The following is a 144,179-nucleotide window of genomic DNA, read 5'->3' as shown; positions in this document are numbered from 1 at the left end:
GAGCCAGTTCCCCTTCTGAAGTATGTCCCTCAGTAGGTGAATTCCTTCCATCTTGAAGTGTCTGTACACCAAGAATGAATTCAGTGCTCTGAGGTTGATCACTGGTCTGACCTTGCATCTGCCCTTCACTAGGAACAAGTTGCTTAAGAATACCCTTTGGTTCCCTTCGGCCGGGCTGATGGCTTTTTATATTCTCAGCTATTCTACCTCTCTGTCTAGAAGTGCTTTGTCTTCTCTGTTGAATCTTATCGGGTTGGGTGGGAATTCTTGTAATGGTTCTTGCCAGAATTCTAAGAGAAAACCCAGAACTGTCCGCAGTACGCATGCGTCTGAGGATATTTCTAACCATCTTCACGTGTGCAGTACTACTCTCCCTCCCACCGGATGTATCCCTGTTTTTAACGCCCCCGCCAGCGCTACCTTTTCTCTCCCCTATGCCGTTTTGCTGCTGTTGCCTGCCGTTGCCTCTCCAGCCTCTGCCTCAGATGGGAAGAAGGGGTTGTCCCGTCAGTCTTCCTGCTCTCGCCAGTGTGTTCTATGACCGGAGGACCGGTAATACGGGTACTGGATGGCCGAGCGGCCCTTGCCGCTGCCAGCGTTATCGAAAAACGTCCTCCCAAAAATCTTCTTCATGGACACAGGCCATTGAGGCGTATGTGCTGGCAAACTTCGGCATGTCTTTGATGAATGTCTCCCCGAATAGTTTGCCCTTGGCTGGTGCCGCCGTTTCTGATGGTGCCAGTTCCCCCAACGTTGGGTCTATTTTCATTAAAATAGGTCTTCTTCTCTAGGTTCGCATGGAGCTGTTCGCATTTCCCAGCAGACATATTGCCCTTTGGGCCCAGCCAGAGAGTATCTCCGGGTTGATAGCGTCCTTCTGCTTAGCTTCCTCTGCCAGCTGCTATATTCTCGTGATCGGGCCGACCACATCCAGTAGTTTGTCCTGGCACGACCCCCAAGAGCGATCTATGCCTTTCTTGACGTCCCCGTCATACCTTCCCATGAAGGTCTGCATATGATCGTCAATTTCAGGTGTCTCTGCTACCCTGTCTGGCACTCTGGGTCTGGGGCATTCCGATCTCATCTTGCTCCTGGCTTCCTTACTCAGGGGGGCTCTGTGTCGCCTTTTTAAGTAAGCCGTAATGTTTTCCGGGGGGTCCCATTCTGATGACCTTGCGTGCACTAAAGCATCTGGGTCGAACTCGTCGCCCTGAGGCTCCTCATTCGCAGGGTTGCCTCTCTTGCCCCTGGGCTCTTGGCCATCACTCGATGAGGAGGCTTGCGATTCTAGCGAGCTCTGCTCGTCCGACTCTTCACTGCTCATGCAGTCGTCCTCAGAGGTGTTCTCTGAGCTATTCTGGTCGTATCTGGCTCAGGACCGTGCCTTTCTTGTGCCACCTTTGTTCTTCTGTGGTGAACCAGGGGGGTCTGGGCGCTACGAACCTTGCAGGTTTTCTTTTTACTTCCCCCTTATCCTCTGTGCACTTTCCTCAGTTCTGCCATGGCCTGCAAGAAACTCACAAGGTCTTCCATGATGTCCCTCTCTTCTCGCATGGGTCCCCTGCTGGTACTCAGAACTTTTTGCACTGCCTGGCTCATTCTCATGCCACATCTTCCTCTGAGTATCTGCTCATGTTAGTGCCTGTGCCGTGTTCTGTATCTTTATGCAGTTGGCCTGGGATGCCCCCATCAATTTTTCTTTTTATATGTAGCTAGGCAGGTCTAATTTCAACTTTGACAGAATTGCCTAGGACTGTGCCTGTCAGTATACAGAGCCTCACCTCCTCTCTGGGGTAATTGTTTGTTCTCAGGCAGTTTCAATTCCCCTTTGCAGTTTTTCCTGGACTGTGCCCGTCTGCTCCCCCCTGCACCCTTGTTTCAGCTGATCCTGAGGTGTGCTTCTGAATCCACTAGGTGGCGTGCGGTAACTTTGCTCTATTGTAACAGGAGGCGTGTAGTACCGTAACACGAGTCCTCCGCTCGATTATACATATGTATATTTAGAGCCGCGTTCCGTTATGTATAAATCTTCTGATCCCTCCTAAACCTTGACTGTGCCCACGGAAGTTTCACAATGGTGCCGGAACCTCTGAGGTTCTGTCGCGCCGGCGCAAACTTTCGTGTGGCGCTGCCTCCTACCGAGGCTCTGAATGCTGGAGCATTCGCCCCATCGCATCTCTACCCGCAGATATGCACTATCCCAATGACTGAGCTGCGCGCCCGCAGCTGCGCTGCGCCACTATCTATGCCTCAATCAAAATTATCACATTCAGTCAAAGAATTCGTGAAGATTCACTTATCTCAGCTGCACGAGCAGCAAAGAAGGAAGTCGGGATAGCTTATTGTCAACTTTTAGAAAGGTGATTGGACTAGAGGAATCACGTGGAACAGAGCCTCGACATAGAATCAGCATACCAGGTAGAAACTGCCAAATCCTCCAGTGCAGTGTTGCAGCTGTCCAGTCTGGTATATACGTCCTGCAATTTACAGACATCTCTTTGTTAGGGTGAATATTGTGACCCATTAAAACAGAAGAGTCCATTATTCACTGTTGCAAATCGATTGGATTGGGTTCTATGGCGGGCTACTATTTTGAGCAAAGGGGGTGGGGCGCCGCATGGCCCCACACCCTCCTTCCAACAGCCCTGCCCCAAGAAGTGACTGAACCCCAATGCGTTTTTCCATTTGCAGCACTGCTGCTAACCTTGTTTTTAGCATCTACGAGAGAACTTCAGCTTCTCTTATCATGGGGGCTGTGAAGGCACTTCTCTGGTCCTACTTTCCTGTCTGGGTGCGCACTGAGACTCTATTGGGCCTGAACCGTGAGAGAGCATGAAATATGTGATAGTGTAAAGTGTATGTAATAATATGTAATAGTCTAAAGGTCATAGACCTACCAGACAGCTTGAATACACCAGCTCCCACAGGCAGGCCCAAAGCAGGAACCAGCAATGACGGTCGCCATTGCCTTCTTGATTTTAACAGAACGCACCAACGTTTTTCATCTAAAGGAAAATCATACACGTTTCACTAAAATCCTCCCATTCCACTGGATCGAAAAGCTGACATCCCCACCCCCGCATACCCCCTAGGCGCGAGGATTCCCCTGCACCAGCGAGGAGTTCTGCAGTAATAGACGTCTAGGTTGTCATAGCAACCCAGGACGGTATGAGATATGTGATCTGGAATGCGAAGATTAACGGTTGGGGACAGAGAGGAGAAGGAGCTCCTGCTGGGGGTGCGGGGGGGGCTCAGCCTTTGCATGGCTTAATGTAGCATTGTCGCCCCAGCCCACAAGCAAAACCAGCAGTTATGTGCCAGAAAGCTGACTTATGGGCAAGAGCCGGAGGGGAGGGTGCATAAGGAGAGTTAAGGGAACATAAGTGGTCTTACTGCCAGCAGAGCAGGGCTAAAATGTTATCGTAACCGCAAGTGGGGCCAGGTTCTAGGCCATGTCCCAAATTTCAGGGCAGGGAGTGACAGCCTCATCCCATGATGGCTTCTGAGCAACAGACGCTTTGCAGCGAAACTGAAGTCCTTTCTCGCTGTCATCTAGGGTAGAATAGGATCCGGCAGCTAGGCAAGGATGTGGCAGCAGGACGGAACCCAAAACAGAGAGGAAGGCGGCAAAGCGCGCTGGCAACTGTTGGGATGGGCAGGTTGAATCCTGGCAGGTGTTTGGAGCCATGGCTATACCCACGGATACTGCCCATAAAACCTGAGCCCCAATTGGCTCTACAGATTCCAAATGTCCACTCTTGGTGCTAATTAATAGTAATTAATTCCAACTGGAGCAGCCTGTTACACTAGCTACACACTCTGCCAGCGCCTATGGTGACTTGAATCTTGATTGCATGCCCACATTCCAAGTTCACACTATGGGTGCTAATCAGAAGGCTGGGAAAGCGTGCAGAATCCGTCAGTAACCACCAGCATTCTCTTGGCCACCTGGATGGCTCTCCTGGGGTTTAGCCATTATTTTGCCCCTCATTCCCCAGGCCCCTTGCCTCCTTGCCTCCTTCACCCCTCATCCATCTCCCTTCTCTCCTGGCCCCCAAGGAATCCCACATCAACCCCACACCCTTTTGACTTAGCTGCCCACACTGGTTTCGGCCATGAACCTTCCCAATGGCTGCCATGAAAGTAGAAAGTAGAAATGGAACTTACTTTCTTTACTATTTCTATAGCGACTATCTTTACAGTTTTTATGGGAAATTGGGCACACCCAATATGCATGAAGCCTTTTCCCCTTAAAATTCAGAAGCACGATTAGCAACCCAGAAGGACCCCAGGGTGCTAATACCGATAGCCCTCACATTTGGGAGTGGACAGGACTGTTGCGTAGTCAATACGCATTCGGCAACCGCGAGCCTCGTTATGGGCCGCGCATGTTTAATAAAATGTCATGCCACAGTAAGAAATGGATAGACTTGTGTCATTAAAATGCCAGTCTAGTTACATAATAACAATGATCATGCTTGCTTTATCATGGATGCCCAGTAAAATATTCCATGCCTACCCCCTACACCCCCAGTACCTTGCACAGGAAGCTGATTTTGGCCAGTGGGAAGGGGGATTGTGTAACAATGGCATTTTTAAAAGCTGTTGATGCGCAACCCCCCGCCCCACCCACCAAAACGGGCTCCCCAGCACAAACACACATGCACACACATTCCCACAACATTCACATGCAGCATGCACTTACTCATTCACGCATCCGCTCATCATCATACATTCACTCATTACACACAACACAAGCATACACATAATTCAATTAACTTCCCTTCTGCCCTGGTCCTGACATTTTCACCCAGCACTATAGCTCCTGCATAGCAATAACAGGAACCAAGAAGTAAAGAGCACTTCCTGGTTCCTGCACATGCGTGCAAGAGCCAGAGCACTGATGATGAAGCGCCCCATTCCAGGTGTATGTGCGGGGAGACACTGGAGTGCCCCCTCAAACATACAAACATGTAGTTCCCCAGCCAGCATCCCCAAGGGGCCACGCAAGGCTGGAAAGAAAAACACCCCCGGCTTTGCATGTCCCATTGGACATGTGCGGCTGGTGAACAGAACTGTCAAATGAAAACCGTGTTTCCCTTTGTCAGTGAAAGCCAGCCCAGGAGTGCTCCCTCAGCTGTAAAAAAGCAGCTGAGGGAGCGCTCATTGTTTACACTGGACTGGCTCCTTGGCTCCTCCTTAATCGGCGAGGGTGCCAGAGGTTCAGCACCCTCTCGCCCATTATGGATGAGCCGCCACTGGTACATTCTCAATGAATCTATGCACAGGGTCAGTGTGGCTGGGTATGAAATACTGTTGACTTTGAAGTCATGTACATGAACTGTATCACTGGTAATGCAGTGGTTTTGAGAACATTAATGGATCCCTAGTCATGCCCTACCTTAGAAAACTACCAGGATAGCTCAGCAAGTCGAATAACTGTTGCTGAGATCTTATATATTTTAAAGTGGCTTTAAATCTTATGACTTTAGCAATTCCTTATAAACAACAAGTGCTATATTATATTTATTTATTTATTTTAATTCTTGTTATGTGCTACATACCCGTGGTCCTCAGAGCACAGAGGAGAGAGAGGAGAAGAGAAGCAAACCAAGAGAGGAACGGTTAGGCCAGTATAAAAAGGAGGGTCTTCACTGATTTCTTAAAGTTAGTCAGAGAGGAGGATGCTCTAATATTCATCGGCAGTGAGTTCCATTCCCTGGATGCGTGAATTTCAAAGCATCTGCCACCAAATTTCTCCAAGCGGCTCCGTGGTTGGTTCAATGAGAGAGTATCATTGGATCGTAATGACCAAATGGATTGTTTGGTGGATATTCTGTCGAGAAGATATTAGGCAGCTGCTCTGTGTTGGCACTTTTAGGTCAGGGATAGGATCTTGTGCCTAATTCTTTGTTTCACAGGGAGCAAGTGAAGAGCTTTCCTGAATGAGGAGATGTGTTCACATTTGGTAAGGCCATGAATGGCTCTGATTCCGCCATTTTGGGAAGTCTACAAACGCTGCATATTGGTCTCAGAGGTACCAGCAAGCAAGCTGTTGCAATAGTCAAGAAGGGATTTGACTAGTGCTGTTGCCAGCAGTGATCTATTTTCGATGTAGAGATATGGATGAGTATGATGGATACGTTTAATCACATGGCCACAAGAGGAGTGGACTTGTGAGATGTGTTGCTGCATAGAGAGCTCGTGGTCTAGGACAACACCCAATGTTTTTATGGATTTACTGACAGGAATTTCAATTTCATAGATGAAGAAATGAGCATAGATGTCATCAAGTTTATTTATGCGGTGGCCGGAGCCGGAGGCGATAATGAGCAGCTCTGTTTTTTCACTTTTCAGTGCCAGGGAGTTCTGCGCCACCCGTGATTGAATCCCCCAGTAGACTTCATTCAGGATTTTAGAGTTGTGAGTGCATCCCTATGAGTTTGAAAAGTACCTGAGTGTCATCTGCATAAATCACATAATTGACACTGAGTCTGTCCAGAAGGTCAAGAAAGGGCCTAGTGTAGGTACTGAAAAGGATTGGGGACAAACAGGAGCCCTAGGGAACTCCGCAAGCGGACAGAATTGGTAGTGCCTGGGCATTCTCTACTGCCACTCTAGATGTTCTTGGACCCAAAAAAGATTTGATCCAGTGACATGCCCCTGGTGAGCAGTTGGCGACAATTTTAAGCCTCTCTTGCAGCAGATCGGGATCAATAAGATCAAAAACCACAGAGAGGTCCAACAGCATCAGAAGGGCTGGAGGGCCTTGCTCTAGGATCCCTGCAATATTGCATTTAAGATCCAAAAGGGCCATCTCAGTTCCATGATGACCTCGAAAAACCTGATTGGTGGACATTCAGTATTTTGTTTTCCTCTATGAATTTGTTGTAGGTACGCTACTCGATCTATGATCTTCAACAAGTAGGGACATTAGAGAATGGCCTGTAGTTCTTGGCATTGGCTAGATCGAGTGTGGTTTTCTTTAAGAGGGGGTAATCCAGATGTCCTTCAATAATGCTGGTACATACCTGTCCCTAAAGGATATGTTGCCCATTCTGGTGATCCATGGAACTAGGATATCCAAGGAGCCCTTTAGAATGTCAGTAGGGCAGACATCTCCAAGGCAGGAGGTTGATTTGAGTTTTGCCAGTATATACAAGATGTCTGGGTCTGAGCAGCTTTGAAATGCAAATCTAGGGATGGTAGTGTCTTTGTTAAATTTGGAGCATTGTTTTTGCAGGGGCTTGGATAGTTTTGGATGCTAGATTGGCCTGCTGTTTAGCAATGGCCATTTTGTGGCCAGATGATTTGGAAGAGAATTCGTTCTGAATGAATTGACACCATGCTGAGTCTTTTTTTGTGGGTGGGAAAGGGGAAGTATGATTCTCAAATTCTTTAAGAATTTTGAACAATTCATTGGCGTTCGACTTTGCACCATTAATCCGGGCATTGTAGTTTTGCGATTTGGCCCTAACAATGCTTTTCTTGAGGGCATGAGCTGCTTCCTTCTCTTTACTTAGAGAGTGAGGACAGGGATTCGTTCTCCACTCTCACTCACATGCTCTTTTTGTCTTTCTGGTTTCAATGACACTGTCATTGAACCATGATTTCTTCATGACTTCAGATTTGATTTTCTTGTTGTTTTCGGGTGCAAGTATATCTGATATGACTTTGATGGCTGAGGAAAGTTGTGTCACTAGGTCAGTAAGTTTAAGTTTAAGTTTAAGTAAGTCATAAGTTTCTCAAATTGTTCAGTATTGTTTAATTTTCTGGCTAGTAGAGTGGAGAAGGTAAGAGGTGAGACATTTTTCCCAAATTAGTATCAGGTTTTTGCGGGGCTTCTGGTAATACTATGGATATATTAATCAGAAAATGGTATGACCATGGACAGGGTGAAATGTCAATCGCCTTATGTTCAAGTATGTGTATCATTATCCAATCTAAGGTATGAGCGCCTTGGTGGGTGGGATTATTTATGATTTTGGTAAAGCCAATAGTTCTTATGGCGGATAATGGTGAATTCACTTTATTGTCAGAGGAATCTTCTGTCCATAAATTAAAGTCACCTAATACAATCACCAAGGAATTGGGTTTTGTGATGTCATTCAGTACGGTAATAAGCTGTTCTTCACAAGGGGTACGTTCTGGGGAGGTTTGCAGAGTGTAAGTATGGACAGTGAGATGTTCGGGTTGATCTTCGTTTTCACAAAAAGATTTTCACAACCCTCCATATTGAGTAGTTTAACTGTGTAGTATTTGTTGAGCAGCGAGCAACGGTTGTGAGCATGCGTGAGCCTCAGTTGGGGTTGTGCATGCGTAGATAATAAAGGGAGGTCCCCGGAACGGCATTCGCCACGGGACTCCGTGTGAGCAACATGCGTGCAGTCTCTTCTTTTGTGCCTGTGTGTGTGCGTGCGTATGGGGGCCCCTGGGCGCCTCCCAAATCTAACACTGGCGACGAGGAGGTGCCGCGGCCAGGGGAATACAACTCTGCTCCAGTGATAATTAATGTCAGAGAAAGTGTTTTTCTCCTGCACTACGCGGCCACAGACCATGCGCAGTTGCCGGTAGCCATTTTGAATCAACGGATTACAACAGTAGCGGCCCACACAGGTGCTCGTGCGCTGTTTGTAATCAACATTGGTGTAATTTTTTGAATCTCCATGGCCATTACAGAACTAATGGCCATGGTCTATGTGTTTTGATGAGGACAGAAGCACTACAAGTGTGCTGTAGAGCAGCCTGCACCATTATCAGGCCCAACCCATCCAACTGGACCACCAGGCACCAGCAGCTTCACCTAGCAAACAGAGGTCAGTGAAGCATACCCTGTGTGAACAATAACCACAAGGTACAGGACCGACCCTCACCTACACCCTCACTCGGATCATCACAATGAGGGAACAGGAGGAAGAAGGTGCTGCACCCATACCAGTACCACGCAGGCTAAGCAGCACCCTGGCACCTATGCCGGAATTTGATACCTCTGGCCCGCCATCCAAATTGGGTCCCAAATGGCTGCTATGAGTCAAAAGACTTGAGATGTTTTTCAGGGCCATGGGTGAAACGGACGATGATGCGAAAGTGGCCACAATGGTTTACTTAGCTGGTGCAGAGGTCCACAAGGTCTTCGAGTCACTAAATCCTCAGGTGAACACTTATGGTGCTGTCAAACAGGCCCTCCAGGACCATTTCCTACCCATGGCAAATGTAGACTTTGACCGATTCGTTATGGGTGTAGAAAGGCAATTGGGCGATGAATCACTTGATCAGTTTTGTGCAAGACTGAGAGTCCTGGCAAGTACCTGCAGATGGGGGAATGAAGAAGAGATGGTGCGTAGTCAGTTAATTCAAGGTTGTAGCTTCAGGAAGCTGCGGAGACAAGTACTTCGTGAACCCGGCCTGACACGTGCCCAAATCTTGGACACAGGGCGTGCGTACAAACTGGCGGAAAACAGAGGTGCCAGGATGGACACGGCCGCACATCCTGGTAAGAGTAAGGATGCATTTGCCATTGGTGCCCAGCCCTAGGGAAGACACGCTGGAAAGAGAAGAGAGCGGGCAGTTCCTCCTCGTCTGTGGGCACACAGTCCAGTCAGTACTGTGGGTACGACCTACCACACTCTGGGGAATGCCCCGCGAAAACGAGAGTCTGCGGAAGGTGCAACACGCCTGGACACTATGCAAGGGTGTTTAGGGCAGCGAATCCAGTGGCTGCGTCAAGGGGACCGGCAAGAGCAAGTGGGGGTAACCCCAGACGGTGCAGGAGTGTGTCGACGGTTGAACAGGGTGTGCAGGAGTTAGGACATTGCCAAGGAAGAGGAGGATGAAGAGGAGGTCTTTTTCATCTCTAATATTGCTTCAAAGGCGAAACAGAGGAGGCAACCAACCTGCATGGTAAACATTGGGGATGTACCTACACCTGTTCTAATCTACACAGGGGCGTCAGTCTGCGTCCTAGCAGCGGAACACTACGAGGCCCTCTCAGGGCCACCCAAATTAGAAGAGTCCAGGGCCAGAATATACACTTTTGGTGGGGACACACCGCTGCCGATCCAGGGAGTCTTTGTGGCACGAGTCCCACACGGACTGAATAAGATCAAGGTCAGATTTGTTGTGACCCATGTAATCCGCATTCGCTTTTGAGTTGTGCCGCCTCTGAGGACCTAGACATTGTGCATTTCACTATGGCGGTATATCAGACTGACATTGGCCGCCTGCTGAATAGATACAACACCGTCTTCCAGGGTGTGGGCAAACTAAAAGGTGACCCTATTAGACTGCACATCGATGGGTCTGTGAGACCAACGGCCCTCAAGCACAGAAGGATGCCATTCCATCTTCGGGCACAAGTGGAAAAAGAACTTCAATCGCTAGTCGACATGGACATCATTGAAAGGGTGGAAGGTCCGACGCCGTGGGTCTCCCCCATAGTGGCAGCCCCCAAGCCCAAAAAACCAGGGGCTGTCCTCATCTGCGTGGACATGAGACTGCCAAATGCCGCCTTAAAGAGGGAAAGACACCTAACGCCCACACTGGATGACATCATGGGTGAGCTGCAAGGAGCGAAAGTGTTTTCTAAGCTCGATCTGAGGTCTGGGTATCACCAGCTGAGCTCCACCCAGACTCACGGTACATAACAACTTTCACCACTCACGAAGGACTATACCAATTCAAAAGACTCCGTTTTGGTGTCTCGTCAGCGGCAGAAGTTTTCCAAAATGCCATCTGTGGTGCCCTGGCGGGACTAAAAGGTGTCCTCAATATGTCTGATGACATCCTGGTGTTCGCGCAGTCAGAGTCCAAACACCTACGGAGGCTGGAAGGTGCGATGGAAAGACTGAAGAGTCTAGGACTCACATTACATAGGAAGAAGTGCGAGTTTCTTAAGAATCCCATAGGGTTCTTTGGATTTGTTTTCCACGCTGGAGGCATCTCTACCGACCCGGAGAAGGTACGGGACATTCGTGAGGTGGCCCTCCCGGAGTCACCAGCAGAGATAAGAAGCTTCCTCGGTATGGTGAATTACTGTGGGAGATTTATTCGCGACCTGGCGTCATTATCAGAACCCTTACGGGCATTGACGAAGAACGACGTGGCTTGGGTGTGGACGTCCAAGGAACAGAGGGCATTCAACGATATCAAGAATGCACTGTCGGGCCAAGAGACAATGGCATACTTTAGCCCGGACAAGGAGTCAGAGATTGTTGTGGACACCAGCCCGGTGGGACTGGGTGCAGTTCTGATGTAAACGGAATCCCATGGTCTGATGCGCCCCCATAGCATACGCCACTAAGGCACTCACAGAAACCAAGAAAAGATACTCGCAGATTGAGCGGGATGCCCTCGCAATTCTGTAGGGATGCCAGCATTTCAAGTTATACATCCTAGGAAAGCCTGTAGTTGTCATTACCGATCACAAACCGCTCATTCCAATCATGGCCAGAGCATCCTCCAAACCACCTCCACGCATCGAACAGTGGATGCTATCGCTAATCGAGTATGGTGTCAAATTGCAATATCATCCAGGCACCCATAACCCAGTGGACTATCTATCAAGGCATCCTGGGGCCGGGCGTGACCTTGACAAGGGCGAGGTGGTAGACTGTATCGACATGGTACACAACGTAGTGGAGGCAGCTCTGCCGGTGGCACTCTTGCGCCAGGAAATAACCCAGGCATCAGAGGAAGACGAAATATTACAGGTCATCAAGGGACCGATGAGCAATGGCGAGTGGAGAGACGTCCTCAATAACAATGCTAGGCGGGAGCCCAGCGAGACCTTCAAGCACTGTGGAAAACACGTAATTAGCTGTCAGTGACCGAGGATGGTCTCCTGTTGCGGGGCCGCCAAATTGTCATCCCGCGGATCTTGGTGACTAAGGTGCTACAACTGGCCCACAAAGGGCACCAGGGGGCCGCTAAAATGAAAGCGCACCCGAGACTGATCGTCTGGTTCCCCGACCTGGAACGAAGAGTAGACAACTTCGTGCATGCTTGCATTCCGTGCCAAACAGCCAGCCCCGTTGAGAGGGGCCCACCGATTAGAGCCATGGAAAAAAGTGAGCAGCCGTGGGGGACGGTGCATGCTGACTTCGGCTCCACGGGAAGAGGTATGTACTTTTTGGCAGTGGTGGACCAGTGGTCGAGATACCCAGAGGTGGAACTGGTAGAATCTACAGCATGTGATCATACGATCTTGGCGCTGGAGAAGATGTTCGCCACCCATGGCTTCCTGATTGAATTGTGCTTTGATAATGGCCCACCCTTCCAAGGGCAGCGGTTTGCCAAGTATTTGGAGGAAAGGGCATCAAACACAGGAAAGTTACGCTGTTATGGCCAAGGGCAAACAGGGAGGCCGAGAGGTTTATGAGAACTCTCAACAAAATCTTCAGAATCTCGATGAATGGGGGAGGGGAACTGCGATAGAACCTTTTCGAGTTCCTCCGAGAATATTGAACTACCCCCCACCAATCCACAGTGAATGATTGACAACCGCCGCATCAGCCTGGAGTGACGGACTAAGAATGAAAATGAAAGTGTACGAAGGAACCTCCAAGAGAAGATAATTGAAGTAGGGGACACGGTGCTAGTGCGGAATTGGTGTCCGGAAGGGAAGTTGTCCCTCACGTACGAGACCCTACCGCTAGGAGTGACCCATGTAAAAGGGTCTATGGTCACGGCGGCCAATGAGAGAGGGACCGTCACGAGAAATGTATCCTACTTCAAGAGAATAGAGGCCAAACTGCCGGAAGGAACACAGAGGGCTCCGGTTGAGGTGCCCTCAGGAGGAACCCACCCGATAGCAGCACCGGAAGAGGAAGGGTTCCCGGATGCTCCAGGGATACCTGGAACATCCCAAGAAGATGCCAGAAGGTACCCGAGCAGGGAAGGGCGTCAACGCCCATCAAGGTTCCGAGATTTTGTCATGGACCCGGTCTTGTACGAGATCAGAACTGTCTGGGCAAGCCAAGTTTGTGTTGTTGTTATAGTATGGTTATTTGTTTCATTTGATTGAGAAAAAAAGAGGGATGTTGCGCAGCGCGCAACGGTTGTGAGCATGCGCGAGCCTCAGTTGGGCTCGCGCATGCGTAGATAATAGAGGGAGGTCCCCAGAACGGCATTCGCTGCCGGGACTCCGTGCGAGCAACACGTGTGCAGTCTCTTCTTGTGTGCCTGTGTGTTTGCGTGTGGGGGCCCCCGGTGTTAGGCCTGCTATGTGTCTCACTCATGCACATACCATATTAAAGACACAGAGCCTGATATCCTACGAACTTGCTTTATTCAGACTCTCACACTTACTGCCTTCCTTCCCCCTGTCCCCCTCCCCTTCTGCTTTCCTCCCGCTCCTTCTGCCTTGGTCCTCTTAAAGGGGCCATGTCCTTTTCCATGTACAACACCTCCCCCGTGCTTAACATGAAAGTCCAATTACATCTGTTCGATGAGTCTCATTGGCTTCTTTATTGTCCGAGGGGGTCTCCCTGGTGATTCGCGGCTCTCGCCGGTTGATTCCACTGGGGGCTCCGTTTCGTCTTCCTCACTAATGTTCTCATTAGGCGTTTCTTGTGTTTCGGGTTCCTCTAGATACAATTTCTTGAAGAATGAGGAGTTGCGGGTGATGTCTCCTAGGTCTCCGGTCGCTGTGACCATGGGTCCCTTAATGGCCGTGATGATTCGCGGTTCGGGACTGTACCGGGTGTCTGTCTTCTTGCGCTGCATTTGCCGCACTAGGACAGTTTGTCCGATCTCTAGGTGTTGTTCTTTCACTCTCCTTCTCTTGTCGGCCCATTGCTTTGCTTTCCTCTTCTTTTCGGCGTCTCGTTCTCTGATTGCTAGGTCTTCTTCAGGTGTATAATCCTCCCATCGGGGAATGCGCGTTCTGGGTTGGTATCTCACCATGAGTTCGGCTGGTGGCTTTCCTGTCGCGTCATGTTGGGTATTCCGATAGCTCCGGAGCATGCTGCAGATGGCCTTCGGATGGGGCGTCTGCTCCACCACTGCCTTTTGTCTTGTCAGTTTGATGGTAGCCATAAATCGTTCCACCATCCCGTTGGCCTGGGGCCACAGTGGTGTGATCTTTTGGTGGTGGAATCCTAGGTGGCTTGCAAAGTTTGCAAATTCCCTTCCTTGGAATGGAGATCCGTTGTCGGTTTTGACAACGTTGGGGATGCCCCATTCGCTGAACAGTTCGTCCACTATGGGTGCGGTTTCCTCGAATGATGTTGACATCGTTTGTTTGACAAAGGGGAATCTCGAATACTCATCTATTATCACTAATAGATAACCCCCTTCTTCTAGGGGTCCATAGAAGTCCATTGCGACTTTTTGCCAAGGTCTTGTCGGGAGCATTGTTAGCTGCAGAGGGTTTGGGTTCGGTCCTTGCGCTGCTAGTTGGCAGGGTCTGCAGTGTTTGAGCATGTCCTCGACTATCACGTCCATATCCGGGAACCAGACGTAGTTCCTGAGGAATCGTTTGGTGTTGTCTATGCCTCTGTGGCCTTCATGAGCTAGCGTTGCCAGGGTCTTTCTCAGGTCTCTTGGTGCTACTAATATCTTCCCCCGTAGTAGGAGTCCTTGGTCTGTGGCTATGAGTTCGTCGTGTATCTTGGTCAGCCGGTCAAGTTCTTTCTGGTCTACCTCCTCCATTTCCGTTTCTCTTGTGTGACGCTCTCTCCATTTGTTGGAGCGGGTGAGAGAGACAGCGGCTCTGATTGTCGGGTCCGCTTTGCTTCTTTCCTCAAATGTTGTTATGGAGATGGTGGGTGGCGTGGCATTTGCTGACAGGTATGAGATATATTCAGTGGCTTCATGTTCTAGTGTGTCATTTTTGTCCCTTAGGGGGTGCCTGGATAGGTAGTCCGCTGGATTGGCATCACCCCCTGGTTTGTGGATAATGGAGTAATCGTACTCTTGCAGTCTTATTCCCCACCCCGTTCAATGCGGTGCGGCATTTTCGTCCTGGGGTTTCCAAAGATTGATAGCAGGGCTTGGTGGTCCGTGACCAGGGTAAATTTCCGACCGATGATGAAATCGTGGTATTTTTCGCATGCCCATACAGCGGCTAGGCTTTCTCTCTCCGCTTGAGAGTAAGCTTTTTCAGTGTGTGACAGGGCACGGCTAGCGTATGCAACTATTGCGTGATGAGTACTGTCCGAGGGGTCGGTCTGGGCTAGGATGGCTCCTAGTCCTACCGGGCTTGCATCGACTGTAATAATGGTATGCCAGTCTGGACGAAAGTATGCTAGTTGCCGGTTTTTGGAGAGGCCTTCCTTTATTGCCATGAACGCTTCCTGGCAAGGTGCGTCCCAAGTGAATGGTGTATTTTTGTTTAGGAGGTTGCGGAGCGGGTCAGTTATTGAGGCATAGTTTGGGAGGTAACGCGCACAGTATCCTGCCATTCCTAACAGGGAGCGTATTTCTGCAGTGGTCGTAGGTGCTTGGAGTTCGGTTATTGCCTTGATTTTGTCCGGGTCGGCTGTTATGCCCCTGTTTGAGAATGTGTGTCCGAAGAATTTTAAGCTTGTCTTGTTGATGTTGCACTTGGGCTCGTTGAGGGTCAGTCCCGCATCTTGTAGGATGGAGCAGATGGTCCTTAGGGCTCTGTCGTGCTGGTCCTGATCTCTCCCGAATATCAAGATGTCGTCACTATAGTTTAATGCATTCATCTCCGGTGCTATGAGCCGTCTGATGTGGTGCAGGCCTGGATATAGGACCTTTTCTTTAAGCAGATGAAGAGTCTGTATTGCCTTTGGAGCAGATGGCAGGCCAGTTTGTCAAAGGATGTGCTCGAAGCCAGCCACTTCCGCTCAGCCACTCTGCACTTGCATTTCAGAGAGGCCAGGACAGAGTCAAACCAGGAGTTGCACCTGGAGGCAGGTTTCATGCAGATCCTCACTACAGGGGCAATGATGTCCAGAGTGGTGGAGATGGAGAGTTGAAGGTTAGTCAGGGCTATGTCTGAGTAAGAGTCAGTGGCAGGAGTTGGAGGGCGAATGAAGGTGGCGGAAAAAGCGGCAACTGGCACTCTCTTCATAGGTCAAATGATGGAGAATGAGACTGTCAGTGCAGGAGGGGCCTTAGCTGGGGAACCAAGAGGGTCAAAGTGAAAGGTTGGGAGAGCATGATCAGACCAGGAGAGAGGAGTAATGAGAGGATGGGAGATGGGGATGCCTGAAGAGATGAGAGCATCCAAGGTGTGTCCGGCTGAGTGCGTTGGACCGGCGGGAAGAATGGAGTGGGAAAGAGATTCACAGATGTTGCGGAAGAGGCCAGAGGCTGCAGGGAAGTCAAGGTGAATATTAGAGTCTTCTAGGAGGAGAAGCTTGGAGCAGGAGAGGAGAGAAGAGCTCACCTCTTCTCAGAGAAGAGTTCTGCCCATTCTCAGAGGAAGTGTGAGATCTGGCCAGGGGGCCTCTAGATAGTGACCAGAATCAGAGAGAGGCTTGGAGAGAAACCAAGCCTGCAGACAAGGCATTCGTCGGAGGAGTAGGCCTGGGTGGGTATGATAGTAGTAGGGACCCGCTCCGGGAATATAAGTCCACTCCGGCACTGTGCCGGTTAGGTCTGGGCTTAGAGAGGAACTTGTATCCCTCAGGAAGGAAAGTGTCAAAACTTGTGACAGAGCTGGATGTGATCCACATCTCGGTGAGAGCAAGGACATCTAGATCAATGTCTTCAAGGAGGTGTCAGATATCAGAGGAGTGCTTGACAGCAGAGCGAGATTTGAGGGTAGCTAAATGGAGCCGGTTGCCACTTTTGAAGGTCTTGTGAGGAGGGGTACATGAGTGTGGTACACCCGTCTGAGGAGGAAGAGGGGATAGTGGGATGACAGAAGGAGGAGTGGCAGGAGAGGGGAGGAAGTTGAAGAGAGACAGTAGACGCCTATCAAGGAGGAGGAGTTTGGGCTGAAAGCCCTGGACCATGACAGTACCATTTATGTAGACATTAATGATGACCCTAGAGGACAAGAAGGATGCCAAGAGTACCTTCCAGCGGGTGCCACAATTAATGGGAGTGGAAGAGAAAGGGAAGAGTGCAAAGACCGTATGGAGAATCCAGAGGTCCGGAGAAGGAACGACAAAGAGGATGTCGGTGAAAGTCTGCGTTGCCATAGGTGTCAGCAATTGGCAGGCCTGAGTTGGAGACCAGTTTTCCTTCCAGACTTAGAAAGAGGGATAGGAGAGGTGATATAATAGCAGTTAGAGAAGACAGGGGAGACTGAGAGCACTATTGAGGGAGCGTGCAGAGAGAAGGAAGGGGGGAGAGAGGGGAGGAAACTGCAGAGCACATCCCCAACTACAGCCAGCAGTGGAAAAATAAGTCAAGTGTCCAGGAGGGGATAGGGCGTAGGTTACAACAAACGGCAAAGCGCACGACAACTGGAAGCGGGAAGACAGAGGGGAAAAGCCTAGACACAACCAGCAAATGCAACAGCACCCAGATTTGACTTTCCGAAAAAGAGGTAGAAGGTCAAACTTTTAACCACACCAGCAATTTCAAAAGCACACAGATTTGATTTCCCAAAAAAGAGGTACAAAGCCTAACTCTTGGACACAGCAGCAATTTCAAAAACACACACATGCCTTTGACACGGTAAACCACAACATCCTGATTGCACATCTCCATGACACCTTGGGAATCACAGGTCAGGCTCTGGCGTGGTTAACCTCCTTTCTTTCCGACCGCCCATCCCAGGTGGAACCTGGGTCCTTTCTCTCTACTATCACTCTTTCAACCTGTGGCTTTCCCCAGGGTTCTAACCTACCCCCCCTTGTTCTTCAATGTCTACATGGCTGCCCTTGCACGTGTGATTTCCTCTTTCACCTCTAACTTCCAGTGTTATGTGGATGACACACAACTCTTCTTCAGGCTACCTTCAGCCACCTCCTCTACCTCGCTCATATCTGACTGTCTGCAATTCAGTCATGGTGTGCTGCAAACGACCTCTGCCTCAATGCCAGTAAGACTGAGATAGTTAGCATTGGGACTCCTGCTCCCGCTTTCCCACTCTCACTCTGGCTGGCCTCCCTTGGCCCTGTGCCCGCACCCACCTGCAAGGCACAAAACCTTGGGGTCATCTTTGACTCCACTCTCTCCTTCTCCACTCAGATTTCAGACATTTCTAAAAAGTCCAACTACCAGCAGTACCTCCTCAGAGGTACTCTTCCTTTTCTCACCTTCCCCCAAGCGGTTCACTGTCACCAGACCCCTGGTTATTTCAAGGCCGGACTACTGCAACAGCCTCTTTCTCAATCTCCCTGCCTCTGCTTTGCACGCTCTGCAACTCATCCAGAACAGAACCGCACGACTTATCCTTGGCCTGAAGCCCAGGGACCGCATCTCTCAGGCACTGAAATCCCTCCACTGGCTGGCTCCCAGGGACTGCAAGAATCAAGTTCTAGACCCTCTGCATTTTCCACAGGGCTTTCTGGGACCTAGGACCTACTTATCTGCAACAATGCCTACCTAAATAATGTCCTTCCTGAGCCCTCCGCTCATCTACCTTCTGCGAGTGAGCCGGTTCTCCAAACAGAGACTTGGAGGGAGATCTTTATCCTCAGCAGCCATCCTGGAATAGCCTCCATGCCACCCTCTGTCTTGAGCCTGATCTCCTTAAGTTCCGGAAACTCCTTGAGACATTCCTTTTCTCCTCTTCCTTCTCTCTCTCCCTACCCGCTAACCTCTCTCTCTGCTCTATTCCTCTCTCCCTCCTTTTCCACACAGTTTGATGACTGGCCGCCTGGTGTACTTCAGAGTCTCACAGGTCCCTGGCACCCTCGCCAGTCCTCTCGCTCTTGCCTCCCAGCCTGCACTTGCCTCATCGCTACTGCACTTGTTCAATGACCTTCAGCACTTTACCCCAGTTTCTGACTGACTGGGCGCATTTGGACACCCCCCCTGCACTTGTTCTCCCCCCATGCACTTGTTCTCCCCCCACCCCTCTCCTGTACTGTCTGTGCACTTGCACGATCTGAAAGTACCATGCCTTGAAGATCGTCTATCTATCTTCCCTGTCTTCCCTCCTTGCATGGTGGCGCCTCAATGTACTTGGAAAAACTGTAGAATCGTTGTCAGACCTATTTGCTGTTATCTACACTGTTAATTGTATTATATGCACTTACTCTGCCTGTGCAGACTTGTATCGTTCAGAAATTCAAGGGCTCTGAATGACTTGTTTTTCACGTTGTTCTCTCCCTCTTTGAGCGCTTTGAAACACTTACCGTGTATATAGGCGCTTTACAAATAAACATTACCATACCATACCATGTAACTCAGGAGGGGGGGGCAGGCAACTGAAGGCAGCGATTGTGAGGAATTCAACCATCCACACAGGAACAGTGCGCTAGCCTGGGCTTTTTAAATTTTTTTATAATAAAAAGGAATAGCGCGAGACCAACCTCCAAGGACTGTGTGAGGCCATTCCACAAACAGTCCATCTGCTTCCCGCACAAAACGCATAGTCACGTGTACTGCGGGAAGACACAGCCTACAGGCGCAGTCTTCCCCTGTCATATTCAGCTGGAACGTGACAGCCCCGGGTACATCCTTCCTCCAGCAAGGGCAGCCTAGTTTAAATATCAAAGGCCCCACGGATCTGTTTTGCTTTGTCTTCCGGATGGTTGCAGTGCATACTAATGAGAGATAATTGAATCAAGCCTGAAGGGGTAGAATAGACAACAGGAAAGGTGGGGCTAACACCCCTTTGGTATGCAATGTGTCAACTTGAAGCTAGTTCCCAGCCCTCTGTATGAAAGGCAGTCAAATGCATGTCTGGGTCCACTATTTACTGTAGGCAAACTCCTGCAGACCTGACCCCTTTCAGAGGGGAGAAGTATGTGGTTTGGGGGAGACATGAATTCTGCTCCAAGCACAAAGGGAGCCCTGAGCTTTAATCAAGAGTAACCAGAGAAACACTTTGATCTACGACAGACAGGGAGATTGGTGGGACTTAGGTATATGTTGTCACCCCCTTATTGTCACCCTCACCTGGTCTCCACGGGGGCGTGCTCGTGTCCGCAGGATGATGACTGCACTGGTGTTGCTCTGCTTAAATGAGGGTGCTATTTTGCGTCTTCCCTTTGTTCTTCCCTCAGGAGATGTTCGCCTTGGTTTTTTAATGGGTGAGCTCTCCGTCCTGCACACTCTGGCAGGGGCGCGGTTACACTGTCATTCCAGGATCAAGTTACTTCGCTGATCCGATGGAGGTTGCTTGCTGAAGTGGAAGGACCGGAGTAAGCAGGTAAGTCTCTATTCCAATAACTCCTTGGAAAAGCTGCTTTAAGTCTTTCTGCTCAAGGTATCTAATGTTCGTTCTTGTCTTTCAGGTGCGGCATTAAGCAGCTTTCGGATGATGGGATGACTCTTCTGACAATGATGAGCAGGACTCCTGCCAGTAAGTATAGCGCTGTGCGGGACGCGCTAATTGTTCGCTTTATTTAGCTTTCCTTTGCTGTGTGCGACTAACCTGCTTTGTCTTTTCTGTTCGGCAGGTGCGGCGCAATTCCAGGAAGAAGATGGAAGAACCGTTTGACGGTTCTTCCGTGGCCGCACGATGCAGAATGATGGAGAACTGCTCGATGGAGTTCCTGGAGGTGGCCGATTCAGGTGAGTAGTTACCCGAGAGGGTACCTTCTGTTCGGTTCTTCTACAGATGCGGCGGTCCGTGGGTAAGAAGAAGGCAAAGTCAGGATGTTCTGCAGGTAAGGCCTTCAATGCGTGAATAACCTCTGTTCTTCTCTTTTCACAGGTGCTGATGGATAGAAGACTCTGGACGGGCGTGGCAGAAGGGAAGCAAGAGCTGAACATGGTGAGCGTTACGCTGCAGGAGTGCAGAATAACACGAAGCGTGTTCATTTTGCAGGGTGCAGTTTAAATAGCCTTGCAAGTAGTTACAAGAAAATAGTCCCCTTAACTGTATCCTGCCTCTCAGGTAAAATAGTCCCAAGCCACACCCTGTACTGAATGGCTTAGCATCTTAGCATCTCAGAGCCAAGTATATGGACCTAATGTTTAACACCTACCATGAGCCTGGCGCCAGCGGCGCCAGGACTGAGTCCAGGTAAGCCTAGCTGGGGCCTGAGGAGCCCCCAAGGAAGCCTGAGGCAGGGATGGGCTCGCCGGTTTCAGGGTTTTGGGAGCATGCACCATGACAGCACTCCCCCCCCAACCGCCCCCCCTAAAGGCAGACTCACCCATTGGTCCTGGTTTGTTTGGGTGATTGCTGTGAACCTTTTTAATAACTGAGGAGCATGCACATTCTCGCTAGGTTCCCATGATCTTTCATGTTGTCCGTACCCTTTCCAGTCTATCAAGTAAAATAGTTTTGATTTGGTGATTTTTGAGTCAAGAATTTCTTTAACCTCGAACTCAGTACCCCGTTTACTGTGACCGGTTTTGGTGGTTATACAACTCGTGTTCCAGGTTGCACTGGTTTCAAAGGTGAGACATGAAACACAGGATGAATCTTCATATGCGGGGGTAAGTCCAATTTGATAGCCATCGGATTGATAATGGCCTTAAGGGTATATGGACCTAAATATCTGGGGTTGAAGGTACGAGGCTCTCTCACTGGAATGTGCTTTGACGCCAACCAGACTTCATCCCCAACCTGATCTCTTGGAGCTTCAGTTCTATGCACGTCGGCTGATTTCTTGTACCTTTCCTTAGCTTGCTTTAGATGATCCGTTGCTTGTTTGAAGGCTTGGGAGATGGTAGAGTGCAAACTTTTCACAGCTGGCATTTCCAGTAGTTGCGGCGGGTCAAGATTGGAAGTTCGCGGATGTAACCCGTAGATTGTATAGAAGGGACTTTGACCTGTACTGGAATGTAGGGAGTTGTTATAGGCATACTCGGTGATCCATAAAACATCCTTCCAGCTGCCTTCAGTTTGATATAACATGCACCTGAGATATTGCTCCAAGGTCTGGTTTGTCCTCTCTGTCTGGCCATCAGTTTGGGGATGGTGACTGGTGGAAAGTCTTTCGTCGATTTGAGCTAACTCGCAACATTTTTTCCAGAAGCGTGCGATAAACTGGCTGCCACGGTCTGAGATCAGGATGGAAGGAAATCCATGAATTCGGCCATTCTGTTCAAAAAATTCTTTAGCCAGAATTGAAGCTGAAGGCAATCCTTTTAATGGGATGAAATGGGCCATTTTCAAAAACAAATCCACCACTTCTAAAATTGTGTTGAACCCGTTACAAGGAGGAAGGTCCATTATAAAATCAAGAGATAGGGTATGCCAAGGTGAGGTGGGATGTCTAATGGCTGAAGCAGGCCTGGTGATTTTTTTTTTCTGGGCCTTGTTTTGAGCGCAAACTCCACAGGATAGTACAAACTGCTTGATGTCTTTACGCCACGTCGGCCACCAAAAATGCCGTTTGACCTTGGCCTCAGTTTTTGCAATTCCAGGATGACCTTCTACTAATGAGTCATGGTAATGTGAGACAACCTTTTCCTGAAGTTCTCTGCTGGGTAGGTAGAGACGTCCTTGAAAATAGGGTAATTGGTTTTTGACTGAATGGTGAGGACTTTTGGTCGGCCAATTCCTTAAGGCGTTGGAGTCCATGAGATGAGAGATTCTTTCTTGAATGTCTTCTAACTTTAGAGACGAAGTAATTCCAAGAATCTTTTCACCAGGAATGATGGGCACTGGGTCGGGATTGGCGTATTCCTCGTCTACTCCTATACGGGACAGTGAATCTGCCTTGCCATTTCGACAGCCAGGTCGATAAGTAATTACAAAGTCAAACTCAGCAAAAAATAATGCCCATCGGAGTTGGCGAGATGATTGAGCTTTTGCTTTTCGCAATTTACAGTACCTTCAGGTACTGTAAATTGCGATGGTCAGTAATTACTGTGATGGTGTACCTAGCTCCTAAGAGGGAATGCCGCCAGGCTTTGAAGGCCGCCTTGATGGCTAACAGGTCCTTGTCCGTAATAGCATAATTCAATTCGGGAGCCGTAAACTTCCATGACCAAAAGGCTACTGGGTGCAGTTGACCAGTTTCGGGGTCCCTTTGTGAAAGGACTGCGCCCATTGCCAGACTGGAAGCATCCGTTTCGACCACGTACGGAAGATCTGGACGAGGGTGTTTCAGGATGGGGGCTGAGATGAATCTTTGTTTTAGCTCCTGGAAGGCTTTCTCAGCCTCTTCGGACCATTGAAAACACTTGTTTTTGTGCAGCAGAGTGGTGATGGGGCGCACTAGTTGTGAAAATTCTGGAATGAAACGACGATAGAAGTTTGCAAATCCGAGCATACTCTGAACTCCTTTAATTGAGGTTGCCGACAGCCAGTTGAGAATGGTATCAACCTTTCGTGAATCCATGCACACACCATGAGGGGTTAGGACAAATCCAAGGAACTCGACCTCAGTAAAATGGAAAAAACATTTTTCCAGCTTTGCAAATAGTTTGTGTTGTCAAAGTTTGTCCAAAACTGCCCTGACATGTTTCACGTGTTCTTGCTCTGAAAGGGAGTATACCAGAATGTCGTCGATGTATACTACGACACACACATTAATCATTTCTCGTAAAACATTGTTCATGAAATACTGGAACGCCGCTGGGGTGTTGCAAAGGCCAAAAGGCATCACCTGGTATTCGAATAGCCTGTATTTGGTGCGGAAAGCAGTCTACCATTCGTCCCCTTTCCTGATCCATACCAGATGGTATGTTCTGCGGAGGTCTAACTTGGTGTAAATTTGGGCATCTTTGACTTGATCCAGTAGGTCAGGAATCAGAGGCAACGGGTAACGGCTTTTAACAGTGACCTGATTCAATGCGCGGTAGTCGATGCAAGTCCTAAGGTCACCTTCCTTTTTAGGCACGAAAAATAAGGGTGATGCCACCGGGGACTTGGATGAGCGAATGAAACCGTTAGCCAGGTACTGATCTAAATATTTTCTCAAATGCAGGTTCTCAGGCTCTGTGAGAGCATAGATTTGACCGCACGGAATCTGTGCTCTTGGTACAAGGTCGATCTGGCAGTCATATGACCTATGAGGGGGCAGTGTGTTGGCTTGATCCTTTTGGAATACATCCTGATAGTCTTGATATACCAGAGGTAGGGAGTTGGTTGGTTTCATGATCGTTGTCGCTCCAGTGACCAAAGGTCCTTTAATTGGATAACAAGTTTGAGCACAATCGACTGAGAAGGTCAACCTCTTGGCACGCCAGTCTATGCAAGGATTGTGTGATTATAACCATGGCATTCTCAGAATTATTTGAAATTGTGGAGCCTTGATTATATCAAACACTATGGTTTCCAGATGACCGTCTTGGCACAAAAGAGTCATCTCTATCGTAGAGTGTGTTACTGGACCCGAAGCGATTTCAGTTCCGTCGACTGTGGAAACTAAGTCTGTTGTTGCCTTTTCGCAAAGGGAAAGGATCATCCTCAAAGCCAATTCTTGATCCATATAATTTCCAATGGCTCCACTGTCGATGTATGCTCAGACTGCATGCATTCAAGACGGTTGTTCGTGGTTTATAAGGACCATAGGCAAAACTAGGTGCAAGGTCTGGGAATCCTTCTTTTCGCTCGCCAAGCGGACCTCTACGCCTGCTGGGCAGAGAAGTTTTCCGACTCAGACTCTGTTCCGACCTTACCAGCGACTCCTACTGCCTTTTTCGGTTGCTTCACTGGGCACTCTCGAAGGAAAAGGCTGGCTGACCCACAATACAAACACAGTTGTTGTTGTCTTCTCCTATTCCTTTCAGCCTTGAATAGTGGCCCACGCACTCCTCTGATTTTCATGGGTTCTGACACGTCGGTGGCCTTGGAGGCTTTTTCCTTGGGGCATACAAATACCCTAGAATCGATACTAGCACGATCTGCCTTACTGCCTTACGGTTCTGCAGTCTGCTGGACCACCAAGTCTATGTATTCAGCACAGTCTCTGGGTGGGTTAACCACTTGAGCTAAAACGTCCTTTAACTTCCCTCTCAGACCGCGGTAAAACAGCGTTGTTCTTTTGTCATCCGGCCAATCAGTTTCCACAACTAGTCTGTTGAAGGTCGCAATGTATGTTAGCAGATCTTGGTTGCCTTGACGCAAAGACAAAAGCTCATTGTCCAATGCCTGACCTTGGCAGCGCCGGGCAAACAGCTTCTCCATATCCAATTGGTATCTTTGGGGGATTATCCAGACTGACCAGTGTTACCGACCAGTCAGCAGCACTGCTACTAAGATATGAAAGTACAAAAGCCACTTTGGACTGGTCTTTTGGAAAAGCTCCTGGCCTGCATAGGAAATGTACACGGCACTGATTCATAAACATCGCATACCTTTTTGGGTCCCCAGCGAATCGTTCTGGGGTGCTAAGGGTACAGCTCCTGGGAGGACCACCTGAACTGGATTCCTTGATGCATTGGGTACCGTTGACCCCACCCTAGGTAGCAGCGTTTGCCCCACCTGTGACTGGAGCAACTGTCTGGCGAGATCGTCGGTGTGGTCCTTGGCTACAATCAGTTCCCTTCGTAAGGCATTGGTTTCCTGTCTAGCCGAATGTACCTCGGCCCTGATTCCCCCAAAAGCTGAGCTAGCTGATCCGTTTCCGAGGTTTCCATGGCGCCCAGGTAGACAATTTGTGTAAGGCTTTGCGTTCTGTCACGCTCACCTGGTCTCCACGGGGGCGTGCTCGTCTCCGCAGGATGATGACTGCACTGGTGTTGCTCTGCTTAAATGAGGGTGCTAGCTTGCGTCCTCCCTTTGTTCTTGCCTCAGGAGATGTTGCCTTGGTTTTTTAATGGGTGAGCTCGCTGTCCTGAACACACTGGCACGGGCGCGGTTACACTGTCGTTCCAGGATCAAGTTACTTCACTGATCCGATGAAGGTTGCTGAAGTGGAAGGACCAGAGTAAGCAGGTAAGTCTCTATTCCAATAACTCCGTGGAAAAGCTGATTTAAGTCTTTCTGCTCAAGGTATCTAATGTTCGCTCTTGTCTTTCAGGTGCGGCATTAAGTGGCTTTCGGATGATGGGATGACTCTTCTAACAATGTTGAGCAGGATTCCTGCCGGTAAGTATAGCACTGTGCGGGACACGCTAATTGTTCGCTTTATTTAGCTTTCCTTTGCTGTGTGCGACTAACCTGCTTTGTCTTTTCTGTTTGGCAGGTGCGGCGCAATTCCAGGAAGAAGATGGAAGAACCGTTTGATGGTGTCGAGTGGCGGCGCAATGCAGAATGATGGAGAACTGCTCGATGGAGTTCCTGGAGGTGGCCGACTCAGGTGAGTAGTTACCCGACAGGGTAACTTCTGTTCGGTTCTTCTACAGATGCAGCAGTCCGTGGGTAAGAAGAAGGCAGGGTCAGGATGTTCTGCAGGTAAGGCCTTCAATGCGTGAATAACCCCTGTTCTTCTCTTTTCACAGGTGCCAATGGATAGAAGACTCTGGACAAGCGTGGCAGAAGGGAAGCAAGAGCTGAACTGACACGGTGAGCGTTACACTGCAGGAGTGCAGAATAACGCAAAGCGTGTTCAGTTTGCAGGGTGCGGTTTAAATAGCCTTGCAAGTAGTTCCAAGAAAATAGTCCCCTTAACTGTATCCTGCCTCTCAGGTAAAATAGTCCCAAGCCACACCCTGTACTGAATGGCTTAGCATCTCAGAGCCAAGTATATGGACCTAATGTTTAACACCTACCAGGAGCCTGGCGCCAGCGGTGCCAGGACTGAGTCCAGGTAAGCCTAGCTGGGGCCTGAGAAGCCCCCAAGGAAACCTGAGGCAGGGATGGGCTCGCCGGTTTCAGGGTTTTGGGAGCATGCACCATGACAGTTATCTGTCCTGTTACAGAGCACTCTGGTCCTGATCTCATGCATAACAGAAGATTGTTGGTGGCGACCCAGGATTGGTTCATTAAGGTAGGCTTAGCCTGCACCAATCACTGGGGCCTGTTTGGCTTTAAATGAGGGCTGAATCCCTCACTTAGCGGATCATCTGAAGACTTTGAAAGGAGTAAGATGAACAGCTCATTTGGACCCCAGCTGAAGGTAGTCTTTGGCCAGTGAAGGAAGGCCAGGAGTCCCAAGAGGGAAGCAATATCCCTCCCCTAAACATCTCAGAGGGAACAGAGGGAGATACCAGACTCAGAAGGCCTGTCTAGCAGCTTCAGAACTGGTAACCAGCCAGCAAACAGCGTGCCCTGCTAGGTTCTGCCAGCAAGCTTCCTAGGTGGGAAGTGCCGGAGAGTATCTGAACTAAGGACAAGGCTGTTTCCTGCAAATACTCTCCTGAGCTTTGGACCGTCTGCCTTGAAAGGACACAAGCCCTGCGAAGAAGCTATGAGGAGTGCCACACAAGCATCATCCAGCGTCCATCTTTTCAGGACATTTTTGAGACAGTTGAGTCTTTGAACCGCATCCGGCTGCACCGCTGACTGTTGTCACACCGCAGTCACCAGAGCCTTCCGAGACACCTCGACCAGCAATCCAGATCTGCCAACCCGCACAGAGACAACGATTGTTTGTTGACCTGCCTGCTACCTGGTACCCACAGCTGTCTCCCGCCACTAACTCTGTCTCAAGGGCTGCGAAGCACCCTGGAACTGCCTCAAAGCTGTCGGGCACCAAGAATGTCTTCAGCACCAGGTACATTGTGGTTCTGCCCCCATGGTCCTTATCCGCAGGCCCCTAGAGACAGTTATGCCCCTTTGCCCCCTTGGTGCTAAAACCAAATAATCTTGAACAGTAGGACTAATTACTTTACCAACTACCCTCCTGGCATTATCCCTTTCCTTCTTGAAACTGTCTGTCCTCTGTGTTCCTCGTCAGGGTGGGTTGTATTTTGCAGTGTGCTAGAACTGTCTGTTGTAGTAATAATAAAGTAGATATTTGTATGCAACCTTGACTGGACAGTCCCTTTTATCATTGTGTAATAATTGTATTTTCACTGTGTTGCAACTAACCAACAACCCATGACCTTGCAGAGATAAGCCTGCCGTTCCGTCCACGTTATCAAAAGTTGGATAAGGAGGTCTTATAAATCACTTATATTCCAATCTGTTCGGATCCCTTCTGGTGTACTAGAGGTGTGGGGTTGATTGATGGTTTGGAAACCGATAGTCATCCCTGGACCACTGGTGCCTCGGAAGTTGATTTGTCACAGCGATGAAAGTAATGGATAACAGGGATAGTTCATGAGATGCCACATCCAATGGACGGAGCGTTTTGGGGGAGATCCAGGCAGTAAGAATTGGGCCCAGTAAAAACACACTCAGGTGAGATGGAGAGGGTGTGGAAGAAGAGAGGGGAGTGAGAAGGAGAGTCTTACCAGCTCTGTGCGGCGGCGTGCAGTGCTGATTGAAGACTTGTAGACATTTTCATCGGGATCAGCGAATGTGGCAGGGGCCGAGCTAAGCCCAGACAGGGACTAACCAAGGCCCTTATAGGTGGCCCTTTGAGGGGGCCGGCTCCCTGGACAGGATTCGATTTGACCGTGCCGTCAGCAAATCAAGCTGTCTTCAGGCAGGGAGCATAAAGGTGTTCCTAAGCAGGGCGATGAAACTCGGCGGCCCTGATGCAAAGGCCAGGCCGAGCCATTCATGAAGGCAGCTCCACATGGCCAAGGGGCTCTGGGGGCCGGATGTTGGAAGCCCAGCTGCAGAGGGTGAATGGGCCCAGACAGGAGCTAACCAAGGCCCTTATAGGTGGCCTTTTGCGGAGGGCGGCGATCACCTGCCAGCTCCCGGGCCAGGGTTTGATTTGATTGTGCCGCCAGCCAATCAGGCTGTCTTCCTGGAGCACAATGGTGTTCCTAAGCAGGGCGATGAAACTAGGCAGCTGTGATGGAAAGGCCGGGCCGAGTCGTTGATGAAGGCAGCTCCACGTGGACAAGGGGCTCTCTGGGTAGGATGTTGGAAGCCCAACTGCAGAAGAGGCCCTGCTCCCCCAGTCCAACTTAAAGGACCTTAGGGACTTCTAAACGACCCCTTTTAAAAAAAGATATCCTATCATTTTGACATTTTGCTTCTGAAATCTTTGCCTGAGCACCCCTGCCTGCAAACCCAAAGTGCCTCTTTTTTTTAAAGTCTGCTTCTCTGTGTTTTAGCTTACTGGAATGGGCCAGTAGCATTATTTTTAGTTGTGTGCCTTTTTGTAAGTTTAATTAAAGAACCAATTTTCATAGAACCTTGGTTGTACATGATTTTGTTTTGGCAACACAGTACTATTGCCGTTTTGTTTACTTCTGTACCAGCTCACACCCTTCCTGAAGAGTATAGTCTGGCCTTGGCCTGTGCTACCCTAAATGGCAAAGGGGTATACTTGTCAGGCCGTGCCTTTATCACCTGTATGAGGCCAAGGGCGACTCCTACAGTGCGGCTCCCTGTGTGTCTGCAGGTGTCCGCAGGGGACGCCAGGCGCCAGTTCCACCTGTTCTCCGTTCCCCGGCCCACCCCTCCTACTCCTGGTTACATCCGCATGGGGCCTTGCCTCACTGTATTCACAGTTGTGGTTTACTAGGGTGTTTTTTTTTTTCTCCCCTCGCAGGATTCTCAAACTTAGGTGGCCCGGTACCTAATACGCATTACTGTTTTGCTCTGATCTGTGGTATACCAGGGTGCTTTTTCTCCCCTCGCAGGATTCTCAATCTTAGGTGGGCCGGTACCTAATACGCATTACTGTTTTTGCTCTGATTTGTGGTATACTAGGGTGCTTTTTCTCCCCTCGCAGGATTCTCTATCTTAGGTGGCCCGGTACCTAATACGCATTACTGTTTTGCTTGCTCTAATTGTGGTAACTTGTGCTTGCCGCTCACTTCCTGTCTGCGTGCTCTCGTTTCGTCTGTCTCCCCCCCCTCCCTCCCTCCTACTCCATGGTGCTCTCCGTCTCGCCTATCTTCTCTAACTGCTTCTCCATTGACTATCCTGCTCTCCTCACTAAATCTGGTAGGAAAAAGTTTAAAAAGGACATCCTGGTCTCCAACCCAGGCCTCCCTATCGCTGACACCTACACTAATGCCTGCTCTAAGGAAACTCTCACTGACATCCTCTTTTTCGTGCCTTCGCCTGACCTATGGACCCTTCACATGGTCTCTGTGCTCTCTCCTTTCTCCTCCTGTCCCATTAATGGTGGCACCCGTTGGGATGTCCTCTTGGCCCCCTTCCGCTCCTCCAAGGCCATCCTTAATGTCTACGCTAATGGGACCGTCTTGGTCCAAGGCCCTCAGGCCAACCTTCACCTCTTCGATAGACGCTTCCCACACCTCATCAACTTCCTCTCCTCTCCTGCTGTCCCCCCTCCTCTATCCTTGGCTACCTTGCCTCTACCCTCCCTCCCTGCCCCCTCTCGTGCTCCTTCTTCACCTCCTTCTTCAATACCTCCACAGGGCGTACCTCTGATCTGTACCCCTCCCCGGAAGTTCTTCAAGGATGGCAGCCTTCTTCACATTGCCACACTAAACACTCGCTCTGCCATCAAGCACTCCTCCAATATCTGTCACCTTCTTGAGGAACTGGACCTCGACGTCCTTTGTCTCACTGAGACATGGTTCACAGCCAGCTCTGCCACCAGCTTTGACACACTCCTACCTGATGGTTACAAGATCCTCTCCGTGCCCAGGCCCAACCGTGCAGGGGGTGGTGTTGCCCTTATCTTCTCTGAGTGGATTCCTGCCACTGTCACTCCTACGCAGACCTACTCCTCTTTTGAATGGCTTGTCTGCCGACTCTCTCTCTCTCCTAGCCATTCCCTTACCGTGGCTACTATCTATCGGCCACCTGGTCAAATTTCCTCCTTCCTCTCTGAGTGGGCTGACCTCTCCTCCGCACTCCTGTCCTCAACCACTCAACTCCTCTTTCTTGGCGACTTTAACATCCACCTTGATGCCTCCAGTCCCCCCACTGGTCTCTTTCGTGACCTCTGCGACTCTCTCTCACTCTCTATTCTCCCATCTGGTCCTACTCACTCTGCTGGGCACACTCTTGATGCTCTGATCTCTTCTGACCTTCCCCTCTCCGTCCCTCTCTCCACTCCTCTCTCCTGGAGTGATCACTTTCTCCTATCCTCCCACCTCACCCTGCCTACCCCACAGGCAAAGCCACCCTCTTCACTGCCACCCACCTTCTCGGTCATCCGACCCATGAAGCGTGTGTCAGTTGAGGCTTTTGCTGCTACCTTCTCGCCCCCCCCTGCCCCTTCGGCTGACTCCCACCCTGACACAGCCCTCTCCATGCTCCACTCTGCTATATCTGTTACTCTTGATATCCTTGCCCCCGTCATGAGAATCCGCCTGAAGCCCAAAGCCAAATGTAACTCCTGGTATGACTTGGATCTCGCCACCCTAAAACGCAAGTGCAGGGTTGCAGAGAGGAAATGGCGTGCTTCATGTTCATCCTCTGACAAACTGGCCTGCCGCCTGCTCCAAAGGCAGTACCGGCTCTCCGTTCTCACCAAGAAGAGAGCCCTTATCCAAGCCCGCATCTCTGCGGCATCAAACAACTCCGCCGAACTCTTTAAAATCTGCAAGGAGCTGGCCAACCCTGTTGCAGTCTCTACCTCTCCTGTCCCCTCCCAGGCCCTCTGCACTGCACTGGCCTCTCACTTCATCTCTAAAACTCAGGACATCCTGTCCTCGCTCTCCTCCTTTCACCTCCCTCCCTCCCTACCCGACCCTTCCTCTGGCCCTTCTGCGGTCACCCCTCCTCCCTCTTTCTCTGCCTTTCCACCTTTCTCTGCTGATGAGGTTTCCAGACAAGTCCGATCTATGAACGTCTCGTCTAAACAGGTTCACCCCTGTTCCTCCAAAACTATCAAGGACCACATCGACTCCCTGGCTCCTGCCCTGGCTGACATTTGCAACCACTCCTTCGCCTCTGGAGTCTTCCCTTCCCCCCTCAAGCACTCCCTTGTGCACCCTCTTCTCAAGAAACCCTCTTCCGACCCCTCCTGCCCGGCTAACTATCGCCCTATCTCCATCACTCCCTTCCTGGGCAAGCTCCTGGAGAAACTGGCCATCTCCCAGCTTAACCTCCATGCTGAATCTGTTGGTAGTCTTCATGACCATCAATCTGGCTTCAGAGCTGCCAGAAGCACGGAAACTGCTCTCCTGAACATCCGTGAAGACCTGCTCTTGAACCTCGATTCCAACACTCCGTGTGCTCTCATTCTGCTCGATCTCTCCTCTGCCTTTGACACTGTCAACCATGCCATCCTGCTCAACCGTCTCCGGGAAAACCTGGGTATCACTGGTCAGGCTCTGGCGTGGTTGACCTCTTTCCTTTCAAATCGACCCTCCCAGGTCCAACTGGGGCCCTTCCTCTCCGACATCTTTTTCTCCACCTGTGGTGTCCCCCAGGGATCTAATCTCTCTCCCTGGCTGTTCAACCAGTATCTGGCACTCCTTGCCCACCGCATCGCCGCTCTCTGCCCTAATTTCCAGTGCTATGCGGACGATACCCAACTCATCTTCAGGCTACCCTCAGCCTCCCCCTCTCCTTCCCTCATCTCTGACTGTCTGTCTGCTATCCAAGAATGGTGTGCCGCCAATGACCTCTGCCTTAATGCCAGTAAGACTGAGATCCTACTCATCGGTACTCCCACTCCCTCCTTCCCTGTAGCTCTCTGGCCTGCCTCCCTTGGCCCCCTCCCTGCTCCTACCTGCAAGGCAAAAAACCTTGGGGTCATCTTCGACTCCACACTCTCCTTCTCTCCTCATATTTCTGACGTCGCCAAGAGGTCACAGTACCAGCTGCACCTCCTCAGAGGTATTCTTCCCTTCCTCTCCTTCCCCCAGAAGCTCACTGTCTCCCGAGCCCTGGTTCTCTCGAAGCTGGACTACTGTAACAGCCTCTATCTTAATCTGCCTGCCTCCACTCTCCGCCCTCTGCAACTCATCCAGAACAGAACTGCGAGACTTGTCCTTGGCCTCAAGCCCAGGGACCGTATCTCTCCAGGACTGAAATCTCTACACTGGCTCCCAGTGGCTGCGAGGATAAAGTTCAAAATCCTCTGCATTGTCCACAAGGCCTTCTGGGGCCTGGGTCCTAAATACCTTCAACTCTCTCTTCCCAAATATCTTCCTTCCCGAGCCCTTCGCTCATCCGCCTCCAATTCCCTCAGGGTTAGCCGCTTCTCGAAGCAACGAGCTGGGGGTAGATCTCTCTCCGCGGCAGGGGCCTCCCTCTGGAACAGCCTTCCTGCCTCCCTGAAACTTGAGGAGAACCATCTCCGGTTCCGGAAGCACCTCAAAACCTTCCTCTTTGCTTCTGCTTTCTCTCTCCCTCTCCCCTGCTGAACAGCTAATTTAATTCCTCACTGAAACTGCACTGATCCTGCAACTGGACCACTCTAAACGGCCTCGGCCCTGGGCCCTGCCACTCTCCACTTGCACTGATGCCCTGGAACCCCTTTGCACTGCGGGACTGTCTCTGTATCCCTACAGCCCCCCCCTCCCCCAGCACTTGTTCTGCACTTACCTCACACTTGCCACCAGCTGGCCCTATTTATTTATTTATTACGTTACGCCACTTACCTTGTACTGCACTCCCCCCCCCTTCCCCTTGCACTTTTCCCCCTCCCCCACCCCTGCACTTGCGCGATCTGAATGACACCTGGCCTAGTAAGATCGTTGTCTGTCTCCCCTTGTCCCCCCCTCCCTGCCTCGTCGCGCCTTGAAACACATGTGTATAGGCGCGTTACAAATACCATATCATATCATATCATATCATTGAGATCACTGCTGGTTTAATAGTAGTGTGGGGCTAAGTAGGCACTGGCTGCACTTCCGCCTCCCTCTCCCTGCCACTTCCCCCTCTCCCTTCTCCCTGCACTTTGCGTTTCGCACTTGCACGATCTGAATGGCAGAAGGCCTAGTAAGATCGTTTGTTTTGTCCTCCCTTGTCTTCCCTGCCTTGTCGCTGCTAGAAACACTTGTGTACAGGCGCATTATAAATTACTTATCATATCCCTATACTCTTGTGGAGCAGTAGTAATTTTGTCACAACCGCCATTACCGAATAGTACAAACTCTCTTGGTGACCACCTTAAGAAATGCAGTATGTATGTATGATGTCCGTATAGCACATGAACTAGCTAGGAAGAAGCAGAGTGTGGTGCAAAAGTAAAAGCAAGGTGCAAAAGAAAAAGCAAGGTGGACAAGAGGAACAACATGTTGGGCAGTCTCCTTGGAAGGACTGAGGCATTTGCAGGTTTAGGCACTTTAAGATCCCTGCCAATCCAAGAAGATCTCACTGAACATCAGTGTCTATGGTTCTTCCCTGTGGTGTCTGCAGAGGCAGAGGAGTAGTTTTGCTGAGAAAGTTGGGGGGATGTGATAGCGGAAGAAAAGTTATGAGGTAGGAGAAAAAGGAGGTGGAAATGGGCAGGTGAACAAAAGGGGTAGGGCAGAAGAGGGGGCATTTCCCACAGGAAAGTTTGTAATAAAGTGTTTAAAGTAGTGTGTTTTCAGGTCAAGGTCTATCTGGTGCCATGGTTGTATTAGACCACCAATGATCTTTGGCATAGGGTAGTTCAGTGGGTTGAGCACCTGTGATTAACATGCAGGCAGAGTAATGGGCTTCAGCCCCAGAGAGTGCAAGGATCTGTCGGGGGTGGACAGTGTGAGGAGCGGCCACTGGTGCACTAATAGATGGGGCCAGAGGTTTTAATGGTGGACAGTGTGTGGTGTCTGCACTGGTGGACAATATGAGGATCTGCTGGTGGGCCAGTGCAGCACAAGGAGCTGACACTGGAATTAGCAATTCCTCATAGAGGACACAGAAACAAACATTTCCATTGCAAACAGTTAAAATGTTCGAAGCACATAGACAAAAAAAGAATGCGTTTTCATCACACTCAAGTTTTAAAAACACTAACACTATACAGATAATATGGAAATAGCCCCTGTCAGCAACAAATTCTTCTGATGTTAATTTGATTGGTCACGAATATCATAAATGGTGCAACATGTGTAGTCTTTTAAACTGTGACTGGGGCTTTTCTGGGGGGGAAAAGAGTTTGACTATAGAATGAAGCCTTTCTATGGACTAACAACTCTGGCAGATAAGGTGCAGTAAGAGAAAATGATTTGCCCAAGATCACACATTTATGTATGTGGAGAAGTTGGTATTTGATCCTAGACTGTAACGTGGTTCCTTGATTGACTACATCTCTTTTAGCTCTGGTTTGTTAAAAAAATAAAATAAAGACAAACATATAGCTCGATTATGTAAAAGGCGTATTGTTGTCACTTCATATTCCCCCATTTAGATTGGAATTTTACAAGTAACGTAATGCTATCGAAGACTAATTATTCCCCTCTTGTTTGTGCAACTTAATTTTTTTCCTTCCCTGGACACGACTGTTTGGTTTTATCTTAAGCTGTACCATTAGCTTCAAGTTTTCTCATGCTGGAGGTCTTTGGGGGGTCTTTGGGAGGCTTATACTGGAAACAGCTAAACCTCTGGCTTGCCTGGTTACATTTACGGACCTCGTTATGCGTTTGGAGGTAGTGGTAAAACATCCAGATGTGTTTACCACTCTGACAAAATTCCAAGTTTCACAATGGAAACTCTTGAAATACTACGTGCTTTTGTGTGGAGAAAATGTCCTCCAGCTAAAAGCAGTGCCAGATGCGCTATTATCACATGCAGTAAGATGGCACTCCCCAAGATGGTCCAGCGGCACACCAAAACAGGGTCTTAGACCATCATTACACTTTTGCCGGTCTGGTAAAAAGTGCTGGTAACAACAGTTACTGGCACCTTTTCCGGACCAGCAAACTACAAGTCTGCCAGTAGGGGCAGTGAACTACCAGCAAGCCTGACCTGCCGGTAGTTCAGGCCCCTACCAGCAGGTTTGTCACAGAAGTACCGGCAACGTTACTATGGGACTCCACAGGAATGGGAACTTACCGTTCCTCCGCTACCCAAAATATCCCGGTATTACCAGGATATGGGGTGGTGTACATTTGTAAGGTGAGTCTGCTGGTAACCCGCTGGTGCTACAGGTGGGTTACCAGCAGACTTATAATGAGGGCCTTTATGACTCTGAATCATGCAGTCCCTTCCTGGTACCCCCCGCTTACCGCATGCAGTAAAGGTAAATGAGTTGCTGGCAACCTTCCATTTAGATATTGCATATTTGGTGGCTGTCCTATTCTTAAAGAATATTTCTGTGCAACCATGAGGCTGTATTTGTCGCACGCTTCTTGCTAATTTCTCTTTTCCACCATGTTTTAGAGGATAGGATCGTGTCCGTGGTGGTTAAGGTGATCGATGGAGTGATTGATGGTTTAGACGAAGGCTCTGTAACCTATGTTTTGGATTAGGACTCCCAAGAGCCTAACGATTGACTAAGCTGGCTAGGGATGATGGTAGCTGTGGTGCAAACATAGAAAGTCAAAGTTTGCAGGCACCCGGTTTAGGTGTAGTCAGAGTGCACCTGGGGTGCATTGTTAATGCGGTTGAAGCCGCCATGTGATCACCGATGCAATAACTGGTTGCAAGTTCACCTCTCACGCGCTTGGTAAAGAGGTTTGTTGAAATGGTTATCAAAAGTAAAGCGTGTGAAAACAGCATATGATTAAATGCTTTGTCCAAATTTGCCTATTTTAAACAATATTTTGGGCAGTGGGGAAGTGTTCAAAATAAAAAAAATGTAAATGTTAAATGGAGTGTATGAAATAGGAAGGGTTAGGCTGGGCAGTAATACTCATTAAGAGAGGTATTTGACAGCATGGCCAAAAATGTCCACATTCGGGCAGTGTTTTTAATAAAGGCATTTTTCCAAATGCCTTCGTCAGATAGACAGATGAAAAGGTTAGCTTTTAACCAAAGCTGCACCCCATTACATTTCGGTTATGATGTAGGTGGGGCTTGGCGAGTGGTGGGCACGGGGAAGAAATTATGGGCAAAGCACTATTTTTGCCAGGGGTGAAGTAATTTTTGGAGGTCCCCAAAAAGCTATGAGGTTAAAAAGGGGAGTGGTGGGGGGGTGCAGAAGTGCATAAAGTTAGGAGTTAGCACTTTATGATTTACTTTTAAATGAAAGAATACCCTTATTTTACCATGAATGATGTTCCTTCGGAACTGTCATGGTAAAGCCCTAGGGTTGCAGTATGTGTCTCAGTCAAAATCACATCCTTTATGCCTCCAATCCAGATTTCGGCATGGCATTGCACAATGACCCCCTACAACCCTAAACACATCTTCCAAACATTGTGCCTCATTCCGAGTTACCCGTTACAAATCTGTTAATACTGGCAATCCGGTATTAGCCTTTCTGGCTGCACATGCAGCGAAATCCCTGGCATACTACGAGTACACGGGTACATGCACAAACCCATGCCAGAAGCGTTAATACCGGATTTCCAGTATCAACGGATGAATAGAAAAAACAACTGGCATTTGCAGATAACTACCACTTCGGCCCAAAAAATTAGCTAACACTGGATTGGCGGTAATACCGGCGCCGGAACCCGAAATGCAGCGAAAACCGAAAGTAGGCAACCAGCCATTAAAAAAACCAAAATCCACCTCAATCCACTGCAATCTACAGCAATCCAGGCATGGAAACACCTGAAAAACATGTCCCAGGAACACAGCAACCTAGGCAAGGACGTTTGCCAACGCAAACCCAAGTTTGCAGATGTTGAACTGAAAGTCTTGGTGGAGACTGTGCTGCAGTATGCTGAGGAGTTGTTTGGAGCAAGGCAGCGCAAGACAAGATGCCAGAGGAAGAGCGCCATATGGGTGAGGTGTTGGCCAATCTCACAGCTGTCAGTACCAGAAAGGATTGCCGCAAGAGGTGGGACGACCTCAAGGCGAAGGTGCTGTACAGGGGTAGATCCCACCCCCCCTCAAATGACTGTATAGAAGATAGACTCCACCCTCCTCAAACCGAATGCAGATAACTTGTCAGGCTGATCAATGAGTCTAATATTGCAAAAATCAGAAATGTAGTACCTTTCAGAAAAGTGCTTTGAAGGGCGATCTATTGTGGGGTCAGAATGCCATGTACAGTAGAGAATATGTCAAGTAGTACATGTTTATGATAAATTATCAAACAATCTAGATTCGAAACTGAGCAGGGACTAAGCTATGAGTAAAAATAGGTTGGTCAGGCCTTTTGTAATTTGATCAGCCATTTTGGGTGGGACGAAGTCAGGCAAACTCTCAAGCAAACTCTAAGATGGATGCTAGATACAAAATCGTGGACTTTTGCAAGTCATGTCAGAAATAATTATATAATTACCTCATGGCAGTTCAGTGAGAGTTCAGTAGCCAAGGACATAATGTCTGTACTTCTCTGCTGTAATCCTGACAGTGACGGGCCGGGGGAGCCATGAAGCATTCAAGGGAAGATAGCAATTATTGCATGCAGCTGTTTCAAACTAAAAACAATTGTTGGGTTAGCAGAGAGGGCACACAGCTGATGTCTATTCTCGGGGTTTTATGACAGAGAGACATGATGCTGCTTGCTAAGAATATCTCAGGACTGACGTCAGAAATGTTCTCTCCTGATATTTGAAAGGATTCACTGTAAAGGTGGAGTGTATCACACACAATTTTAATTAGTTACATGCGTAGGTATGACATGGGGACTTGGTGGATGACAGTTCAGTCAACCAACCCTAGAAGGGGAAGGGGCTTGTCTTGGAGTGCCTAAACCTATGAGAGTGAACTGCATCATAAATAGGAAACTGAGCCAAGTGAAAAGCATACATAAGGGGGTAAAATGTGTAGCATTTTGGACATCTGTTGGATTCTTGATGGGAGATGCCTGCTGTATCCTGCCTTGCTGTACCCCAAGAATAAAGATGTCTTTGAAAATTCAGCCTGAGTCCTTTGCCTGCTTCCATACTTGGACTTCAGAATAACTTTCCTGAGCCAGAGATGCCAAGACCCTAGGGAGGACATTGAGCCCTCCTGTACCGTGTGCTCATCCATTGCAACGCACAGAAGGGAGTGCGCAGCTAAAGGTGGAGGCACTCTGGAGCCCCTACGTCTCATGCCATGGAGGAGTGCCTGAGCAGCATCTGGCACATGGAGTGGATTGAGGGCATTGGAGGAGCTGAGGCCGGTGCAGGGACACGAGGAGAATGCAGTACAAGTGTGCCCCCCCTTTTGTATGCCTCCACCATCAAGGTGCCCAACAATGGCCAAGCCAAGTGGCCTGAACCATGGCATGGAACGCACTGTCCACCCTTCGATGGTTGTACCACCCCGATAGACACACAGGCATTCACATTGCACATATAGTGCATGTACCCCCCTTCCCCTCCATGAGCTCCCACCCCTGCAAGGTCATCCACCTAAGCAACAATACCAACATGAGACACATGTCACCAACAACACAGTTGCCCACACTGCATGTGATATGTATAATGCATGACTGAGGACATGTGTGGCAAACAGCTGACAGCACATCTGGTCTCCTCAACAGGTACCCACTCCACGGACAGCAACAAGGTAGTACCACTGAAGTGCCCACCAGGAGAGGTGCCACACCTGTGCAGGCCAGATACACTGCCGGATGCAGCAGGCAGCATGGCAGTGGGGTGACACCAGCGCAGCCACCACCACCACCCCAGGCAGTGGCAACCCAGCCACCACCACCCCCTGTGACAGTGCCAGCCCAGCCCCCACCTATGCAACCTGGACACATGGCTGCAGACAGATATTGTATGTGGATATTTCCGAGAGTCAGACTCAAAAGGGGAACAGGAAGGGAAGTGGCCATGGACTCCTATGTACAATATGAGGGGGACACCACATTTGGATTGAGTCCAGCCACACCACCAAACCCACCTCGCCCACGACCACTGCCAGATGGTAACCTGCGTGCAATAAGGGCACGGCTGGACCAGATCGAGTTCCAGCAGGTGGAAAAACACACAGTGGCTGGTGAGCAACTCACAGAGATGCATGAAATCTGCAATACTATTCAGAGGAGTACCTGCCGCATGGCACGCGCACTCAGAAAGGTAACATCTGCCATGGTGACACTTGGGCAGAGGGTGCGCGAGCACACAGATGCCTCATGTGCTGCAAAAGAGTCCCTTTCACAGACCATGCAGTTGACATTGCAGTACATCTGTGCCCAGCGTTCTGAGCCCTCATCCACCAACACGCCCACTGAGGGCTCACTAGAAGGCACACCAAGGCAAAGGTCCATCAGCCTCCTCAGCACATGGCTCCAGGACTCAGGCCACAAGTCCAAATGTGCCCAAAAGTAATGCATGGACCAGGTGGTCATACTGTTGTCTACTTAAGAGTGGGTAGGGTGTTTTGGGAGATTTTGAATGGGTAGGGTGTTTTTGGGGTGGGTGTTGGAATGGGATGTGCACTGCATGTATATCCAGAATGGCACTTCCAATCATAAAAAGAAAATTCACACTTGCATCATTGAATGGACATCAATCTTTGTGTGCATGCATTTATTGTGTGAGATGAACAGTGAAGTGAGCATTGCCCAGGTAAATGGCAGGCAGCATCAAAACAAATTCTCAATAAGCTCCTGGCGGGTGATATGAGCCTGCCTGACCTCTGCATGCACTGCATCTGCATGTGTGCCATCCGCATGCACGCCTTCATCATCCTCAGGGGGGGCATGTCCACATCTGGGGGCAGGGGTATGTTGCGCCGAATGCATATGTTGTGCAACATGGCGCATGCCAACACGATCTTGCCCACCTTATCTGGCTTGTACATGAGGGCCCCCCCAGTACGATGTAGACATCGGAAGCTTGCCTTCCACATGCCAAATGTGCACTCAATTGACACCATGGTCCGAATGTGTGCATGATTGTAGGCCAACTCCTGTGGTGTTTGTGCATTCCTCACGGGGGTCATCAGCCTTTGGAGCTGTGGATATCTGGAGTCACCTGCCAGGGGGACAAAAATAGAGCGTGTCAGTGGATGAGTGTACCTTTCAAGCACTGTGACAATGGTCAGGGTAAGTACAGTGCCCATATGCGAAATCACATTACACCTTAAGGCATGTGGGTCATTGGATGACTGATGTACATTCCTGTCAGGCAGGTCATTTAGGTACTACGTTGATACCATGTTGACATGATACTACAGGATGGTGTTTGCATGCAACGACACTGACAAATGGGAAATGGACAGGAAGGGGTCAGTACTCACACCATGGTTTGGTTCATGTACATGTACTGTGTACTGTGCCTTGTGGCATTCAGAGCTCAAGGTGTTGCAATGCGACGTGCATGTCACAGGGGAGGAGGGCAGATGGGATGTACAAGTGCTCTTGTGTCTCTGGAAATGGTTGCTGATGTCTGCCACAGTGGGGGACACTGCCTGGGTGCTAGGCTGGGGTGGGCACACAAATGGTGTGCACATGCACCGTATATGGTGCATGCTGGGACATAGGTGTGAGGTGTGGGAGGGTGGTGGTGTAGAGTAGACAGGAACCTGGTGGCCTGTGAGTGCCATGTGGCCACAGGGCACATGTGTCAGCGGCAGAGGGGTGATTGTCAGGGGCGGGTGAGTGGAGAGGAGAATGGCTATTGGGTCATCCACACATCACTTAATGATGCTGTCTGTTAGGGGCAGGGGACCATTCCAGTGAGAGGACTCGCCAACGGGGGGCGCATCATCAATGATGTGCACACGGCACATGAGTATGGGGCATGGTTGTGGGCGCACATGACTGATCTGGCTAACATGCCATGTCTTTGCCTGCTACAGTGTCACCCCGTTGCATGCCACCTGGTGCACTTCTGTAAAATGTTTATGTACTGCACTGAATGACACAGCGTGTGCCCCATTTGTTGTGCCTGCTGTGCCATGCTCTGGTGCTCTATCCTGCAAGTGTCATTGTGCACACACTGTGTGGGTCTATGGCTCTGGTCCCATGCTGATGCACAGCACCATGGATTACCCCCGATTCACTTTTTTCCTCATTTGATGGGTTCCTCTGCGGTATGTGTAAGTTGTCATTGGTACAGGGGTGTGCTGTGGCATGTTGATGTTGAGATCGTCATGGGACTTTGTTGCTCCCATGCACATGTACTTGGATTACCTATGCACCCATGCCTTGCTGCAACGATGGATCATGCTCTTTTTGTCTCTCTCACTGTTACATTGTGGTACATGAGGTTCTGTGTGTCTATATGTTGATTGGGTAGCACAGTTTGGGCATTCAGTGCTGCTCTTTTTTTAGGATCACATGATGGAGGGCAACTGCCACTGATGGCGGGAGTGGAGGGTGGTGAAATTCCCAATGCCACTCCTTGCCATTGTATCTACCCCCCCCCCCAAATAAATCCTGTGTCTGTGTATTGTGATTCCTACCCACCCAATGACCAGGTATGTTGTCCTCTGTGCCTCTCTATGTATGCTGGCAGTGTGCTGTTACGCGATACCATGGCATCATGAGTTGATCCTGGGAACTGGGCACAGCAGTGGGTCATCGTAAGCATCACAGGGGACCTGAACGTTCAGTGAGTGGTACTGTTTCCAGTTCCTATATACTTCCTCCTGGACATGGAGTGCAACCAGCTCGACATGCGTACAGTCCAGTGTTGCCACCACATTGGGCATGCCTGCCATGGCGTAGAATCTTGCCTTAGTGGCATTCACCTGTGCCAGGGTATTTGGGAGTGCAATGTGCTGTCCCACATGCAGCAGGAGTGCGTCCAGCACCTCCAGCAGTACTTTGGAAAATGTTAGTTGCGCTAATCTGTGCAGCCGGCTCACAGTATGCTGGAAGGTTCCCATAGCGAGGAAATGCAAGACAGACACTAGCTTCAGCAGCAGTGGTATGGCTGTGTAGATGCCAATCCTGCTTTCATTGTCTCCCTCAATCATGCTCAGGACATATGCTATGCTCTCCTTGTCCCGTCTATACAGGGTTAGTATTTGCATGTCACTGACGGTCCATAGTTTGGCCTGCACTTGGGGTATGGGTGCATGCCTTGCATGGTGCATCCTCCTTCTCTAGTTCCTCATCCTCACCCTCCTGTCCAGTACCTCTTAGGCCCTCTGTTGGTCCTCCAGCCACTGCAGTGCAATGTTGGCTTGAAGCAGCTGCAGGCCAATGCTGACTGCAGCCAGTGGCAGATTGTGGAGTTTGGGAGTGTGTGTTTTGAAGTTGCGGCTATTTTTTGGCCAGTATTCCCAGATACGCAAGGCTCGTGATATGGCGGTGTTGCTGTGGTGGCGGTGTTCACGCCAAGTCTTAGGGTCCCGGCCGGTGGCTATCGGTGCTGATTTCTCCATCTCCTTACTTGCCATGTGACTGTTGTCATAGGCGGACTTCCTGCCTTCGGGGGCTCCACCAGACTCATACTTTGGCGGTCTGGTAAAAATTGCGGTATCCTGTATTACCGCTACTTTTTCACCGGACCGCCACACTCGGAATGAGTCCCAATGTAGTATCATGTAGTTCACTTAATACATAAAGCAAGAATCTTGACTCCCAATTGGTGCAGGCATGAGTAAGAAAGGAAACAATTCAGCCTGTGGTATGAACTATATAAATGGTCAATAGTATTTCTTTATTATTATTATTATTATTATTATTATTATTATTATTATTATTATTATTATTATTATATAAAGTGCATCTCTGTATTCTGGTAAACTACACATTAGTGAGCCTATTTGTGTAGTGCATAAGCAAAATAATGATTCGTGGGCGATACCAATTTATTGAGCTACGGAAAATAAAGCAAAGTGATAAAACGTGATTTGCCCAGGATCACATACTTTGATACAGCGGAGAAGCTGGGATTTTAGCTCAAGTTTCCTGCTTCAATAGTTGTTATATCAGGCACTAGACTTCATTTCTTCTTATCCCATCTTTACTTTAATATCAATGTACATGGTGTTGTGCAAAGTTGCCTTTCAAAAGCTACACTATCACTATATGTTCAATAATACTGACTTGCCATGCACTAAAGCATAAGGTAGACCAACATGACGACAGACAAAATATCTTTTTAGAAATATGTTAGTAAAGTATAGTTTATGTCACAGGGACTGGGTAGCACCCACCAATATCTGACCCGAGGAAATGTAACTACATTCCGTATTTGTAGAACAGGAAAAATCAACATCAAAGTCCATTTAGTGAACAGAGATGTCTCTGGGTTAACAACACAAATTCTCTCAAGTTGTGGTGACAGGCCCTCTCACAGGGTTGATTGTCACTCCTTGTTCACTAGCTAGGCACGTGCTTTCCTTGGTCTCGTACCCAGAACTACCGAGTGCCAAATCCTTGGACAGTCTTTTAACAGAATCCCAGTGATAGACTGAAGTCTGGTCCCTCGTCTACTTCTTTGGATCCCTGAGTGATGTATCTTCATGTTGCCTCAATGTACTATAATTAAAAGACAGTTTTCTCTGAGGGTTGAAGTGGGAGCCTGGAGTCTCTGCAGCCACTTTATAATTATCAGGCCCACTCTACACCTGCAATGAGGCGTCCCTGGACCACTTTATTTCTAAGATCCTTGCTACTTGTGACCTGTCCTCCCTGCCTCAGTCTTGTACCTCCTACCACCTCTTCCACCTGCCTTGTTCCAACCCAGACTCCTCATTCCCTCCTGCTCTTACTAACTTCTTTAGCACCCCTCCAGTTGTTACCACTTCCACCGGGTGCTTGTTACCTCCTTCTGATGTTACCACCTCCTTCAGACCCTTGACATCTCCTCCTCCTCCTCCTCTGCTCCTTACCAACTACTCCTGATGTTACCACCTCCTCCAGCGTCTCACCACCTCCTCAAAATATAGCCACCTCTTCCAGCTCCTTGGTACCATTTCATCCAGGCTCTCACCACCTCCTCCTAATATATCCATATCCAGCTACTCGCCATCTCTTCGAGATGTTAGCCCCTCCTCCAGACTCTCAGAACCTCCTCCTGATATAGCTTCCTCCTCTGCTCCTTGACAACTCCTCCTGATGTTACCACCTCCTCCAGGCTCCCACCACGTCCTCCTAATGTATCCACCTCCAGCTCCTCGCCATCTCTTCCTGATGCTACCCACTCGTCCGGACTCTCAGAACCTCCTCCTGATGACCTCCTCCTCTGCTCCTTACCAACTCCTCCTGATGTTACCAGCCCCTCCAGGCTCCCACCACATCCTCCTAATATATCCACCTCCAGCTCCTCGCCATCTCTTCCTGATGTTACCCACTTGTCCAGACTCTCAGAACCTCCTCCTGATATAGCCTCCTCCTCTGCTCCTTGCCAACTCCTCCTGATGTTAACACCTCCTCCAGGCTCTCATCACCACCTCCTAATATATCCACCTCCTCATCATCTCTTCCAGATGTTACCCCCTCCTCCAGGCTCTCACAACCTCCTCCTAATATATCCACCTCAAACTCCTCACCATCTCTTCCTGATTTTACCCCCTTCTCCAGACTCTCAGAACCTCCTCCTGATATAGACTCCTCCTCTGCTCCTTACCAACTCCTCCTGATGTTACCACCTCCTCCGGGCTCTCACGACCTCCTCCTACTATATCCACCTCCAGCTCCTGACCATCTCTTCCAGATTTGATCCCTCCTCCAGACTCTCAGAACCTCCTCCTGATATAGCTTTCTCCTCTGCTCCTCAACAACTCCTCCTGATTTGCCACCCCCTCCAGGCTCCCATCACATCCTCCTAATATATCCACCTCCAGCTCCTCGCCATCTCTTCCTGATGTTACCCCCTCCTCCAGACTCTCACCACCTCCTCCTAATATATCCACCTCCAGCAACTCACCATCTCTTCCTGATGTTAGCCCCCTCCTCCAGACTCGCAGAACCTCCTCCTGATATAGCTTCCTCCTCTGCTCCTTGACAACTCCTCCTGATGTTCCCACCTGCTCCAGGCTCCCACCACGTCCTCCGAATGTATCCACCTACAACTCCTCGCCATGTCTTCCTGATGCTACCCACTCGTCCGGACTCTCAGAACCTCCTCCTGATATAGCCTCCTTCTCTGCTCCTTACCAACTCCTCCTGATGTTAACACCTCCTCCAGGCTCTCATCACCACCTCCTAATATATCCACCTCCTCACCATATCTTCCAGATCTTACCCCCTCCTCCAGACTCTCACAACCACCTCCTAATATATCCACCTCAAGCTCCTCACCATCTCTTCCTGATGTTACCCCTCCTCCAGACTCTCAGAACCTCCTCCTGATATAGACGCCTCCTCTGCTCCTTACCAACTCCTCCTGATGTTACCACCACCTCCAGGCTCTCACGACCTCCTAGTAAATCCACCTCCAGCTCCTCACCATCTCTTCCTGATGTTACCCCCTACTCCAGACTCTCAGAACCTCCTCCTGGTATAGCCTCCTCCTCTGCTCCTTACCAAATCTTCCTGATGTTACCACCTCCTCCAGGCTCCCACCATGTCCTCCTAATGTATCCATCTCCAGCTCCTCGCCATCTCTTCCTGATGCTACCCACTCGTCCGGACTCTCAGAACCTCCTCCTGATATAGCCTCCTCCTCTGCTCCTTACCAACTCCTCCTGATGTTAACACCTCCTCCAGGCTCTTATCACCACCTCCTAATATATCCACCTCCTCACCATCTCTTCCAGATGTTACCCCCTCCTCCAGGCTCTCACAACCACCTCCTAATATATCCACCTCATGCTCCTCACCATCTCTTCCTGATGTTACCCCCTCCTCCAGACTCTCAGAACCTCCTCCTGATATAGACTCCTCCTCTGCTCCTTACCAACTCCTCCTGATGTTACCATCACCTCCAGGCTCCCACCACCTCCTAGTACATCCACCTCCAGCTCCTCACCGTCTCTTCCTGTTGTTACACCCTACTCTAGACTCTCAGAACCCCCTCCTGGTATAGCCTCCTTCTCTGCTCCTTACCAACTCCTCCTGATGTTACCACCTCCTCCAGGCTCTCACGACCTCCTCCTAATATATCCACCTCCAGCTCCTGACCATCTCTTCCAGATTTGATCCCTCCTCCAGACTCTCAGAACCTCCTCCTAATATAGCTTTCTCCTCTGCTCCTCAACAACTCCCCCTGATTTGCCACCCCCTCCAGGCTCCCATCACATCCTCCTAATATATCCACCTCCAGCTCCTCGCCATCTCTTCCTGATGTTACCCCCTCCTCCAGACTCTCACCACCTCCTCCTAATATATCCACCTCCAGCTCCTCACCATCTCTTCCTGTTGTTACACCCTACTCTAGACTCTCAGAACCTCCTCCTGGTATAGCCTCCTTCTCTGCTCCTTACCAACTCCTCCTGATGTTACCACCTCCTCCAGGCTCTCACGACCTCCTCATAATATATCCACCCCCAGCTCCTGACCATCTCTTCCAGATTTGATCCCTCCTCCAGACTCTCAGAACCTCCTCCTGATATAGCTTTCTCCTCTGCTCCTCAACAACTCCTCCTGATTTGCCACCCCCTCCAGGCTCCCATCACATCCTCCTAATATATCCACCTCCTCGCCATCTCTTCCTGATGTTACCCCCTCCTCCAGACTCTCACCACCTCCTCCTAATATATCCACCTACAGCAACTCACTATCTCTTCCTGATGTTAGCCCCCTCCTCCAGACTCGCAGAACCTCCTCCTGATATAGCTTCCTCCTCTGCTCCTTGACAACTCCTCCTGATGTTCCCACCTTCTCCAGGCTCCCACCACGTCCTCCGAATGTATCCACCTACAACTCCTCGCCATGTCTTCCTGATGCTACCCACTAGTCCGGACTCTCAGAACCTCCTCCTGATATAGCCTCCTCCTCTGCTCCTTACTAACTCCTCCTGATGTTAACACCTCCTCCAGGCTCTCATCACCACCTCCTAATATATCCACCTCCTCACCATATCTTCCAGATCTTACCCCCTCCTCCAGACTCTCACAACCACCTCCTAATATATCCACCTCAAGCTCCTCACCATCTCTTCCTGATGTTACCCCTCCTCCAGACTCTCAGAACCTCCTCCTGATATAGACGCCTCCTCTGCTCCTTACCAACTCCTCCTGATGTTACCACCACCTCCAGGCTCTCACGACCTCCTAGTAAATCCACCTCCAGCTCCTCACCATCTCTTCCTGATGTTACCCCCTACTCCAGACTCTCAGAACCTCCTCCTGGTATAGCCTCCTCCTCTGCTCCTTACCAAATCTTCCTGATGTTACCACCTCCTCCAGGCTCCCACCATGTCCTCCTAATGTATCCATCTCCAGCTCCTCGCCATCTCTTCCTGATGCTACCCACTCGTCCGGACTCTCAGAACCTCCTCCTGATATAGCCTCCTCCTCTGCTCCTTACCAACTCCTCCTGATGTTAACACCTCCTCCAGGCTCTTATCACCACCTCCTAATATATCCACCTCCTCACCATCTCTTCCAGATGTTACCCCCTCCTCCAGGCTCTCACAACCACCTCCTAATATATCCACCTCATGCTCCTCACCATCTCTTCCTGATGTTACCCCCTCCTCCAGACTCTCAGAACCTCCTCCTGATATAGACTCCTCCTCTGCTCCTTACCAACTCCTCCTGATGTTACCATCACCTCCAGGCTCCCACCACCTCCTAGTACATCCACCTCCAGCTCCTCACCGTCTCTTCCTGTTGTTACACCCTACTCTAGACTCTCAGAACCCCCTCCTGGTATAGCCTCCTTCTCTGCTCCTTACCAACTCCTCCTGATGTTACCACCTCCTCCAGGCTCTCACGACCTCCTCCTAATATATCCACCTCCAGCTCCTGACCATCTCTTCCAGATTTGATCCCTCCTCCAGACTCTCAGAACCTCCTCCTAATATAGCTTTCTCCTCTGCTCCTCAACAACTCCCCCTGATTTGCCACCCCCTCCAGGCTCCCATCACATCCTCCTAATATATCCACCTCCAGCTCCTCGCCATCTCTTCCTGATGTTACCCCCTCCTCCAGACTCTCACCACCTCCTCCTAATATATCCACCTCCAGCTCCTCACCATCTCTTCCTGTTGTTACACCCTACTCTAGACTCTCAGAACCTCCTCCTGGTATAGCCTCCTTCTCTGCTCCTTACCAACTCCTCCTGATGTTACCACCTCCTCCAGGCTCTCACGACCTCCTCATAATATATCCACCCCCAGCTCCTGACCATCTCTTCCAGATTTGATCCCTCCTCCAGACTCTCAGAACCTCCTCCTGATATAGCTTTCTCCTCTGCTCCTCAACAACTCCTCCTGATTTGCCACCCCCTCCAGGCTCCCATCACATCCTCCTAATATATCCACCTCCTCGCCATCTCTTCCTGATGTTACCCCCTCCTCCAGACTCTCACCACCTCCTCCTAATATATCCACCTACAGCAACTCACTATCTCTTCCTGATGTTAGCCCCCTCCTCCAGACTCGCAGAACCTCCTCCTGATATAGCTTCCTCCTCTGCTCCTTGACAACTCCTCCTGATGTTCCCACCTTCTCCAGGCTCCCACCACGTCCTCCGAATGTATCCACCTACAACTCCTCGCCATGTCTTCCTGATGCTACCCACTAGTCCGGACTCTCAGAACCTCCTCCTGATATAGCCTCCTCCTCTGCTCCTTACCAACTCCTCCTGATGTTAACACCTCCTCCAGGCTCTCATCACCACCTCCTAATATATCCACCTCCTCACCATATCTTCCAGATGTTACCCCCTCCTCCAGACTCTCACAACCACCTCCTAATATATCCACCTCAAGCTCCTCACCATCTCTTCCTGATGTTACCCCTCATCCAGACTCTCAGAACCTCCTCCTGATATAGACTCCTCCTCTGCTCCTTACCAACTCCTCCTGATGTTACCACCACCTCCAGGCTCTCACGACCTCCTAGTACATCCACCTCCAGCTCCTCACCATCTCTTCCTGATGTTACCCCCTACTCCAGACTCTCAGAACCTCCTCCTGGTATAGCCTCCCCCTCTGCTCCTTACCAAATATTCCTGATGTTACCACCTCCTCCAGGCTCCCACCATGTCCTCCTAATGCATCCACCTACAACTCCTTGCCATGTCTTCCTGATGCTACCCACTCGTCCGGACTCTCAGAACCTCCTCCTGATATAGCCTCCTCCTCTGCTCCTTACTAACTCCTCCTGATGTTAACACCTCCTCCAGGCTCTCATCACCACCTCCTAATATATCCACCTCCTCACCATATCTTACAGATGTTACCCCCTCCTCCAGACTCTCACAACCACCACCTAATATATCCACCTCAAGCTCCTCACCATCTCTTCCTGATGTTACCCCTCATCCAGACTCTCAGAACCTCCTCCTGATATAGACTCCTCCTCTGCTCCTTACCAACTCCTCCTGATGTTACCACCACCTCCAGGCTCTCACGACCTCCTAGTACATCCACCTCCAGCTCCTCACCATCTCTTCCTGATGTTACCCCCTACTCCAGACTCTCAGAACCTCCTCCTTGTATAGCCTCCTCCTCTGCTCCTTACCAAATCTTCCTGATGTTACCACCTCCTCCAGGCTCCCACCATGCCCTCCTAATGTATCCACCTTCAGCTCCTCGCCAGCTCTTCCTGATGTTACCCCCTACTCCAGAATCTCAGAACCTCCTCCTGATATAGCCTCCTCCTCTGCTCCTTACCAACTCCTCCTGATGTTAACACCTCCTCCAGGCTCTCATCACCACCTCCTAATATATCCACCTCCTCACCATCTCTTCCAGATGTTACCCCCTCCTCCAGGCTCTCACAACCACCTCCTAATATATCCACCTCATGCTCCTCACCATCTCTTCCTGATGTTACCCCCTCCTTCCAGACTCTCAGAACCCCCTCCTGATATAGACTCCTCCTCTGCTCCTTACCAACTCCTCCTGATGTTACCACCTCCTCCAGGCTCTCACGACCTCCTCCTAATGTATCCACCTCCAGCTCCTCGCCATCTCTTCCTGATGCTACCCACTCGTCCGGACTCTCAGAACCTCCTCCTGATGACCTCCTCCTCTGCTCCTTACCAACTCCTCCTGATGTTACCACCCCCTCCAGGCTCCACCACATCCTCCTAATATATCCACCTCCAGCTCCTCGCCATCTCTTCCTGATGTTACCCACTTGTCCAGACTCTCAGAACCTCCTCCTGATATAGCCTCCTCCTCTGCTCCCTGCCAACTCCTCCTGATGTTAACACCTCCTCCAGGCTCTCATCACCACCTCCTAATATATCCACCTCCTCATCATCTCTTCCAGATGTTACCCCCTCCTCCAGGCTCTCACAACCTCCTCCTAATATATCCACCTCAAACTCCTCACCATCTCTTCCTGATTTTACCCCCTTCTCCAGACTCTCAGAACCTCCTCCTGATATAGACTCCTCCTCTGCTCCTTACCAACTCCTCCTGATGTTACCACCTCCTCCAGGCTCTCACGACCTCCTCCTACTATATCCACCTCCAGCTCCTGACCATCTCTTCCAGATTTGATCCCTCCTCCAGACTCTCAGAACCTCCTCCTGATATAGCTTTCTCCTCTGCTCCTCAACAACTCCTCCTGATTTGCCACCCCCTCCAGGCTCCCATCACATCCTCCTAATATATCCACCTCCAGCTCCTCGCCATCTCTTCCTGATGTTACCCCCTCCTCCAGACTCTCACCACCTCCTCCTAATATATCCACCTCCAGCAACTCACCATCTCTTCCTGATGTTAGCCCCCTCCTCCAGACTCGCAGAACCTCCTCCTGATATAGCTTCCTCCTCTGCTCCTTGACAACTCCTCCTGATGTTCCCACCTGCTCCAGGCTCCCACCACGTCCTCCGAATGTATCCACCTACAACTCCTCGCCATGTCTTCCTGATGCTACCCACTCGTCCGGACTCTCAGAACCTCCTCCTGATATAGCCTCCTCCTCTGCTCCTTACCAACTCCTCCTGATGTTAACACCTCCTCCAGGCTCTCATCACCACCTCCTAATATATCCACCTCCTCACCATATCTTCCAGATGTTACCCCCTCCTCCAGACTCTCACAACCACCTCCTAATATATCCACCTCAAGCTCCTCACCATCTCTTCCTGATGTTACCCCTCCTCCAGACTCTCAGAACCTCCTCCTGATATAGACGCCTCCTCTGCTCCTTACCAACTCCTCCTGATGTTACCACCACCTCCAGGCTCTCACGACCTCCTAGTAAATCCACCTCCAGCTCCTCACCATCTCTTCCTGATGTTACCCCCTACTCCAGACTCTCAGAACCTCCTCCTGGTATAGCCTCCTCCTCTGCTCCTTACCAAATCTTCCTGATGTTACCACCTCCTCCAGGCTCCCACCATGTCCTCCTAATGTATCCACCTTCAGCTCCTCGCCAGCTCTTCCTGATGTTACCCCCTACTCCAGAATCTCAGAACCTCCTCCTGATATAGACTCCTCCTCTGCTCCTTACCAACTCCTCCTGATGTTACCACCTCCTCCAGGCTCTCACGACCTCCTCCTAATATATCCACCTCCAGCTCCTCACCATCTCTTCCAGATTTGATCCCCTCCTCCAGACTCTCAGAACCTCCTCCTGATATAGCTTCCTCCTCTGCTCCTTGACAACTTCTCCAGATGTTACCATCTCCTCATGGCTCCCACCACGTCCTCCTAATGTATCCATCTCCAGCTCCTCGCCATCTCTTCCTGATGCTACCCACTCGTCCGGACTCTCAGAACCTCCTCCTGATATAGCCTCCTCCTCTGTTCCTTACTAACTCCTCCTGATGTTAACACCTCCTCCAGGCTCTTATCACCACCTCCTAATATATCCACCTCCTCACCATCTCTTCCAGATGTTACCCCCTCCTCCAGGCTCTCACAACCACCTCCTAATATATCCACCTCATGCTCCTCACCATCTCTTCCTGATGTTACCCCCTCCTCCAGACTCTCAGAACCTCCTCCTGATATAGACTCCTCCTCTGCTCCTTACCAACTCCTCCTGATGTTACCATCACCTCCAGGCTCCCACCACCTCCTAGTACATCCACCTCCAGCTCCTCACCATCTCTTCCTGTTGTTACACCCTACTCTAGACTCTCAGAACCCCCTCCTGGTATAGCCTCCTTCTCTGCTCCTTACCAACTCCTCCTGATGTTACCACCTCCTCCAGGCTCTCACGACCTCCTCCTAATATATCCACCTCCAGCTCCTGACCATCTCTTCCAGATTTGATCCCTCCTCCAGACTCTCAGAACCTCCTCCTGATATAGCTTTCTCCTCTGCTCCTCAACAACTCCCCCTGATTTGCCACCCCCTCCAGGCTCCCATCACATCCTCCTAATATATCCACCTCCAGCTCCTCGCCATCTCTTCCTGATGTTACCCCCTCCTCCAGACTCTCACCACCTCCTCCTAATATATCCACCTCCAGCTCCTCACCATCTCTTCCTGATGTTACCCCCTCCTTCCAGACTCTCAGAACCCCCTCCTGATATAGACTCCTCCTCTGCTCCTATTCAACTCCTCCTGATGTTACCATCACCTCCAGGCTCCCACCACCTCCTAGTACATCCACCTCCAGCTCCTCACCATCTCTTCCTGTTGTTACACCCTACTCTAGACTCTCAGAACCTCCTCCTGGTATAGCCTCCTTCTATGCTCCTTACCAAATCTTCCTGATGTTACCACCTCCTCCAGGCTCCCACCACGTCCTCCTAATGTATCCACCTTCAGCTCCTCGCTATCTCTTCCTGATGCTACCCACTCGTCCGGACTCTCAGAACCTCCTCCTGATATAGACTCCTCCTCTGCTCCTTACCAACTCCTCCTGATGTTACCACCTCCTCCAGGCTCTCACGACCTCCTCCTAATATTTCCACCTCCAGCTCCTCACCATCTCTTCCATATTTGATCCCCTCCTCCAGACTCTCAGAACCTCCTCCTGATATAGCTTCCTCCTCTGCTCCTCAAAAACTCCTCCTGATGTTACCCCCTCCTCCAGACTCTCAGAACCTCCTCCTGATATAGACTCCTCCTCTGCTCCTTACCAACTCCTCCTGATGTTACCATCACCTCCGGGCTCCCACCACCTCCTAGTACATCCACCTCCAGCTCCTCACCATCTCTTCCTGTTGTTACACCCTACTCTAGACTCTCAGAACCCCCTCCTGGTATAGCCTCCTTCTCTGCTCCTTACCAACTCCTCCTGATGTTACCACCTCCTCCAGGCTCTCACGACCTCCTCCTAATATATCCACCTCCAGCTCCTGACCATCTCTTCCAGATTTGATCCCTCCTCCAGACTCTCAGAACCTCCTCCTGATATAGCTTTCTCCTCTGCTCCTCAACAACTCCCCCTGATTTGCCACCCCCGCCAGGCTCCCATCACATCCTCCTAATATATCCACCTCCAGCTCCTCGCCATCTCTTCCTGATGTTACCCCCTCCTCCAGACTCTCACCACCTCCTCCTAATATATCCACCTCCAGCTCCTCACCATCTCTTCCTGTTGTTACACCCTACTCTAGACTCTCAGAACCTCCTCCTGGTATAGCCTCCTTCTCTGCTCCTTACCAACTCCTCCTGATGTTACCACCTCCTCCAGGCTCTCACGACCTCCTCATAATATATCCACCCCCAGCTCCTGACCATCTCTTCCAGATTTGATCCCTCCTCCAGACTCTCAGAACCTCCTCCTGATATAGCTTTCTCCTCTGCTCCTCAACAACTCCTCCTGATTTGCCACCCCCTCCAAACTCCCATCACATCCTCCTAATATATCCACCTCCAGCTCCTCGCCATCTCTTCCTGATGTTACCCCCTCCTCCAGACTCTCACCACCTCCTCCTAATATATCCACCTACAGCAACTCACTATCTCTTCCTGATGTTAGCCCCCTCCTCCAGACTCGCAGAACCTCCTCCTGATATAGCTTCCTCCTCTGCTCCTTGACAACTCCTCCTGATGTTCCCACCTTCTCCAGGCTCCCACCACGTCCTCCGAATGTATCCACCTACAACTCCTTGCCATGTCTTCCTGATGCTACCCACTCGTCCGGACTCTCAGAACCTCCTCCTGATATAGCCTCCTCCTCTGCTCCTTACCAACTCCTCCTGATGTTAACACCTCCTCCAGGCTCTCATCACCACCTCCTAATATATCCACCTCCTCACCATATCTTCCAGATGTTACCCCCTCCTCCAGACTCTCACAACCACCTCCTAATATATCCACCTCAAGCTCCTCACCATCTCTTCCTGATGTTACCCCTCATCCAGACTCTCAGAACCTCCTCCTGATATAGACTCCTCCTCTGCTCCTTACCAACTCCTCCTGATGTTACCACCACCTCCAGGCTCTCACGACCTCCTAGTACATCCACCTCCAGCTCCTCACCATCTCTTCCTGATGTTACCCCCTACTCCAGACTCTCAGAACCTCCTCCTGGTATAGCCTCCTCCTCTGCTCCTTACCAAATCTTCCTGATGTTACCACCTCCTCCAGGCTCCCACCATGTCCTCCTAATGCATCCACCTACAACTCCTTGCCATGTCTTCCTGATGCTACCCACTCTTCCGGACTCTCAGAACCTCCTCCTGATATAGCCTCCTCCTCTGCTCCTTACTAACTCCTCCTGATGTTAACACCTCCTCCAGGCTCTCATCACCACCTCCTAATATATCCACCTCCTCACCATATCTTCCAGATGTTACCCCCTCCTCCAGACTCTCACAACCACCACCTAATATATCCACCTCAAGCTCCTCACCATCTCTTCCTGATGTTACCCCTCATCCAGACTCTCAGAACCTCCTCCTGATATAGACTCCTCCTCTGCTCCTTACCAACTCCTCCTGATGTTACCACCACCTCCAGGCTCTCACGACCTCCTAGTACATCCACCTCCAGCTCCTCACCATCTCTTCCTGATGTTACCCCCTACTCCAGACTCTCAGAACCTCCTCCTTGTATAGCCTCCTCCTCTGCTCCTTACCAAATCTTCCTGATGTTACCACCTCCTCCAGGCTCCCACCATGCCCTCCTAATGTATCCACCTTCAGCTCCTCGCCAGCTCTTCCTGATGTTACCCCCTACTCCAGAATCTCAGAACCTCCTCCTAATATAGACTCCTCCTCTGCTCCTTACCAACTCCTGCTGATGTTACCACCTCCTCCAGGCTCTCACGACCTCCTCCTAATATATCCACCTCCAGCTCCTCACCATCTCTTCCAGATTTGATCCCCTCCTCCAGACTCTCAGAACCTCCTCCTGATATAGCTTCCTCCTCTGCTCCTTGACAACTTCTCCAGATGTTACCATCTCCTCACGGCTCCCACCACGTCCTCCTAATGTATCCATCTCCAGCTCCTCGCCATCTCTTCCTGATGCTACCCACTCGTCCGGACTCTCAGAACCTCCTCCTGATATAGCCTCCTCCTCTGCTCCTTACCAACTCCTCCTGATGTTAACACCTCCTCCAGGCTCTCATCACCACCTCCTAATATATCCACCTCCTCACCATCTCTTCCAGATGTTACCCCCTCCTCCAGGCTCTCACAACCACCTCCTAATATATCCACCTCATGCTCCTCACCATCTCTTCCTGATGTTACCCCCTCCTTCCAGACTCTCAGAATCCCCTCCTGATATAGACTCCTCCTCTGCTCCTATTCAACTCCTCCTGATGTTACCATCACCTCCAGGCTCCCACCACCTCCTAGTACATCCACCTCCAGCTCCTCACCATCTCTTCCTGTTGTTACACCCTACTCTAGACTCTCAGAACCTCCTCCTGGTATAGCCTCCTTCTATGCTCCTTACCAAATCTTCCTGATGTTACCACCTCCTCCAGGCTCCCACCACGTCCTCCTAATGTATCCACCTTCAGCTCCTCGCTATCTCTTCCTGATGCTACCCACTCGTCCGGACTCTCAGAACCTCCTCCTGATATAGACTCCTCCTCTGCTCCTTACCAACTCCTCCTGATGTTACCACCTCCTCCAGGCTCTCACGACCTCCTCCTAATATTTCCACCTCCAGCTCCTCACCATCTCTTCCATATTTGATCCCCTCCTCCAGACTCTCAGAACCTCCTCCTGATATAGCTTCCTCCTCTGCTCCTCAAAAACTCCTCCTGATGTTACCACCCCCTCCAGGCTCCCACCACATCCTCCTAATATATCCACCTCCAGCTGCTCGCCATCTCTTCCTGATGCTACCCACTCGTCCGGACTCTCAGAACCTCCTCCTGATATAGCTTCCTCCTCTGCTCCTTACCAAGTCCTCCTGATGTTACCACTGCCTCCAGGCTCCCACCACATCCTCCTAATATATCCACCTCCAGCTCCTCGCCATCTCTTCCTGCTGTTACCCCCTTCTCCAGACTCTCAGAACCTCCTCCTAATATAGCTGCCTCCTTCTGCTTCTTACCGCTTCCACAGACTCTCACTATCCCCACCTCATGTAGCCACCTCCTCCAACTCCTCACCAACTCCTTCTGGCTGGGGTTAAGGAATAAGCTCCTTCACTGGGGGTACAAGGGGTAATTTCAGAGAGGCAATCCCCTACCAAATAGCAGGAACCATATTAGGGTGACCAAGAGATCCTCCCCAAATGCCCCATGACCAATATCCTCAGACTCGGGGAGATACCCATTCCCCGAGGCACTTGGTGGTCTCCACAGCCAAGCGGGGGAACATTGTCAGAATTATCAGAGCCAAGCTGCCAGACCCCATACAGTAAGGCTCACTTGGCGAACAAATGAAGGGCCACATCAATATCTGTTTCAGTCCTCCTGAAGGCCCCTTTAATTTAGCTTTTTGCTTTTTTAATTTTTCTATTATATTTCTACATTCCTTTTAAAACAGAAACGACGTTCAAGAGCATAATGTTCACACATGTTAATTTGCCTAAAGAGGGCATGTATGAAGTGCGAACAGCAAGGACAAGCAACGAAGTGCAAATGCTCTAAAGTGCCAGCATTGGTCCATGGATGGATCTGAACAGTGCTACATTAAGAAAGTACGATTCACACTAAAAGGGCAAAGGGGCACAGCAAAGAATGTCTATCTGCTAAATAAGTGCGAGGTAAACTATTTATGACATTCAGAGACAATACGGGTGTGAGGTCTGTTTATACTGTGCATTCACTCTGACACTCTACACCGGCAAAGGACTCACTTACCACAACCACCAACTACTAGGTGCAATCCCCAATGCTCCTAGGGTGCTGGGGGTGGCGGGGTAGTTGGCGGGAGAGCATAGCAGATGTCAGTCTACTGGGTTATAAACCACTGCCCAGGGCATAGTGCCAGAGACCTCAGGGTTGTAGTTTTGTCGGGATTTCCGAAGTAGCAGTGTAGGAAAGTGGTCTAACCACATGGACTAGTCTGCTGGCAAAGTAACCTCGGAGTAGCAGCACACTTGGTAGGCCCGTAAGGCTAGTAATGTTGACAGACTACTGCCCATGTATGTCACCTAACTTCCCTTCTTCATTTAAATGAACGTTTGAAATCATAATATGCGGAACTGGAGCTTCTAAGCTCTCTGACGTCAGAAAGGAGAGTCCCTGCCATGTTGCTTCTTAGACAATACTGATGCCCGCAGAACTGCCAATAGCAGCTTTGCAGGGTAATGTGGGCCTGGCAGCCAGGACTGGTAGATTCAGAGTTCACATTGGAGGCTGCTAGATCCCGGGGCCCCCAGGCCAGTCTGGCACCTCTCTCCAGCCATGGCTGTTCAGTCAACAGCAGTATGAATTCTGAGACTTGTAGATTTGCTTTCGCCCCGCGTTCTGGACACGCAGTGCCTAAAAAACAAATACCACCCATTTACGTTTGGGCCTAATTCTCTCTGCAATGTTGGGGAGGGAGCTGGTTTGGGGTGTCTCTTGGAGGGATGAGTTGCTTAAGGCCTAGTGCGGTCAGGTGGGTTGAGGGATCAGATTGAGTGGGAGGGCAGTAGAAAGTGTGAGGGGATTTTTACTTGGCGTTCACGCAGCAAGAACATGGCAGTACGTTGTTGGCGATCATAGCGTCCACTGGAGAAAGGGTGGATCTGGGATCCGGGGCTCAGCATCTTTGGGGGAATTTGGGTGTGAAAGTCTCGCTTATCCAGTGATGTCACGTCTCTTGGTAATGTCCCGGGAGGAGAGGGAACTGACACTGGGGAGGCACTGGAGTCATGACCCAGCTCACTGGAGGGCACTCGTAGGATTTTTGTTTTTGGTGTGAGGGTGCTTCATGGGTGTTTGGGTGAGTGGCTGGAAGCCTTCGAGTTGCATTACTTGAGGGATAATTTGCTATGGAGGAGTTAATTGACTGAGTGCGCCATTTTGGAACTTCTCAGTGCAATTTCTTCCAAGGGGAGTTGTTTTTGTAGGGAGGGAGTTTTAGGTGGGAGATGCTCAGATGGGGGACCCTCAAACGAGTTGCACATGCTTGGGGCCTTCGGCAAAACAACGCAATACCCATAGTAGGCCCTGCTTCTTCCCTGTTTTGGGCCTTCCCAGAGCACTTACTTTGAGTCTCCTTTCTCCTCTGCCTGTCGCCTGGGCCCCACACTTCCTTCCTTCCAGTGAGGCAGGGTACCATACTGATGACGTCTGTGGAGAGCCTAGTGGCGCCCCTTCAATCAGTCAATCAGGTAAGCCCCACTGCTTCTGTGCGCTACAACTGGGCTTTGATAACGCTCTATTTCCTGTATTCTTGAGGGGGCAGAGGTTCACGAAGCAGCCTGTGTACCTCTCCCCCACCCACGAAGCGATGGCCTGGTCCTTTCACCGATTATTTGTGCCATACCATTTATGGCATTTACACAGCCATTCATAAATGTACATCTCCTGTCAAACTATTGTCATTTATTTTAATGTTTAATACTTTTCGAGGGAGAACTGTTTAAATGCCTGCCATTTGTCGATGGAGAACCGTAGATTCACTTATCAAGTTCTTATATCCTGCCTCTCGCAGGAATGTTATGTATTTAGTATGGCACAGTATAATGTTTTAAATGCTTGCATTTTTTAGGTATGTTATTAGCTGTTTTAAATGATAACTGTAGAGTTACGTATTACTTACCACGTTCTTACATCCGGCCTCGTATGGATTTATTGTTTGTATTATGGAACAGTCTTTTGCTTTAAATGCTTCTCTTGTTTCCGGGTTGTGTAAGTATGTGTAGCCTTCAATTCAAGATGGCCGTTGCTGAACACTTGCTGCATCGATTCAGCTACTTGATTGATACACTGAGATTTAGGGCCCGATTCATGAAATTATCTGCACAGTAAATAGGGACTATGCGTGCCAAACTGCATGTGAAATCCAGTTTGTCAATTCATGGAATCGACTGCAGGGGACTCTTTCATACTCTGCGGGGACTTCACTCAGGCTCTGCACGTCTCTGCGAGCGGCTGAGTGCATTGCGCAAGACATTTCGCAGAGTGTGGGCGTGGCCTGCGCACAGACCATAGTAGGGGGCGTAACTCATAAAATGGGGAAGAACAAGGGAAAATGTAGGCGTTACAAAGGACGGCCCGCGTGAGGAGATCACATGCCACAACTGCGCAGGTAAAATCATATTTCGGGATCTTACCGTGCAACCTCACGTCGGGGAAACGACCACGCAAAACTCTCAATGTAACCGCCACCCGAAGGCAGGCGTACAGACACTTGCACATAGGAATCACTGTGCAGCGGTAAGATCGAATGGTGGATTTAGGGGTGCATGCACACAGTTGGGGTGCCGATAGAAGTTAGGGGTGAGCATAAGCAATATAGCATGGTGCGTAAGTGGTTTACATGGGGTTCGCACGCAGATTTTGCAGAGTTTTACCAGAGTTACGGAAATTTGTACACATGTTGTCGGCGTGCTGGTAATAGTTACGGGGGACCCCACGCAGTGCCCCTGAGGTGTACACCTGGATGCTGGGGACCCCACACACTGTTTCAAAGGTGCAGGTGTTTGCGCCCTGGCTCTTTTTTGCTTTGCCTGGGGGAGTGTCTGTGGTGTTCCAGATGTGAATTGCATGTACGGTCACTTTGAGTGAACAATTCCATGAATACACGGAGCGTGCAGGCTTGCGCGCAGGCCTTCTCGACACACAGCCTTTGCAGGATCTCTGTGCACTTTTTCATGAATCGGGCCCTTTGTCTTTTTTCAGGTCCTCTCTGTGAAAGAGTATTCCTGAAGGCCAATCACATATTTATACCAACTACTTCCTGGAGGATGTGCAGTCGGGGGGCCTCATTTGCAGTTTGGTCTTGCATCCCAGCTGCCTCACTTATATTTATTGTATGGTATGGACAGTGCATATGATACAGAGTGACTAGGCTGTGACAGGCATGTAAGTGTATGGCAGTAGTCTTTGGCTTGATAAAATGGCCGGGATAGAGTATGGTGGCTGGGCCTGTATATCCCTGCAATGCCTTGTAGTCTTCCAGTGGTGTTCCCAATGCAGATCTAGCACACACCACAGACTTGCGAGCTGGAGCGTGCGAGAAATGGTGATAGGCAACTAAGGCAGAGAACTGATTTTTGGGCTTATTTAGCCTTCAATTAAGTGCTTTCAACTGCTGAGGTGCTTTCTTAGGATTTAGTTTGGAGAAGTGGTTCGCTTTGGCTTGAGGTTGAACCTTGATTCCTTATGCCAGAATCAGGTGGGGTGCTTTTCAGGGGACACTTTCATACAGAAATACCATGAGACAGAAAATTGATTCCTGGCCTGATACAGGCAGGTTCTGCGGGTGTACCTGGGAGAGTGGCTGGGACAGCCTGATTGCCTGTTCAGATATGTGTTGCAATGGGAATTAGGTTCCGGCCTGCATCCTTATAAAGAATTGAGCATTATTTGGGAGAAAAGGGCGAATCCTTCTAAAGATTGGGGTTGGAGCCCCATTTCTATGCTTTTGTTGCACAGCCACCCAGCATCTAACTATAGCCACAGCGTTAGGAACCCAATGGATTGGCAAATAGGGTGTTAGAAATTCTGTTCCAGCACTAAGGAGGAAGAGACCTGGTACAAGTTCACAGCCAGAGCTGCTTCCATAATTTCGAAGAGAAGGGGCCCTCCACCTCGAGATGAGGGTTTTCGCAGCCATTTCACTGGCTACCAAAACACTTTCCAACCACCTTTCAGCCTCCCTACTGCTCACGATCGCTTTCTAAAGTGCCCCAGCCCTTGAACCCAACGGATTGGTTGCTCATGTGTCTTGTGTCTGGAGCATGCACGACTCAGAGCTGGCAGCGATTTGGCGCAGTATAACATAATTGTGACGGTACTGGTGCAGCCGAGATACGTTTCCCCCTCACACCACGCCCCTGTCTCGTTTTGCATTATTGTCCCCATATTATATGCTTCTCCACTACAAGACCAGACTCCTAGATATCAGAATGCAAATATAAAAGAAGCTCTGGACGGGATGGACTGCCACACGCGACATCAGGCAACTTGTACCGTCTGTAGTATGTACGTCTCGTGGTGCAGAGCACACTTGAAATGATGGGGTCGAGTGCATAGCAGCTGTGTTCATTTATTTGATTTGGTCTGTGATGCTCTACAGGAAGACATTGCTCTAGTGCACCGAGATATCCAAATCGTAAATCTGACTGTGCCCCAGCTCACGTGTGGGTGGCAGAATCTGTGCTGTGTACCGGGGTGGACTGGGAACCAAAAGAGACCCTGGAATAATTCTGAAAGTGGCCCCCTAGTACACATTTTCAGAAAGCCCAACCTTTTTCCTGTGGGAAAATGTGGAAGTTAGCACACCAAAGAGGCCCAGTGTGCAGAGGCCTACTGGGAAATCTCCAGAGTTCCCTACAGGGCAGTCCACCCGTGGCTGTGTATTTCCCTGCATTCTGAGTAGCAGTGTGGGAAAGTGGTCTTACCACATGGACATAGTCTGCTTGCAAAGTAACCTCGGAGTAGCAGCACACTTGGTAGGCCAGTAAGGCTTGCAATGCTGACAGACTACTGCCCATGTATGTCACCTAACTTCCCTTCTTCATTTAAATGAACGTTTGAAATCATAATATGCGGAACTGGAGCTTCTTTGCTCTCAGTCCCTGCCATGTTGCTTCTTAGACAATACTGATGCCTGCAGAACTGCCAATAGCAGCTTTGCAGGGTAATGTGGGCCTGGCAGCCAGGACTGGTAGAATCAGACTTCACATTGGAGGCTGCTAGATCCCGGGGAGGGCAACACTTGATGTATTGCCAAGTGGCCCCCAGGCCAGTCTGGCACCTCTAGGTGCAAGTGACAGTCTGCAAGAAAAGAAGGCAGGACTGGATGTCCTATTTATATCTGGCTCTGGGACACATTGGTATGTCTGTGGGCTATATTATTAACATAGGTTTGAGGCTCAATATTTGACAAGTCAGTCTGATGCTTGTTGGTATGCGGAGTGTGATTTAAATGTGCAGTTTTGCAAAATGTTCCTGTTAACTGCAGTCTGCTATGCAGCTTTTAACAGACTGCAGTTGAGAGCAAAACAGTAAGCTTCAATGAACCCCAGTCACGACAGCTCAGGTCACAAAACACACTTTCAGGCCCAACAAGACACACTTAATCCGCCACCTGGGTAAACATCAGTGAGAACCACCGGGAACACCTCATTCTCGGATACGCCCCCCATCTCTGAAGCTACGCCCCTAAATGCTGCCCTCTCATGATATAGTTTTTACATTGCATGAGTTGTGCGTGCCTGGCCCCCGGTTCACAAGGTATGCCGAGTTCACAAAGGGCACAGGCAGAACCCTAACACATTAATTTGGCAAGCCAAGCTTCACCCACTCCTACTGCCTCCTCTCCTGAACGCCGACACTCTTCTTCTCACTGCAGAAACAGAAAGCAGCGGTAGGCAATACCACAGCATAATTGCGCAGACTCGCCACAGACGATCTCCCTGCGCGTGTGCGTTACCGCTCACGTCTGCCACGCCTCTGTTCATCAGCCGTTCTGCCCCAGGTGCGTCACGCGTGCCTGGGAGCCCCGTGGTTAACGTTTTAGCAAAGAAGAACAAGGCCAAAATCATTAAAAGACTGCAAATTCCTAAGTCTAAATATTTCCATGATAAAAACTTTGAGAGTAAGCGACTTCCGTAACAAACACTGGAGGTCAATTTTTAGGTAAAATGGACAGGTAGAATGTTCCTGCCTTCTGTTTTCGAGTTTGAGAATGCAACGTGAGACAGAAATGCAAATGCATGCGTACAATCCCCACTCTGGCCACAGGTTTAGTGCTAGGGGCTTTACCATCAGCTTGTTTTTGGATACTTCTGTGGCTCCACAACTATAATAGTGTGTTATTTATATAAAGCTTTTTTTAAAAAAATTGTAAACTTGGTTTACAAAACATTTAGGGCCGATTCATAGAAAAGTGCACATTTCTCCCGCAATAGCCGCGTGCCGAGAACGACATTGCGCGAGGGCTGCGCACAGAATTAAATCTGCGTGCTGCATGTATTTATGGATCCAAACGCACGTTTCCAGCCGTCACGCAAAGGGAATTGAGCTGCACGAGGAACGCCCAAAACACATCCCCCACGCAAATTAAAAACATAGCGGAAGACCAACCTTTGCACAAACCTCTGTGTCCACCTTTGACACAACATCCAGCACCCCAGCTACTCTGCATGAGGTCCCATGTAAGTAAAGGCTGCACCCCAGCCACTCTGCGCAAGGTCCCACGTAAGAAACGGTTGCACCCCAGCTACTCTGCGCAAGGACCCATGTAAGTAACAGCTGCACCCCAGCCACTCTGCGCGATGTTCCACGTAAGTAACGGATGCACCCCAGCTTCTCTGCGCGCAGTCCAACGTAACGGCTGAACACCAGCCACTCTGCATGAGGTACCATGTAAGTAACGGCTGCACCCCAGCTACTCTGCAACCCCCTCAAGTGCTCACACCACCCAGAAGCCCCCCTCACCTCTGACACTACCCCAGGCACCCCCTCAAGTCCTCACACCATCCACCAGCCCCCTCACCTCCGACACTACCCCAGGCAGCCCCCTCAAGTCCTCGCACCACCGACCAGGCTACCCATAGCTCTCAACTCACCCGCTTTTGGCGGGTGTCACCCGCCAAAGCATCTACACACCCGCCCACCCGCCAACTCATCTGTTTCACCCACCTTGGCAAAGGTGGGAGCTACGATTCATACTTTTGCCGGGACCCGATTTCGAGATCCCGAAATCGGGTTCCTGCGCGAATGGAGGCGTGAAAAACAAGTGTCATGCTTTTCACGCCCCCATTTCCTCCCCCTTCCCCTCCCTGGCGCTCTCCTCCAATGAGAGGATTGTGCCTGGGAGATATTCCTCCCCACCCCCCTCCCGTAAAAGGTCAGCGACATAGAAGTAGGACTGCCGTTTCATGTTTTTACGGCAGTCCTACTTTTATGTTTATGGCCTTTCTGGGTTTTCACCCGCCTTGGTATCAAAAAAGGTTGAGAGGTATGGGCTACCTCACCTCCGACACTACCCCAGGCAGCCCCCTCAAGTCCTCACACCACCCACCATGGAACCTCATCTTCGACACTACCCCATACAGCCCCCTCAAGTCCACCCAGCAGCCCCCTCACCTCCAAAACTACCCTAGGCAGCCCCTTCAAGTCCTCACACCAACCACCAGGTCAGTTCACCTCCAACACTACCTCAGGCAGCCCCCTCAATTCCTCACACCAGCCCACCTCACCTCTGACACTACCCCAGGCAGCTCCCTCAATTCCTCACACCACCCACCAGCCCATCTCACCTCTGACACTACCCCAGGCAGCCCCCTCAAGTCCTCACACCACCCACCATGCCACCTCATCACCAACACTACCCCAGACAGCTCCCTCAAGAGCTCACACCACCCACCAGCCACCTCAAGTACTCATACCATCCACCAGGCCACCTCACCTCTGACACTACCCCAGGCAACCCCCTCAATTCCTCACACCACCCACCATGCCACCTCATCACCAACACTACCCCAGACAGCTCCCTCAAGAGCTCACACCACCCACCAGCCACCTCAAGTACTCATACCATCCACCAGGCCACCTCACCTCTGACACTACCCCAGGCAACCCCCTCAATTCCTCACACCACCCACCATGCCACCTCATCTCCAACACTACCTCAGGCAGCTCCCTCAAGAGCTCACACCACCCACCAGCCACCTCAAGTACTCATACCATCCACCAGGCCACCTCACCTCTGACACTACCCCAGGCAACCCCCTCAATTCCTCACACCACCCACCATGCCACCTCATCTCCAACACTACCCCAGGCAGCTCCCTCAAGAGCTCACACCACCCACCAGCCCCCTCAAGTACTCATAAAACCCACCAGGCCACCTCATCTCCGACACTACCCCAGGCAGTCAAGTCCTCACACCACCCACCAGCCCCCTCAAGTCCTCACACCACCCACCAGGCCACCTCACCTCCGACACTACCCCTGGCAGCCCCCTCAAGTCCTCACACCACCCACCAGGCCACCTCACCTCTCACACTACCCCTGGCAGCCCCCTCAAGTCCTCACACCACACATCAGCCGCCCTCACCTCCAACACCAACTCCACTGCCCTGCCACCAACATGAAGCACACTGGCCACATACCCAACCATATACCCACCAACTGGGTACACTGATGCAGAATTCATGTTTGTAGTTCATTGCAGGACTCGGTGGTACATCACAACCAGTGGCACAGCAACAAGACAGCTGCATTTAGCAGCAGCTACAAAGTGAAAGCATCATGTAAAAGTCACATAGCAAAGCAATGTGATGCAATGTGACACATCATTGTGCACATGTTCCATTGCAATTGCCTCAAAGCGCCGTAGTTGAATGACCTAACAGTAAAGTACTCAAACGCATCACTGATGGGAGAGAGTCACATCTAATGTCTGTGCACATTAGCAAACAACAATCAATGAATCAAGGGGCACAGCATTCAAAGCCCCTGCAACTAAAATAATTTGACCAGGAATGTTTTGGGGTGATGCGAAGGAAGTCTGAGAGTGTGTGAGCCAAGCAGATGGATGATGTGTCCCAGCACATATAACCAAAGTCAGATGTGATGAATAAGCATTACAGTGGCAGATGTGCAGCATGACATGAGAGGACACACTGTATGGTAGCTGATGTGTGTTGGCGGGCGTCCATGCATTGTGAGGCACCCCCCATGCATAATGGATGAGCGCATGCCACACCTCCACCATTTTGACCCAACCCACGTGAGAGTCACATAACAAATGCATAGCCAAATCAAAGCGAACCATGTGATCTCCATGAACAAAAAGACAACAACAGTGTTATGTGCGATGAATAACGATCAACTGTATTAACAATATGTACACTATCTAAAACTACTACGCTGAAAGGGAAATGTCCAAGCGAAAAATATAAAAATCACACAAATAACTATTTACATAGCCAACGGGGTCAACACTCTGACATTATGTCCTCCAAGGCAGAGTCGCATTCACCATCCTCCACTTGGAGGCGGGCCATTGTCAAGTCCTGGATGAATTGAAGGCTGTCCCTCATACTCCTTTCTTTATCCCCCACATCGATGCAGTCCTCCTCCAGGATGTCAACCCGCCTCTGTGTCCTCCTCTCCACCACCTCTGCCCTGGCCCTAGCAACCCGTGCCAACCTTGCCCACTGCCTCTTCGCCATCAGCTGCATCCTCAAATCCATCCTGACGCACACCATTCGCCTAAAGTGGCGGCGCTTCTCCTGCCAGGTGTCTGAACCTCTCTGCCTAGCTTGCCTCCCCGATGTAGTAGGGCTCTGTATTGATTAGCCCTGGATACTCCTATAGAGCTGCTGTCTGGCCAAGCATACCATGAGCATGCACCCCACCCATCTGGATTTTGCACGATGAGGGGGCACAGTGCCATCACTGTCCACATGCTTGTTCCTGTGTAGGTGCCTGGGCAGGCACAGCGACCACCTCTCCTGTACTTTTTTGGACTTCCGCCTTAGGCAGGAAGGTGCTGACCACCAGACTGTGTGGTGTAGTTAGGACAGAAGTTGAGGGGCCGGTGATGGGAACTGGCAAGGAAGGCCACCCGGAGGATGATTGGGGCACATAGGAGGCAGTGGAGGAAGGACAGGTGAATGCGCCAGCGCACAGAGGCCCCCCGAGAGCAGCGCACGTGCCAGCTGGGCCATGGAGACGGACATCCAACTGTGATGATCTGAGAGCAGTTCATGAATCCCTCTCACATCACCACAAATGGAGGCTGTCTGCCTTGCAATCCCAGCCAGCAGGGCATGCCCAAGCTCAGGGGTGATCCATGTGGCACCAAAGGTGGGCCCATACTGGGTGAAGGCATCCACAACAGTGGTCACAGCTGCATCAGGCAGTTCAGGCACAGGAGGCTGGTCAGCTCCCTCCATTGTGCACTGCACATTCTCCTGTCCATGTACCAGGGGTGCAGCTTGAACACCTTGCTGGATGCCCCCACCGAATCTGTCTGCTGGCCTTCATCTTCCTCCTCCTCCAACACCTCCCCCATCTCCCTGGAGGACTACAGAGAGCCTTCCTCCTGGGATGGCCCCTCCGTCTCTGCACCCTTGCCCACAGCCACTGAGGAGTCCCCCTACACAACAATCTCCTGGGACGTACCCCCAGCAGCACAGCCCGATGGAATGTGCGCTCCCCGAGCCAACTCACCCTCGGAAGTTATTGACTGAAGTCGGGCTGGCCTGGGTGTGCATTTTATTCTGTTGGATGTGTCCCTGCCTTTTCGCTCCACAACAATGCCTCTGCCCTCTTCACGAGCTGTAGCAACTGTGGAAAATTAGAGGAAAAACATTGATATCAGAAATGTTCATCAATGGATGTCTGGCATACACAAAGTACACATGAGAAATCATGCATCATGTATCATCCCTGAATCGACACACACAAAATGCACACACACATGTATGTGCCCTGCCAGACTACATTGCAAATGCTGCATGAGTGTAGTGTGAAGGCTCAATTACAGTCAGGACCCATGCACATGTGAACAAAGCACATTGTACAGTGCCCAACAACACATGACCTAAAACAGGCAACGCCACCATAGCAATTACCAACCAACACAAGAACAACATGCAGCCATGGTCATGGGGACAGCATCAGGGCACCTTCCCACACATACACAGTCACCAATGTCCACATACCACAGCATGACCTGCAAGCAAGCAACATTTACCGCCACACATGCCATTGAAAAATTCAACATGTCAGTCGGACAACCATACAAATGTAGTATGTGCACACATATACTTGTTCAACTAATATTGTGGAATTATAGGTCACATCCCAGGCCCGGAGGTGTCAATGCATAATCACCACACATGCAGGTGTCAAAGCACATGTGTCACAATCATCAGATGTGTCTGCACTCGGACATCATGCACGTCACTCATATGCCCACAACATAGCATGTTCACATCTGCCATGTCCAAGCACTTGCTCCATGCTCGCACACTTCACGTGCACAACAACAAGCCATGAATGCGCAATCCTCGCGCAAATGCCAGCATACAATGTCTGGCGCCACTAATGGCTTGTATTGGCATGAGTCAGCAATCAGCTGCATCTCACAACACACACAAACCACAAACAGGATGTGGCATCTGCAAACATGCATGCCACACGTACGCCCAAGAGCATTATCCCACATAGGTACTCACCAATGGCATCCAGATCACTTTTCCAGGCCAAGATCCGGGCGTGGAGGTCCAGATAGAACCTATCAAGTACCCGTAGTTGTATCTGGCTGAACCGGTGGCAGCCAGCACAGTACACCTCCACAGTGGGTTTCCGTGAAGAGGGCTGCCACCACCTTGACATGGCTACAGGTCTTGAGGTAATCCCAAAATGTACAGACTGTCTCCTTGGGCTGGACTGCCACCCCCTCTGTGTTGATGGCACCCGTGATGTCATCCCAGATCCTTTGCCTTGAATTGGTGCCCAGCTGCGTAGCTGGGTTGAAGAGGTCATCGTAGGCGTCCAGGACCCAATCCACCAGGATACCAAGTTCGTTGTTGGAGAAGTTGGCAGCCCTCTGCCTCAACATGCGGGTGCTGCCCTCACCAGATGACGTGGATGGAGCTGACATGGCACATCCGCGGCACGGATGGACTTCCTGGGTAGGTGCTGTGGAGCTTCGGTGGTGTTGGCAGAGGTGGAAGTCCTGGCAAGTACAGTGGAGGTGGTTGCAGGCCCAACACAGGAGTCCAGGCAAACGTGGGGCAGCTGGCACACCAAGACAGTGCAGGTTGCAGGCAGGCACTCACTCTCAAGCAGGCAGCAGCACTAAAGGAGTGACTGAGGCAAAGCAGGGCCAGAGGAGGCAGATGCAGCAACAGGAAGGCAGGGAGGAACATAAGTTGTCTTGCATGCGTTGACACTGCGCACCTATGCGTCACACCTACGCAGCTCATGGCAATGACACAGTGATATAAGTCATGCAATGCGCTTCCATAGTTGTGTGCGAGAATCTTACGAGCCTTACGAGTTACATATACCCATTTAGTAGTGCTACAAAACCTTTTCCTTCGGGTACCGCGTACCCATTTTTTGTTGGGGGGTGGGGGGGTTGCCGCTGTGCATGTTTTTTTACATTTTTTTTTAGGTGTGCAGTGTGTCGCATATGCAATTTCGGTGTCTCTGGTTTCCTCTGTGTATCGCGTACCACTTATTTTGTCTTAACGAAAGATATCCTGTATCGCATATGCAATTTTTGTATTTAGGGGTGCCACTGAGTGTCACTTAATGCTTTTTCATTTTCCATAAGCTTTCCGGGTATCGCATAGAAAAATGTTGATTTCCAGAGTGCCACTGCATATCGCAGATCATGTTTTTTTTTAATTTTGGGGTACATTTGAGCCTTGTTGGACCACACATCTATGTCGCACATCACGTAGACTGTTTCCTTGACCATTCTGCCCAGGACAATAACTTGGTGTGCCTTCCATTCATCCCTCACACCTGCGAGATGAGTGGGAAGGCCCCAAGAGGGAAAGGGGGCAGACGGGGCTGGGGTAGGGGACGTGGTGATGAGACATCTGCCCTAGCCCTCGGGGTCAGGGACGTGGTGTGGGGACACCTGCCCCAGCCTCAGGGGGTCGGTGACGTGGTCTGGGGACAACTGCCCCAAGCCTAAGGGTTTGGGGACATGGTGGGGTACACCTGCCCCAGCCCCAGGAGGACATGGCAGACCCTTGTCAACAGGTGGCCGGGCACCTGGATGTGAACGTGATCCAAGCCAGACAGGGGGAGCACCAACACCCCGTGCCTCTCGTGGCAGAAAGGGATGCCTGCACAAAAGGAACAGACTCAACCCCAAGACACGGCACAAGACACTGGCCCGCAGAGGAAGAAGAACTTCACTGATGAGGAGTTCCAGATCCTCATTGACTATGTGATTGATCACCATCGTTACATGTGCGTATATGCGGGGAGCATACATACAGCCGCATAATGTTTGGTTCATTGGCAGTGTGTCACAGACCAGATAAACACCTTATGGGTCGATATTCACACTGCTGAACAGGTTCCGGATCGTTGGAATGATCTCACCCGTCGTACCAAGCACAAGCTGAGTGTCAACCTGTACTCTGCAATGGCAAACAGAGGGCGTCCAGCAGAGGAGGAGCAGTTGACACTGCATGAAGAGGCCACTAGCCAATTCATCCTCCTTGAGCAGGGGCAAGGCATGGAAGGCCTGGAGAATTATGAGGACATATCAGGTGAGTGTCCATCATTGCGCTTCCTGTGTTATGCCAGTCACGCACCACCCACAACATTTTTGTATTGGCCCATCTGGCTGCATTTGTATGACAGCCCTGGGTGAAGCATGTCCTGTGACGTACAGACTCATGTCAAATGGCCATTATACTGGGAGTGCCCCATGTGTCTGCCATCTGTGGCACACGTCTGTGTGACATGACGCACCCCCCACAAGCAACTCCCATCGTACATGTGCACAAAGTGACACCTACGTGTACTGTTGGGTGCTACATTCTTGTTGCATGTTGCTATGCACTGCTAGACAGGTGCATGCATAGAACGTTTTACTTTCATGCCATTTCATGCAGAGTTGTATGTTTCATTTGTCACTTGCTCCTATGAGATTCCTTGTCACAATGAATATCTGAGCTGTCTGTCAGCGCACCTTGTGTTCCCAGAGTGTAGTTACATAAGTGTCCAGACTACATACACATTGGGCCTCATTACGAGTTTGGAGGTAGCCATGCCGCTATTTGCAGCATGGCTGCCTCCAAACCCGGGTCTGGGTTCCTTGAATGAGGAATTACCGGGCCATTCCAACCTTGGAGGACCCGGTAATTCCGCATTCAAAATACCCATCCCCATTCCCATTTGAGCCCCCATAGGGGGCTCAAATGGGAGCTAATAACGGCTAATAATAAGCTAATAACGGACCTGTTAATAACTGCCCGTTATTAGCTCCCTGGTCCTTTAGCGGCTCCCACTAAGGGTGCCTGGTAAAACCAGCCGCCCTTAGCCGGACCCGCTAAAGGACCTCGTAATGTGGTGGTAAGGGGTTAATGCCACCGCCACCCTTACCAGCGCCGTTAACCCCTTACCGCCAGGGTCGGAATGAGGCCCATTGAATTGATTCCAGTGAAATAGAGAGCCTACTCATTGTGATGCTTGCTCCCTTTTACCCTCCCACACTCTGGGCCTACTCTTTGGGGCCACTCCCATCACCCTCTTGTGAATTAGTGGACCTTGTTTACCTCACTCAATCCACTTTCCATCTCTCTGCATTTCACAGACCTTGACTAGAAGGCACACTTTCGGATGTACCTACTCATGGGCTTCTTCCCTTGCCACCCCTTCTTACAGGTCCTCATTGTCTCCAGTTCCCTGTCCCAGACCTGATTACTGTGTAATGTGTTGACCGTGGCGTTGTTTGTGGATATGGATGTCTGTCTGGTCCCATGTGATGTCATTGAACATTTAAATGTCACATGTGCATTACTCTTCCCCTGGTATGTGTGGCGACTTGACAGTTGAATGGCCCCATGTATGGAGACTTGACAGTTATATGTGCATTTACCCCACTGTTGAATGCCAATGTGTCCACTGCTGGCATGGACATGATGGGAATGGGGTGGGGGTGAGGGGGTCACTTGTCAGCAAATTCTATGCATCAGTTGCTTACTGGACCAAGTGCGTGAGTGCACAATGTCTGATGGGTAATTGTCCTGCTAATTCTTTTTAGAGTGCACCTTGAAGCATATGTGCATTGCTGTATCTTTGAACATAGATCAATATGTCTTTCTCTGTCCATGTGTAGGTGAGGATGCACCAAATGCACCAAATGCAGAGGAGGAGGAGGAAGAGTAATGGTGCTTCAGACCACCAGTGGGGGATGTGGTGTGGTAGGTTGTGAGAACCCACTGCTTCTCCAGACCATCCTGAGTCATGCTGCATACTCTTCGGACTCTTCCGACTCAGCTGGCTTTGATGCTGAACCTGATGTGCATACCTCAAAGAGGGCAAAAGTGATTGCCTCAATGGGCGGATCAGATGGGGCTGGTGGGTCTACGGCGGGGCAGTAGGCTTCACAAGGCCAGTCAGTGGTCGTCTCTCCGTGTGCAGTGGGTGCAGCTGCAAGGCCACCCTCCCATGATTTGGCTTGAGGTTCTGGGGCTGATGTCCAAGGAAGGGTTGGAGACCTGCAGTCAACGACAGGGGCACCACAGCAACGGGCATGGAACCTTGCATCTGGCCGCTGTGGGCCCCACACGTGGGAGCTGTGTGCAAGCTGGGGAGACACAGTCGGAGAAGCAGATGTTGCGTGCCACCCTCCGACATGGGGATGTGTTGGACAAGATATCTGAGGAGATGGATAAGATGGCCAGGTCTATGACTCTGCCAGCGGCCCGGATAGAGCAACAGCTGCAGGTCATGCAGTCCTCATGCAGCTCCCACAGACTGTGCATGGAGGCGAACATTAAGGGCCAACAAGCTGATCTTCAGGTACACAGTGAAGCCCTGAGGCGTGAAATGTTCGCCATGGGGACTTCTTTCCATGAAGAACTGTCAGCCACTAAGAGACTGATCCATGAGTAGATGGATACCTGCAGGCAGAAACTCTCCAAGCAACTCAATGCATCACGGGTGAGCGGGCGTACAGACTCTGCAGCCATCCATGAGGAAATGCATGGAGACCTCACCAACCTCACTGTGCTGGTGCATTCAATTGTGTCACGGCTAGCCACGGCCAGTGAAGACCAGGCCTTGGCACTGCGTGGTGTGGCTCCAACACCACATCCTCCTGCAGATATATGGAAGCTGCAGGAAAATTTCATAAGAAACAATCAGGCTTTAGATGCGCTCACGGTACTGAGAGTGCACTAGTTGACCTACAAATGCAAATGCTGGAAGCCTTGGAAAAAAGCAGACTAGGGCTGCTGACTCTCTTAGATTTGTCAGCAGCGTTTGATATTCTAGACCATCAGATCTTATTGGGGAGGCTGAAAGTGATAGGGGGCTTTCAGAGAAAGCTATTCACTGGGTACAATCTTTCTTGGAGAGTCGAAGATCAAAAGTGTATTGGGGAGATAATGCATCAGAGGCAATTCTTTTGATGTGTGGAGTCCCCCAAGGAGCCTGCTGTCGCCCCTACTTTTTTATGTATACATACAGCCATTGTGCCAGGAACTGGAGAGATTGGGATTCTTTTTCTCCGATTATGCAGATGACTTTCAGCTCACAATTACTCAGAGGATCAAGAAAAGCTCAAAAACATATACCAAGAAATCAAGACCTGGATGTCTACAAACTGGCTATGTCTGAACACAGCCAAAACTGAGCTAATGGTTTATGGTTCCAGACAAGCAAGGGAAGTCAGTTATACTGAAGCTTCGCGATAGTGAAGAACCTAATCCCAGTAGTGGCCATTGTTAAAACACTTGGTGTTTATATGGAGGCAAGCTTTAATGCCGATGCCCAGGTCCAAGGAATCATAAGAAATACTAACTATTACCTTAAAATTCTAAGGTAAGTTAGACCGATGATTACGAAAGAGTACTGTGCCAAGCTGGCAAGAGCTGTCACTCGCTCGCGGTTGGACTATTGCAACTCCCTTTTGGGAGCAGAGAGTAAAAAGTTCATGCAAACATTGCAAAAAAAACAGAATGCAGCAATACGCATTGTTTATAAACTGACATGGAAAAATCCAATATCGGTAGCCAGGAAAGAGTTGCACTGGCTACCTGTGGCATTTAGAGTTGCCTTATATTGACACTGGCTCACAACTGTATATTAGGAATTGTCCCCCAGTACCTCAGGGATAGGCTGCTAATATATCAACCCACGAGGATATTTCGATCAGCAAAAGCCCTTTTTTTGAAAATTGATTGCATAAAAAGAGCTCAGGGAAGGGGGCGCTCCTTTCCGGTCTTGGCAGCTCGAGCATGGAATGAATTGCCTGAACCCATGCTGAAAGAGGAAAGCCACCTGGCGTTTAGGAAACTCCTGAAAACTAGGCTTTTTGTCTAGTGTTGGAATTCCAGAAAAGATTATGCAACCTCTTAACTGACTAGTGCCTGGACACCTTATGGCTTTGGCGCTTTAGAAATCATATAACATAACATAACATAACAGATCAACCACAGGATTAGGGTCCCAGCACCGTTCCCGTGAGGACCATGAGCCCATGGAGGTTTTTTTTGTTGGTGTAATTTTGACATTGACATGAACCCTTACCCCTCCCCCTCCAGGGTGGACTTCTCCACTTCCGTCCATGATGGACCTTTTTTTATTTTTATGTCCATGGTCAGAGTTAATTTCTTTGCTTCCCCTTGATTCTGCATGCACACATTTTGGTGGTGTCTTGTATTCCCCTTGCATGGATGTGGGCTTTTTTTTTCTTTTCCAAGGTGGATTTGATTCATTATAATTATTTTGGGTCCCTTGACATGTGCAGTTGCACTCTCAGGGACTATGATAAATGCAGTTGTGGACAAGCAGTCATTCACAGTGATGTCAACTGCAATGGTTGCATCGTGGGAAACAGGAGGGCATGTGAAGGTAACATTGTGTTAAGTGAACATTGGGTTAAGTGAATCTTAACGCATATGTGCGTTATGCATGTTAGTGAAATACGGCTGTTTTACTGCATTGTCCCATGTTTTGCATCCCTAGTCCCCAGGCCCTCTGCCAGGTACTGCCCTCCTCTCATGCATTTGGAGGCACGGTTCCTGGCGAAGGTGATGAGGGAATCACATCATTCCAGCCCAGTCAGAAGGTAAACATGTGCTATGCATCGCATATTGTGCCAGTCTTATTGGTCACCATGATATTTGCATGCAGTACACATCTTGACATACTGGTGGCTTAACCTTGTGTCTTCGGGAATGTCTGGGCAGATGTGTTTCTATACACATGCATGCGTGTGTATGTGCAGTTACACTTGTATTTGTATTTGTATTTGTTTTATTTATATAGCGCAGACCAGGCCCAAAGGCAACCGGGCGCATATCTTGGCAGAAAATTACAAGTATAACATATCATCACAATGGTACCAACAGATTGTGAACAAAATATACAAAATATACAATTGACGTTACAAATCAGAGCAATAAGCAGAACAGTAGTGCCGGAACAAAGCAGAGCTAGGTCCCAGATGGCCCATCAGAGTCAGAAGAGCGGTTGTTAGTGAGATGTAACTAGCCAAAGCTTGGCTTTGTGTTTGAATAGGTTAAATGACGGTAAGGTTCTGATAGCGAGTGGTACAGTGTTCCAAAGCTTGGCTGCCAGGACAGGGAAGCTGGCACCCCCAGCTGTATGAAGCTTGAATCTAGGGATTGCAAGACCGTGGGACTGTGCAGATCTAAGTTGGTATATGTTGAGTGAATCGAGAGGCTAGATATGAGGGGGCCTGGTGGTTAACACATTTGTATGTAAGGGTCAGTGCTTTCAGTGAGATCCTTTGGGCGACTGAGAGCCAGTTGAGGTTTTTCCTGGTTTCTGAGATGTGGGCAGATCGGGGGATATTAAGAGCCGCTCTAATGGCATTATTTTGGGTAGTCTGAAGTTTGTTGAGATTACCCTGGTTAGTGCCTTGGTACAATGCATTGCAATAGTCCAGTTTGGACATAACCAGGGCCCTGGCCAGGGTAATGCAGTTCTGGGTGGTAAGGAATGGGCGACAGGCTGAGATCAATTTGCAGGTGTAGGCAGACGCAGCAGCCACTGAATTGGTTTGTCGGGTGAGAGTCAAGGAGGCGTCCAGGTAGATACCCAGAGTTTTGGTATCTTTCGATACTTTAATTAGATTACCGTCAATGTTAAAGGAGCCGAAGAGGGGACTCAGTTTGTTAAGTCTCTGTTGCGTGCCTAAGATGAGAAGCTCAGTCTTGTCATCGTTGAGGCACAGCTCGTGCTGGGCCATCCATACTTGTATGACAAGGTAAATGTCATTGAGGGCTTTGGAATCAACAATGTAGTCACCAGTAATGGGTATGAGTATCTGGGTGTCATCGGCGTAATTCGTGTAGGTGACACCCAGATAGTCAAGCACATCAAATAATGGTTTGGTGAAGACATTATAGAGAGTAGGGGAGACACAGGACCCTTGCGGGACTCCACAAGGGACTGGTGTAGGGTCGGCCGATGCGGTAGGTGAGAAAACTCTCATGTGCCTGTTGTCGAGGAATGACCTAATCCAGTTGGATGCGTTGTCAGAGAAGTGGGCAGCGGACTTCAGGTGCCGACATAGTATTTGGTGGTTGACCAAGTCGAAGGCAGCGGATAAGTCCAGTAGTAGTAGACGGGCCAGTTTACCGTTGTCTTTAAGGTCCTCAATTTGAGTTTTGAGGTCAAGAAGAGCTGTTTCAGTCTCGTGCTTGGGTCTGAAGCCAGACTGTCTTGAGCCGAGGAGGTTATTAGTTTCTAAGTAGTTCTGAATCTGCAGGTATGCTGCTCTGTCAAGTATTTTAAGTAGGAACGGTACAGTGGTAATAGGTCTGTAGTTAGTTGGTGTTTCGGGGTCCAAAGTCGGTTTTTTTACGAGAGGGATAACCCACGCGTCCTTTAAATTGTTGGGTACCGTTCCAGTTAGGAATGAAGAGTTGATGAAGGTGGTTATAAAAGGAGCCAGGTCATGTGCCGCTTCCTTAATGATAGGTGCTGGGCAGGAGTCACCTTGGCAATTAGAGGGCTTTAGGTTGCGAATGATGTTTTCGACCTCGAGGATGGTGAGTGGGGTGAAGCTGAAAGGGGTGTGAGTAAAGGAGGCCGTCGGCGTAGTGGAAGGTTTAGTGGGGGGGTTGGTGAGTAGGGTAGTTTGTTTGGCGGTAATTTTTGATTGCAGGGTGGTGATTTTGTTGAGGAGAGCGTTTTGGATGTTGTTGCACCATTGGCTGTCTTTAGTGCAGGTATCAGGAGCGGGGGAGGGGGCTTCCAATTCTTTAAGGATTTTAAATAACTCCTTAGTGTTGGATTCTGCTTGTGTGATACGTTGGTTGTAAGTCTCCTTTTTGGCTTGTAAGATCGCTTCCTTGTAGTTGTGGGTAGCGATGATGAGGCGTTCTTTGTTAGGGTCACATGGGTGGCTCTTCCAGAGTGATTCAGCCTTGCGTTTTTCTTTGCGTAAGACTCGTAACTGCGGGGTGAACCTGGAATTCAAATGGGCTTGTTGTTTAGCTTTCCATAATTTAAGCGGTGCTATATTATCAATGGCTTTGAGCAGTGTTTGATTGAAGATGTCTACTAAGACTGTAGGGTCGTTATGTCGGGACACACATTTGTTCAGGATAGGAAGGATGAGTGGGAGAAGTTTATCCCTGGTGATGTCTTTTTTGTTCCTTGTGAGAGTGGCTGGAGCTATCGTGGGAGTGGTGAGAGGGTTGGTCGCTGGTAGGTGGAAGATGATGATGTGGTGGTCGGACCAGGCACAAGCGTGGTTGGAACTTATGGTAGTGTTGCAATTGAGGTCAGTAATCCAATCGAGCGTTCTGCCTTTAATATGGGTAGGTTTGTCAATGCGCTGTTGGAGTCCTAAATTAGCTAATGTGGTAGTGACCTCAGAAGCCAAATGATACTTAGTGTCGAGTAGGCCAAGGTTGAGGTCACCTAGAAGCAATACCTGAGAGTTGGGTTTAGTATTGACAGTCAGAATGGCTGTGATCTCATCTATGAAGGAGCCAAGTGGTCCTGGAGGTCTATAGATAAGGTGGAGGGTTGCAGTGTTAGTTGGAGATAAGGTGAGTTTCACAGAGAGGGATTCTGCGGAACTGAGCTCTGTGTTGGGGATGATTCTAAGTGTGATGTTATTTCTATGTATGAATGCGACTCCACCTCCTTTGGATGTTGATTGTCGGTCAGCTCTAAGGATAGAGTAACCGTTGGGGATAGCGAGGGAGAGAAGTGGGCCAGAGGCTGCGTGTAACCAGGTTTCGGTAATGGCCACAAAATCGAGGTTATGAGTGGTGATGAGGTCAGAGATGTCCAGTGCGTGGGCCGTAATAGATCTGGCGTTAATGAGGGCACCCTTGAGTTCTTTGGCAGAGAAGGTGCTGTGGGATGGTGGTAACTTCTGTGTAGTAGTGGTGACGTGTGTGTGCTGAGTGCAGTGGGCACGAGGCAGTCTGGATCCAAGTCTAAGATTGCTGACTTGGAATGTGCAAGGTTGATTAGGTGTATGTTTAGTGGCAAAGTGTTGAAGCCATAGGGCAGGGTCAGTGAGATATGGGTTACTAAGGGGCATTGCAGGATGGTGTAAAGTAGGGTGATGAAGGTCGGTCTTAACGGTGCTGGGAGGAGTAGGGGGATAAAGGGATGTAGCAACGATGAACCCTACGATGATGGCGAGGGTAAGGTGGCTAGCAGTTGGCAGTGGCCGCATATCGTGAACCAAGTGCCCTAACCGTCTGTGCGGTAGTGTAAGAGTGCACTGGAGGGGACGTGGAGGAGTTCTGTGCTGGGCATTGTTTGTGTCGATGCACTTAGATTATTGACACAATAATTGGAAGTGAATGGACAACACTACACACACTTTACCCATTGGCAATGTTTCATGGAGCCTTGATGTACGTACTAATTGATGGCATGCATTCACTGTGCATATGCATGACCAACCGTGAAGATGCGTCCTTACTGCCACCCTTCCACTCACCCTGTCAACATGTTTTCTACCGTGACCTGCAAGGGTCCTCCCTGTGCACACTTCTCTTTGACCTGTGCCAATTCACAATCCACTCCCTGTTATGGTCACCTGGTCTCTGCAAAGGCATTGAGGTACGGTTGCAGCCCTCCCTGAACTTGAATCACCCCCTTCAGGCCTCTCCCTCAGTAGAAAAGCTGTGAGCGGTGGTACGTGGTGATACTGCTCCTGCGTGGAGATAAGAGTGTGTGAGTGCGCCAATCTGTGGTTGTTGTACCTCTCGAACCCTTCACCCCAAAGTACGGTTTCTGTGAGCATACGCCGGCCCATAAAGCTCACCTGTGAATTATGGAAGATAAGCTACTTCTGGCAGGGGCGCGTCAAATGGGATCTAGTTCCTTCACTGATCCCTGATAAGGATTAGTCCAGTCCAGCTGTGACTATGCTTCTCCTTATGATTGGTAAGTCTTTCTTGAGCTCTTGTGATGCTGTTCGTTCTGTTTAATATCTTTATATGTTGCTCCTATTTATGCATGCAATAATATCTCTCTTCTGTTTTCTTCCCTTAGATGGAAATGTGGCCTCAATGCAGCTGTGAGACGTGGCCGGATGGAAGATGGATGCTACCGCAATGTTCGACACCAGGTAAGTGATGGTTTAAGGAAAAGCGCGAAGTATGGCGAAGCGCAACTTTAAACTGACTGTTTTTTTCGATGTCTAAGCTTGTCTTCTGTTTTTTCTTGCAGGCGCTGCTGTCGACAATGGAGCGTGTTGTGCTGCGGTGCCAAGATGAAGATTTCGGCGTTCCGGAAAGTGTAAAGATGAATACTTGGTTCGCCGAAGAGATGTACAGGTAAGAACAGCTTCCCCCAGTTGGTAAGTATGCTGGCAGGAAGCAGGATGTCCAGGAAGCAGGATCTTCAAAGGTAAGTCTGACCTCAGGCGACGGTGATTGTTACACTGCTTGCAAGTGCATAATAACACAAAGCGTCTGTCTTGAGGATCGGGGCAGCTTATATAGCTGAGACCATGGGCACACCGATCAGGGCCGGTTTACCAGCCACACCCTGCCACTCCTAGAGAGTGAGCACGTGCAAAGGCAATCCATTAGCAGCCACACCCAAGAATACACTTGGGGCTGCTTAATGGATTGAATGTTCAAGGTTAATGCATCCTGTTTAATGGATGGAATGTTCAAGGTTAATGTATCTGAAGTGCTATGTCCATAATGAAAGCTTTTTGGTGTTAAATGGATCCTCTTGTTTACTTTTGTTCATGAGCCTGGCGCCAAAGGCGCCAGGACAGTGTCCACCCAGGTCTCCTGTGCATGCGACTCCTGCATGCCTGTGCCCCTGACTTCATGACCATGACACTCCCTTCTACAGTTCCATGACCTGCCCAGACATGCCACTGTCCAACATGTGCCACACCCATTGATTCTCATGTATCCTTGTCCTCTGCTGCAGCGCTTCATGATGTGGACTATGGATAATCCTTCTGGCCTCTTGTGTGCATTAACTCCACAGGAGATGTTTGTCACACTTGATGCATGTTAGGTTACACAAATATGCACATGTGTTCCCGTGACTGACTGGTTCTGTGTTGCACAATGAGGACACTTTTCTTATAGTGTTTGATTATGTTGGTTATCTGTACCAGGGTGTCTTACATGTTCTTTGGTTTTGATTCCTTCTTCATGTCATCTGCCACTGTCTGAGTGAACATTGCATGTCCACATTTGGGATTCATGCATCTGTATGACCGTCCACTCCCCACAGCTTGTCTTCATCTGTTCTCCCCGTGTGAGTTGCAAGTGCACCCTGGAATCCATGCACACTTCCGGGGACAGTCTCAATCAGGGTATGTTGTGTGTTGGGGTGAGGGAACAGCTGCATGTTGTCCAGAGGTCCATTAGTAGTGTTGTAGTACCGGGGTGTATGTTGGTTGGTATAGGGTCTGGGTATATAGTTGGAATGCCTTCTTAGCATGGGTGTAGCGTGCATGGGTCTTTGGGTGATATGCATGCTATGGTGGGTGTTGTCAGTGTTTTTTCTGAGGTAGAGCTGATGATTGACCTTTCACATGCCCCCATTATTTGCCAGTGTGCCCTTCACCGTCACCCACTTGTGTCCTTCATGCACCACTACATGAGGTCTTGACCATCTATGTTCCTTCCGTGCTCTCCGACCAGGATGCTACTTGAAGAGGCGTTCATGTCTCCATCTTCTTCTCTAGGGTGGATTATCTAGGCCCTCACATCACAGTCACGTCTGTCCTCATGCGCTCCAGACAGTCTCCTTCTTGCAATGTTTTTTGCTGTCCCTCTCTCTGACTCTCTCCCGCTCCACTCCACTGCTCGTCAATCGTCACTCCGTGTCCTGTCTCCCTCTTGCACTCTGTGATCCTTGTACACTGGATGGTGCATGCCTACTTTTGTGTTCCCTACATGAGTTGTCATGGATGGCCAGTATCCTTAAGTTGTTGCAATACATGTCTTTGCGATTTTGAAGTGTATTTGCAGTGGATGCAAGCTAGGTGGATAACATGTGCAGGTAAGTGAAGTCCACTCAGGGTGTGATTTGTGTTGTGTTTTATGGCATGGAGTCTTGCACTGTGTGGGGTTGCTTTTTTAATGTGTTTGGGAGGAACGGGTCCAACTTTGTGGGTGCATGTGACACAAGTTGTTAGGCTGGTTTGTCTATGCATGCTGTTTTTTCATGATAATCATGGTGGCACTGATTGCGGGATCCTAGTTGGGGGTGGGTATCACTGTAGGGCCTTAGTTGTTGAGTTGTCATGATGGTGGCTCCCCTGGGTGTTTTTGTGCTGTGACACGTCTTTAAGGTGGTGGTGGTGAGTGTTTCCTCCCGCTTTACACATGTGTCTTGGTTGTCACATTGCTTCCTGTAGGAAGCATTTTTAATAGTCATTCCTACCCACACAGGCAGTCCAATCTTGGTGCTTTATCCTTTTCTGGGGTAGCTGTCCCAATACAAATCCACACACATACCAGCATTTCTGCATATTATCGGGATGCAATGTACTCTACAGACACCAGTCACACATGATTGTCCATTCTTTGTTGGTTGCCATGGTGACCATGTACCATGCAGGGTGCACCGTCGCTTATTATGAGCCATGTTGACTGCTGCTGGGTGCATTTCAATGCTAACTTCAGTTCAAGACACATTCACCCAATTCAATCCATTACCAGTGAAGTCTGACTTCCCTAGCACTTTCCCTTTGCATGCTCATTTTTGTGTGTGTTTGTCCTTGCCCTCTGTTTATCATTGCTTTCTCATGTCTGCTTGTGTGTTTGCTGCTAGTTGTCTCGGTGACCTGCTTTCCAGTCTGACCGCTGCCTCTGTGAAGTGCTGACTTCTGCAAGATCCAGTTTTCTGTGCAATTGGTGAGAGTTTTGGTTCACTTCTTCTTGTGCTTAGCATCATCGTCTCCACTGCCAGTGTTTACTGCATTGGCACACAGCCACGTTGATGATAGGATGGCATATCATGGCATTGACAATACTACAAAGGTGCTCCTGGGTTTCCATCCTATCAATGTTCTCTTTTTGGGTGTCGTTTCAGTGCCATGCGGACTGTGGCCAGATGCATGTGTGTGGAAGGTACCATCAGCATGATGATGGGTAAGTGTAACATGGTCATTCAAGGCATGTCACTATCGGTGGGGCGGGCAGTGTACGGGTTGTGGGTGGCTGGCTAAGGTGTAACTGTGTGGGTTGTTCATGTTGCATTGGCGTGAGGTGGGCAGAGGTGGCTGCATGTGTGCCAGGACACATGGTGATGATTGGCTGGTGAGTTACTGTATGCATTTGTAGCATGTCACTCAGGGGAGCACATGTTGGTGTATGTTTGGGTGCATGGATGTGTTGCCTGAACTCACATTGAACTATTTTTCTCTACAGATGATTTTGGCATGGAATGATGAATGCAGGAATTGTGAAGGAAGTAGCAGCTCTACGCATGCACAGGAAACAGCATGAGGGTTTGGTGGTTTCCAGGCCGACAGAGGGGGGTTGATTTATACTGCACGGTCCCGATGATGCTGGCTTAAGGTAAGATGTGCATTTCTCTTGCAGTGCACTTATTTTTCCGGTTTCAACATGGCTGCTTTGATGTGACTGTGTATTGTGGGCATAGTGGTTGTCAGCTAACGGTTTGGCCAGTGAACCAGTTTATTCTTGTGTGACATGCATTGTGCATCCAGGGCTGTCCTCGCATGAGTTTGATAGCGTCAAATGTGTAGTATGCCTTCCTACTTGTGGCGCCATGTGTGTGGTTTGGTATCTACATGCAGTCCAGTTGTTGTTGTACACGTGACAGCGCTCTGGGACTTTGTTCCTTGTGCTATGTGCTTTGGGTGTACTACATGGACACTGTTGTGTCAAGGTTATATGGCTGTATGGTTCAGTTGTGCACTGCCATGCAGATTAGGGGCATGAGTCACAGGCTGTTTGCATGTGTGATTGCACCATTATTTGATGGTTCTGTGAATGTGGCCATTGGGGTGTGTCAGACACTTTTGCTCTGTTACAAATGGCTCATATGTTATTTTTATATGGGGTGCAATGTATACTTATTCACAGTATGTTTGTCACATGTTTAATCTTGCACCCCTGCTTTCACACTTACAGCAACATTGATATATTTCTGCCTGTAGTGCACATGGTCCTACAGGTTTTTAATCAGATTTTGGTTTGCTTCTAGGAATTGGTGGAATTGTTGATTTTGGTGTCCATGTATGGCTAGGCACTAAGATTTGACTGTTGCCCAGTTCATGTATTTTACTGTTGCATCATATTTGTACTTGTTCATGAGTTTTTGCCATTTGTGCAGTTGTTGATCCTCAAGATTGATTTCACTACATACCTAACAAAGTGTTAGTGGTGTACTGCCACTTACAAGTCTTTTCTGGGGCCTATGCTTGGGCACGTTGTTTTATGTCTAATGGACACACACAATTTTGCACTCCCAGTGGCAAATTCTCAGGGTGTTGTTGTGGGCACAGAGGACAGGCCACAATTCATCATTGAATGGCACCTGGGAGGTAGCTTCACTGTGTGTACTCCACAGGGGCTGATATTTATGTGAAGTATGATTGCACCAGCTGGGTGTGTGCATCCTCTCCAAGTGCCCTTTGCCCAACCATGAGCACGGGTGGTGCCTGTGGGTCCGGGCAGTGTCTGACCTGCATGTCCACTGGTACACTGCGCTTTGTGGCAACATTGTGAAGGACACATGCAGCCACAATTATTCTACAGACTACTGCTGGTGCATACAGCAACACCCCACCAGAGTGGTTAGGGGAGAGGAACCGTGACTTGAGTACTCTGTGCGCTCCACTATGCCCCAAGTAGCTACATGTGCAGTATTGTACCTCACCTCAGCTGGTGTTGTGCGGTTCCTGATGGGTATCATCATTAAGGTAGACAGCGGGTAGGCACTGTCCTGTGTCAACGTCAACATGGTTGTTATTGTCATTCATTGGCAGGGTATTTTGTTCAGTGTGTGATGTGCATGCATGTGCATGAGCATTCATACTCACCAATGAGCCATGCATTGCCATGTGTTCCAGATACAAGGGCACGGTCCAGTGGTGACATGCAGAAGATGTAGCTGTCATGAGTGCTGCCCGGCAAATTAGCATAGACTTCCATGATGATTCCCTTGGCATAACACATTACCTGCACATTTATGGAGTGCCAGTGCTTTCTGTTCCAGTAGATGTGCTCTGTCAATCGTGGTGGCTGCAGCACAACATGTGTGCAGTCTATGGCACATAGTACACGGGGGAATCGTGCCACTGAATAGAAATCCTGCAGGACAGTCTGTCTTTCTGCTGGTGTTTGGGGCATATATATATATGCTCCTGTGCACACATGCACGTGCTGTTATGCAGGATAGCACCTGGTGTAGACAGCGTGATTGTGTGGCCTGCAACATCCCACCTACCACTGCAGCTGTCCACTTGAATGACCCAGTGTCAAGGAAATGGAATGCAGTCAGCACTTTTTCTAGCAGGGTAAAGGCCAGGGAGCAGATGGTGGGTGATTTTAGGCCATCTTCCCACTCCCTGACAAGGTCTAGGATCATATGGGGGGGGGGGAGGGGTCTGTACCTGCCATAGACCTGATCATCCGGCATCCCAAAAAGAGAAGTGCGTGTTGTGAAGATCCGGGCCCTGGGCATCCTCCTTCTCCTGCAGTGTCCGTGCACAATGGCACTAAGTATGGCTGGATTCATTGTGGCTGTCGACGTTTGGTGTGTACTGTGTGCTTTATAGGCATTGTTTCCTATGCGTGTTGACGTTTACGCCTGCTATCATGTGGCGTATGGGTTGCGGGATTTGCATGTACCTTTTTCGCGACCCGACGTTCCAAGTAGAAATCCATGAATACGTTTATATTTGTGTGGCTATGGGCGTGCGATTGCTTGGCCGTGTACCGTCCCTCAACACGCCCACATTTTTTGCATGCTCTTCCTCATTCTGCATGTTGTGCCCCCTATTTCGGTCGATGCGTAGGCCCGGCACACACTCTGTGTCGAGTCTTGCACAAGGTGCTTGTCGACTAGCAGAGACGCGAACTCGACGCAAATCCCAGGAAAGTCCCACGCAGTCAGTTCCATGAATTGACGAATGGGGATTTGCACTCAGATTGGCACGCAAATCCCCGATTTTCCCCGCAAATAATTCCATGAATCGGGCCCTTATACATTTACAATAAACAAAAACAAAGCAAATATGAAATATAATATAGAACACTTTTGCCAAAGTGCTTTACACAGAACATTTGTAGATACAATTATTTTTATCTAAATGAAATTGGTACTCATTTGACGACCTTGGAAGGATGAAAGGCTGAGTTGGCGTTTAAGCGTCATGAGCCTACAACCTGCATATCACATAGTGATCTCAGCAGTAAGTGCTTAACCCACCAAGCTGTCTTACCTGCATGTAAGTCATATTTTAAACACTGTGGAATCTATGGAATTAACACAATATAGACAAAGACTGCCTGTGAACCTCCACTTGGTTGATGGACAGAAAGTGATAACTGCTGTTAAGTAATTCAGATTTTGTTTATATTTCTTTAGAAAATACCACACTCTTCTTTCTTGCGTTTAAGCCCATTAATGATCTCTCAGCATGAGTTACTTATTCCTCATGTGCAATGTATAACTATATTTAATAATCATTAAACAAAAACATTGAGACTGCCCTTGGAAAGTAGCGGATGCGCGGTACAAATCAACATAACATTACATCACATATGAAGCTCGTAGATAACAGTTTTCTCACTGGTCAACTAGTGTCTTCTTTGAGATTGAAAACATTTATATAGCTTTCTGCTTCTCTGCTCCCACTTACCCATCCTACTTTTCCTAGTTTTTCCTCATCTAATACATTAGGCTTGACTTACGTAACTTTAATTCCTCGCTTTTCTATGATACTTGCATAAACTCTCTTCCATCTCTACAAACATTTCTATTCTCTCTGCGGACAAAGCAACGTCCACTCTCTCCTCATCCCTTGCTTCTAGTCTTGATCAACTTTATCCTCTTTCTTCTTTTCAGCCTACCCGTAAACCTGCCGGACCCTGGCTCTCTTCCCATCTCTGTTCTATGCGCCGTCTTCTTCGTCGCCTTGAAAGGCGCTGGCACAAACTCTGGTCTCCCCTAATTATGCTACCTATTTTTCTTATCACGCTCTTTGTGATAATTGTATATACTCTGCTAAATGCACTTATTTCTCTGAACTTCTCCACAGTCAATCTACTCACCCTCGGCGTCTTTTTCAAACTCTAACTCAGCTTCTTTCTCCTCCCTCATCTGATCCTTAATCCTATTAATTCATCTCTATCAGCATCTGATTTTGCAAATCTTTTCTCTTCTAAAGTTTACTCCTTACGTCAGGACATTCTATTGTCACCCTCTTATAACTCTTCCTCTATATCTTTTCAGAGTCTTTTCTAATACTGTTTCTAACTTCGCTCTTGTTTCTGATTCTGAGGTGGCTCTTTCCTTGGCCAAAATTCACCCCACTGCTGCCCCCACTGATTCCATTCCGTCTTTACTCATTTCTAAAATCTTTCCACTTTTGGTACCCTTTCTTGCCTCTTTCTTTAACATTTGTCTCTCCACCTCTGTTTTTCACTCTGCTTTCAAATAGGCAACTATTATTCCTATCCTAAAGAAACCTACAGCTAACCCTCTTCTTGTTTCAAACATTTGTCCTATACCTCTCTTACCTTGTTCATCTAAACTTCTCGAGCATCTTGTTTACTCACAAATGTCAAAGTTTGTGTCTGTCCTTTCTCGTCTTACCCCTACTCAGTCTGGTTTTCATCCCTGTCACTCCACTGAAACAGCCCTGACTTGTGTGCTTAACTCTCTTCTCACAGCTCGTTATTCTAAACTAGGGGTGTACTGAACTTCGGCTTCGAGTCACTATTCTGCCGAAGTTCGGCTGACATACAGCTATCCGGCTTCGGCAGAATAGTTTCTGCGTAGTGACTCGAAGCCGAAGTCCACTTTCTGTGATTAGCCGCCTTCTCCCTGTTTGGGAGATGACAGCCAATCATAGAAAGTTTGACAGTGTTCACGCTGCAGAAGCCAAATAAGCTGTTTGCTTATTGGCTTCTGCAGCCTGACCAGAGAGGAAACACAGCCTCAGAATGCGTTGAAATAGGAAGTGAGGGAAGGGAACAGTTCTTCCCTTCCCTCGCTTTCTATGCCAGCGGATGGAGTGCTACAGCAGATGCCAGCAGCAGACCTCCTTGACCCACAGGTGAGTGACCCCCCTCCCCCCTCAGCACGGTGAGACCACGCGGGTGCCCTGCACCCCCGCGGCTTCACCGCAATAATATTGATGATGGTCGGGCCACCGGTGCGAAGCCGGTGGCCCGACAATGTTCTGCCATGTCCCCCATCCCCTCCATTGTCCCGTGATGTTCTCCCATGCCCCTACCCCCTCTGTTGTCCCGCGATGTTCTGCCATGCCCCCCACCCCCTCCTGTTGTCCCGCAATGTTCTGCCATGTCCCCCAAGCTCCTCCGTTGTCCCATGATGTTCTCCCATGCCCCCCACCCCCTCCATTGTCCCGCAATGTTCTGCCATGCCCCCCCACCCCTCCATTGTCCTGCAATGTTCTGCCATGCCCCCCACCCTCTCCATTGTCCCGCAATGTTCTGCCATGTCCCCCCACCCCCTAGGTTTCCCCACAATATTCTGCTGTGTCCCCCCACCCTCTCCGTTGTCCCGCGATGTTCTGCCATGTCCCCCACCCCCTCTGTTATCCCGCAATGTTCTGCCATGTCCCCCAAGCCCCTCCGTTGTCCCATGATGTTCTCCCATGCCCCCCACCCCCTCCATTGTCCCGCAATGTTCTGCCATACCCCCCACCCCCTCCATTGTCCCGCAATGTTCTGCCATACCCCCCACCCCCTCCATTGTCCTGCAATGTTCTGCCATGCCCCCCCACCCTCTCCATTTTCCCGCAATGTTCTGCCATGCCCCCCACCCCCTCCGTTGTCCCGCGATGTTCTGCCATGTCCCCCCACCCCCTAGGTTGTCCCCCGATGTTCTGCCGTGTCCCCCCACCCCCTCCATTGTCCCGTGATGTTCTGCCATGTCCCCCTACCCCCTCCGTTGTCCGGCGATGTTCTGCCATGTCCCCCCACCCCCTCCGTTGTCCTGCGATGTTCTCCCATGTCCCCCCACCCCCTCCACTGTCCCGCAATGTTCTGCCATGCCCCTCACCCCCTCCGTTGTCCCGCAATGTTCTGCCATGCCGCCCCACCCCCTCCGTTGTCTCGCAATGTTCTGCCATGCTCCCCCAAGCCCCCCATTGTCCCGCAATGTTCTGCCATGTCCCCCAAGCCACTCCATTGTCCCGTGATGTTCTCCCATGCCCCCACCCCCTCCATTGTCTCACAGTGTTCTGCCATCTCCCCCAAGCCCCTCCATTGTCCCGCAATGTTCTGCCATGCCCCCCACCCCCTTGATTGTCCCGCAATGTTTTGCCATGCCCCCCCATCCCCTCCATTGTCCCGCAATGTTCTCCCATGCCCCCCACCCCCTGCATTGTCTTGCGATGTTCTGCCATGTCCCCCAAGCCCCTCCATTGTCCCGCAATTTTCTGCCATGCCCCTCACCCCCTTCGTTATCCGTCGATGTTCTGCCATGTCCCCCCACCCCCTCCGTTGTCCTGCGATGTTCTCCCATGTCCCCCCACCCCCTCCACTGTCCCGCAATGTTCTGCCATGCCCCTCACCCCCTCCGTTGTCCCGCAATGTTCTGCCATGCCGCCCCACCCCCTCCGTTGTCTCGCAATGTTCTGCCATGCTCCCCCAAGCCCCCCATTGTCCCGCAATGTTCTGCCATGTCCCCCAAGCCACTCCATTGTCCCGTGATGTTCTCCCATGCCCCCACCCCCTCCATTGTCTCACAGTGTTCTGCCATCTCCCCCAAGCCCCTCCATTGTCCCGCAATGTTCTGCCATGCCCCCCACCCCCTTGATTGTCCCGCAATGTTTTGCCATGCCCCCCCATCCCCTCCATTGTCCCGCAATGTTCTCCCATGCCCCCCACCCCCTGCATTGTCTTGCGATGTTCTGCCATGTCCCCCAAGCCCCTCCATTGTCCCGCAATTTTCTGCCATGCCCCTCACCCCCTTCGTTATCCGTCAATGTTCTGCCATGCCGCCCCACCCCCTCCGTTGTCTCGCAATGTTCTGCCATGCTCCCCCAAGCCCCCCATTGTCCCACAATGTTCTGCCATGTCCCCCAAGCCACTCCATTGTCCCGTGATGTTCTCCCATGCCCCCACCCCCTCCATTGTCTCACAGTGTTCTGCCATCTCCCCCAAGCCCCTCCATTGTCCCGCAATGTTCTGCCATGCCCCCCACCCCCTTGATTGTCCCGCAATGTTCTGCCATGCCCCCCACCCCCTCCATTGTCCCGCAATGTTCTCCGATGCCCCCCACCCCCTGCATTGTCCTGCAATGTTCTGCCGTGTCCCCCCACCCCCTCCATTGTCCTGTGATGTTCTGCCATGTCCCCCCAACCCCTCCGTTGTCCCGTGATGTTCTGCCATGTCCCCCTACCCCCTCCGTTGTCCGGCGATGTTCTGCCATGTCCCCCCACCCCCTCCGTTGTCCTGCGATGTTCTCCCATGTCCCCCCACCCCCTCCACTGTCCCGCAATGTTCTGCCATGCCCCTCACCCCCTCCGTTGTCCCGCAATGTTCTGCCATGCCGCCCCACCCCCTCCGTTGTCTCGCAATGTTCTGCCATGCTCCCCCAAGCCCCCCATTGTCCCGCAATGTTCTGCCATGTCCCCCAAGCCACTCCATTGTCCCGTGATGTTCTCCCATGCCCCCACCCCTCCATTGTCTCACAGTGTTCTGCCATCTCCCCCAAGCCCCTCCATTGTCCCGCAATGTTCTGCCATGCCCCCCACCCCCTTGATTGTCCCGCAATGTTCTGCCATGCCCCCCCACCCCCTCCATTGTCCCGCAATGTTCTGCCATGTCCCCCAAGCCCCTCCATTGTCCCGCAATTTTCTGCCATGCCCCCCACCCCCTCCACTGTCCCGCGATGTACTGCCATGTCCCCCACCCCCTCCGTTGTCCCATGATGTTCTGCCATGTCCCCAAAGCCACTCCATTGTCCTGTGATGTTCTCCCATGCCCCCCAGCCCCTCTGTTGCAGTGCATCGCAGTATTGGCCAAATGTTCCCATAGGACAAGGGTTAAGCTTGCTGAAAATGTGTAATATGGGGCCAATTTAAAAATTATTTCTAGGGCCTCTTTTGGTTGTGCAAATGCTCAAATGGGGTTGAAAAGGGCAGCTGAATGTGTGCATCCAATATGCGCGCGTTCACATGCTCTTTACTCTCTTGCGAAGCAGTATTTCTCCTGTGCTGGACAATGTATTTAAAAAAAACAACTATTCGGCTCACTATTCGGCTTTGGCTCCATGTACTATGCTACGCAAAACATACCGTTACTCCATGTACTATGCTACGCATAGTACATGGAGTAACGGTATGTTTTCAGTGTGAATGGGTGGATGAAAATGAAGAATGATATAAAGAAGGTCAATTTTTGACGTTTCATTAGCGAGATTCCAAAAAATTTGGACTGTGTCTACCATGTTCTTTGATACTACATAAAACATTAATATAAGGTTGGTAGAGTGCCCAATATCAAACAAACAGGCTCACTTGTCACATCTAATTATAGTGGTTTGATGGGATAAAGAACTTGGCCCGCCTATGGTTATTATTGTATCCGCAAATTCAAAATCTAAATCATAGCATTCGTACAACACATCCCGCGGTATCCGTATATATAACTCAATGTGTAGTGAATTGAGTTCCTCAACATTATTGAAATTGATTTTGTAAAATATATGGATCTCCAATATCCAAAGGTGATTATTCTGACTGTACACCGACTAATCAATAGATGACCATTATCTGACAATGTACATAATATAGTTGTTATACATTACAATGCACAGCAATGATTATCCTTCATTAATTCATAAAAAGACATACATTTCATGGTCTGAATTTAAACCATGATCAGTTGTTCTTAAGAGACATATTATCTTTGCTTCCATTTGCCTTTTTGTTTGATATTGGGCACTCTACCAACCTTATATTAATTTTTTATGTAGTATCAAAGAACATGGTAGACACAGTCCAAATTTATTGGAATCTCGCTAATGAAGCGTGTAAAATTGACCTTCTTTATATCATTCTTCATTTTCATCCACCCATTTACACTGAAAACATACCGTTACTCCATGTAGTATGTGTAGCAGGTTTACAGCATGATGCTGCGCTCAATTGTGGACGCGTGATGTCACTACGTGATCGGTAATAACATATAGGTTGATATAGATGCAAAATAATATGGCAGTCTAATGATCTAATGATTGAAGCTATTACCAGTAACACCCAATCTATATGGCAGCTTAATGTGGGATATAGCCATTGAGATCAAGCGGATTAACACAGTTATACTGCTAGCGACACACGTTCATTGTTGACATGATGATGTCAGGCGCTTACGCACGCGTGACGTCATCACACACAACGCCAAACGCCATTTTCTTTACCATCCCGTGAGTCTGCACACATACAGAAGGAACACGCCAGCAAGAGAAGTGGATTTATTTTCGGGGATATAACCCATATATTGGTGAGTAATTGCTAATGAGAGGTGCACTACCTCTAATACCCTGCAATGTCAGCCATGCTTGTAATATTTACAATACATACATCCCAAGCTGTACAATGACCCTGAGAGTCTTATGGATGTGGGGCCGTTTTCAGGGTTCCAGAAGCAAAGTCTGTTTCCTAAGCGGTCCTTAAATGTTTCCATTTCGTTTTGGCTTTTGATTGTAAACCTGCCAAAAGATGTTTAAGAGTGCGGGAGTGGGCGAAGCCTGCAATGATTCCTTACAGGAATTCAAGGCGAACATACACACCCTTAGCACTTGAGAATTCGATATCAGTATATCATCACGTGGACATTCAATATTGCAAAAACAATGCACTTTACAAGGATAGGGTTGCTTTCATCCTGTTCTACAAACGTGTCCAAGTGTTAAACATGTTTCCAAAAAACAAGGAGTTTTTTTTGTTATTATTCTTTGACAAGACTGGAGGCTTACTAATATTCAGGGGTGAACTGGGAGCCAAAATAGGCCCTGGAAATAATGTTCAAAGTGGCCCCATATTACACATTTTCAGAAAGCCCAACCCTTTTCCTATCAGAACATGTGGAAATAAAATAGCTTATTACGCAAAAGAGAGCCAGGAGTTCTCTGTAGGGCAGTCCCCCCTGCTAATATTAACCATTAACTTATCCACTTGTCAGATTGGAAGGAAACAGTACACTTTAAAGCACACATTAAAGAACATCTTGTATGTGTAGCATTTAGAGTACTTACTCTGCTCCTAATGAAGCAGAGCCATGGCCCCCAGAACAAACAATTCACACGGTGCATGCACACAAAAGTATATGCAATGAGACCTACTTCCTTTTTCTTTTGCTGCTTTCCACAGCAAATAAGTAGCCCACATTTCAGTATTCACTACTTATTTCTGCGTAATGGCTTGTAAAGATGTATATATTTGTGTGTCCTGTGGAGTTGGCCTTCAGTGCAATTCTGCATTGGCTCATAGGCAAACCGAGCCTGCCAGTCAATTTACCATTGAGGCTGCTCCGAACAGCCTCAATGCTAAATTGACTGGCAACTCTGCTAGCAGTTCTTTTTGTGCGCCGGTTCTGAAAGCTCTCTGTCTAGGCACCCAAAGAGGTGGCTTCTTGTCTGTCACATAGGGAATTCTACTCAGAGAAAGGTGTAGGCATTGATTCCTGTGCCCATGTTCTCTTGCAAAATGAACAGAACTTCCACACGGTTATTGATTGATTGAGTGATAGTTTAGACATCCCAAGAATACAACAGGGGGAGGGTGTGAAACTCAACTGGTGGGCATACAAATAAATTACAGTATTGCCCCAGCCTAGCTCATTGGGTTAAGTAACAACATCAAAGAACTGTGGCTAACTGACGGTTTCAAATCCTTGTCTTATTGCTTTCTTAAAGCACTCGCTCTCGACCCAGCAGGCCACAGAATCAGGGCCACCTCAGATGTTAATACAATGCAATATGATGTTAACTTAAAAGCAGTGACATGTTTATGATTTTACACTTTACATTGGGCAACTTGGGATCTTTGCAAGCTGCCCTATAGGTTGTGCTACCTTCAAGACATAGACACACCCTGGAAGGGACTGTAATAAAGTCACTTGCCTGAGAGCATTGTCTTGCAGATATGCATAATGTGCAAAACATTTAATTTACACAAAAAAGTGACCATAGTTTATGCCCATCAAAGAAGCAGACATGAACCAGTGCATGTTTTAAATCTTTTAAAAATAGGTTTATTTTGTGATTCAGTTTACTTAGGCATAGGTACGGACTAAGAATTAAACGTGGGGCTTTGAAAAGCAAATTGCCATTTGAAGTGCTAATGACCCAGACTTCAAAACTTAACCAAAGCACAGATTTACAGAGACAAGGTTACTTCAACATTCTTTGTGGTGTCAGTTGCAGCCATTTCAACCAAATCCTGTGAAGATTGTGATTTTCAGGCCCTCTTGAGACAGGTCCTTGTTTGTTTGTTTGTTTGTTTGTTTGTTTATTTATTTGTATTGCGCGCCAGACCCAAGGGTAACCGGGCGCAGTGAACAGAATATGCGAATCTTACAATGTTGCGTAGAAATTAGTGTTACAGCAAATTCAAATTACAATGTTGCATAATTAAATTTACGATAGTGGTAAAACTTTGATGATACATATATACATTCAGATAAGTAACATAACACAAATTAAAGTCTTTCAGTCCTTACGTGTTGTTGTCATTGAGGTGTTTGATAAGATTCGTTCTAAAGTGAGGGAAAGGTTGATCTGATCTAAGGTTATGTGGCAGGGCTTTCCACCATTTAGCGACTAGCACAGGGAAGCTAGTGCCACCAATTTTGGCAAGTTTAAATCTTGGAATTTCCAGACAGTTGGAGTTGGGAGTTCTAGTAGGTCTGCTAGAGATTTTTCTTTTTATTTTGTCCATCAGGTAAATGGGGGCAGCGTTATTGAGGGCTTTATGCGTCAGGGAAAGCATTTTTAGGTGAATTTTATTGTTGGTGGAGAGCCATTTGTATTGTTGTCTAGTGGAGGAGATATGTTCCCTTTTGTTTATACCTAAGGCGGCTCTAAGGGCATTGTTTTGTAGGATTTGTAGCCTTTTGGTGATAGTTTTGTTAGCGCCACTGTAAAGGGCATTGCAGTAATCGAGTCGTGATAGTATTAAGGCTCTCGCTAGGATCATGCAACTGTTATTAGATAAGAAGGGTTTACCTGCTCTTATTAATTTGCAGGGATAGGCTGTCGTGGAGGCTAAGGAGTTAACTTGTTGGGCCAAGACATGGTGGAGTCGAGATAGAAGCCTAGTGTTTTTACTTCACTCGAAACCTTGATGCTGTTGGCCTCTATGTTAAACGTGGAGTAGTCCTTGCCTAGTTTGTTGATATTGGCCTGTGTGCCCAGAATGATCAACTCAGTCTTATCATCATTCAGGCAGAGGCCATGTGATGCCATCCATGCCTGAATAATGAGGTACACCCTATTCACCAACTCCCCGTCCTCGCTGTGATCCCCAGAAAGCGGGAGGAGAATCTGTGTATCATCTGCATCGTTAGTGTAGGTGATACCTAGAAGGTCCAGATCATCGAAGAGGGTTTTAGTGAATATGTTGTACAGGGTTGGTGAAACACAGGAGCCTTGAGGGACGCCGCACGTGATTGGAAGAGGGTCGGCTGCTGCCGAAGGGGAGAAGACTCTCATTGTTCTCTCACTCAGAAAGGATTCAATCCATTTGGTGGCATGCGTGGAGAAGTGTGCAGCAGTGTCCAAGTGTTTGCAGAGGACCCTGTGATCCACCAGATCGAAAGCAGCTGAGAGATCAAGTAAGAGGAGGAGTGCCATTTTACCTTGGTCTCTCAGTTCGTCTATTTGGGTCTTTAGATCAATGAGTGCAGTTTCAGTACCGTGGAGTGGGCGGAAGCCAGATTGTCTGGCTCCCAGTAGATTGTTTGAATCAAGGTGTCTTTGAATTTGTGTATAGGCAACCTTGTCTAGTATCTTCAATAGGAAAGGTACGGTAGTGATGGGCCGATAATTAGTGGGGATGAGGGGGTCAAGAGTCTGCTTCTTGAGAAGAGGGAGCACCCATGATTGTTTTAGGTTTGCCGGGATATTACCTGTGGCGAAGGAGGAGTTGATCAATTTTGAAATGAACGGTGAAAGGTCTCTGGCAGCGTCTTTTATTAGTTGTGCTGGGCAGATGTCACCTTTGCAGTTCGACTGTTTGAGGGAAAGGATAATTTTCTCTGCCTCTAAGATGGTAGTTTTAGGGAAGGAGAATTTGTTGGTTGGGTTGGTGATGGTGTTATTAGGTGGCGGCTTGTTTGTGAGTTTTAGGGAGTCTTTTTTTGTTGGATTTTATTTTGCAGTGTAGTGATTTTATTTGCTAGGGCTGTTTGGATATCTGTACACCAGGTCTGGTCTTTAATGCAGGTATCTGGTGTGGCAATGGGGGACTCGAGTTCTTTCAAGATGGAGAAAAGTTCCTTCATACTTGAATTGGCATTGGCAATGCGAACATTGTAGGAATTACGTTTCGCTAGTCAAATTTCATTTTTATAATGCCGAGAGATATTAGTTAAATAAGCTTTATTCTCTTCGGTTGGACATAGTTTCCAGTCAGATTCGCATTTTCTTTTGTTTAGGCGCAAGGCCTTAAGTTCTGGCGTGTACCACTTGTTTAAATGTGCCTTGGGTTTGCTTGTTCTCATTTTGAGAAGGGCGACTTTGTCCATAGTGGTGCGCATGATGTTGTTGAATCGTTGACCAGTGCACTAGGGTCAAGGTTGTCTGGCAGTGCATTTAAGGTAGGAAGGATCAGGGGAATAATATTATCTGCTGTAATATTCTTTTTGTTTCTTGTAGGACATGGTGGAGCTGCCTGTGGGTGAAGGCTGGGTGGTTTGGTAGTTAGTAAATTAAAGGACACCAAGTAGTGGTCTGTCCAGGAGAGGGGCGTAATAGAGGATACTATGGCTGAGCAGTTGGAATCAGCGACCCAGTCAAGTATTCTACCCTTTGCATGTGTGGGGGAGCTGACTTTTTGGGTAAGTCCTAAGGTGTGAAGGGTATTGGCAATAGTGGCAGCATGGGCATCTGCTTGGTCATTGAAGCCAAGGTTAAAGTCCCCTAATATCAGCAATTGGGAAGTAGTTTTGTTATTGTTGGATAGTAGACTGTGCAGGTCCTCCTCGAAGGTTCCAAGTGGACCCGGTGGTCTGTAAATTAGGTGAATAGAAAGAGTTTGGTGTTGTTTATGGGAATTTTGTCAGTGAGAGTTTCACAGGATTGCGTAGTTGTGGTAGGGACTAGGCGTAGTGATAAGTTTATTTTGGATATAATGGCGATTCCACCTCCGCGGGAGCCTTCTCGATCCTGCCTAGATATGGTGTAACCGTCAGGAATGGCCAACATGACCGATGGGCCTGCCGCATTGTGTAGCCAGGTCTCAGTTATAGCAATAAAGTCTAGATTGGCTTCTGTGATTAAGTCAGCTAGGTCAATGGCGTGTGCCTCTAGGGATCTTACATTAAGGAGTGCTCCCTTGAGGGAGTGTCCTTTAGGGTCCATTTTGGTTGTGGCCGAGTTGGATGAATTGGTATTTGTCTTAAGCATGTTTGTATTCACTGATGGGGAGGATTGAGGGGGTACAGTGCATATTCGAATGTGTTGGTCTTTCGTTGTGCGTTTTATAGTGGGGAGGGATTTTCTAGAAGGTTCATAGAGTTTATTAAGTCTGGCGTGTAATTTAAGGTTTCTCTCGTGAGTTGGGGTAGGCTGAGCGATGTAGACTAGTCGGCCTGGCATGGCCTGGTGCACAGGGCTGATGTGGCCAGGGTAGTTGGGTATCTTGGGTGTGGTGAGTAGGAGAGGAGGCGCGAAAGCTGGCTTGCAAGGGGGAACTTCAGTGCGGCTATTCTTAGGGGAGGCGTGCAGTGTGGCCATGATCATTAGAAAGTAAATGTTGAGTGAGCTAGACATAGTGCGAAGCTATTCCTATTAGCTAGCAATGCCACTTGGTGTGTGTGGACTAGGATAACTGGCCGTCAATTTGCTAAGTGTCAGTAATTGTATCTAAGGCTATGCGGCTAGATCTGTAAGGTCTAGGCACCATTCGCTAATAGGGCACAAGTATATGAGGCACGAATGGGCATTGTCTGGAGTGCATAGCATGGGAGGCACCTAGGTGCGCTTAATCCAACAGGGCTATGATATAGGGACTGAGGGCATCTAGATATGGCAATCAAACAGTGACTATAATACCTAGCATGGGAGGCTAAAATGCCTCGACTGAGGTACCTAGATAAGGCAATCAGACAATAACTATAATACATAGCGTATGAGGCTAGGACACAGCACAAATCAAATGTGGTCTATTAGGGACCATAGGCACAACACAAATCAAATGTGGTCTATTAGCGACCATAAAGCACAACACAAATCAAATGTGGTCTATTAGCGACCATAATGTACAACACAAATCAAATGTGGTCTATTAGCGACCATAAGGCACAACACAAATCAAATGTGGTCTATTAGCGACCATAAGGTACAACACAAATCAAATGTGGTCTTATTAGCGACCATAGGCACAACACAAATCATATGTGGTCTATTAGCAACCATAAGGCACAACACAAATCAAATGTGGTCTTATTAGCGACCATAGGCACAACACAAATCATATGTGTTCTATTAGCAACCATAAGGCACAACACAAATCAAATGTGGTCTATTAGCGACCATAAGGCACAACACAGTCAAAGTGGACCGTTAGCGACCATATGGCACAGCACAATAAGGTGAACCATGAGCATCTGGGTATAGGTAGCACCAAGAAAACTAGGGCTTAAATATGTGGACACAGCTATGGCACTTATCAGGGGTGCGAGTCTAGATCAAATCTTGCGGTGGGTGGCATGAATCAATGCATTAAAAATGCAATGGGCCACAAATTAGATGCAAGAATCATGGGTGCCTAGTTTCGAATTTAGTAGGAGGAGCCAAAAAGGCACTGACTTAAAATGACTTATTCTTTAACATGAACTGAGAGGTAATGATCATGTAACATAGAAAAGACTAGATAGAAAGATGGCATGCGACATGCGAAAGTGGACATTTAAGCTAGGTCATGGGGAGCCTGTGTCACAAATGTACATTGCAGTCTTGACAAACTATAGGAACATATCAGTTGGGATACACAATTAATGTTGAACAGATAGTATTGGGGTAGCCCATACCCGCTAGACACAGTGGCAATAACAGTGCCGTGGATAGTCAGATACGTTTGTCTGCTGGGAGGACACAGTATTGAGAGTGCGGTGCTAGTTCCAGTGATGTCGGAACAGGATTAGTGTGGGCACTCGGTGAATTCCATATATATATATGGATGCTCCAAATAGCTGAGGTATAAGCAGTAATTAATGCACAGTGCAACTGGTTCATAGGAGGTTAGCAGTAGGGTATTTGCAAGTACAGCAGCACAGTACCTGATCTGAGTTAACTTAGATGGTGGATGGCAGGTGCATGTGATTAGCCTTGGCAGTAAAAGTGTCGCGTAATGGGTCCAAGGAGCAACAGTACCATAGAAATAGTGCCAGGCGGCATACGGCACTCACTGGCGAACAACGGCAAACAAGGCCTTTTTCCTATGGCCTTCGTCCGTGTGGCCGGCTCCTTCCGTCTGCCGGCGGATGTCTTGGCAAGAAATTCGAATAGGTTGCTTAGCAACCTCAGCAAGCCTCGTTCTGAGGCCGTGTTGCGCCTGCCATTTTAGGGCCAGGCCCAGCTGAGGAAACGCTCGAACAGCTCTTTCCAGAGCATTCACCCACCGCGTCGCAGATGGGCAGCGGCGTCGGTGCGGGGTGTGCTCCAAGTGTAGTCAGGGCTCAGACAAGCAGGATCCTCCGAGATCCACGTTGCTTGTGCCCGCGTGGTCAGCAGAAGATGCTGGTGCTGAGTCAGGGGCTCCTGCCCTCTCGGTCGCCAGCTGGAAATGCTGGTCGTAAGGCTCATCCCAGTGGTCAAGGCCTTTTCCTATGGCCTTCGTCCGTGTGGCCGGCTCCTTCCGCCTGCCGGCGGATGGCTGGGCAAGAAATTCGAATAGGTTGCTTAGCAACCTCGGCAAGCCTCGTTCTGAGGCCGTGTTGTGCCCGCCATTTTAGGGCCAGGCTCAGCTGAGGAAACGCTCAAACAGCTGTTTCCAGAGCATTCACCCACCGCGTCGCAGATGGGCAGCGGCGTCGGTGCGGGGTGTGCTCCAAGTGTAGTCAGGGCTCAGACAAGCAGGATCCTCCGAGATCCACATTGCTTGTGCCCGCGTGTTCAGCAGAAGATGCTGGTGCTGAGGCAGAGGGGCTCCTGCCCTCTCAGTCGCCAGCTGGAAATGCTGGTCGTAAGGCTCATCCCAGTGGTCAAGGCCTTTTCCTATGGCCTTCGTCCGTGTGGCCGGCTCCTTCCGCCTGCCGGCGGATGTCTGGGCAAGAAATTCGAATAGGTTGCTTAACAACCTCGGCAAGCCTCTTTCTGAGGCCGTGTTGCGCCCGCCATTTTAGGGCCAGGCTCAGCTGAGGAAACACTTGAACAGCTGTTTCCAGAGCATTCACCCACCGCGTCGCAGATGGGCAGCGGTGTCGTTGCGGGGTGTGCTCCAAGTGTAGTCAGGGCTCAGACAAGCAGGATCCTCTGAGATCCACGTTGCTTGTGCCCGCATGGTCAGCAGAAGATGCTGGTGCTGAGGCAGAGGGGCTCCTGCTCTCTCGGTCGCCAGCTGGAAATGCTGGTCGTAAGGCTCATACCAGTGGTCAAGGCCTTTTCCTATGGCCTTCGTCCGTATGGCCGGCTCCTTCCGCCTGCCGGCGGATGTCTGGCCAAGAAATTCAATCACGAAGTCTCTCACACTTTGGCAAACTGCCTAGAAATGTAACAGGCAACACTGGCAGCATCAAGTGTAGGTACCGACTTTCAAGCTGAAGGCTGGCAAAGGTGCGCACTGCGCAGCATCACAGAAGGAGGTGCTAGGCAAGTTCGGCTCTGGTGGTCATCTGAGGAAACTACCAGTGAGAGTAGGTATGAGGCTTAAACTTGTGACAGGAGCCCTGGGCTGCCTGAAGGTAGCAGCCACTGCTTCTGGAGCCTGTTGTAGGCTTGGAGAGCTTTTTCCTTTGTGTTCTGTGTGGACTGCGCCACGCGCGTCAGTTGTCAGTGGCCTGGTCGCTAGGGACACTTAGAGGCAGCGCTGCGGGACAGCTGGCTGGAGGTGCAGTAGGAGCTAGTGCCTCGTTCTCTTCCTTCTTTATATCTCCCTTTTAACCTCTTTTTCTTCTCTCCCTGCCTTTTCCCCATAGTTTTGGTGCCTTCCTTTATACGGTTTGCATATTATTTGTTTCATTTTCTATAATGTTGCAAATGTTACATCAAAAAGCATTCCTCAATCATCATCATACTTTGTTCTCTTGATTTTGCATCCTCTTGCCCCACTTCCACTCTTCAGTGATTCACATCTTGTGCAGAGTATCACTTCTGGCCTCTCCCTCTCAGTCACCAACATCATCTTCTGGGAGCCACCATTCTTCTCCTCCTTTTTGCTTCCTCTCCTTACCATCTTCCCTTTCCCTTTCTCCTTTCACACGCCACCCTACATTTGCAAAATCTGTTCTGTCACGCTGGAGGGCCATGCATTGGTTCGGTTCGGTGTTCAATCTGTCTAATGGAGCATGATACATGTGTTTTCATGTAATGCACAGATAATTTCCATCTGTACTGTGAACCAGTCAGCAATGAATTGTACACACTGGCTGTAATTGTACTCTAAATGCACGGTTGTCAAGGACAGAGAAGACACCCAGAGTGCCCACTTGACAATGCCTGTGGGGTCATGCTGCTGACACTTAAACACACCCACAGTGTCCACTCTGCATGGCCTGGTGCCACACCCAATAGACACTGTGCTAGGCGACGGGATGCCTTCGGTCCTACACAATACATTTTAAAAAACGTCCCAAAGGTGTCCCCTGTCCACCCCAGATTGTATTTGTCTCCTATGCCCCTGGGCGAGCCAAATTCCACCAGAACTGCAAATCACCCACAGAGGTCGGGCGCGGGAGTCAGTCCCATATCCCATCAACCACACCCGATTCCCATTCCACCAGATGGAGGCTGCAAGGATAGGCTAAAGACATATAAAACATCAAGAGCTCAGTCAGGAGGTGGAGGTAGGAGGAAGGAGGAAGGGCACATGTGGTGCTGGCTGGAGAGAGGAAGAGAAGATGCTGGAGAATGAGCTGTTGACTAGAGCACCCAGAGCCTGGGGATAACAGGAGACAGGAGCCTGGGGAGAAGACACCCAGAAGGCCTGGGCAAGGAGAAGATAGAAAGCTGCAGAGAGGGCACAAGAGGCTGGCTCAAGACAGACCCAGAAGGGGGTGGGGATCAAGAGGCCCAGAGGATTAGAAGGAGCAAGAACCAGAAGGCTGAAAAGGAAATGGACAAGGAGGTTGGGAGGAGACTGGCCCAGAGGGCCAGGAGGCGAAGGTTCCAGAGAGGTGGAGGGAAGAAGATACAGGAAAAGGAGCAGCCCAAAGGGGTGAAAAAGAAGAGAGAGATAGAAGGGAATTGGAAAACCTGAATTGTTTTATTGAAGGGGCCCAAATGAGTGAAGGGGGTGTCGAAAGGGATGAAGAATTTGGGGAGGAGAATAGTTGGTGCAAGAAAATAGTGATGGGAGAGGGATAAGAAAAGAAAAAGAGATAGAGGAAGGTGGAGTGGAGTGGGTAGCAGAAGAGTTGGAAAAGGTGAAGCACAGGAGAAAATTCATGAAGATGAATGAGGTGGTGACAGAAAGAAGTGGGGGAAGCATTGGGTAAGCTCAAGGAGGCAGTGGAGCGAGCTAAAGAGGCGTAGCCAATGATCAGGAAAGGACTAGAGGATGAAGTAGCATAGCGAGATGTGGAGTAGAATTATATTGAGGAGAAGGTCAGCAGGCTGGCTGGCATTGTAAGAGTAATTAGAAATTAAAGTTGTACCTGGTCTTTTGGGAAATATATGGTGGTTCATTCAAGAACAGATTATTATCAAAATGTTACAATTCCTTAGGATTTCTGAAATAAAAACTTTCTGAGTTGAACTTTCTCATTCGTATCTGATATAATTAGATTATTAAGGAAGCCTGAATCTCATGGCCCTTGTTTGTTCCAGTCTCTAAGGCTCATAGTTGATTATTTTGTGCACTTCCACTCGCCTTAACCTCAGCCTTAACCTCAGCTCCTGTTGCTGCCGCTTGCTGTTTATAGGACGAGTTCAACATCATAAAAAAACATTCTTTCTATGTGATCTTGTGAGCAGGCTCTTGCCGGCCTATAGGGCAATGACTGAACCAAAAAAATAAAATACTGGTTTGGGCACGTTTTTTTGGTCAATGTGGGCCACTTTTTTGGCACATTTGGGCGAGTTTGATAAGTTACTTCAACATTCGGCTTGTAGTTTTGACCAGTGTTACTGAATACATATTCTTTAAAATGCACAATTTGCATCACATTTTATCAAAAACCTCCACCTTGGGTACTACTCAGTCTGTCACAAAGGAGCTAATTGTCATCTGCAGGTCACTTTTTCATTGGTGCCCAAGACAATTTTATGCCAAAGTCATTCCCTGTTTGTGAGTCGACTTTATGAGTGTGTACCGACATGGCATAAGATTAGTCCGATAGGTGTTCCAAAATTCATATCCTGCATTGATAAATGTTTTGCTGACATATGGTTTCTTCCCATGCTGATATGCATGCTTATGTTTTATTGCAAATGTGCAAAAAAAGCATGTCCCACATTTGTAGAACCCTGCTGGTAAGCTTGGTATCCCGGAGGAGAGTAGTGGTGAGACCAAGTGACTCCTACAAAAAAATAATTTAAGTTTGGCTGCTCTTCTGGAGATAATGGTTGTTTTTTCTGTGATACAGGAAATGACAGGAGAACCAGGGATGTGCTACTTATCCTGCCACTCTAACCCTCTCTGTGATCTGATGAAGACTCAAGCTGCAGAAAACCCTGATCGTTCTCAAAGTTACCTGTTGCCATGCACCACTAAAGTTTCTAGGGAGCTCATTACGGGGTTGCCAGTAAAACCCACCAGCTGGATATCACAATGGCAGCGGTAACAGTAAACCCCCATTTCCATGAAGTCTGATAGGACTCCATGGAAATGGGGACCCGGAAGCACCGGCACTGTTGCTAACAGTGCTTGGGCTTCTGTGACAACCATGCTGGTAGGGTCCGAAAACCCAGCATCGCTCTAGTATGGCGGTCCGTAAAGGGTGCTGGTACGTTGCTACCTGGCACCCTTATTTCTGGCCCACCATACTCAGAATGAGGGCCAAGGACTTTCTTGCTACATTGTTTATTCAGGTCGGAAGGACATCAGGCTTATGCCTTAGTGAATGGAATGACAACTGAAGGACCCCTAATCAGGAAACTGACCACAGAGTCCCTGTACAAAATCAACCAATAACACTGAGTGGTTCATTACATGGTAAGTGGGATGTACATTTTCTGTCGTGAAAGATCAAAGCCGAGAAGAAATATCTGCAGTGATGGATAAGCATTGCACTGAATGGAAGTTCAGCACAAACAACTCAGCGAGCTGCAACAATTGCCGGAGCATTGTAAAGGGCAAGATGGCGGACACCCTTCAAAATGCTTGGAACCACGGGACCGTGATCTCAAGTAACAAAAAGCCACGTCTGAGAGCGGGAGTTTGAATTTCCACAGCCAAAGCCTGCATGGAGGAAGCCACGCACAGTACCCGATTGTCATTAATTATTTGTGGACTCAAGTGGAAAGGCAATAGGAGGATAAAAGGTCAGCTGGAGAAGTATTTGTTGCTAGACGGATTGTGGTGGCTGGAGAGGCGAGAATCAACAATGAGTAGACAAGCAGAGCGAGGCAGAGAGTGCAGAAGATATGGAGATAATGCCACTGTTAGAACATACTGGAGGAAGAGTAGGAATGGTACAGGTCAGCCTGGACAGTAAGATCGAAGAAGAGTTGCTAATAAAGAGCCACAGTGGATAGGAGGGGGAAGGATTGGCTAGAAGAGGGAGGGAGGGAGGGAGGGAGGGAGGGAGGGAGGGAGGAAGGAAGGAAGGAAGGAAGGAAGGAAGGAAGGAAGGAAGGAAGGAAGGAAGGAAGGAAGGAAGGAAGGAAGGAAGGAAGGAAGGAAGGAAGGAAGGAAGGAAGGAAGGAAGGAAGGAAGGAAGGAAGGAAGGAAGGAAGGAAGGAAGGAAGGAAGGAAGGAAGGAAGGAAGGAAGGAAGGAAGGAAGGAAGGAAGGAAGGAAGGAAGGAAGGAAGGAAGGAAGGAAGGAAGGAAGGAAGGAAGGAAGGAAGGAAGGAAGGAAGGAAGGAAGGAAGGAAGGAAGGAAGGAAGGAAGGAAGGAAGGAAGGAAGGCTTTTGCTTGGCCACCATGAGGCGGCTCCCAGGGAAAACTAAAGGATGGACTGACCGACTACTTCCCTTTGCTCCAGTTGTCTTTGTTTGTTTTAAACCATCGCCCCTCTGTTCTTTTATTCAGTTTGCCCATGGGACTGAGAATGTGTGAGTTGTACAATAAACGTCATGCGTTGAGTCCTCAGTTCTCTGTTGATCACTGGCTTTGACAGCCCCAGGTTTAGTGGTTCAATGTAACTCAAAACGAAATCAGAGAATGGAAGAGAAATAAGGAAAAAGGGAACTAAGGGGGAACGAAAAAGGGGTAACCAGTCAATTTACCGCAAACAAATCTGAGTGGTGCATTTCACTGAAGACCATAATACTAAAAACAGCAAAAATATTAAATAAATATATATAGGGTAGTGGGGTAAGGGGTTAAAATGGGTCGGGATGGGCTTGGGGTGGCATTGTAAGGATGAAATAATGGGGGGCTTGGTCGGGACACCCCCAAGTTAGAAAAATAAATAAAATTCAGTGTTCACGATCCTGTTGCCTTTATTCAAGATATTCAGGACAAATGGCGGCAGGAGATTTGGCTACCGTGAGATGAAATGGTAGCATTTGTTTACCACATTTTGTGTCAAGGGCTGCTGGAGCCAGTGCAATGTCAATTGAAAAAACAGGTGGTAATGGAAGTGAAACCATGGGCAGAAATACAATTGACAATCATGCATCACTGCCGATTAATGCAGGAGAAACATAAGAAGAAAGCTGAGAGCAGAAAGCAAGAGGAAGCAAACTTAGTCCAGAAGAAGTTGTCCAAAATAGCCATCGAGCAAGCAGTATTGACAGGTAATGAAGGAGGAGTGACACAGGAGACACACTCAGGGCAGCAAAATAATGCATGACATCCCACAGACCAGAGTGGGTACAATATTTGGCCAAGAGGAAGAGGGAATGGGCCAAGCGGTGTAGGGCGAGGTGGATTTCAAAACTCAGGGAAGAGGAGGATTTAATGGTGGACAGCCACAACAATGTTGGAATTGTGGAAGAATGGGACACATAGCCAAGACATGCAGAAGCAGAGGAGGCATGCAACAGAATTGGCAAGCTCCAAGACGCGGCAAGGGTTATGCTCCACAATATAATACAGAACCACAGTAATATTATGGCCAAGATCACACATTTACTCAGACATATCCGCCACCATCCCAACAAATTCAGCCAGCTCTGCTGCAAATACAATCACTGCAAGGGTAAGCACAGCTGGCACCCACACAAACACAACAGGTACAACCGCAGCAAGCACAGATACAGCAGGCTATGGTACCACAATGAAACATGACCCCAGGAGTCCAACAGGCACCCTCACCCAACTTGGGGAGTGTGACTGTGATAGGAGGAAATCCTATCATGGATACAGGGATCCATTTATATTCACAATAGGACAGCCCACAGAGTGACATGATGTGTTTAGTGCTATCAGTGACACCAGACCCCCCCAAGAGGAACCAAGGGTCAAGGTGAAGATAGGGGGCGAAGACATTTTCATTTTTAGTAGACACTGGTCCCACTCGTTCCTGTGTCCGTGAGGGGAAAAACCCAATGTCAGGTACTGCCATGAATGCTCGAGGATTCTCTGGGGTGATGAGTTTAGTTCCTTTTACAGACGAATTACCAATCTCTATAGGAGAGCATGACATGTCAGTGCCATTATTATACTGTAAGCAGACGCCAGCCAATATATTGAGACGTGACTTAATGACAAAGCTTAACTTGACAATATCTTTTACTGACAAAGGAATAGTGTGCTCTACTCCAGAGATAGACCATATGAATGTGAGAGACGTTATATTAGCCTTCATAGGCCAGAAAGCATTACAGCAAGTGCCTTTAGATCCAGAAGTATTTTTGTTTGGAGTGACTATCCTATTATCATGGTTACCCAGGTTAGTAGGTAAGATATTGAGAATACCTGAGGAATTTTTGTTCAGGCCAGAAATTCCCCTGGAAAATGAGGAAGGACACATCATTCCCTTAGAATTAGAAGCAGCAGTGGCTAAGGAAGAAAGGGTGATGCTTCATGGGACAAATGATGAAGGAATGGGATGGAGTACTGTGATAGCCCTCAATGAAGGATATAAGTTGACAGAATTGACAGAGAAAGAAGTGTTTAGAGAGTATTACTCTGACGATGAACTAATGTTTTTTATATGGATCACTTTTTGGATTAAAGTAAAGAATATAGAAATAGCACAGAGAATGGTGTTGGTAAAATGAAGACTGTCATTCTTTCGGGAAGGCTTAGAGAAAGGGCCAGAGATGTTATGGACTACAAGCTCATATGATGTGGGTTTATTAAAAGGGATAGGTGCAGTTAAAATCAAATTAAAACCAGGAGCTATTTTACCATGACCAAAGCAATACCCCATGTCCAGAGAGACGGATTAAGGTATATTTGAGACCATTTCCGCTTTAATGAAACAAGGCATATTGCTGCCATCAGACTCATCATTTAACCCGGCCGCGTACGGTGTGAGAAAATATAAGGGGGGTTGTGGAGATTTATTCAGAAACTTTGCCCTCTAAACAATATAGTTGAAGCTGAGTTTCCTTTAGTTCCAAATCCTGCAATGATACTGTATAGCATCCCATCCACGGCCAAATATTTCACAGATGTCGATTTGAAGAATGCATTTTTTTTATTCCCCTTCTTGAAGACTCACAAAATGTGACTTCCATCTTGTGTAGAAATATGTGCCTGAAATAATACTTGTTTGCCCCAGTGGTACTGTGTGTCCCCTTCCATTTCAGTCCTCCATATGGATTTGGGTAATGTCCAACTCGAACGTGCAATACTTCAGTATGTTGCTGACATTTTGGTGTGTAGTGAGACAGAGTAAAGATGCAGAGAAGACTCAGTTAAACTCATGACCATACTCTCAGAGAAAGGATATAAGGTAGACAAGGAGAAATTACAATATTGTCAAGCAGAAGTACTGTACATAGGACAGTTGATCTCTCCAGAAGGGAGAAAAGTGACACGTGAAAGAGCATTCTATTCCGCATAATACACTTTCACGTTTAGATTGTATTTGTATGTATAAATCATAATCTGGCTCTATAGTTGACTCTAAGATTAAGTGCATTATTATTTCTGATCATGCGCCAGTTATTACAACTCTGGACCTTAATGATATCAAAAAGCCCTTGAATATAAGGAGATTTAATAATTTTCCACTTCATGATAGGGGATTTTAATTATCTTTCTTAGCATTTCATCAACAATTCTTTGATGATAATTTGAATGAAAATAAATCCTTGGTTGATAATTGGGATGCATACAAAGCTGCTTATGGGCATGCATTTATTTTATTGCATTTGTAAAGCACACAGGGAAGCCCCTGGGCATCATGGCGCTGCTGCAGGTACAAAAAAAACTTGGCTTAGTTACAAGGCAAACAGAACAGTAGTGCAATAATACAAAGGACAGGTGGTTTGTGGATAAAGACAACCAAGGAAACAGTGGTGGGTCATGGTTACAGTGAATCTTTATAACAGTGACAGGGAGGAGAGAACAACAGACAAGAAATTTGAAAACAAGGAGTAGAAAAAAAACAACAGCTGACTCAGCACCTTGCCAGGCGATATGGCATTGAGGTTATGGGATGAGAGGCCATCATTGCAGAAGGGGTTAAAGGGGATAATTGAAGAGAGTGGTTTTGAGGGCTTTCCGAAAGGTTGTGAAGGAGGTCTCATTCCTGAGCATGACAGGGCGATTGTTCCAAAGTTTGGGTGCAACGAAAGGAAAGCTGGCACAACCAGCTTTTTTATTTCCTCATTATCAAAAAGAAAAAAGAAAGGAAAAAAGATCTAGATTCTTTATTTGAGAAGCTTAATGTATTGGAGAAAAAGTCTGAGGGATGATGAATTTCATAATATCCTATTTTTATACTATCAAATTAATAAGAAAATAACCTGAGCAAGCTTGTGGTGTACTTTTAAATATGAGTCCAAAATTGACCAAACATCCAACAAAGCTAGTAAAGCTCTTACATCCTATCTAAAATTTAAAAAAGCAAGAGCTGCAATATCCTCTATTAAAAACAAGCAAGATGTTAAGTATCTGCGGATAAAGGCATATTAGATTTGTTTAAGAACATTTTTGAAACTCTACACACCTCTGAACAGGATAGTAATCAGATACATTTCAATACCTTTTTTGATAAAGTTGGTAGAAATTCTTATCCCCAGATATATTTAAGCTCCTTAGATAATGAGTTACACATTCCTGAAATGTAGAGCCATAAAGGATCTGAGTAAAGGTAAAGCTCTGTGCCCCAATGGGCTTTCTAGCGAATTCTTTAAACATTTTGCTTCTAAACTGGCTTCTAGGCTGGAATCTTTATTTTCATATTTCTCCAATGTCTATAGCTCATCCGGTACATTTACAGAAGCTTTGCTGATCCTCTTTACAAAAACCGGTAAGGATTGTGAGGTCCCTAAGAACTATAGACCTATTTCCCTTATCGATACTGACTGTAACATTTATGCAAAGATATTAGCATTTAGAATTGATTATTTTCTTCCCAAAATGTTGAAATCGGATCAAGTTAAAGTTAGAAATATGCCCTCCAACACCAGATTGTTTTGTGATGTAGCATTTGATAGGGTTGAGTAGAGCTATTTATTTGCAGCTTTACGCTAGTATGGGTGTGGTAAAGGTTTAATTTCATTAGTTAATTTTCTGTACTTCAACCCCAGAACTCCTATTTTCATTAATGGTCAACTTGTTCCTTTCTTTGTTGAAGTGTGGGATGAGACAGGGTTGTCCCTTTCCACCTATCTTATTTGTGCTCTCATTTAAACCATTATTATTAGAAATTATGCAGAATTCCTGGTATCAGGTATAATAAACACAACATAAAATTAGCTGCCTATGCAGATTATGTTCTAATATTCATGAAAAACCCACACTCCATTCTTCCCATGTTAATATCCTTTGGCTGGGAGGATAGCTCAGGGGCAACGTGTTTGTCTTGGAAGCAAGACAACGCAGAGCAACACAGTTTTGAATCCCGGTACTGCGCTTAGAGAATGATTTCCGGTATTTAGCAGGTCATAAAAGATGAGTTAATTAATTCATTATTCTCTACAGTTTTGGGTTATATATCAAACAAAGACAAATCTGAAATGTTGCCTTTCAACTCCTTTTGTCTTAAACACAAACTTGATGTTTATGGTCTTAAGTGGCGTCAGAATTCTATTAAATATTTAGGTAGTTATTCATGGTCTCCACTGTTGTCTTGGTAGGGCCGCCTTGAATCCATTTAAATGATTCTGTCACCAGTTATACTATTTTATTTGTAAATGCTTCTTGTACCTTTGCCACATTGCAGTCTAAATCAATTGAATTGATCCTCATATATTTTTATGGGGCTATAAGAACAATATAATAGCTATTAGTAAATTGAGAAATTCACAGGATAATGGAGGTATTACGTTTCCTGATTTTAAATGTCATCATAAAGCGTTTATTAAAAACAGGCACAAAGCTGGTTTCTTCCTGATGATTATGTAGATCCCACTGTTTGGTCTTTAGTTGAAAGAGATTTGGTTTTACCCATTTTCCATTATTGATATAATATATATTTTCAGCCGTACCACACATAGGTTCTCTAGACCTGTTTCTGTGACTACTTCTATTCTCAGAGAGTTGTTGTTAATAACTGGTGATAATCCAGCTAATTTGTTTTCACCTTATTTATGGTGCAACAAAAGGATTCTTATTAATGGGAGAACTGTTATTTGGAAGAAATGGTTAAACAAAGGTATTCAATGTATGTATCAATTCTTTTCTGGTATGAACTTTCTATCCTTTGATGAATTTTAAACTAAATGTTCTCTATCAAATTCAGATTTTAATTTGTATAATACATTGATAATCTGAATTCCTTTCTAGAGAACAAGCTGGTTCCTAATCAGTCAAGATTACAATGTTAGGTATCCATATCATTGTTTGAAGATGCAAATATATAAAATAATTAATAATAGAAAAATAGAAACACAAAATGGTCTTCTTAACCACAGTGGGAGTTGGACTGTGTGGTCATTTATTCTGATCATATGTGGCCTACTATTTGAGAAAGGTTAAAGTGATTTCAACATCAGCAAACATATCTCAAAATCTATTTTTCTTTATGCAGAGAGCTTTTATTACCCACATCAAATTATTTAATGTCGAGATGGTGAATTATGGGAATTGCTGGTCATGTAATACTAATTTGGGCTTGTTTATACATATGTTTTTTGAATGCACATATATTAAATTCTTTTGTTTACAGGTTTTTTAAAAACATTTTCAAGTTTGATATTCCTCTATCACTAATATTGTGTTAGGTAGTTTATCATTTACTGCAATGGATATTAATTATTTGTATATTATTTATGACCTTTTCATTGCTATTTCTATTAGAATGATTACATCCAGTGGATGAATTTCATCATGGTGGATTTTGGATCCCTGTCAAAAATGGCATAGTAGGGGATACACAGAGTTTTGAATTGTATCCTACATTTCCCAGCAGCCTGTGAAGCATTCAGAGAGCCGGATGTTGTTTTCCAATATTTGGAGTCACAGAGTAAGTCTAGCTGCTTCCTTTTGGACTATTTGTAATCTGCTAGATAGATAGTTATCACGGGGGGGCTGATAGAGGCTAGTGACATAGTCTAGGCTTGAGACTACTTGTGCAATGATTGCCAGGGTTCTGTGCATAAAGGGTGGGCATGACATGATGGATCAAATATTTCTGAGTTGGATGAACAAACTTCCTGACGTGGCTTTTATCCAGAGGCAGGTTCCTGTTATTTGAGATGAAGGTGGTATGGTTGGTGGCTGTTGGTCTGCAAATCACCAGTTCGGCTTTGGTCAGGTTGAGTGTCAATTTGTTTGTGCAGGTGCTAAGATCTAGTTTAATTGATGTAGAGTTGCCTGTACATTTGTAGATGGTTTGTGTGTCATCTGCATATTTAAAATATGTGAGGTCTGAGGTGTCCCTGCGTTTCAAGAGAGGACCCATATAGATGTTAACAAGTAGTGGTGAAAGGCTGGATCCTTGAGCCACCCCACAGGTCAGGGCACAAGGGCATTACGACAGTGGTGCCTTGTGTGTGGTTTCAGTTCAGTCTGCGAGGAATGATGAAATCCACCGAGGTGCAGTTCCATTTAATATAATGTTCTTTTGTCTTTTTTAGGAGGATTTTGTGGGAGGGAGTTTTGAATGATTTAAAGATTTCCAGGAGGATACATACATTTGCCCTTTTGACATCAACATTGCTTTCTAGAGTGTCTCAGAGGTGCTACATATTGCATGATGCAACCGTGAAAGTGGTAGTCGGGGGATTCCCCAGAGATTCCCCAGGCTTTTCTAAATGGAATCCTAGGTGCAGGAGGTGTCCAGCTGAAAAAAAGGATCCCTGTGGAGATAAAGGGGGTATTTTCCTCATGGAGGGCCAGAGTAGGGCAGGTGGTGTGAATCCAAGAACTAGTGCCAATCTACCCAAGAGAAGCCCCAAGAAAATAGGCCTCGGATTCAGGGTTTACCATTCACAACCCTGACAGGTGGTTGGTTATACGGAGTCCACAAGTGCACTTACACTGGGTGCTCAGGCTCCAGCATGGACGAAGGACCGTGGCTTCAAATAAATATTGTGCATACATAGAAGATCAGTTGTGCTCTGTGAGATGACACAGGGAAACAACAAAGTTGCTTATGCAAGGAAGCTTGCGAACTAGGACCATGGGCTGACATTACTCTGCCGTCTGACTCAAACATGACCCACAGGGTAATTATCAATGTGGACTGCAGAGACCAGGTCATGGTCAGATCATTGTTAGTCCATTATGCAATACTCCAGCAGGCAATCATGAATCCGGTCATAGGTATGGGGAGGAAGGGGAACACTTGTTCAAGGACCAATACTGAGGCACGAAGCCAATAGGGAAGCAAATCCACATATCAGGACACATGGGGCTTCATTACGAGTTTGTCGGTAACCCGCCAGTGCTACTGGCGGGTTGCCGCTGAACTCGTAACACTGTTCTGCCACCTGAGATCCCGATGCCACCGGGACATTACAAGTCCCGGGATGTCAGGCGGTGGAAAGTGTACGTCCCCATTGCAAGTGTACGTCCCCATTGCTGTGAAGTCCCATAGGACTCCATGGGAATGGGGACACAGAAGCACCGGCACTGTTGCTAGCAGTGCCAGAGCTTCTGTGAAAAGCATGCCTGCAGGGGTCGGTGCCCGTGGCAGGTCAGACCTGCCAGGAGCAACGGCCCCTGCAGGCATACTTGTAGTCTTCCAGTGCAGAAAGGGTGCCGGTATGCTGCTACTGGCACCCTTATTTCCGGACTGTCAGACTTGGAATGAGGCCCATTGTTTCTCAATCACTTAATTAGGCAGGATATAAAAAGAGTCTGAATCCTTCTAAATCAGTTGGAGGTAGGAAAGCATTCCTAAGCAAGAGTGGTGACAGGAGAGTTAAGCCAGCAGGAGAAGGAGAACTAAAGGTGATATGGCCAAGCCAAGAAGGCCAAATAGTCAGTAAGGAGTGAGAAGATGTGAAGGCTCTGACAGTGGTGCCTAATCTTGGGAAAAGTGGAGGTAAGTTGACATGGGCCCAGAGACTAGTAATGCAGAAACCAATAAGATTCCTTAAGTAAGAAGGAGTAAGGCTAGCTGGGAGATTTAGCACACAACCATATGGGAATATCTGGACCACCAGCCCAACTAGTCAAACTGTGTTGATAGTTAGAAACCCTGCAGGAGTACTGTGTCCACACAAACAAACTCAAATGGAAAAACACGGATTGCTACTGCAGGCCCCGGTAGGGGGATATAAATCTGACCTTTATGTACCTCGGTAGGTGGGGAATACCTACTATTAGCAGCTGGGGCGGGTGCCATGATCAATCAGGTTGCTCGGAACCCGGGCTAAACATCAGGGCATAAGTGCACGTTGAGCTGAACTTCGGAGCTGCTAGCACTCACGGCCACATTTTCACATCCCTCCCCCGCTGTCCCCACTTCTCACAACACTCCACGCCTCCCCCCCCACTTACCCGAAGAGGGTGCGGTGCCGCAATACTGTGGCAACGCTCCTCTCAAGTCCGACAGTCACCATGGAAATGGAAGAGGGACTCCGATTGGAGACTCACGTCCAATTCCAGGGCAGGCCATGTTAAAATAGTATTTATTTGAAAGAATGGGTAATGCACTCGTTGCGACCCATTTTTTCCAAAGAAATACATGCCTATTAGCACCTTAGGACATGAACCCGGGGTGCTAATAGCCATAATAGTGACTTACCCGGGCCGTACCAGTTGGAAACGTCCTAGGGTCCTCTCGTTAAAGGCCCTCAGGTAACTCATCATTATGGCTAAAGTGGTGATCAAAACACCCCTATGGCAAGAGGGGTATACTTGCGATGTTTCACAGGTACCTGGGTGAAGCTGTCACCTCATCCTTCTAGGAGGAAGATGATTCCAAATTCTAAGATCCCATTCAAGATAAAGACGGTACTCTAGATAAAAGACGCCAGCACCAACAGAAAGCCAATCCTCATAAAATAAGTGTGCAATGGTACTGCAATCCTGAGACTGTGAGTTGTTGGCTGAACACCGTCCTGGGTGGATGCCTGGAAACGTTCCTTTGTTATTAAAATAAGGATGGACTTTGGACCCTAGTCTTTTAGAATGAATACCTTGGTACCAACTTTGTACTAACCCTTTTCCCTTGCACTGTTTTGTATAAAGTTATGCCCTGGGGTTCTACCCCTTCTGGTATACCATCATCCAGCCCACCCCTCATGAAACTTTCAATAAAAGATGTGAGCATATCACTTGTGTCATGTGTTCTATGGTCGCCACCCATGACACCCAGATAGAGGAGAGTGTAGTTATTTTGCCCTCATTGATCTGAATGCATGTTGTAAAATCTTCAAGGAGTCCATGTCTTTCCTGAGATGTTGATAGATGAACTTCTCCAGAAAAATATGTGAAATATATCTTACTTAGTGTTACCTTTCCAAAGGTGGGGGAGTGGATGGAAACTTGCTGTGAGGTAACTCTTCCAGTTGTCAATAACGCCCAATCAACAGTGGGTTCAGGATGAGGTTGGAGGTCAGCAGCAGTGGTTTCTGGTGTCGCACTTTTCCATTGTCATTGAAGGAGTAGGTGTCAGAGGTTCTTCAGTCATAGAGGAGATCTCTGGAGTCAGTTGAGGTGAGGGTTGCCACAAAAGAACTGTTGAGGCTAGGTTCTAGTGCAGCTGCCCAGCTGTTCGATGGAGGCTGCTCGGAAGCACCTCAAGACCTTCCTCTTTGCTTCTGCCTTGGCTCCCCCTCTCCCCTGCTGATATGTTCTCTCTGGGCACCATGCACCTGGCCGCCCTCTGTCCCCTGGGCCAAGGTACCTGCTCACCCTGCCACCCTCCTGCACTGCCTCCTGGCCACCCCTTGCAGTGGGGACTGTATCTGTACCCATACAGTCCCCCACCCCCTTTTCTTCTCTTTCTGCACTTATCAGACTTACCCAGTCTGCTGCCTTAAACACAGCACTTGCCACTTGCTGGCTGCACTACCACTGTTTATTGTCTCTGCTTTCTATTTTTATGTATTATTATTTATCTTTTTTCCTCTGCTCCGCACTTTCCACTCTCCCCCTTCCATGCACTTTTCCCCTTTCCCATGCACTTGCGCATTCTCAATGTCACTGGGCCTAGTACGATTGTTGTTTTGTTCTCTCCTGTTCCCCTCCCTTGCCTTGTCGCACTCTGAAACACTTGTGTACGAGCGCGATATAAATACATCAATATATCATATCATATCAGGCACATCTCTAGATGTGGATGGTGGCTTAGGTATGAGTAGTACTACTTGGAATGCCTATTCTCATTTATTGCTCTTTGTAAATGAGTTGTAGCACTGGGTCTTAAGGGGGCATACGTCTCAGGTGCTGCCAGTTGCCAGTGCACTCAGTGCTCTTGCCTCTTTGTATTGGGTTCATATAGGGAACACAAGGTTTACTGAACGCAGGGCACTTCGGGGCTTACATCTAAGCCAGTCCCGCTGTGTTCTGAGGGGTGAGCTTCACTTGGGGTCACAATTTGGTGCATGCTTGCAATCAGGAGGGTATTGGAAGATTGCACGGTTACACAAGGCTTCTTCACATTCAGTCTTTGTGTGGTGTTTCTTTCATGTCTGACCCAATATTTTACCGGGTATTGGAACATTCCCTCCCATTTTTGGTGGAAGATGGCTAATGAAGGAACTCAGGTACAAGTAAATGGGTTGCAACCATTCAAATATACACCAACTAGATAACTTGCTTGCTATCTCAAGAACAATGTGTGGACCAAGCACATGTCTTCCAAATCCCTAGAGTTTGTAGCCTCTTTATCAAGGCCCATTAGCCAGGCAGAATTGACTTCTGATCAGCCCATTATTTTATCAGAACTTTTAGCATTATCAAGGCTATCATTTTATAGAGGAACTGCACATAGTCTACCACATCATGTATTGGAATGTGTGTGTTGCCTTGACACTCCTACTCGACAAAGAGAGTGCCCCTGCGACGAAATGACTACTGCTCTACTGGAGTACAGCGATGAGCAGTGGCTAAACGGCATACACACTACTACTAAACTAGCAGCCATCCCAATCATTAAGGTGAAACAGGCACAAACGGACAGGCATACCTCCTACATTTCTTTTGGTAGCGCATGCTGAGAGCAGGCTATAGATCCAGGAAGGATGTGAACTGATACGTGTCTTGGAAAAACAACCACAGACTCAGGTGGATTGGTGAAATTCCTTAATAGCAGCCAGCATACACAGGACAAACAGCAACCCAATGGCAGAACAAGACTTGACATAGCAAGCCCCCTCCCTCAGAGCACAGTGCTTTTATACAGAATAGTACACATGCATTTCAATGGAAGGGGTGGTTCAGGCGTTGGATGAGATCGACATGTAGCAATGTTTCAGAAGGCTGTTCAAAGTTTGTCAGCATACAAGTCATGGGCAGATTTCACTTTCTTACGCCTGGTAGGGTAAAAACTTGCTATTAGTGGAAGACATTGTATGATACATTAACAATTCCTGTGGTGCATGCTACTCTCATTCGGTTCAGAGTGAGATGACTCGCTTAGTATTGCTACTTCCACCTGCTACAGCTGCCTTGCATAGTGAGGTGATTCACTCTTCATTTGGCCAAACGGAAATGGATAACAAGCGAGGATTATAGAAGTGTGCATCTTTATGCAGTGGAAGGCGAAGCACCTCTGTGACATAAACATTATAACATAGGACAAATACTGTTATCGCAATAAGGCACTGTTAAGCATGGCAGGTGACAAGTACTTATCATAACTAGTAGAGTAAATGGAGTATCTGGGGAGTCTGACAAATATGCTTGTTTGTTTGTTTGTTTATTTTATTTGTATAGCGCGCCTGACCCAGGGGTATTATCTGGCCACTTAAGGCAAAGACAATGATTACATGATACAGTTATACAAGGAGAATACAGATCATACATACAAGTTACACATTATAGGCATGGTAGTTGGAAGCAAAAAGTGGTAGGTAATACATAGAGGAGCGAAAGGGTAGAATTACATGCATAAGGTAGAGGTAGGAGTAGGAGCAAGGGAGCATAGAGAAGGTAAAGTCTGGTATAAAGATGTTAGTTTTTGTTAAGTAGCCATGTGATGACGTGGCTTCTAAATATGTTGAATTTTTTAATAGATTTAATGTCCTGTGGAAGTGTGTTCCATAATTGGGCGGCTAGTACCGGGAAACTGGTACCACCAGCTTTATTTTTTAGGTTGTACCTGGGCACCACCAGGCAAGACGTGTTGGAAGATCTTGTGATTCTGGTGGACAATTTCATTGCGAATTTGTCTGTGAGATATGGTGGGGCTCGGTGGTTCAAGGCTTTGTGGGTGAGGCAGATGGTTTTTAGGTCAATTTTTTGTTGTATGGACAACCATTTACAATGTTTTCTGGTCCCCGTGATGTGCTCTCTTCCCGGTATGTTTAGTGCGGCTCTAAGTGCATTATTTTGCAGAATCTGCAGTTTGTTGATTATAGATTTATTAGCACATAGGTAAAGTCCATTGCAGTAGTCCAATTTGGACTGTGTGAGTAATGTGGGTAGTGTGAGGCAGCTGTTGGTGGACAGCAGGGGTCTGCATGCCCTAATCAGATTAACAGTGTAGGCAGTTATGCATTCTCAGTTTTCCCCCACAAGCAGCTGCAACACAAACAACACTAGTACAGTAGTACCAACATTTAAGAAAATCTAACCAAGGTTCTATGAAAATAAGGACTTTAATAAAACAATCAATGCACCTATGTACTCAAAAACACTGGACATCCATCCCAGTGAGAGAAACACAGAGAATACAGACTTAAGAAAGATTCCTCTGGGCTAAGAAACAGGGGTGCTCAGGAAAAAGATTTCAGAAGCAATGTCAATGTTGAAGTGCATGTATTTGAAAGGCAAAGAAGAGAGGCTTAAAAAGTCCCTGTGGTATTTTAAGTTGTAACAGAGGACAGGACCTCTTCAAATACCACCTTTGTGTCTTTGTCTTGGGTGATTGACAGTGCTGCGCTAGGTTTCTGGGGGCTTTCCTTGAGTCGAGCCACTGTTGAGACCTTCAAGTCGCATTAATCCAGGTGTGAGTTGGGCTCAAGTCTGCTTTGAGATGGGAATCTGTGGATTGAGTCCGGCTTGAGACGGTTCGATTCAATGGGTCCCAACAGCTTGAGTCAGTGATCAAGTTGGGTTGAAACAATGCGTCTGCTGGGTTGAGTCAGTGTTTAAGACGGGCAAGTCGATGGCTTCCAGCGGGCGTGCCAACTTCTAAGTCATGACAATACAATGCTTCTGTTGGGTCAAGTGGGCTCTCAGGATGCAGGGAGTTGGTTGTTTGCACGCCGGCAAGGCGGTGGTCAAGCCATAGCGTTGATGCACTTCACTGGTCAAGTCAATGCCAATACAGCTCAAACAAGCATCTAAGCAGTTTGGAATCATTAGTGTGCAAAAAGCAGCATGCAGGTGTTGTAATGGCTCGAAAGTGAGTGGCGAGCAGTCAAGCCTGTCAGAAATGTCTCGAGGTGGGAAAGAGAGTTCCAGTTGCTTCTGGACTTCTGGGTAGCTGGGAAGCCAAATTCGGAGTCTCAAGGAACAAGCAGAGTCCTGGGTTTCTTACTTCCACTCCAGGAGTTTTGTGTGGCACATGCATGTATTCCTTTGCTTCCAAAGAGCAGGTTCCTGGTTCCTTTGCCCAGGCAGTGGAGATGCCTTGGTCCACAGGAGTGTCACCCCCAGTGTTCCCTGGGGATGGTTAGAAGACAGACCTTTCCTCTGCCTTTGAGCTCTCTGTGTTCAGTTTATCGCAGAGGACTTCAGAATAGACTGTATTCCCAACTAAGTATCTGTAAATCCGCTCTGTTGCACGAGTCTAAAGATTAATCAAATTAGTGAAGGGTTTCATTCCACTATAAAGACAACATGTTACAGGGGATTTGTCTAAAGTAAACCTGTTGTCAGGGGTCAAATCTAGGCTGTTGTAACAAGTGTCTTCGCTTTCTGACACCATACCTAAAGTCGTTAGTCATCAGGAAGTAGGGGGTAGGAAGTGTTAGCGTACCCTTGCAGAAGTGAAGATGGTGGAACCTCTCTCCGGGCTTAACCTCTCCTCCGGGGTACTCTAACTTCAACCCCTTCCCATGTCTGCTGACTTCAAAAGGATTCCTTTGAGTAGCACCATGGCACTAGAGTGATTTTGTTATGTCAGAACTGCCTTTGAAGCACCCATTTCCAGGGGACCTCCCAGAGAGGATTCCTATGCCCTGCAAGGAAGATGTTGCCTTCCTCAAGAGTATCAAAGAAGCAGCTGCCTGGACATTGTGCCACATGGCTGTTGTGGAGACACTGAGGCCAAACAGATAACACATATCAGCCCTCTCATAGCTGAAGCACTCCTCACCAAGCTGAAACTAATACTGAAATTGTGTGGCTGTATAATTGTGTGACCCCAGTAGCCACTATGCCATAACCTGGCAAGACTTATATTTAAAGTTTAAAGTGCCATCAGGCTGACTAGGATGCACAATTATTATAGTTTGAATCATAGATGCAGATGGTTAAAAAAAACCAACTCTGACTGCTGGAACACCCAAGCAGCTGTCACGAATGCACCTGTCAGCTTTGAACCTGCCCTGCTGGCACTGAAGACCTGGTGCTGGTGATGTCATGAGACTATCTCAGCACAGGTACACGAGTGCACTATAATTTTGCTATGGAGCATAATGAAAGGGGCTCTGATTACCATATCTCCCTTTCATGAACAGATTTACCCACATCATTTTATAAATAAAAATAACAAATCCTCAGGCTATACCGCCCCCAACAAATGGCATTCTTTCACATGCCACCACAATGTAGCCAAACAGAAGGGCAAGCCGACTTCCTTCTGAGGTTCATCCCTGTAGATAAACAAGCATGGTAACATCAGATCTCATTTTCACTGTAGGTTTTGTTTAAAGCACCCACTGTGCTTTTCGATGACTTGTTAAAATGCAAAACTAAAGCATTGGAAACATGGCGTGGTATGATGTGGAGAAGATGTAGCTAACGATAAACTATGACCACACAGCCATCATTTAAGATTAAATGAAGTTGGAACCCTGACCTGTAACAACCATCTTGGGTAAATGAACACTTGTGAAAATACCAATGAGAACGCTGTCCAGTGATGTTTTGGAGGGAATCACCTTAGGGATCTGGTCAACAACTACTAAAATTAACTGGATCCCAGCGGTAGTGGGAGGTGCAGTAGGATCAACAATGTGGATCCTTATGCTGTAAAAGCATACCCCCATCACCTGCAGTGGCACAAAAGGCCCTTTACCTGTCACCAGTTTTACAAGATAGCTAGCATGTCAGAATTCCATGCTGGGCCAGTGAGCTGATAACCTCTCTATACCCTGAGGTGACCTGTGAGAGGCACCTTGTATGTCAATTGCAAAGGAAAGGCTTTTTGGCTCAGGCACCAGGCTCAAGTGTCCACCTTGCTCAGGATCACCGGCTCACTGCTTATAGAATTTGAACAACCCTGGGGTCACCCCCTTCGATTGGGCAAAGGTCAGCTTATGCAGGCCCTGGAGAGTTGGGTGCACTCTCTGTACCATATGTAACTTTGCCTGATAGCATCCTGCAGCTGCAAGGAACTCTTTTATCCCCGTCAGGTCTACTAGGTCAACCACTGCAGTCTATTCAGCAGCTTTGGGTTCCCATCCATAAACATTGGCTGCTTCTAGGACCTTGTTTGGCCTGTTCATTCACATTCAAACCCTGTATTCTGTTCAGGTTGCCTTGCAGCCTCTAAGCTGTAGTGGAATGTTTCTTTCCAGCCTGTGAGCTGTAGCAGCACCTTCCAACCGAAAGTGTAAAAGGGCACCATATCTAGCTCAACCAAATGGTTCTCCAATAAGCATCCTGTGGTGACCACTCACCTGAGCCTGGGTACACTAGGGCATAGTACAAAGTGTGACAGAGGATGTGGGGTCCACACTTCTGCTCTCCTGCTAGCACCATATCGGTCTCCAGCGCTCTACAGATATTGCTCTCATCTCTAACTTTCTCGCTTCTGCTCATCATGCAAAGCATGCTGCCCTTATCTCACTTGATTAGTCAGCCACTTTCCATATAGTCAATAATTCTATTCTTTGCTCCCCTCCACACATATAGATATAGTTTCACCCTGTTCTGGTTTATCTTGTTTCTAACTACGCATATTCGATCTCTTCTGCTACTACTCCTTTTCATAGCCACACAGGCTTCTGTTTTTGGCCCACTCTTTTTTTCATCTACACTTGCTGACATAATCTCCTCCTTCCTTGTCCCTTTTAGGCTGACCGTGCACATATATTGTTGTTATTTCCTTCCTTTTATGATTCCCTTCACTCTGCTATTTGGAAGTGATGCTCCACCATTAAGACCTGGAAGGCTTCTCGCCTTCTTCACCCCCTTCAGTTCCTCCTCTCACAGACAAGCCCCTTCCTCAGATGGTTCACCCCATCTCTCAAACCCCACAAAACACAACATCACACCCTGGAGTGCAAATGGCGGGCCGGCCCATCAGCTCAGAATAGAGTTGCATACACCTATCAGATCAAAGCCTACCAGGCAGAAATTCAGAAAGCAAAAAACCTTCTACTGGAACAAAATCTCTAACGCCAGTAACAGCAGCAAGGACCTCCACAAGATCATCTCAGAATTAATTGCGCCTCACTGCATCTCCCTGCCCCCACACTCCCAAGCATTCTGTGATGCCCTCTCAGACCACGTTCACAATATAGCAGTGGAAAGAAACCGCACCATCAACGCTAGACTAGCAGCGCTGCCGCCCCGATCGCTTGCACACACATCCGACATTATAGACCCTCCCCAAGCACTCCCTATCTTCCCCTTCTGTCCCATCTTACCACCTGAATTCCTCAAACTTCTCACCTGCAGCCGTCCATCAGGATCCCCGGGAGATCCGAGCCCTCCCGCCATCCTAAAAAAATATGTTTTCCTCAGCCTGTGCAGGCAGCATCGCTACATCTATTATTAACTCTTTCCTCACATCAGGCTCTTTCCCAGACACTTTCAAGATATCCCACATCAAACCCATGCTTGACCCCCTCCTATTGTCCAACTACAGACCTATCTCTAACAACCATTTCATAGCCAAACTAATTGACTGAGCAGCCTACTCCCAGCTTTGGCTTTTCACTGAATCCGACCTCCTCCTCGACTCCACCTAGTCTGGATGTAGACCCCTACTAGAGACTGAATCATCCCTAGTCTCCATCTGGAAAGGCCTCAAAAGAACTGCAGACTCAGAAGGCTGTGTCACCCTTATTCTCCTTGACCTCTCAGCAGCCATTGACACTATTGACCACCGCACCCTCAAGGACAGACTCCACTTGCTCAGCATCAGGGATACACCACTAATGTGGATATCATCCTTTCTCAACAACAGATCGCAAATTACCCACCTACCTTCTTTCTCAACCCCTCGCCCTGTCACCAACAGAGTACCCCAGGGTGCCTACCTATCCCCCTGCTCTTTAACCTCTACCTTAGTCCTCTCCCTGCTCTCATTCACTCACATAGCCTAACCTATTAAAACTACGCAGATGACACCCAGGTCCTCTTCAAGATCCCTAAGACCTCTTCCAACCCCCTCACCCCTGACTTCACCACAGGCCTCATTGAAATTGAGCACTGGATGATGGCCAACAACCTCCTCCTGAACCCCAGAAAAACCAAAATCATGATCTGTGGGAAGACAGCCCTCTACCCCCAACCCTCCCCGTGGCCGTCCTCCCTAGGACTTCCTCCCTCTACATCCAACACAGTAAACCTGGGATGTACCATGGATGCAGATCTGACAGTTTCACACCACATCAACTATGTTTCCAAATCATGCTATCTACACCTCCGCATTCTCCGATGCATCTTCTCCTACCTCTCCTACCCACACTGAATCTGAGCAATCATGACCATCATCCTCTCTCGCCTAGACTCCACTAACTCTCTATACCTGGCTGCTCCAGCGTCTCAGCTCAGAAAACTCGAAAGGGTCCAAAATACTGCAGCTAGGCTTCTCCTAGCCTTTGGCCCGAGAAAACACATCACACCCGCCCTCTGTGTCCTCCACTGGCTCCCTGTCGGGTGATGGTCCACCTTCAAAGCCTTGTGCATCACCCACTGTGCTCTGCACACGACAGGCCCAGAATACCTACAACACAAGCTCACCCCTTACGAACCTATTAGAAACCTAAGATCAGGAACCACACTCCTACTTGTCATGCCCCGGTGTTCAAATCGAACAGATTAGGGATTGTCCTTTTCTGTCCAAGCACCCTCACTATGAAACATTATTACCTTTAACATCTCCCACTTAGAGAATTGCCTTGCCTCCAGAAAACCCTCAAGACATGGCTTTTCCCCCCTGTGTCTTGGCAAACCAACTCTGCACTTCGAGCCATTTAACTCTCGGCCACATAGGCTTGGGCATTAATGAGTCTCTCTAAGCATGTTTTGAGTGAAGAAGAGAAAGGACCCCAGCAGATCACAGGACACGAGCCGAGCCATGCAAGTGAAACAAGAAACCAACCAGGGCGCACAGGTAGGTATCACACTCCATGCCAATGGAAAATAGCCGGAGGCACAGCCACGAACCCACACGCATCTGCAATCACACTTTCCTTGAAGACACATCGCACAACACCCCTGTCGTTAGAATACAGCTAAGTACCATGACAGAAATGTGGCCTATCTAGACACATAACCAGTCTCCTGAACTGGCATACTCATTCCGACAAGCTCACAGCACCCATCCACAAGCCCGCTCAACACGGGTTGATAGCAGGGACCTGGTCAACCCTACCTACCTTCCTATTGGACAAATGCACACAAGCATTCTAATCACCTCTGACAAACTTCCTATACTTCGGACTTTGGTCTTCCAAGGGCATTCACCTACAGCCCTTTTGAGGCCATACCAGTGGGAAAAGGCGCTACACAACGCCATATGATATTACATTAATTCTGATAAATCTACAAATCTCTTCTGCCCTGTCCCTTCACCACATGGAAGCTACAAACCCTCTTCATCTGTTCCCCCCCTGCATCACCTGCTCATTCTCCACCTGCTCATAATACTGATAGCATGGATCCTTCATTTTCATTCCCTTCTCCTATTTAAAAACTTTTTCCTACCTGTTGTTTCAAATTGTATCATAGTCGCAAAGTTCACCCATTTGGAATTTTTTCTATGGCTAAAATACTTGTTCTTGCCCCAGTTCGCTCCCATCTGGATTACTGCCAAGTTTTCTCTTGGCTTTGGCCTTTCTGGCCTACATCTTGGCATCTCTTCAATTGGTTCTTACTGTCTCTATTCGTGTCTTCTTCCGTCCCGTCTCTCCCCCACTGCTCATCAATCTTGCTTCTCTTCATTGGCACCCATTCCCAACTCGTCCTCGCTTTTGTTTCTTGTGTATCGTGTACACATATTTCCTTGGCTGGCTCCCCATTAGCTCACTACGCTAATTCCCCTCTGTTCCCTTCACCCCTTTTCCCTACTTCTCACCTCCTCCTTGTCTCACCTCTCCCCTATTTGCTTCCTCTTGCGACCACTTTGTTACTCTTCTCGCCCTGCTGCTCTGGAACTCACTCCCACTGTCTTTCCACCCTGTGCCCTCCCTTGCTGTTTTCTGCTCGCTTCTGAAACTTCCTCTACGGTTCAATCCTTAATCGCTCTACTGCATTGATCTGTGTGGGTTTAAGCTGCAATCAATGCTTTATTATTACCTGATTATTGCACTGTTGTTTCATGACAGTTCAGCGCTTTGGTAAACAAGCTTCATAATTCCAATCAAATACAAATTAAATGAATGAAACATAATGCTGGCATTGATTCCGCGAGGTAAAGATAGGCACTTTGCTACTTATAAACACACTCACCAGCAAGTGTCAGCGGATATTTCTTTCTGAATATCTGGGTGGTGTTCCCATGGATCCAGAAGCACCATAACTATCTCTGAGTGAGCGAGAGTGGGCTGTTCCTGGAGCAAGACTATGAAAAACAAAGGTCTTATCCTTGAACAAAAGCTGTATACTCTTCCGAGCTGAGCTTTCCTGTGGCCTTGCCACCATCCACTACATAGAGCATAGGATCCACTAGACATGATCGCACTGGAACGTAATTGAAGACAAGACAACTGGGTGAATTGTCCCAAACTGCAGAAGAAAGAATGGCAGGATTCTCTAGAATGAATGAGATAATTTAGGAATGCTATGATATGTTATGATACGTTAAAGAGATTTGTACCATGCACTGTGTTAGGTTTTGGTTGTGTTCCAGAACTCACACAAGTTCTGGAACAGATGAGGGTGAGCGTGAGAGGTCGGTTGCCTGCGGCGGCTTTACCTGCTGCTCTCCGCGTTCATTAAATAAAGGACTTGAAGCTTCACCCACCTGTCTTGCAGTGCACGTTATTGGACCACACACTGGCGACGACTGGATGGAAACCGCACTAGAGGGCGGAAAGTGAATGGAGATCCCTCCCTGCAGCAGCACTGGTACCTGGCAGCCCGCCGTCAGCACTCACTCCCAAACAATAAGTGAGGCGGCGAGGAGAAACTTTGCCACAAAATCATCCACCACGGGGGGAGTGGGGAGTGGGGGGAGAGCAGAGAAATTAGCAACTGAAGAAGGGGTAAAGCCGGAGCAGCTGGCTCTCAGAAATTAGAAGAAAGGACATACTAACGTTCGACGCTGCATCAAACAGTGCCTCCCACTGGTTTACAGCGACATTACCAGAGGGGTACCATAACAACACACAATGCTGGCTGGGAACAAACAGCTTCAGACGTAAATAAGTGCTACCAAAGCCAGTAGAGTATTTTATTGGTCGAATACTGAAGAATCCCTTCCACTAAACATCTCTCCATACAAATATGGCCACAGCAGCAATACCCCCTTCACCCCCATTTTTGGCTGAGCCTGAAACACCACCAATAAGATGGGAGAGGGGGATACAAATGTTTGAGACCCATTTAGTGGCAATGGGTGGTGACAACATTTTCCCCTTCAAACAAGCATTATTATTACATAATTTCGGACCAAAACGATGCAGCGTGTAGGAGCAGGAGACGTAGATGAATTTACCCTCGCAATCAGGAAAATTCAGGACCATTTTGAACCAAGGAAAAATGTGATTTTTGAGAGACACACATGTCGTCCTGCTTCCAAGGCGAGCACGTTGCCGCTGAGCTATCCTCCCGGGACATTTCCTCTGATGGGTTTTGGGAACTATGATCTGAGTCCTGGTGAGCCTTCTGGATTAGTGACACCTCTATACTGGAGCACCTGCTAAATGATGAAGAAAGGTCTCTCTCTTTTCCTACTCTCTACCTCTGAGATAATGGGGCCAATTCATGGAATAATTGTGTGCTGAAATCGGTGGCGCAAGCGAGAAAAATCCAGCGCACGTGTGCGATTCGCACGCAAGCGATTCTGGGAAGTCTGTGAGTGTGTTTTTCCTGGGAGCTGTGCCAAATACGCGCCCACCTCACACGTCACTGCGACATCCCAAACGCCGTGCGCGACGCGCACAGCAAAAGCGCACAACGTGTAGCGCACACACCAAAAAGGGTGCGGAACATGCGGAATGGGGAACAACGCGTGAAAATGAGGGCATAACTGGGAAGTACTGCTGGGAAATACATGGAACACCCACACGCACGCGAACAACACATATTCATGGAATCGAATAGGGAAAACCCACGCACACCAAAAGACACACACAGGCGTAAACACGTCTGCCACACGAAGGCAGGGGGAAGTGCCCCCGCGCAGCATAAAAGTGCGCGCAAACAGCAAACATGCATATACAGCTACGATGAATGTCCCATTTCTCGCAGCAGTGATTGTGGGACACCGCAGGAGGAGGAGAATAGCCAGACTCTGCATTTTCTTGCCCAGCAACAGCCTTTTTGGGATGCCTGGTGACCAGGTCTATGGCAGGTATAGGTTTCCACCTCATATCATCCTAGACCTGGTCACTGAGTGAGAGGATGACCTCACATCACCCACCTTGTGCTCCCAAGCACTGAGCCCCTTGGAAAAAGTGCTCAATGCCCTGCATTTTTTAGCCACTGGGTCATTTCAGCGGCCAACTGCCATAGTTGGGGGCGTCTCACAGCCCACGCAGTCATGTTGCCTACACCAGGTATTGGCAATCATAACTGCACGCCCCTCAGTCCGCAGGCACATATACATGCCCAGAACACCCGCAGAAAGGCAGGCTGTGGTCTAGGAATTTTACAGGGTGGCACACTTCCCCAAAGTGCTTGGTGCCAACGATTGCACCCATGTGGCCCTACGTCCACCTAGGGCCACTGGGAACATCTACCTCAACCGCAAGCATTGGCATTCCATCAACGTACAGGTTGCATGCAAATCATCATCTCTGTCTATGCAAACTATCCTGGGTCTACCCATGACAGTTTCATATATAGAATGTCTGCCCTGAGCCGGGCCTTGGATACTGAGAAGCATGGCAACACATGGCTCGTTGGTGAGTAGAAATGTATGTGCACATGCATGCATGTCACACACAGACAAATACACAAACCCAACTAATGAAAACCATCATCACCTCCCCAGGGGACAGTGCCTACCCTATGAGCACCCACATGATGACGGTAATATGGAACCCCACCACACCACCCCAGGTAAGATACAACACAGCCCATATTGCAACCAGGGCCATAGTGGAGCACACATTCGGAGTGCTCAAGTCACGCTTCCGCTCCCTTGACCGCTGTGGCGGACAGGTACTATATGCACCCCCAGTAGTGTGCAGGAGTATTGTGGCAGCATGTGTCCTGCACAATGTTGCAACATGGCGGGGTGTACCGGTGGACATGGTGGTGCCACCACAAACCCAACCACACGCACAGACGCTGCACATGTGAGGGGAAAGGGCATGTGGCGAGGCAGCCCGGACTAAGCTTGTGGCCACAATTTTCACCTAAACTCCCACCCCTGCAGAGTGCACACATGCCTGGCGCATACCAGGTGACACTCGATGATGACAAAGAGACAGTCAACTGTCACAACCTTACCACCCTGAGAATGTTTCCATGGAAGTGCTGCATTGTGTGCATCCCTAGCTACTTAAACATAACCAATCTGGTGTGGCCAAAAGGAACACATGGAAGGTGCATATCCCACCAACCCCCTGCAAAACAGGCTATGAAAATCACTGGTATGTCACCCAAATCCTCCCAACCCCCATTACCCTCATCGGCCACACCATGGCATGCAACAGCAAAAGAGCAAACCAAATGCACAACACTTGATGAATTAGTCACAAAGTGCCACGTGTTAAATGTAAACAGGCCTGAGACAATCACACCTGACATGGAATCAGATGAAATGACTGACCAAGAACCTCCCACACATACAAAGTCATACACAAATGCATGCCACCAGCGGTACCATCAACAAAATACAGAATGCCTGTTGGTATGCACATTGGGCAATCCAAATCCGCAAATCCCAAAACCGTGTGCTGTGTGTGTCCCCTGCAACACACCGCTCAGCACAAAGCACAGTGAGCGGCCATTGTGTTGGGGATACACCTTGAGCATCATATAAAAAAGGACAAGCAACAAAAATCACCCAGTGATGCATGTACACGATCCAAAAATTGTAAGTGAACATGCGCTGCAGGGACACAGCGTGGCAGAGAAGGCAATCTGTGTGCACGTGTGGGCATGGATGGGTGGTTGAATGTGTGTTGGTGCGTTTTGTCAGTGTGTGTGTCAGTAGGAACATGCACTCAATACATGCATGTTTAATGGAGTGACCCGCAGTGTCCTGTACACATCACATGTGAACATTGCCCATGTGGACACCCCAGTGTGTCAAACCACACCAATCCCCTGACACCTGAAAAGTAAACCCAATACAGGAACATCCATTGACCAGAAGAACACATCATGTACATAGTACCCCACATGGACAATGTCAGACAGTGACCAATCACTGTAGCCTGAGCGTACTGTCAGACAACGAAAGCCCCTCCCTCATTTCCTCATCACCTTGAACTTCAGAAGAACTGTCTCTGGGGTCCGTCAGCTTCTTCCTTCTAGTGTACCTGGCTTCTGGATCCCCCTTCTCCTTTGTTTTCTTGTTCTTCCTTTTGTGTAAAAAGGGTCTAGCTCCCTCAGAGGCCACCTTGACCGGTAAAAATACCAAATCGCAGATAACTCCAAGGAGCCAAACCCCCAAACCAGGGAAAAAGCCTCAAGTCAGCAAAAAACCCTGGAAGAGTCTGTAGTAGATGACTTGAAGTTGTAGAATATGGGCAAGTAAATGTCCAAGCTGAATGACAGAATAACTTCCAAGGTTGCACAGTTGTAAAATGGTTCAACAGGACTGGTAGGAACTTAAGTAGACAATAATCAATGAGGATGCCACAACTGATGGGTAGAGCTGAAACTTGAGTAGAAAGTAACCAAGGAGGCTGGCACAACTGGATGGTTGAGCTGAAACCCAATCAATCCTTGATAGCGTGAACAGAGAAAGGCAGAGACAGCACAAGTCTGGAAAGGCAGAATGAACGCGAGATCGCCGGAAACAGCTGACAGCAAGTAAGAGCCAGAACAGTTAAATAGCTTTGGTAAAAGGACGAAGTCAACATAAAGGTATGGATGTAATAGATGAAAGATAGGAGGAGCGAGAGAGAGAGAGATGCTGTGGTACAGAAGTGTACCAAGGCTAACCGAGGCAGCGTACGAGTACGCGGAAAGAAATGCCTGAGAGACGGGCAGACAGTTCTGCAACAAGGACAGTAGCAGGAAGAAAAACAGGAATCAAAGGCACCAGAGTATGAAAATGAGTAAAAGAGCTGGAGACCGGTATGAAAACTGCGCCGATAACGCAGCAGGGAAGTCCAAGAGGGAAAACAGATACAACGTGCCGTCCGAACGGAATGGAACGTAGAAGTAGTCTAGGCGGCCATCTCAGGTGAGGACTGGACCGTGAGTTCTGGTTCTTGGGTCACATTCCTAATGCTTCCACTGCGCCAACCTCACTTCTGACCGCTGCCTCTGGGACATGTTGAGCACACCCAGAGTAGATCTGAGGGGTTGGTGTTCATCCCTCAGGGCCTCCCTGTGTGCCTCTGCCTGAGCAGCAAGTGCTTTGTGCAGAGACACCATTTCAGCCCGGCATGCCATGTTTGAGGCCACCATGCCCAGCATGAGTGAGCGGCATGTGGACTGTGCTGCCTGCTGCTGGAGCTCCACCTGCCTTTCAGGGGGGAGCATGGATTGGGCCACATATTCCATGCCTTGAGAAATCTTCTCAATAGCTGCCCCCTGTTTCTGTGAACTGGCATTCATGGATTGCTCCCACTCAGTATTCCCCGGTGGCGCACGGCCACCGCGTTGCCGGACATTACACCTGTGGGACCCAAGGAGCCGTGGTCCTTGCTGGATTGGCACCGCCTGCGGCTGCAGGACTGCATCCCTCCATTGACATGATGCCCCAGGCACATCAGCAACTGGTGTGGAGTGTGACCGTGCATCCAGAACCACCACAGGCGGATGTTCCAACACTGCCTGGCCCCTCAGTGCAGGTGTCGCAGACAGAAGATCATCCACATCAGGATCACTCACCGGCAACGAATGGTCATGATGTGCATCCAACTCAACATTGTGCTCAGAGTGTTCATCAGAGCTTGACTGATTGCCAGCCCTGGATATGACGGTCTGGAGCACAAATGGGTTCTCGTGGTCTACCACCCCACGACCCCCACTTGTGCTGGGTTGCTGATGTAAAAGCAACCCTGTGTCTGGAATGACATCACCATCCTCTGGCTCCATTGAGTCATCACCTGTAACGTGAACAAAACAAACATGAGTACACATGTCAGCAGCACAACCCACACACACATAGACATCAGTCCATCAACAGCCAACACATGAAGCAGACATGTCACACACAAGTCAAATTCCAGCATGCATCCAGTGGCATTGATATGCAATGGCATCCCGAAAGCAGAAATGGATGTGTGTAAATTGCGAAGCCTACGCATGTACTGAATGTAGTATATCACCTCCATCACACACCACCTCTGGCAGGCACATATCACAGGCAGAAATGACAGATGGCAATAAAGAGATGGCACGTAGCATAAGCATGTTTGAACAGCCAAATGACCACAACTGCAAGTGAATCAAAACGCACCATGACACACGTAATATGCATGTAGACATGCATCACTAAATCATCATCACCAATATAGCTTCATCGATCTGCAGCTCGGCCCGTACCGGGCGTCATGGGCCCTGAAGACATAGTGAATGTCCCAAGCAAAGCGAGGGCCTTCATCGAGGAATGAGGGACCATAACGCCCAGTACGGTCCGAGCTGCCGGTCCATGAAGCCTCTAGAACACCCTTCAGGGCCTGATTCAGCACTTTGTGCATTGAATGTGCCAAAAAACATGATTCAGTGTGTCAAATCACCACGCCCAGGCTCCACCAGTATTGCTAAGTGGGCCTGGGTGTACTCGTACTACATGACAGTGCACCTTCAGGATTGGGTCGGTTGAACATAACGGGCACAATGCTGAAATCTCAGCAGAATGTCCGTAAAATAACGACATATTAGATATTTAACAAACATGTTGCTGAGAACACATGTGTAAATAAACACTTTCACATACACCTAAGTAAGTAGCTGCAACGTCGCACTACATAACGTCGAAGCTGCTTGCATATGTATATGTGAAAGTGTTCAAATACACCCGTGTTCATATACACCTTATGGTGTATATGAACAGCATTCCATACAGCAAAGCAAGCAGCTTCAACGCTGCTTGCTTTGATATATATGAAAGTGTACACATACACACGTGCAGGCAGCTCCACGGTAATTACAACCCGATTTGGAGGCTATAATCAATCTGCGGGCTATACCAGTTAGCAATATGCTTTCAGTCTTCCCAACGCTGGGCAGGTGTAGTATGGCAATTTGGGCCTACTAGCATATTGCGTTCATGTTCTGACACGTAGCCCACAAGGAAGTCCAGTTCCTGCTTGTCGAAAGGCTTCTTCCTCAACGTGCCGGAGGCCGGAGCCGCGTCTGGGGTTCCAGCTTCTTGCGCAGGAACAACCTTCCTCTTCTTGGGCAGTGGTATGGACCCTGACTGGCAAATGCCGCCCTGATCAGTAGGGGCAGTGGCGCTGGTGGACTGGACCAAGGGAGTAGCAGGTGGAACTGGGACTGGAACTTGCGTCAGTGGCTGCTGGGTTCTCTTGACAGGACCCAGTGCAGCAACAGCCACTGTGCCAAGGACCGACACAGTCCTGGCTGACAGACTCACAGCAGATGAGAACACTGCCCCAGGGACATGTGCCTCGGTCAGAGCATCCTTGTGTGCACCACCTGCAATTCAGCCTGGGAGTCCTCAGGTGCCAATGCATCATGCGCTGGCCGACCCTGAGCCTGTGTGGTGGTCACCACAACTGCACCTGCAGCTACCACTACCATTGGGCCCATGACAGTAGATGAAACTGACTGCCGGGTCACATGGGCGCTAGTGTCAGATGAAAGAGCTGCACCTCTGGGAGCTGCAGGGGGTGGTGGCATGACTGCACCAACACGTGGCAGAACATCCTGCCGAAGTGGGGCACCCCTGCCTCTCCCCCTCTGCAGCCACCCTGGACACCCTGGACTCCCCCTACTCCCTGGTCACCCCAGCCACGTCCCTGACCATGCCCACCACATGGCGGACACCCAACTGAGGTACCTCTCACCTTTCGTGGCCTCCCAAGCATGGCACGGATGTACTAGTGCCAATGGGAGGTGTACACAACAATTGTCCTGGGCAATTGGGGTGAAGGGGCATGGTATGTGATGTAAACAGAACCCCTGTGCACCTGCAAGGCTGTATGTGGCCCCTGTGAGAAAATGATGGGTCACGCAACGCTCAGGCACCCCAAATCTTCAATAAAACTGTGCACGCAACCCCCGGTAGCCCAAGTGTGGAATTAACCTCCTGCAGTACGCGGTGGCACCCAGGGACACAATAAAACACATATGCATGGGACACACAGGCTATTATGACCTCGAAAATGGGTACGCAATACACAGGGGGACCCGCAGTAGGAAAAATAGCATGCGCGACTCACCGTCTGACTAGCATGGGAATGAAAAACACGTGTAGGCAAGGCCCCCGCCAAAAGAAGAGGTACGTCCTCGATTCGCTGTGATGGCGCGTGAAACAACAAGAAGTAGCAACACACGCGTCGGTCTCCACGAACAGCACGTACAGCGAACTGCTGGCCCGCGCTTACCTTTAACTCGTGCCGAGGGAAACGCCTGCACGCGTCACGTCACTTACGCACTAAGGCCCTTTCCTTAATTACACACTAATGTGCTGTTTTTTCACATGCTAAATCACTCTGCATTGAGCTGGCCACGTGACAACACACGGAAGACCACGCTCCTACCCAGAAGACCATTTTCCTGCCCCCCAGAGCCCTGAGCAGCCTCCCACGAGCCATCTGCTGCTGCCTGCCTGCTGCTCACGTGCCCTGCTATTTGGTGCCTGCACATCAGCCACCTGCAGGTGTCCAGTTGCTGCAACCACCCCTGCTGGAACAGAAGACTCCCGACTGCTGTTCCATCGCTCCACAGCCCCGCACCAGGACCCAGTTTCCCACCCACACCTGCCTCGGGGGTTGCCATGTCGGGGCAAACACCATCTGAGACCACTGGCAACCCCCAGACAGAGAGGCAGAAGGCTGTCCGCTTCTCAGCCACAGAAGTTGGCATTGTGGTGGAGCAAGTCCTGGGGCATTATGATGCCCTCTTCAGACGACCGTGCACCGACAAGGAAGGACGGAAGAGGACCTGGTCGGACATCGTGGCTGCCATCAACACGGAGGGGGTGGCAACCCACAACTTGAAACACATCGAGAAGCGCTGGGAGGTCTACAGGTCCAGGACCCTCATGAAGGCCTGGCGCCTCTTGCGTGCAGCGCAGGCAGGGGGGCCCCAGGTCCAACTTACCATCGACCAGATGAGGGTCCTGCAGCGCATCAACCCAGTGCTTCATCACCAGGTCCTAGAGAAGCAGACACGTCTGGAGTCGAGCAGTGAGTGTCTGGCCTATCCCATTCCAGACAATGCATGTTGAGGTGTGGCAGGAGTGTGCAGCTTGGACATATGTCTGACAGGGCCCATGTATGGATGTGTGTGTGCAGGGACATGCCCCTGCTGCATGTGAGTCCAGTCATGTGTGATGCACATCGATGGTGTATGTGTTCCAATGCATGATGCCCAACTGCATGTGGAGATGCACACATGTTTGCATTTCTGTGTATGTACTATGCCATGGTTGGGGTGTGACACATGGATGCTGGTCCCACCTTCATGTACGTGCACGGTGTACATGTGTGTGTGTCTGTTTGGCATGTGTGTGACAGTCAGACGCCATGGATGCATGTAACCCACAAATCTGGGTACCTGATTGGCAGAAGTGACATAGTTGCCGATGATTGCACTGTGACAGGTGGTGGAGATGTACAGATGCATGTCTGTTTGGTGGCATGTGTGCATGTGATCAGCACTCCCCATGTTGCTTGTGACGTCATGCCAATCTTTGGATGTTCATTCAGTTACGTGTGTATGGATGCTGATGCCTGCTGCACGATACCAGTTTATTTGTGCATGTGTGTGGGTTCAAATGATATGAGTGTTGGGGAGTGTGATGCCATCTGTGATGTCTGACACTGACACTCATGTGCAACTGTTATTTGTGTATCAGACCATTGTACAGTGCCCTGATGGCTGTGTTCTATCTCTCCCTGTCTGCAGCGTCGACTGATGAAGAGGGCGGAGACGGTGCTTTGGAGCACAGCGGCAGGGATGCCACTGCCAGCCGGAGATGCAAGGCCCAGCTCCCCTACCAGGTAGTCATATCTTCCGGGAGTGAGGAGTCTGGTGCCACGTCCATAGCCGCAGCTGCCGAGGGAAGGTCCAAGAGGCGAATGTTGGAGGTGGACTCCTCAGAGCAGAAAGGACAGCTGAACCCCCACAGGAGTCTATGGAGGAAGACCGCACGGAGTCATCCAGGTTGGTGAGGGGTTTGGTTGAGGAGGAGGCCATGACGCATGGGGCCTGGAAGGGGGGATTCCACTGGTGCTAGTGGTACAGTCCAGGGGCAGGGACAGGAGGCAGCACAAGCCGCCTTGGAGGTGCCTGTGTGTAATCCTGTCCCCGATCCTGTGACTGCATCATTCGGAACCAGCAGGGATGCCTTCGTCCAGACCCATTTTCAGGGAGGAGATGTGTGAACAACAACTGGCCTTCCTCTCCCTGCGGACGTGGCAATCCGTGACCAGGTTGAGCCTGTCCTAGCTGGGTTGGTGTTGCGTGCACGTGGTATTCGGGGTGACGTGCAGGGTTCCCGTCAGGACAATGCATGTCGTTTCTAATACCTGTGTGGGCGCGTCGACCTACTAGGACGGGTCGTCGGCACTGGGTTCCTCCGTGTGCTAGAGGGTCTTGCAACCCCCTCCTCAACTGAACCCCCTATGCACCAGTCATCCTCCATGCCATCTTCCCGCCCAGTATCACCTGGGCCCCCTGTGGAGCTGCCCCTGAGCCAGAGGCCAGGCTGGTAGAGAACGCATCCCTGCCACAGTCAGGAGTCGGAGGTCCAGCAGGGGTGGCCACCCCACCAACTGGACCCCAGCAAAAGGAAGACGTGCAGGCATCAAGAAGCAGGGCACGTGCACGACAGCGCCGGGGGATTCCATCAGCCCGGAGGCCATCATGGTGGCAGAGGCAGTTGCATTGGAGGCAGCAACAGGCTCAGCGTGGGAGGAATCATGGCTCGGGGCCAACAACATCCCAGGGGCAGGCATCGGCCGAGCGGCAGGAGGACCTAGGACTGTGAGTGTCTTCCGTGTGGCAGCGGTTGGGCCAGCAGATAGATGCGGAGCGGCTGCGGGCGGAGAGTGCACGGCTCAGGATGGTCATGGCGGAGAACTCCATGAACCAGGCTTTGAGGCGGGCTGAGTGCCTCAAGGAAACTCGCAGGGAGTTTGTGAATTCCTTGGCTGCATCCCTGCGAGACCTCGAGGCCAGGGAACAGGCCCGTCTCCGAATGATCGACGTGGAGTTCGATGATGCCCTGTCCCGGAACATCACCAAGTGAGCTATGGGACTGGCCCGCCGCCTATGTACATAGTTCTTTAGACATAGGTTTCCTTTTATTTTTTTATTATTTGGAGTACCTGGACTTTGCCCCACCTTTTTGTACATAGTTATGTTTTTTATTGGTTTTTGTATAGGTTTTCTTTCTTCTGGGGATCATGGACCCTTGTGACTTTCTTTGTCAATAGTTGCAGACATGTACATACTTTGTTTCTTATTTTTTGGGCCCATGGAGTAATGTATTTTTTTGTTTACCTTTGTATTTCGTTTCTTGGACATTGGCGATGGACCACTTTTCATTTGGCTTTTCATGGATCTCACTTTTTTCTTTCATACTCACTCTGAATAATTTCCATTTTCATGTGTGCTTTTGATTTTCAGTTTACATGTTACATTTAATACATTTATTGTGTGGTCTTCTCTCATTGGTTTTGTGCATGTCTCTATGAGCATTGGCTCAGTCATGTGTTGCCACTGTGTGGTTCTGTAGGACATTTATTCATGGGCATGCTGGTTCTTTTCAGACTCTTGTGGCATGGGTAATTTACTAGGGAGTGGGTGCAGTGGATGGTTGCGTGTTTGAACTGGGGTGTTGGGGGGTGGGATTTGGGTTGGCATTAGGGCCATGGGTCTGTATTGTTATGACGTGGTGTTTGGGGGGACATGAGTGAGGCCTGTTGGCAGGTTGTCGTCAATGCGGTGGGGTGGGGCGACACATGAGTCGGGGCCTGCTGGCAGGTTGCCGGCACTGGGGGTGGGGTGAGGAGACATGTGTTGGGGCCTGCTGGCAGGTTCCCGTCAATGGGGGTGGGGTGGGGGGACATGAGTCGGTGCCTGCTGGCAGGTTGCCGTCAATGGGGGTGGGGTGGGGGAACACATGAGTCGGGGCCTGCTGGCAGGTTGCCGGCACTGGGGGTGTGGTGGGGGACATGAGTCAGGGCCTGCTGGCAGGTGCCTGTCACTGGTGGGGGGGAACATGAGTCGGGGCCTGCTGGCAGTTGCCCGTCACTGTTGGGGGGGACTTGTGTTGGGGCTCACAAGTGCATGGTGCCATGTGGGCAGCCTACAGGGCATGGTCAGGGGTTTTATTTTATTTAATTTTATGTTGTTTAATATTTATATTGCACCGGTAGCTCGCAAGCCTCGGGCGCAGATACAAGGACATGAGACAGACAAACAGTGGCAAACAGAGGGACGGGACAGCCATGTAATTTACTCGAGAGTTAGGTGTGGCCTAACGAGAATATTTATTTGAAGATATGGGTTTTCACCAGATTGCGAAAGCGGATGTAATTCGCTTCCAGTCTTATATGGTTCGGAAGTTTGTTCCAAAGATCGGCTGCGAGGGTGGGAAAGGATCTGCCTAGGCCACATTTGAGTTTGTGTGGGGTCACTAAGATTTTACCAAGGTAGGACGATCTCAGTGTTCTACCTGTTACATATGATTGAATCCTGGTTTTTAGATAAGCCGGGGCTTTTCCGAAGATACAACTGTGCACAATAGTAAGAGTCTTGAATTGTACCCTATCTTCAATTTTCAGCCAATGTAGCTCCTTTCTGAAGTCCCTGATATGCTGTGATCTAGCTTTGTGCTTGATGATTCTTACCGCATTGTTCTGGACAACTTGATAGCTGTGCAAACACTGTTTAGATGCACCCAGGACTAGGGCGTTACCATAGTCAAGGCGAGAAATGATGGTAGCTCTTGCTATGGTGGCGCAGTTTTCCTCTGAAATGTAGGGGTTGTAGGGGTGTCCCCTGTGGTGTGGGCTGCCTGCAGGGCATGGGGTTGCAGGGGTCCCCCCTGTGGTGTGGGGGGGACCCCTGCAGGGGCATGGTCAGGGTGGATGGTCTGCTTGCGGAGCATGGGGAGGGGGTGGGCACACCCAGGAGGGCCCACACTGCCAATTCGCGTGTAATGCTCACTCGCGTACCCTGGAATGCACGTACCCCGCTCGCGCCAGCGAAATCGCATGTGAAGCACACTCGCGTACCCCGGAATACATGTACCCTGTTCGTGCCACCAAAATCGTGTGTGAAGCACACTCGCTTACCCCGGAATAAACGTACCCCACTCGTGCCAGCAAAATCGCATGTAAAGCTCACTCGCGGACCCCCAGATTCGTGCACCAGTGAGATGAGGAGCCACATGCATCCCCTGCAGGCAGTCCCCACAATAGGGATCCACCCTACACCCCTGACCATGCCCCGCAGGCAGCCCATCACCCCTGGGCATGCCCCACAGGCAGCCCATCTACCCTGACCATGCCCCGCAGGCAGCCCACACCACAGGGGACACCCCTGTAACACCTGACCATGCCCGCGGGCAGCCCATCACCCCTGGGCATGCCCCGCAGGCATCCCATCTACCCTGACCATGCCCCACAGGCAGCCCACTCCACAGGGGGGACCCCTGCAACCCCTGGCTTTGCCCTACAGGCATTCCATCATCCCTGGACATGCCCCGCAGGCAACCCATCCACCCTGACCATGCCCCGCATGGCATGGCCTGCAGGCAGCCCACACCACAGGGGGGTCCCCTGTAACACCTGGCCATGACCCGCAGGCAGCCCATCAACCCTGGGCATGCCCCGCAGGCAGCCATCCACCCTGGCCATGCCCCGCAGGCAGCCCACACCACAGGGGGACCGTGCAACCCCTGACCATGCCCCGCAGGCAGCCAATCACCCCTGGGCATGCCCCACAGGCAGCCCATCCACCCTGACCATGCCCCGCAGGCAGCCCACTCCACAGGGGGGACTCCTGCAACCCCTGACCATGCCCCGCAGGCAGCCCATCACCCCTGGGCATGCCCCGCAGGCAGCCCACACCACAGCGGGACCCGTGCAACCCCTGACCATGCCCTGCAGGCAGCCAATCACCCCTGGGCATGCCCCGCAGGCAGCCCATCCACCCTGACCATGCTCCGCAGGCAGCCCACTCCACAGGGGGGACCCCTGTAACCCTTGGCCTTGCCCCGCAGGCAGCCCATCATCCCTGGGCATGCCCCGCAGGCAGCCCATCCACCCTGACCATGCCCCGCAGGCATCTTACACCACAGGGGGGACTTTTTCCACGCTATTTGCCTGGCAGAGGTGGGTACGCATATTGCAGGGGGTGCGCAAGGAGATTTTCACATGATTGGGCTGGTGCGAGCGGGGTACGCGTATTCTGAGGGGTGCACGAGTAGTTTTACACGCGATTGCGGTAGCGTGAGCAGGGTTAGCATATTCTGAGGGGTGCGCAAGGAATTTAACATGCGATTGGGCTGGCGCGAGCTGGGTACATGTATTCCGAGGGGTGCGCAAGAAGTTTTCCATGCGATTGGGCTGGCGTGACCGGGGTTCGCGCATTCCGAGGGGTGCACAAGGGGTTTTACACATGATTGGGCTGGCGCGTGCAGGGTACGCATATTCTGAGGGGTGTGCAAGAAGTTTTACACGCAATTGGGCTGGCGCGAGCGGGGTACGCATATTCCGAGGGGTGCGCAAGGAGTTTTACATGCGATTGAGCTGCCGCGAGCGGGGTGAGTGGCGTTTTTAGTGCAATTTCGTTGATGGGGGGTTGTATGCTGGTCCACTGGCCTTTGCACCATGTAGGGGATTTGTGTCGCTGTTTTTGGTGCAAGGGGCGGGGCTGGGGGCATAACTGGTGCTGCTGCCGGGTCGCTGCGCCACGGCTGGAAATGGATGGGGAAATCCATGAATACGCGGTGCGTGAAAATGGGTTTTGGCGCATGCGGCTGGTGCATGCTGGTGCACGTGCCCTCTGAGCGCCAGCCGCTTGCGCCACTTCTGCGCTTGATTCCATGAATTACCCTGAATATGTAGGAATGCCTTAGCCAATGTAGGATCGTTGCGTTGGGTGAACGCTAGGTCCAGGATAATCTCTGGCTCATCACCCCGGGGATTAGGTTTTAATACCTCAGATGATGGTGTAGGTTCTTCATCTGCCTATCCAAATCCCTTCTTACGTCTTTGTTTCATTGGCTCAAGTACTTTCCACAATCTTAGGGAACAGGGCTTGCTCCAAGACTCCCATTACTATCCTTTCTCCCATTTTGACAGTGTTGTTTTTTTCCCTTTGTTTTGAAGTAAGATTTTGACATCACCCCTTTAATCAGGATCCACTACCCCTGCAATGACATCTAAGCCATGCCTCCAGTAGTTATCCTGATTTCGATGTTACCCGTATATAGGTTCCCTTTGAGGGTATCAATATTAAATCTGTAGGGAGCAAAACCCGTTCTCGTGGCTGTAGTGTTTCCGCTCTGCTACTGGCCAAGTTAAAACCAATGGACTCTTTAGGGCTACAGTTGGACTGGAAGCCCGCTTATTTAGGTTTCACAAATTTCGAGGGTCCCCCATTTATGTCAACTGAGTAAGGTGTCTGTTAGCTGTACACCTGCAGCTTTATTTCAAAGTTCCAAAACATAAAGTTAAAAAAAGTGAAGAAAAGAAAACCAATAATGTTCCACAAGGAAAGGGGTTCTGCCTTCCCCGAGACTGTTTCTGGACTTTTAAAATGTCACTTATAACTTGTTCCAAGCTCTCAAGGGGAACGGCTCTTCCCTTGAGTTTCTTCCAATCATATGTTATTTTTAGACTAAAGTTTTTCGCTTTCTGGACCTCAAATGTCATTTTCTCAAAAGGGATATGAGTATTCCCTTTCAGACTTTCCCTTTTCCAAATTTCACAATTGGGGGAATTCTCCCCCTCGTTTCTTGCACCCCTTGTATATTCTCCTGCCAGGGTTCATATTCCGTTAACACTTGGGTATGGGTGCAAAACTCGAAGTATGCCTGGGTTACTCTCCTGCCAGGACTTTTGGTTTCCTCACATGGGTGTGAGTCCCAGGCTCATTGGTTGCTTGGTGTTCTCTCCTGCCAGGGCTTTATCCATTCAACATTCACTCGGTTTTGTATCCAGGAAATTATCTTGTTAATGTATGGGGTCTTTGACCCTCTTGCAGCAGTCTTAATCTCAGCACATGTTCCAGCTCCCTTATTTGGGCTCACTCGCCTTGGTAACGGTACATGGCATCCGCCCTAAAGTGCTCTGGTGTCCCAATCACCTTCTCTGGGTTTAGCAGAGTTCATTGGCAGCTTTGGTGTGCCTCGCGTCTCACTGTTTCTTTTGCTGCTTGCCTGAGGACTGGGAGTGCAGCTAATTTAAACTAAACATTTAGAATATGCTATGGGATGCCTCTTTGCTGTTTATATGAATATAAATACAATCAGTGTTGTTATTTGGGACAAAGGTATTTGTTCATGAAGATTCTAAATCTTTGAGTAAGCTATAGAGTCTAACCTGGAAAAGGATTATTGTGGTGTCAAAATCTACTAAAGCTGAAACCCACAGATTAGAAATATGACAGTTATCCAAAAATTGCCAAGTAATGGCAGCCCTCTTTCAAATATGGTATTCTCTCACATATTTACTCACCGAGATATTTGAAATGATTGTCATATCAAGTGTTCAATCTAAAAATGAATTACAGTTTTAAGAACCCTAACAAATGTTGTTCAATTTGATTATGTTGGTTTAATATTCAGTTACATTTCTAGAATAAAATGAAATATAAATTAAATCTAAAATAATGAATTGTCAGTATAAGGAACATATTTCGACTTTGTTGAAATAGCAGTATGCCTAGACGAATGTCTATTATTTTTCACTAGATCTCCACAATGGTGTTTTTATGGTATATTTATAGTCTATCATCAGTAGTGGCAAGTTACATAAGGTCTACTACTTGCTTTGGGAATGGAAACTACATGGATCTACTATCCAAACATTAAACATTAGAATGTGTATTTTTAGCAAGTCTGATATTCATGGAAATACGTTCTACCATAATATAACCTTTATATTCTACTGCTAATGACATGTGATCAGATACATTTATGGACTAAGTTTATGAAGTACTTAATAATATATATTACAAATTAGATTTTTATAACATTTATTTAGAAATGTTAATCATGAAAATGTTACTGATATTTTTGTTTGGGTTTCATAAACCTAAAAGCAAATTAATTTAAATTAATTAAAGTTATAGGAGGAGGATGGGTAAGTCATCTCTCAACAGCCCCAGCATTGTACCCCTTTAGCAGTACTTATTGTGGCAGAAGTATTCGAATTACAACATCTTCTGAA

General features: G+C 48.8%; 1 long non-coding RNA gene across 1 annotated transcript; it reads right to left on the bottom strand.

Annotated features, from left to right (window-relative positions):
* Positions 1 to 40,348: 40,348 nt before the first annotated feature.
* LOC138492045 (uncharacterized) lies at positions 40,349 to 127,518 on the bottom strand. The gene is made up of 2 exons (XR_011276134.1): positions 127,253 to 127,518; positions 40,349 to 40,827 (listed from the first exon to the last, which is right to left on the bottom strand). It is a non-coding gene; the product is annotated as an uncharacterized lncRNA (long non-coding RNA).
* Positions 127,519 to 144,179: the final 16,661 nt, after the last annotated feature.

Source organism: Ambystoma mexicanum, chromosome 10 (genome assembly GCF_040938575.1).
Source record: "Ambystoma mexicanum isolate Mex_15411 chromosome 10, UKY_AmexF1_1, whole genome shotgun sequence".
In the NCBI taxonomy this organism is placed as follows: Eukaryota; Metazoa; Chordata; class Amphibia; order Caudata; family Ambystomatidae; genus Ambystoma; species Ambystoma mexicanum.
Note: the sequence above shows the minus strand (reverse complement) of the source record. Positions and strands in the feature narration are given on the sequence as shown.